The sequence below is a fragment of the Callithrix jacchus genome, chromosome 4, assembly GCF_049354715.1.
Source record: "Callithrix jacchus isolate 240 chromosome 4, calJac240_pri, whole genome shotgun sequence".
Classification (NCBI taxonomy): domain Eukaryota; kingdom Metazoa; phylum Chordata; class Mammalia; order Primates; family Cebidae; genus Callithrix; species Callithrix jacchus.
The window spans coordinates 59,036,352-59,154,297 of record NC_133505.1 but is presented as its reverse complement, the minus strand read 5'-3'; the positions used below and the strand labels follow the sequence as shown (position 1 = coordinate 59,154,297).

The window sequence follows — 117,946 nt, the reverse complement described above, 5'->3', positions numbered from 1 at the left end:
ACTCAGGAGGCTGAGGCAGGAAAATAGCTTGAACCTGGGAAGTGAAGGTTACAGTAAGCTGAGATTGCACCACTGCAATCCAGCCAGTGTGACAAGAGTGCAATTCTGTCTCAAAAAAAATAAGAATAAAAATAAATTAAATGTAAAAGCCAGCCTCCAACAGAATGAACCATTTCCAAGTAATATATCCACATGCCAGAAAAACGTCCAACTTTATCTAAAGGAATACAAAAAAAAAAAAACCATCTCTACTAAAAATACAAAAAATTAGCTGGGCATGGTGGTGTGTGCCTGTAATCCCAGCTACTCAGGAGGCTGAGGCAGGAGAATTGCCTGAACCCAGGAGGCGGAGGTTATGGTGAGCCGAGATCGCGCCATTGCACTCCAACCTGGGTAACAAGAGTGAAAATCCGTCTCAAAAAAAAAAAAAAAAAAATTACAGCACCCAAAAATATAAAATGCACAACATGCAACATCCAATCAAAATTTACCAAACAAAAGAGCAGGAAAAGATTATACATAAATTATAGAATAATCAATAAACAGAAATAGACTTAGAGATTACACAGACAGTAGAATTATCAGGAAAAGATGTTATGACTGATACATACATATATAAAATATTATGTATACATTATAGGTATCTGTATATATATATTCTAAAATATATGTTTTTAAACATATATGTTCTAAAAAGTCTTAGAAACTATTAATATAAAAAGTAATGCAAAATATTTTTTAAAAACCCAATGGCACTTATAGAACTGGAAAATATCATCTCTGAAGGGAAAAATACACTGGAAGAAATTATCTGCTGATTAAACATAGAAGAAGTATAAATCAATGAACTCGAAAATATAGAACTAGAAATGTCAAAGACAAAAAATAAAGAGCAAAAAATAATAAATAAAAGACTGGAAGAATAGGAAAATGAAGAGAGTATCAGTGAGCGATTGCATGACAACACCTTTCAAACTTACAAGTAATTTAGGGTTCCAAAATAAGAGACCAGAGAAGAGACAAAAAATATATATATAATTTTCCAAATTTTCCAAATCTATAAACCCATAAATCTAAGAATTTCAACAAACCCCAAGCAGAATAAACAAAAAGGAAACTACACCAAGACTTTTATGCTCAATTTGCTGAACATCAGTGACAAATAGAAAACTTAAGAGCAATCAGAGGAAAAAAAAAAGCATTATTTTCAAGAAAAAAATTATACCAAAGAAAAAAATGCAATAAGAAATTGAAAATGTTTTAAAGCCAAGGAAAATAAAAACATAATTTAAAATTTTGTTATATGCAGCCTAAGAAGAGCTTAGAGAGAAACTGAGAGCTTTAAAATGATTATATTAGAAAAAGGGGTTCTCCAGAAAATCAAACACAGCATGTTCTCACTCATAGGTGGGTGATGAACAATGAGAACGCATGGACACAGGGAGGGGAGCATCACACACTGGGGTCTGCTGGTGGGGGCCAAGGGAGGGACAGCAGGGAGGGGTATCAGGGAGGGATAAAATGGGGAGAAATGCCAGATGTAGGTGACAGAGGGTTGTAGGCAGCAAACCACATTGCCATGTGTGTACCTACGCAACAATCCTGCATGATCTGCACATGTACCCCAGAACCTAAAGTACAATTTAAAAAAAGGGGGGGTGTTCTCATACTAATAATCTAAACTGATTATCAAAATTAATTCATCTTTAGAAATTTTAAAGAGAGAATTAAATCTAAAATAATTGAAGGAAGAAAATGATAAAAGGTAAGAGGAGAAAACAAAAACAGAAAAGATAATAATATAAAAATATAATATACCAAAATCAATTTCTTCAAAAAAATTACTAAATTTTCTAAATCTCTAGCCAGATTTATTATATTTCCAGGTTAAAATAGAAGAAACATAAATGATCAATATCAGAAAAAACACTAAATGTTCTACATACATTAAAGCAACAATAAATGATCATTATGAACAATTTTAGACCAAACACTGAATAATTCAGATTAAATGAAAAATACAAAGCACCAAAATGTACTCAAGAAGAAATAGATAATAGGAATAACCCTATTTTTGAGAAAGAGTTAAAAGATTGTATGTAGTAAATAAAATAGAATATCTTTTTTTTTTTAAGTTCTGGGGTAGATGTGCAGATCTGGCAGGATCGTTACATAGGTATACACATGCCATAGTGGTTTTCTGCCTCCCTCTCCCCATCACCTACATTAGATATTTATCCTAATGTTTTTCCTCCCCGATCTCCCCACTTTCTGCTATCCCTCCCCTAGCCCCCCACGCAGACCCCAGTGTGTGACGTTCCCCTCCCTGTGTCCATGTGATCTCATTGTTCAACACCCACTTGTGAGTGAGAACATGCAGTGTTTGGTTTTCTGTTCTTGTGTCAGTTTGCTGAGAATGATGCTTTCCAGCTTCATACATGTCCCTGCAAAGGACATGAACTCATCCTTTTTTATGGCTGCATAATGTTCCATGGCATATATGTGCCACGTTTTCCTTATCCAGTCTATCTTTGATGGGCATTTGGGTTGGTTCCAGGTCTTTGCTATTGTAAACAGTACTGTAATGAATATATGTGTGCATGTGCCTTTATAATAGAATGTTTTATAATCCTTTGGGTATATACCCAGTAATGGGATTGCTGGGTCAAATGGTATTTCTATTTCTAGATCCTTTACTAATTGCCACACTGCCTTCTAAAATAGTTGAACTAATTTACACTCCCATCAACAGTGTAAAAGTGTTCCTACTTCTCCACATCCTCTCCAGCATCTGTTGTCTCCAGATTTTTTAATGATCACAATTCTAACTGACATGATATGGTATCTCAGTGTGGTTTTGATTTGCATTTCTCTAATGACCAGTGATGATGAGGTTTTTTTCATATGTCTGTTGGCTGCATAAATGTCTTCTTGTAAAAAGTGTCTGTTCATATCTTTCACCCACTTTTTAATGGGTTTGTTTTTTTCTTGTATATTTGTTTCAGTTCTTTGTAGATTCTGGATATTAGCCATTTGTCAGATGGGTAGCTTGCAAAAATTTTTTCCCATTGTGTTTGTTGCTGGTTCACTCTAATGATTGCTTCTTTTGCTGTGCAGAAGCTCTTAATTAGATCCCGTTTGTCTATTTTGGCTTTTGTTGCCATTGCTTTTGGTGTTTTAGTTATTAAGTCCTTGCCTATGCCTATGCCCTGAATGGTATTGTCTAGGTTTTCTTCTAGGGTTTTTATGGTGTTAAGTCTTATGTTTAAATCTTTAATCCATCTGGAGTTAATTTGTGTATAAGGTGTAAGGAAGGGATCCAGTTTCAGCTTTCTGCATATGGCTAGCCAGTTTTTCCAACACCATTTATTAAATAGGGAATCCTTTCCCCATTGCTTGTTTTTGTCAGGTTTGTCAAAGGTCAGATGATTGTGCATGTGTGGCATTAATTCCAAAGCCTCTGTTTTGTTCCAGTAAATAGAATCTCTTAATCTTATCTCATGTATTTTAATTTTAGGACCCAAATCAATTAACTAGCACTAATTCTGAATATTGATAACAAGGGTTTATGTGAACTGAAATGGAAGCAATCATGGACACTGAAATTCAGGCTTAGACAACCACATCTATGTAATTGTAGACTTGTAAATCCCCAAATAGCAAACATTTAGCATGTTTCAAGGGTTCGCGAATTCTCTTTAACATTCCTATTCCCTATGCTCTCAAGCAAAGTTCAGGTCAGGCTGTAAGCCAAAGCCAATCCCGACAGTATCATATTAATATGATTTCAAGAAATTTGCCTATATATCTGAGTCCTTTAATATGGAGTCTAAGAGAACTTCTAGAGAAGAGATTTAAAATGCAAATAGCCCTAGAGGTAGTATATACATTAATGCATTTTCAATAAGATTTAAATGACTAATTTGAAATACCAGTTTTTAAACAAACTTTTTTAGGAAGGGTGAGATGTAAATGTCTAAAGAAGCAAAAGGACAGCAAGGAAAGGAGAAATTAGTATATACATGGGGAGTTGATGCAGAAACAAATTTCATTTACTTCAGTTTGACAAAGGTTAATGTTACCATTGTGTAGGTGTCTGGCAAACTGCTCTAACACCATTATCTTTCCTAGGCCCCAGGAATTAATTTAGGGGACTATTAGGTGACTCTTCAGGATAACACTTCACACATTCCTCCTCCACTTTTACAACTCAATAATGTAGAATCCCACTTCCAGTGTTGGCCATGTTATCACTGAAATGAAGACATTTCATTCTTATTTCAAAATCTAGGTTTTTAAAAATTCTTTTTCAATTTTAATGAAAATTGATACATCAAATTCACAATAACATTTTTGGTATGTTACTAACTGTACCCCTATCATGTCAGTGAGATAATTACTCTGTGATTTTCCCACCCCAGACCCCATTAATAAATGTGCATGTCACTTCTCTTTAAAAATGAAATAAAATAACCCTTTTGCTTCTTTTTTCAGAATAAGGCACATGATAATGTTTTAAAATTAACTGTTTATTAAATTTAAAAGGTTTTATGTCTTATTTTTCTTAGAAACAACAAGACATCTATTTTCACTATCACAATATATTTGCCTCTAAAAACACAGGTATTTAATTAATAATAATAGTCCCCTGGATTACTTTTGGCAGTTTATGCAGAGTCAAAGACATATCTGATATATTTGAAATTTACAACAATGTACACAGAATGCTCCTAAAATGGTTAAAACTATTTAATTACATGTACTGTAAATCTCCCTTAAGTAATTCACTATCTGTATCATTTATAAAGACAGACTTTGCTTATTCTCCTTTTATAGGAGACTAATAGAAGGCCATTATCCTTTTGGAGTGAAGAGATTTACGGACATATCTTCCATTAGCATTAATAGGTGTCCATGTAAATCACTAGGCACAAATAGTGGAAGAGACCTCCTCCATCTATTGGGTAATTGGCTGTTTTAGTTAAAAGATCATTTTAGGACAAGGGGAAAAAGTAACATTCTTAATATAATTATCTGAGTTTAAGACTACATTAAAATGACATGGTAAGAAAAAAAAAATGGGTGACCTGACACTTCATTTGACTTTTATTTTCCCTGCTTCCTGAGTTAATCCTAAACACGACAATAAGAAAGCAAGCATAGTCCAGGCGTGTTGGCTCAAGCCTGTAATCCCAGCACTTTGGGAGGCCAAGGCAGGTGGATCACGAAGTCAAGAGATCGAGACCATCCTGGTCAACTTGGTGAAACCCCGTCTCTACTAAAAATACAAAAAATTAGCTGGGCATGGTAGCGCGTGCTTGTAATCCCAGCTACTCAGGAGGCTGAGGCAGGAGAAGTGCCTGAACCCGGGAGGCAGAGGTTGCGGTGAGCCTAGATCACGCCATCGCACTCCAGCCTGGGTAACAAGCGAAACTCTGTCTCAAAAAAAAAAAAAAAAAAAAAAAAGAAAGAAAGAAAGAAAGAAAGCATAAAGTGAATAAGAGTGACGCTGACGCTTTTTAAAAGACAGAAAAGTGCATTACATATCTAAGCACATTGACATAGATCATTAAATTAATGGAATTGAGTCACCATAAAAGCATATTGTTTCCTTCATTTGGCAAATGTTTGCTCCACTTGTACCTTAGACTAACATAGGATTTGCTTAACATTTTAATTATATTAAGTAGTACAATGTCTTCCAAATGTTGTATTACTCTGCATATATATTTTTTTAATTCTGTATTGCTGTTCATGTATATGGGCTTCTGAGGGTCCCTGGCACAATTTTATGCACCTCTAAATATCATGTGCAGATGGTTACATTTTAGTTTTTCATTCCACACATAGAAGTTTCATGTGCTTAATGTAAAGCCAGGCTTAGTATGTTCTCTTGTGTGACAAGTAGTTGTATATAAAGAAATTCACCGGATACACTTTAAAACAAAACAGAAGTGCTTAACTTCTCAGAAATAGGGTATCAGAAATCCAGGAGTCTTTCCATATTTTGCACATGATTTTGTGAAACTCAGGTTCACTACTGGTAAAGTAAGTTGTATCTCCATGGTTTAGACAGACAAATACCACATAATCGCCGCTCAAATAAATAAAATGCATGCCTGTGTAATATACATTTGCAAATCTGTCTTAGAAATGTTCTGCCACAGATCAGATGCTTTGTTATTGAGAAATCAAAGTTATTTAAATAGAGGTTGAAAATGTGGCAAAAGCTAATTTTTGCAGTACAAAACTAATTGCGTGTTTTATTTTCATTTAACAGATTAAATATAGTTCCACCCTTTGATTTCTTTTCTGTTTCTTACAAATGTGACAGTGTCAGAGTACATGAAGGGATTCCATTTAATTATTAAAAAAAAAAAACACAGTCACAGAGAAAAAAAGGAACAACAATAAAAACAAAACAATTTATAGGGTTCTAGTTACTAGCATTTAACAAAAGGCATTTGAGGGACTTTTTAGGAAGTTCTTTTATGGTTCTCACACTGGATGCTACATATTTCTTGATTTTTATCCTGTGTTTACTGTAAAATCAAACATATAAAAGGGAGCCTATGAAGAAAGAAATCAGAAGAGAAATGGATGACTGCCTCTTTGTGACATATTTTCTCCCTCAGCCTTGCATATTTGCATTAAAGGGATTGTGAATAATGTACATTTGACCAGTGCTGTCTGCAGAACTAATGCCTATAAAAGGGATGGGAAGTAGCATATGTTGTGCCTAGGGCAGAGAAAGTCCAATCACCCCCACTGTGAGAGTCTCCAACTAAAACACAGGACAGCCTGGGATTTAGCCTAAATGAACCCAGCAGGGAGAAACAGGACACAGTCCCTCGGTCCACATTTAAGCTTCTGAACTAAGATTTTTAGAGTTTGCTTGGAAAAGAACTGATAATCTCTGTAATATCCATTGCACAAGCATTGAAATTTTTTTCTTTGTCTTAACTACCTATTCTGCAAGTTTTCAAGGAAAAGCATTACGGCAAGAAATTAAAACACAAGAAATCAGTTGTTACAGAATCAAGATGTACACTGTTCATTGCCATTTTAGCAACTCTCTCCTCTGCTTGAGCTATTCCCTGGCATTATCTGTCAAGGCACAGTTTTGTCAGTAATTGCAAATGTTTTGGGCTTGTAGTTTCACTTTTATGTTCTTGAACTCTACTAGAAATGCTCTGCTATTAAATACTTTGCATAGGTTCTCATTCCCATTACATAATCTTCCTGTGACCTCTAGCACCAGGTTCAGATTCAAACTAGCTTTTTTTCTACCTATATTAACTTGGTACTTGAAAAATTGCAATTATAAAAATGTATGAGAATAACAAAATCGGCTGAACTAGGGAAATAAAAGTTGCCAAATTGCTGTGTTTGGATCAGTGGGATTGTCTTTTGCCTCATTAGCTGCAGTATTAAAGGGGAAAAAAACAAGAGTAGGGCTAGAAAATATGTATTCATTTTGGTATTTATGTAATCCAAAGGGGGCGGGCAGTAAATATAAAATAAAATTGAAAAACTTGTTAAGTTGTATCACAGCATGATATAAAAGAGTCTGTGCAATGCTGAAAATAATACAGAGTTGATAGGATACAACCTATCTTTTCTGCTACTATCTTAGTGTTTAATTCCTATTCAAATTACTGTAAAGATGCTGTATTGTTTCAGAATGAAAGAGAGCTCCAAACCATTGATTTTAGTTTATTGGCCTATTCCTTAGATGGGGTAGGAGGGTGGAAAGGATTGCCCTGGTTTTAATACTTCAAAGGACTTCATTCTTTGAATGATTAGCTATTACAGAGGGTTACACACTGTCATGAAAATTAAGTTTTGGGTGTTTAATTTTATTTCTTTGGGATCATAGCCTGGGTTCTATAGATCAAAGACCTTGCCCCTACCATACTCCCCAGCACCCTCCCTCAACTTCACCTTTCTGATGTACCAGAGCCCATGACGATTTGCTTTGGCAAACTAGTCGTCCTTCATTTTTTTCCCCCATAATTTCAGTCTTTCTGTCATCACTCAACAAGGCCTTCATAGTGTGTAATCACTGTAGTTTCTGAGATTAACCAAACCCACCTTGATGAAATTTCATTTGAGGCCATAATTCAGGGTCTGAGATTTAAAAGATGTCAATCCCCTGTTAGGATTATAGAGCAGCTTCTATCTGCTCTGTAGTATTATAAGCACTTATAAATCTTGGAAAAAGGAGTTATGGAGTGGGAGCCTTCAAAACATGCTACCAGAAAAAGTAACATAAAAATTGCTTAACATTAGTTTATCAGATGCTCAAAAATACTAGTTATTTTATTAATTAATTGAAGCAGATAATTCATTTTATACATCATCATGTCAGTATTTTCTATCTTAATCTTATCTTTTGGGCTATAATTAAACTACAGACTAAGAGAAGGATGTGTCTGTCATTCATTCATTCATTACTTCAGCAAATATTTAGCAGGCACCAGATGAAATTAGGGGCCACTGAACTTAAAGCCTTCTGCTGGAGACAGACAAGTAAACTAGCAATTTACAAGGCATTGTGATTATGCTATGATAAACTGAGATTCTATAGGAGTGCGAAGTAGAGAATGCAAATATATATATTTGTCTTAGAAGAGCTTTTAAACTTGCTACCAAATATGCAAATTGCTTTATTGTCCAGTTTACATGAAGGATGCCCTTATTGTTGTTTTACCAACAATAATATATTATGGTTTCTTCCTTTCTTATTCACTGAGGGTTAATATTGCAAGTAAATTGGGAGTTGGTGAGAGCTGGATCACTCTGGAGGAACTTCCTGTCAGACATTTTTCCTGTTATGTTTAATTTTACAGGCTTTGGTCATCTCACATATTGCTGCTGGAGCTGAGAGAAGTTTGTGTTGTGATGTATTACATTTGTCATCATGTGCCCCCAAAGCCCGTCCTCTTCTTACATTACTTTATTGCAGCATAAGTTCTAAAACCCATGAATCTTGCTGTCTTCCAATAGCCCCCTCTGCACGGTGACCTGTGCAGAATTAGAGCTAATAATTCAAACCAAAAAGAATAAAAAGCATAAAGCAACTGGCTTGCTTCCAGATTTCACCATGACATTTTTAAAGCCCAAATCAAATATTTTAAGCAATGCCCTTTCTGAGGCAGAATTTTAAGCAGCGCCCTTTCTGAGGTTGTGTATGGCTCTATCAGGAGACCTGGGTTCTAGTTTTGCTTCTGCTACATATAGAAGGCAAGTCATGAGTTTCCTCATCTTTAATTGGAAGAGGCAGAGACTACAACAAGATCCCTAACATCAGTGTCAACTCCAATATTCTCAAAATGAATTTTAAAATAAACTAGATACACTTTTTATTATTGTAATGTTCAAAACTTTAACCTACCCAGTCTTTAAACAACATTTTTAGATAAGATTTCCTAGGTCATTCTAATAATATGCAAGTGGCCAAGAAATGGCATACTCTCCACTATTCTGAAATAAAAATTCTGAAGCCCAGAGAAATTTAGTGATTTTTCCAAGAATATGCAGTGACTTACCAGAAGAATATGGAACCCAATTCCTATCTTTTCAACATTTACATTAAAAAAACACCAACTCTTCCATAGGAAAAATATATGTTTTAATAATTTTATCTGATTTAGTTAATAATCTGACCCCAGTATGAGTTGGTAAAACATAAAATATATTTGGCTTTCTGACAGATAAAGTAGTTTAAATACTGAAAATTCATACTTAAAGGAATCAGGTGTTCATTGGAGCACCAAATGGGCAAAAGAGAAAGCACAGATTGATGCTGCAATGTCTATATTTGATAGTGATAGTCACCACTGGCAGGCAGGAAATCTAGGCCAGAAGTATCTCAATATTAACATCCTTTTCTTTCTCTCTGAATGCTAAATATCCTGACATCACCGTTTGATCTGTATACTTGGAAATCTTCCTGGACCACTTAGCAAAGTACCTCCTAAAAGTAAACATGTGTACTCTCTCTTTGTTTTTTTTTCCAAGACAGAGTTTCACTCTTGTAGCCCAGGCTGGAGTGCAGCACAGTGCGATCTTGGCTCACTGCAACCTCCACCTCCTGGGGTAAAGCAATTCTCCTGCCTCAGCCTCCTGAGTAGCTGGGATTACAGGCTCGCACCACCATGCCCAGATAATTTTTGTATTTTTTTCTTTTTGTTTTAGTAGAGACGAGGTTTCATCATGTTGGTCAGGCTGGTCTCGAACTTCTGACCTTGTGATCTGCCCTCCATTAGCCTCCCAAAGTGCTCAGATTACAGGCTTAAGCCACTACGTCTGTCCAAACATATGTACTCTTTTTTCTTTTTTTTTTTTTGGTAAACGTCTTTATATTTTGTTATACAACCAAATATCTTAAAACTATCTTAGTACATTAACGTCTTAACAGGTCAACTTCTAGTCTTTAAGAGCATTTTTCAAAAGATTTTACTCCACATTAACAAATGTAGTTAACATATTGTAGACATTTTAATATTGCTGCTTATTCTTTCTAATCTTATTTGGCATAGTATCATTATGTTCAGTTATTTTACAGTAACTCAAAGTGAACAGAACCCCCCTTCCTTCCCCCACCCTCAATTAAAAATAGAAAAATAGAAATAAAAAGAACAACAACAATAACAACAACAAAAGATTAGGTTCTAGGAGGAGGGAAAGCCTAATCCAGGTGTCAGGATGCAGAAGTCAGCTTTTTGCAACCATTCTCAATGCTACAGAATACATTTTCAGACTACAGCTAAGAATTTTCTAAAACCTTTCAAGAAGCTCCAGTAGATTTCTGGATTTGCTCCTTTAAAATCAAGATACTCTGCCTTTGCTCAGGGGGCAGCATGGCAATCTGATCTGCAGTCAGTTGAAGAACCTGCATGATCAAAGTTGCCTTTTCTGATCCTGTAGAGTGACCTGGCTCTGCCCAGGACTAAAACTGCTAGGCTGGCTTTCACCTTGCTTGCCCCCTGTATGCCTGCTCCTTGTATTCCCACTCCTTGTATGCCTGCCCCCTGCATCCTTCCTCCTTGTGTGCCTGCTCCCTGCCTGACTGCTCCTTGTATGCCTGTACCCTGCATACCAGCTCCAGGATTTGCCACCCCTGAAATGCCTGGGACCTGTCTGGATCCCTGAGGGCCACCTGCCCCTATATTAATGGGACCAGGACCCTGAATTCCACCAATAATAGGGCCTCTTGAACTGGGGACAAGGCCCCTCATCTCCAGTCCTCTTGCATCCATGCCTCTTGCTTCCATCCCTCTGGTTTCCATCACACAGGTCTCCATTCCTCTCCTCTCCATCACATGTGTCTCTAAGACCTCAGTTTCCATGGCGTGAGTCTCCATCGCTCGAGAGTCTCTATTACCTCTGCCATCCATGGGTAGACCCCTTTGATCTATCATGGGGCCTCTGGGCTCTCCAATTAGCAGTCTGGGATCTCCTAATGGCGCTCCCCTCATCTCATGTGAGGAAGGGCGGAAGTGTGTCATGACCAGAAACATGATGCATGGGGGGACCCTGATGGGGTGGGCCCAGATAACTTCTGGGCTCCACTTCTCCCGTGACTGAAAGCAAAGTCCCTCCCCGTGGGTCATTTGGAGCATCTCCTAACAGTCCTCGAGGAGGAAGGCCAGCAGGAGTCATGGGTCCACGAGGATTTGACATCTGTACTTGTCCTCGCTCTAAAGGCACTAAGCCAACCCCTGGCATTCCAACTTGGGGCTGCATTGCTCCTCCAGGAGTTAAGGAACCAGGACCAGGTCCAGGAACTGCAGCTGGTATGGGCCCTGGAGCTGGAATTCCACCCTGGATAGGAGTCTGCATTAGAGGAGGAATGTCCTTCACAGGTCTTCTAGCCAAATGCTGAGGCTGAGCGGCTGGAGGATTCTGCTGGTTTAGCAGAACATTAGGACCTGGGCAGAGCCCAGGGCCAGGGCCAGGACCAGGGCCAGAGACAGAGACAGACACAGACTGAGATTTGCCCAGGATCAATGGTGTGACATGTATCTTCCGATGCAGAATTTTCAGAGCAATCTCTGGATCCATGATTCTCATCACTACTTGTGCCTGCCACAGGGCATAAGCCAGTTGCGGATTTTGAAGTAACATGTTTAGAGCCTCCTGGTAGCTATTTTGGACACAGAGCTTCATCTGCTTCATGAGCTCAAACATTTGCTCTGGGGGGAGACTGGCTACTGCTCTGGTAATCGATTCAGGGGCATCTTCTGGATCGATGGGATCCCCATAGGGTGAGTCAATAATGGGTGCTGCAGGACCGAGGCTCTTTAACTCCTCCTTATTCTTTTCACTGGCAGCATTGTCCACCCGAAGCACTCTCCCACTGAACTCCCGCCCATTGAGGTTCCACATGGCACTAAGCGCGGTCTCCTGGTCTTGGTATTCGCAGAAGCCATAGCCCTCGGGTTTTCCCGTCTCTCTATCGTATACTAGCCTGAAACTGACAACAGAACCAACCTCCAAGAAAATGTCCTTTAACTGCTCCTCAGTTGCCTCATACGGAATGTTCCCCAAGAACACTGAACGCAGTGATCGATCCATTGCCGGGTCTCTCACCGCCAAACTCGACACGATTCTGGTTGTGCGCACAGCCGATAGCGGATTCTTCCACATATGTACTCTTGTTGTGGAGTGTCTCTAGCCCTCAATGGAACACTGAAAAAAAGTCAGACTATTTTAAATGATACGACATGATGACCACAAAACACAGGAGCCTGAATTCCAAAGAGGTAAAACAGATAATTAAGCCCAGACAATGTCCATGTCCTTTGCCCCCATCTTGTCTATCTTCTACACATTTTCATTTATTTATTTATTTATGAGACGGAGTTTTGCTCTTGTTACCCAGGCTGGAGTGCAATGGTGTGATCTCGGCTCACCGCAACCTCTGCCTCCTGGGTTCAGGCAATTCTCCTGCCTCAGCCTCCTGAGTAGCTGGGATTACAGGCAGCGCCACCATGCCCAGCTGATTTTTTGTATTTTTAGTAGAGACGGGGTTTCACCATGTTGACCAGGATGGTCTCAATCTCTTGACCTAGTGATTCACCTGTCTCGGCCTCCCAAAGTGCTGGGATTATAGGCGTGAGCCACCGCGCCCGGGCCCTACATATTTTCTAAAATGTACAAAATCTAAATCTGCCCAAGGAACAGATTCTGGATAAATGCTATCCCTAGACTGTGCATTGGAGAAGAGGGTTGGAAATAATATATTTCTTAATATCTTGCCCAGGTATCTAGGTATCAACTCAGTCCTTTCAGTCATTTCTTCACTGATTTGGAATTCAGTCATCTAGAAAATGTAACTGCTTATCATGCATAAATTCGAGTTTTATAAAACATAATTTTCAGTGGAAATTATCATGTCAACAATGTCATTGTAACCCATTTGGTAAATAGTTGAAAATTCAGAGACTATTTTTTGTGATTCAATGTTGTCCAATGCTTTTCCTCTTGCCAAATCCCTACCTCCTAATCCATATTCAGTAAAATTAAATATTGGTACTGGTCACTGTGATGCTTATCTGCAAGTAGATGGGTTATAAACTCACTCAAAAGAATAAATTATCTCTGTCTCAATTTTTTTATTAGGCAAACAAAACAATAAGACATACAGATAATCAAATATTTTAATTATTTTATGTTAAGAGCATACAGGGTCTTCATTTGAAGTCTGATTCTATCTTACTTTCAACTCTAAGAACAGAAAACAAATGAAATTTTGAGATTAGTTTGCATGAAGGAGTTTTTTTTAAGGAACAGAAAATTTTATGTAATTATTTGACAAATATTATATAGAGCTCACTCTTTGTCAGATGATATTCTAGGTGCTTTATGAAATTTAACTTATTCAATACTCATAACAGTCCCATGTGTTTCTATGATTATCCCCATCCTACAAAGAAGGAGACTGAGAAACAGAGGTAAAGTAACTCTGAAGGTCACCAGCCAATAAGTGGAAGAGTTGCAATTCAAATCACAGCAGTGTGGCTCTAGCGTCTATATTCTTGCATCTCAACAAGTTGATTTAAATGTCAAAAAGATAATATGAAAAGTGGAAAGCATTTCATTTCCAGTGAAAACTAGAAGCATCACTTAATTTCATGAACCTGGTCTCAGTCCTGGACTCATGCTTTCTCTAAAACTATGATAAGTACTTGTACAACTTTTACCAAAATGACTTTTAGAAATGAGAATAATGAAGGAAGTTCCTGAAAGAGAAAATGGAGACGTTTCTATTGTTTTCCATCTTAATTCAAATGGATGCAATAAAGAAAAATAGGGAACTGCAATGTAAATGGAAGCAGCCCTCCAGGGCAAACAAGCTAAATCATCATTCTACTACTCCATGCTGTAGTCTTATGGTTAAGGTTCTGCACTTTCATTGTGTGGCCTGGGTTTGATTCCCAGAGAACCAGTTCATCAGAGATGTAAATTCTGTAACTCAAAAGGAAATCCTGAGCCCATCGTTCTAGGACTCTGTGCTATTTGATCATGCAGAGCTTTATTTTTTCTTTTGTAAAGTATGATGAAAATACCTGTCTCACAGTGTTGTTGTAGGAACTAATGGATATAATATAAAGCTCTTCGCAAAGTTCCTGGCACGCGGCATAGACAAGCCCTCCATAGATACTCAAATCCTTTACTCATGTTGTAGAAATAAGGGCTTTCCAGTTTTTAAATGTGGGGGAGAATTATTAAGCTTTTTAAAACAATACAGTTGGAGGAAAGCACTCATTCAATCATTTAACAAATATTTATTAAGTACTTACTATGTTCTAGGAACTATTATTTCAAACACAATAGACTAGAATTCCAGAAGATTGAAAAGTCCCATGATACTTGTTTCAATGTTTCTAATTTCCACCACTTTTGATTGTTGTGCCTTTGAAAAACATTAGTTCAACAAGAACAGAATATTCTGTGATTACTTTGTCTATTATTGACTTGGTAGGAAAATCATTTCTGAATAACCACACAGTGGAAAAGGCATATAACACTTGGTCCTAGGGAGCAAGGACAAAGCATTCAGAAACAACAAGCCACATGAAGACCAATACCATTCCATTTCTGTTCATTTCAAGGAATCCTTCCTAGTGATCTATAACAGCTAAGCTCTTTTGCAATGCTCAATGTCTAATTGGATCATTGGTATTAAGACAGTGCCTTTCAGGTTTGTTCTGATTCACTAGAAATCCAATAACCCAATAACATGTATCTTCTTTTAAAAAATTATCCACGTTTGTTACTTGAGTCTCTGATTCAAATATGAATGAACTGTCAGCTCATAAGAAGCGTAAAGCAAATAACCTCAGACTTGAACTGTTTCTTCTAGTTTTCTGACTTGCCCATTAGATGGAAGGCAGCTGCTGCCGATATCAGCTACCTGTACGGCACAAAGACACACTCTGATTCTTCTCAGGTTGGCTTTTCACTAACAAAATTGTTTGTTTCATAGACACTGTATCTGTTCAGAGCCTAAAATTAATAGTCCAGCCCTTCTCCTCACTGTCTTTCCACTTCCCTCTTATTTCTCACTGCTGCTGGTCAAGACATGTGGCCCCCTTGATTGCTTTCCAGCAGTCATTCATATCATCACTCCACAAGTAGCTATTGGGCACCTAGTATGTGCTCCATGCTGAGTACCATGGGAGTGTACCACAACTATGCCTCAAACAAAAGCATTTATTCTAGTTGAAATATAGGATTTAGATTAAGCTTCTCCTAACTATTCAAGAGGGTACATAATTAATAACCATTGCACACGTGTCCTGTTTGATTCGTGGTTCTACAGTGCCCTCCTCCAAAGTCCCTAGCAGAGATCTTAAAGAGCACTCCCTTGTGACTCTCAACACTCCTCACTATATCTTCCAAACAGTCCCTCTGCAAAGAAGATGCTGCTTTGCAATACTTCATATTCTATCCGAATTATTTTAATAATATAATCTCTCTGAGTTGCCCCGGGGTTTTCAATGTCTTCATCTGAACTCCAATATGAACCCCTAGAATTTATTCCTGCTGCTAAATCTGTCAGTATTTCCACAGATTCCTTGGAGGGTTATACTTTGACTATACAATTTCCCTTCAGGATAAGAAGATCTTAACAGGAAGACACCACAGACACATGCACACACACACACACAAATAAATGATCTTTGGTTGTTGATTTGAAGAAGAGAAAATTTGAAATCACAAAATCTAAGACTTTTTAGGCAGAAAGGGTCCCATGAAATTATCTAGAATTTTATCAGTCCTAAAGAAGAGGGTCTAAGGCTCAAAGGGAATGGGTCTTGTCCCAGTTTATAAATTTCTAGGATGTTTAAGTAAGTATACTTTTCTTCTTGTATTTACTCTATGAATATATTTCATTTTCTAAAGAATTTTTCACTATAGTTAACATAGACTTACAAAATTAAAACAATTCAGATATAGTTTTCATCAACCTACTTTTTCTTCTCTGTTTCATAACTATTTTACTGCTGCTTCACTCCAAAAATGGAACTTTTGTTTCCTGACACCACTTCTGAATTCAAACAAATTCAGTTAACCCAATATTTAATGAATAATTATACTAAGCCCTAAAAATTATCATTCTATAGATTTAAACTCTAGAGGTCTAAAATATTTTTGCAAATAAAAGAGCTGGCCAATTTGCAAGTGAATGTGAAGACTCAAGTAGTCATTGCGATTGGTATAGTGTATACCTTTACCTACTGTCTGGTGTGGGATCTTATAAAAATTAGTGCATTAAGAATGATTTTGAAGAAAAAATTAGAAATAGAACTATCATAGAACAGTCATCCCACTTCTAGATGTAAATATCAAAAGGAAATGAAATAAGTATCATGAAAAGATATCTGCACTCTCATGTTCATTACAGAATTACTCACAATGTATTTATGATCATGAGTGGAAGAGTTGTGGTGATTTTTTAAATTATAATAATCTAAATAAATTACATAAAACTCCATTTGTCCTGATCTTTTCTCTAGTTTCCCTGATATTGTCTCCAGATTTCACCCATGAATATAATAGGAAATACAAAACAGATAATAGAATATTCTAATTTAAAATCCTTTTGCAAATATGACAACTCTCCAAAACTGCTAAAGCCAACTTTTCTGTAATATGCAAACTCTACAGCTGAAACCACATCTATATTACAAGAAACTGGATTCTTTCACCAGCTTAAAAATACTATTTTGTGACACAACACGGTGGCTCACACCTGTAATCCCAGTACTTTGGGAGGCCAAGATGGGTGGATCACTTGAAGTTAGAAGTCCAAGACCAGCCTGGCCAATAGGGTGAAGCCTTATCTCCAGTAAAAATACAAAAATTAGCGGGGTGTGGTGGCATGTGCCTATAATCCCAGCTACTCAGGAGGCTGACGCAGGAGAATTGATTGAACCTGGGAGGCAGAGGCTGCAGTGAGCCAAGATCGCACGACTGCACTCCAGCCTGGGTGACACAGCAAGACTCAGTCTCAAAAAGAATTTTTATTTTGTGAATAAAGCTTTTTTTTTTCTTTAGTATATAAAGGCAATTTGGACCAAAGTGCAAGTATGGAGCATGTCATTATTTTTATTACTAGGTTGTTACCATATATTTTAAACCTCTAAAAACTATATAACCAACATATAAAATATTATACAGAGAACAAGATTTTGAATGAATCAATAGTATTATGCTGCAGAAATGGAAATCAAAATGCTAAAATGCAGCAAGATCCCCATAGACCACAGTCCAAGTCAAGCATGAGAACAGCTCCTGCAAAAATTCTGCACTACAGACTACCAGTAAGGAATGAGTGAGGAAAAAGGATTTTGCCCCCAATCCCCCAGAGAGGTCAGTTTCACAATAATGGAGACCTAAAAAGCAAAGCTCCTAAAAGTATAAAGAAACAAAAGAATCCAATGATCAAAAGAATTAAACAATATATAAAAAATACAGAAGACCAAAAAAACAAGTGAGCTGTGTCCACACAATCAAAATATTCCCCTCTGAATGGCTTTGTCTGCAGAACGTTCCCTCTGAAAGCTATGACTTAGGAAAATGCTCTTTTCACATGGATTCTCTAAGTGAAGGGATGAATGGAATCAGACTCTTCCTTTGCCTCTCTTTCTCATTAGTATTGATAAAGAAGAGGCAGGATGGTCCTGGGGTATGGCATGGTGTGCGCTCAGTGAAGCAGGAAGGAGACAAAGGAGTACCTGGTTCTAGCTATACTGCCTACCTGGCCACAGGATAGTGACATAAAACACTTTAAGTCTCCTTTTAAAAAATTTTTTTAAGATAAGTGTAATGCCCCATTTTTTCCATACCTCTTCTTTAAATGCCTGCACTTTCTTCTAGCCTTAGAGAAATACTTGTAGCTCGCAGAAAACAGCATGTTCTACTTTTTATTGTTGCATCTACTATTTCCATTGCCAAAAATTCGCTCTGTACCCTTCTTGTCCCTCTTCACCTACTTAGCTAATGCCTACTTAGGATTTAGGTTGGCATTACCTTATCCAGAAAGACATCCCTGATGCCTCAGTATTGATCTATATACACCTTCTATGTATCCTGATAGACAGCAAGTATTTGTCATTATCTCAGTATTCCCGGCACTGAAGCCCCACATTGTCCTCCTCTAAAACCCCCTGTGAGCTTAGCACAAACTAAGCACTCAAAAAAATACTGAACAGGAAGGGGAAGGGAGGGGAAAGGAGGAAAAAAAAGGGGAAGGAAAGAAAGGAGGGAAGGGAGGAAGGAAAGGAGAAAAAAAAGGGAGGGGAGTAGGGAGGGAATTTGAATGGAATTTAAGTTTTAGATTGGACTGAACTTTTAAATACCTGAAAATTAGTTGCTTTAATGCCTATGAGTGACTGGGAAAGAAATGGGTCTGGTCAAGTTACAGACAAAGTGTACAGAAAGATATATCAGAACATGTTTGAAAACAATGTGAGAATGAAAAAAGCTTTTTTTCTATTTGTACCTCTAACAATTTAACATAGTTTACTAAACTAGTTGGAGATAGAGATAGAGACAGAGACAAAGACAGAGACAGAGACAGATACTATATCCTGAGGGTGGAGGGGGTGAGGGGTGAGGAGAGCCCAGTAACAACTAGCACTTACTAAAAAATTAAACAAGTAACACTTACTATACTCCATGCCTTTTTCAAGCACTTTCATGTACTAGTATTTTACCCTATCAAAGAAGTACTATTATTACCACTAATTTAAAAATGAGAAAACTGAGATTCAGAGTAATTAAATAATTTACCCAAGGTCACATACCTACTAAATACCATTTTCTATGTAGGTATCTTTTGCTGATGCTCCCAGTATATTTTGTTTGGCTGCAACAATGCTTTTTGTCTGCTTATTTTAATTTGATGACTTTAAGGTGGGTATAATCTCTCCTGGTCAGCCCAGTTCCCCCCACTCCTAGTTAGTATAGACGTTTTCCCACTTTGATAATTTACAGTGCCTATCTAGCCCATCAAGGAGTGTAAGTTCATAACTTCTGCCAATCAGCCTGATCTAATTTCTGTCCTTTACCTTTTTGGCTTACCCATCTGCTCATACTTATACCTCTCTCTTAATCTGGAATATTCTCCATGACCTCTTTTCCAGATTCAACTGCCATACTCAATTCTTGCTCAAGACCCGCTTAAAACCTTCTCAAATTAACCTCAGTACTTTAATAACCTTGTATCTTGAATTCCGACAGTACCAGATAGTTTTTGGATTATCCTTTTACTCACTAGCTTCATTGATGCACACCTGATAGCCCTCTTGACTCTCCATCAGAGTATAAATGTAGTGTGATGGCATTTGTGATATGCCACAATAACTAGACCACAGTCTCCAGTTATTCAATCAAATCCTAATCTAAATGTTACTGTAAAGAGGTTCTGCAGATGTATTTGGGGGCCTTATCTTCATCAGCTGAGTTTAAGGAAATGAAAGTATCCTGAGTTATTTGTTGGAGGCTTTACAAGTAAGGCTGAGGCTTGAGAGACAGAGAGAAAGTAAGTTCACCTGTGGAGTTTCATCCTGCTCATAATTTTCCTTTCCTGACTGATTGGCCTATAGACTTTGAATTTGTTTTCCCAGCTCTGAAAATGCAAGGCAGTTCTTGTTTTTCACACCCACACACACACATCCATCTTATACATTCTCTGGTTAAATCCTAACTGATATACAGTGAGTGGAAAGAATCATTTTTTCTTTTTGAAAAAGAAACTACCTACCACACTAACACATACACAGACACTTACACTCACAATTAATATTATTGAATAAAAGACAAAATTGTGACAAAGTATCATATGTTTTGAAAATATGCAGGATAAGTTAGATAAATAAATGCTGAGAAATAGAAAAAAAAGAAATTATTAGGGTAAGCTAGTATAAATTACGGAAGCCTTTTGAAAAGCAAAATGTTTGAAATGAAGTCTTGAGTAAGTTTTGAATGTAGGTTAGTAGAGTCTACATAACAGTGAAGGAAGAAAGAGAAAAATATTTTTTTAAATAGTGGCAGTACAAGTACACATAGAACCACATGTATATCTGTATATTTGTTTGAACAGTTTTTTCAACAGATATAGCTCCAAATAATTAAACTGCAACAAAACATGTATTTTAACTGCCTAGTTAAGATACATATTTTTAAAGTTCATTCTACCAAGCTGTCACAGTGATAGCAATAATTGATGTTTACCATTTTAATATTAAAGTTTTCTCACTAATGGCGTTAGATATAAATGACTTTGATTTGCGATTTTCCCCCAACACTGTGCTTTTATAATGCATGACATGATTATGTATGAAATGGGAATTGAAAATTCCCTTAATATCTATGAGCATGTATTTATGCAGTCTTTAAAATTTAGAATTATGTAGGTTGCCTAAGCACTAGATTCAAACGTTCAAATATAAACGATTACATATATATGGTAATCTTCCCATATATGAAGGAATTGCAAAAAGCAGGGAAAGAAGCAGTGAGTACAGAAGTTCAAGGTTACAACTTCTGGAAATCCCACCATCCATACAGCATGCATATTTTTTAAATATTCTGAAGCTTCTAGTTAGCCATGCAATTACTCAGAATTGGCAAAAATGTCACTAAAACCAAAGAATATTTTTTTGGTTTGAAAAATGGTTTCTTGTGTCAGTTAAAATTCAGAAACATTTTCTACTCCATTCTAACTCATTTCAACTCCCCCACTATTATGTAAAATTATTTTAATTAAATGAAACTACATATATCAAGCTTAACTCTTCACCAAGTTATAAACCCTGAATGCAAGAGTTATAGAATGAAAATATTGATATTCCACCAGGGCAAGTAGAAGAAGCAGCCTTTTTATTATATTGCTTAAGAGCTAGAGAAAGAATTCTTGCCTCTAAAATATTAAATTTAGTTCAAATTCAATTTTGCAGACATATATAAAGTGCCTACTATTTACTAGGTGCTGACTTGACAAATGTGAGAACACAGTTGTTGCCCTCAAGATAATCACCATGTAATGAAAACAATAGCTGTGAAGTAATGTGATAAGTATAATAACAGGTATTTACACAGAACATTATAGGACAGAAAAGAGGGTCTCCTGCCCTCTGGAAAGGGCAAGAGTATCAAGGGTGACTTTTTGAAGTAGTTATCCCTGAGCTGAGTCTCAAAAGATAAGCAGGAGATAGCCAAGCAAAGAGGAAGAAGGAGGGCCTTATAGACAAAGGGGGATGCATGAATACAGCCAACATCACAGCCACATTGTGTTTAGGCTACTGGAGATACTTTAGGGTTGTTCTAGCATAAGGAATGTGGCAAGGGGTAATAAATACAAATACACCAATGTAAGTTCATAGCAAACTATCAATATGATGAATCACAAAGCCTCTCCTGCTAGAAGAGATGTACTTACCATTTGATAGTGTGGAGAATGGGAAAACCATAACCAAAACGAAGTCTTAAGACATTAAAGACAAACATTGCTCTTTTGTTAATTCTGGTTAAGTGGGTCCTAAGCAGAGACAGATAAACAACTGCCCCTTTAACATCAAAATAAAACATCCACAGATGAGTAAGTTTGCCTACGATAAACAATGAAATCACAAACACACTCTTAATTTCAAAAATATTGTCAATATTATTATGAATCAAAATATTATAAGTAATCAAATTATCGTTTTAATAGCTCTATTCCTTCTTGTTACAAAAAAATTGTCCAAATTGTATGATATCTCATATACATCTCCATACTATACCATAAGTATTCAATTCCCTGGATATTTTCCATGTAAATAAATAAAACAATGTTAGTGCATGTAACATGTACTACTTCCATTTAAGACACTGGAACTGTTACACTTCCTGTCTACTATTCTGGGAATACTGGTGGGCAAATCTATTTATTATGTCTCAAATTCTGGTGATAGTCTTTTGGACATAGAATTAAATAACATAATGACATAATCTTTAAAAATCAGTCCATTGGACATCAGATTATGCCTGATCACTAAGAATGTGTGATAATTTTGTTCTTACCCAACTTCTATCTTCTAGACTGGTGGGTTTTAAATAGGCATGAGATTATCATAAGAAAAATGTGCCATATAGGCAAGCATGATAGCTTGGTAGTTAAATAGAAGGTTATGAGAGTCACACAGATCTGAATTAAAAATCTGTCTTCTGCCATTTATCAGCCCTGTGACCCAAGGAGATGTACTTAACCCTAAGTCGGGAGACAATGAAAAATACATATTACGTACTGTTCCTCAGAAGTCCAGGCAAGATCAAGCCTAAACAATAATACATACTCCTACATTTTTGAATTCCTTCTCCATCGTTCCGTATAACCCCCCTCTCCTGAACTCTGGCTCCCTGGGATGAAAATGCCCAAATAAACTACCTCCATAGGAACTTTTGTCGCAAGCTCTGTTTTCAAGGGAACCCAGCTAAGATAGCACATGAAAGTCTTTGGCTGTGGACTTAAACTACAGAGTCAAGTACCAAATTTAGGTTTTCACTACTCCAGACAGATCCCCAAGGAAACTCGGTCCTTCCTTGATTGACTTGAAGGGGAAGAGTACTTATGTATTAAATACTTCTTACACTTATGGGACATTTTGTTTTCTCTGGACATTTCCAAGGCATCCAGAAAGAGCTCTTTCCAACTGCACCAAATTACATTTGTTTTCCACACCCTGTTCCCACAAGGGGTGCTGCAGAAGCACAAAGGCAACTGGATGCATAAGCATACCTGGAAGTATAAGGCAAAACATGCCAGGAGCAATTCTGAACCAATTCTGGAGCTTGGAAGCTGAAGAATATACATTCTTTCTTTGGTCTAAATTTTTCATAGTATTGATCAGTTCCATAATGCACAATTTGACTATTTAAAAATTATTCTTCATTTCACTTTTTCTAGTCCTTCACCCCTGTTCTGTAGACTTTCTTCCCAAAATAACAGCATCAAGCCCTTGTCTCAGACTCTTCTTTTAGGGGGACCTAGGCTAAGAAAATGTTAGCAGGTTACAGAGTACAACAAACCTACCCTGTGAGCATGTTGTGGCCTCAGGTTATCCCAGAGAGCTTGGCCTCTAGTCAACTGGATGAAGCCCTAAGGCTCATCATAGGTGGCCAGGCCTTCCAGTTCTGAGATGCTGAGGCTCACAAAGTGTCACTAACCCTTTACAATACTTAGCAAAAAGTCATCATACTTATATTTCCAACACAGCATTGGTACTAAAGTCAAACTGCTGCATTATCATATTATAATACAGTTACGTCAGTCAAATTTACATCAAAGGCCTTCAGTTTTCAGCTATTTAAGGTTGTTAACCAAAGTTAAAAAAAAAATAAGAGTTACATCATGAGTGACATTAGTTTGGAAGACCACTAGTCTCAGTGACATGGTATATCTCCCGCCTATCACCAAATAAAATCCCTACCCAGAAGCTATGTTTAAACGGAGGAAACAGGATGCATAACTATGAAAAACATTGGTATCAAAGTAATTTCACAGAAATTAAAGTTTATATATAGTCTCATTTTTATGATTATTAAAATCAAAAGTATATAAAAAGCAAACAAAATAAGTAATCTAAACAATAGAGAATATGACAGTAAAATTAAAATTTAAAGGCAAAAAAAGTAGAAAAAGAGATAGAGAAAGGGTATAATCTAAGAGTTCCAAGTTATCCTTGAAGCTCTAATTGAAGGCCACCTGGAAAAAATGGTTCACAGTTCTTTGTAAGCCACAACAAATGGAGTGAAAGTAGTTTACTACCACTCCTTAGGATTGAGATCCATTGTCTTGAGGCAAGAGAACTGGAAAAGGCATGTGCTGATTAAAAAAATAAATAAATAAATTGGAGATGTTAGGAGCCCTGCCCAACAACATGAGAGCACCACAGTTCAGCACCCAATACAACTGCATTGCCAATACGCTGTCTGAGTCAAGGATAGCTGAGAAAAATAACTCCTACAATATATTTCCTTTCATATGAGTACACCTCCTACTGGAGTTAGAAGCAATGGGAACAGGGGGGATTTGCTAAACTAATATTGATTTGAACTATTTTGAATTATGTAGTTTGCCAGTTTTGTGCTAAGTGATTTACACTCCCTATTCTATCATTTGGAACATTTCAATAAAGCAAATATTATAACTGCATTTTTCAGATGAGAAAACTGAAGCTTAGATTTTAAGCAACTTTCCCAAAACCAAACAAATTAATAAGTGGTAGAGATAGGCAGACTTTTCTGACTCTAAAGCTGTTGTTCTTTTTACAACAGTAGGCTGCTCATCATCCTTTTTGTATGAGTCAAGGCAAATAATTATCAAACTATTAATTTGCATCACAGTTTTCATCCATGTAAAAGTAATGTGTTTTCTCTACAAGGATGCCAGAAGTGTCAGAAACATCACACTAGCTTAATAATAATAGGAGCAATTCTTCTTTGTTCCAATATTGATGCTTACATTTAGAAATGTAGAGCTTGTTTTGGAATGGAATGGATTACATAGAAATTGACTGAAATAGACTTAAGAACCATGGAATACAAATAATTTTGGTGGGTATTATATATTAAAACAACTCTGATAGGAATGAATAACCAGGAATGATATTTTTCCTTTAAAAGAGAAAAAGCAAATACAGAAAACATAAGTGACATTTCTACACAGACATTCAGCAGAAAGGAAATTTAAGCTCCAGGTCTTCAATGATTCCTCTAATTCTTAAGACCGTTCTCCAGAGAATTATCTGGAGGACTCTGCTCTGAGCAAGTGTCTTTGGGGAAGGCTCTGCATCTTCCTTCCTACTCAGCTTCTTCCCTTTCTAAAAATGTCTCAGGCTTGTCTTTGAACTATTTGTGACATTAAAATGCAATTCTGCCTTTTCTGTTGCCTTTTCTGTGAACAGTAGTCCATAATTACTCTCTCTACCATCACTCATAAACCCCTAGAATGTCTGCATGTATAATGTATCATGCATGTGCTCAACAGAATATGTTTTTTTCTACTTAGAGAAAGCCTTGGACATCTGAAAAAGTCTTCAAGTTTCTATAGCTGAATTTTAAGCACAGTATCTTCTTTTCTGGTTTTAATATTGACCTCAGGCATCTGCTGTGGCTTTAAAGTCTACAAAATTATTATTCAATTTACATTCTTAGGGTTACATGAATGCCAGTTCCTTAGAGGCACCTGTGGTTGGCTTGTCCTGGGATACTTGAGTTGCCTTATCCCCATTTCTCTTGCAAACTTAGTCAAGACTGAAAATTCATGATTTTTATTAGCCTTTGGGTATCATGTTTCATGAAGTGCCTCATCCATGGCCTAGAGTTCTAAAGAACTCCACAGCCACCTGCCTTGTTGACAGAAGCAGCTTTGCTTAGGGTGTTATGCCACTTGGGAAAGCTCCAGATAGAGAAGAATTTATCACAATAATAATATAGTATGAAGTTATTTGCAATGAAATATATTACCAAATAAATACCTATCATGGATATCAGGGAGGATTATCCCTGAATGCCATTTGGAGAAAGAAAACTACTTTGTAATAGAAAAATTATTTTTATATCTTTGATCTCACTTGCTGCATTTCCCTCCCATTCTGCTGATAATTTCATACACTTTTATGAAGAGCAATTCCAGACTTCATTATTGTCCCAAGCTCTGACATTCTTATAGAAAATGAAAAACTGCCATAACCTTCCCTCCTGCTCATAAAGTCCTAAAGAGGTGGATCAGACCAGAGAATCTTCTGACTTAGGGTAAATTTTTTATTCTTTTACATAAATCCCCCAGGCAGAAATAAGAAAAAAGTATTTCAAACTCAATTCTAAATATTTTACTTGGAATTACTCCCTGAGAAGAATGGAGCAGCTGCCAATTACCATATCTATAGATCTTCTGAACAAACTCAGGAATATTTTCACGAATAAGTTGACTAAATAGAGTCTCCAGCTGTCACCTGGGTACATACTGCAATAGGAGATTTTCGTAAAAAATAAAGAAGGCTAATTGATTATTATTTCTCAAAATGCCTTCAAAAGGCAAGGAGTTAAAGAGTTGATGGAGTCTATAAAGTTCAACTGTCTACCAAAGACCCCTCATTTTATAAGCAAAGAAACCAAGTCTTAAGGAGGTTAAGAGAAGTAACTAATTACAAGGTCATGTGGCTATTTAGTGGTAGAGCCAGCACTGGAACTCAAGTATCATGAACACAGATCTGGAATTCTTCTGACATTGATAAAAATAATCCCTAATATGCTATTCCATTGTTTTCATAGCTTAGAGATTTAATATAATGCTTTATTTTTCTCAAGAGCTTAATCATACCTACTAATCACATATCATTATTCTTTTAGATATCCACTGAAACAACTATAATGTCATCAAAATATATGTGTTGTGACCCGTAATCCCAGCACTTTGGGAGGCCAAGACTGGAGGATTGTGTGAGGCCAGGAGTTTGAGATGAGCCTAGGTAACACAGCAAGACCCTGTTTCTACAAATAAAATAGAATAGAATAAAATAAAATGTTGTGGTCCCATTTTCCTGAGGAAAAGTTGACATCATAATCATAAGGCTTAGTATATACTCTCAAAAATCCTCACAATAAGGAAATGAAACTACATATGAGACCATAACAGTACCTAGTTTTCACTGTTTTCTATTTTTCTCTGATTTTCTTGTGAGTTACAGCATGCCCCTCCTGCTTTGATCAGATCCTCACTTTTATGCTTAGTCCTTGACCTGTAACAGGCTTTTTTTCTGTTGAAATAAACTGAATTCTTATACAACACTTCCCTAGATGGCAACAAAAATAAAGCCTTATATTCAAGAACATTTGAGTGTTCTTGAATGTTTAAATATTGGAATAGACAGGAAGGGGCAAACAACAGAGCCATAGAAGTCTTTGGAGTACCCATGAGTTCAGCAGCCCCTACATTAAGCTTCAGAGCAGCCCAATTTGGAGAGTCTTATTTCAGACAGACCAGAAATAAAACCAAAATGAAGATGGCTGAATGAAAGAAAAACGACGAGTTAACACAACCTATGCTGCTTTGCACTACCATCAAAAGTCCTTGTAAAACAATAATAATAATAATAATAATAGTAAAAGGGCTGAAAGCCAAATCAATATAGGATGTACCCAAACTTAAGTAAAAAATAGCTTTTTACTCTAGAGAGTCATAAAATGGTTCTCTGTTTAGAGTTGTCCTGGACACATTGAGTGGCTATTGCACCCCACCTCCAAGAATACCTGTAACAAGAGGGAAAGGACAGCCCACCATAGTATCGAGCTGACTCTCCTGGTACCCTCAATATAGTTCCAGCTCTAAATTCCAGTATTCCTAGGACATCTGAATCTTCAACTGAAATCAAAATAGGTCAATACCACAAATGGTCTTTTTGAGTCCCTTAAAGGAACAGGGAGTTAAGTACAGGTACATAGGATACAATGTCCAGATTCATATTTGTGCATACAAGAAAGAAACATCTATTTGGGTTCCGGGCTTAAAAGGAAACGGAGTTATCTTGGGGAGTGTTCACACAATTATGACTATATCATATAAAGTATACAAATGCTACAAATGACCTTAACATTATGAGTTTCTTGATTTCTTGGGGGAAAATGAGGAAATCTTAGGAATTAAATTATTACTCTTCTGGAAGAGAATGTACCATTTAGTATCTCTTTGGATTTTATTAAATTTCTGTTTGTCCACCATACTTCACTTTTAGAGCATGGCAAGATAGATACACTCTGGCCAATGTTTGCACACTTCAATCTTCTGATACTTCATACATTGCTCATCAGCTGCACCAATTTGAAATGCCCTTATTTGTACCTATTAGTGTAGATAGAATTCTTTATTGGAAGAAGTTTTGTTTCTTTTCTAAATTCCTTATACCACTAGGATGGGAAGTCTAAAGTATCCTGTGAATACCAAAGAAAAATAATGAAATTAAAATACAAAATGGCAACTACCCTATTACCAAAATCTAGAGAACAAAAGTGTGTTGTGTAAAACTCCAACCATTTTACCCTGATATATATTTTTAGATTAAAAAATCACATCTGCAAATTCTAATAGTTTCTGAATTAACCTTTGATGACAGACTTCAGAGACTGAATCAATTGAATTTTAGTAGCAGTAGGTACTGAGATGCTGTGTTAAAAGGAACAGTAAAGTGGTCCCTTCTTTTAACAACATCCTCTCCTTTTAACTTAGTGCCAAATAAACACAACTCCTGGAATGAAGATTTAATTGGGGGGGGAGAAAAAATTCCCAACAAATAATAGCAGCCGCGTGTAAAACCCATCAGGAATTAAGATACATCTCTGCCACCAGATTAATAATGAATAAATAGAGCCCACTAATTTTTACTATGGTTGCAGTAAAACAGACCACACAGGGCTTCTCCTCTGGAATCTGTAAGTAGTGCTTTAAAATCTGTACATGGCTTTAGCACCTATAATGACTTAGGATGTTCAGGGATGTCAAGAGGAAAAGATACTCAGCATTTTCTTACACACACAGTTAAAAATGATTTCCTGACTGTTAGCTACTACAACCCAGAGGACAGCTGCTGGCCCAAACGCCAGGGGTACTATTCTCTACACATCTATTATCTACATTAGCTTTTTTTTAATGTGGCTTATCAATTAACCCTATAGAAATTCATCTTCTAGCCCTAATGATTGATATAAATGTCCCCCATGTGTTAGAACATAATTTACAATACTTTCTTTCATCTACAACTCTGCATAGGTTTTTGACTTGTACTAAGATCTCACGTCACTTTAATTTTTCATATTGAGTTCATTTCAAGAGCAGTACCCCAGGATCCCCCTCACGTGGCATTTCATTTCCAGGACAATCTGTAAACATGATGACAATCTGTAAGCCAACCTGATAGGAGGCTATCTTTATGAAGACCCCAAGGAACTACTGCTGCTGAAGGGAGGATCTCTCTTACTGTGTTCTTGCCCCCACATTTGTAACAGTTCCTGCTAATGGCTAGGTTCTGACTGGTGCTACTACAGCACTGACTCAGACACAGCAAAAATCACTCTTTGGTGGAGGCTTGGACAATTTTACAACCGGTAGTTGTCAGGGAAGAAGACAGGGATGAGAAAGTTTATATAGGCAGAAAAAAAATCATATCCCCCCTTCTCAATCCTAAATTTTCCATTGCCACTGTACTACCCATCTGTGTCCTATGTTATGATAAAATCTTGACAATAAAGAATTTCACGAGAGGCCCACGGGTCCTGTGCTTTTTCACATTTTTTTCTTCTAGCTCAATTCTAAACCTGCTACTTTTTAAAACAGGGTGTGTCTTTGAAGATTTTAATTTAGATGTAGGACCTTTTCATGGGAAAACCCCATGAAATAACTTGGAGGCATGTGTATATGGCATATTTAAGTGAGCCTGAAACAGTTAAACAGCAAAAGCCTGTCAAGGAATCAGTGAACAGCTTTTAACCAAAGGCTGCTGATGTCATGGGGGGTTGTTGATAGCAAAACACAGGAAGTAACAATAAAGTAAATTACTTCTGAGTAGTGGGGGAGACGTTTTTTTAACTAGTGCTCAGCCTGAAACTTGTTCTGTTTCCCACCCCTAAAATCCAGGAATATTTTCAGTCTCTCCATAGCTACAATAGCTACAGCAAAAATAAATAAATAAATAGATTTCTAGGCAGCTACAGAATAACTAAACACAGTGGCTGATGTCTGTAATCCCAACACTTTGGGAGGCCTAGTCAGGGAGATCACCTGAGGTCAGGAGTTCCAGACCAGCTTGACCAACATGGAGAAACCCTGTCTCTGCTAAAAATACAAAATAAGCCAGGAGTGGTTGCAAATGCCTGTAATCCTAGCTACTCTGGAGGCCAAGGCAGGAGAATCCTTTGAACTTGGGAGGTGGAGGTTGTGGTGAGCCGAGATTGCGCCAGATTGGGCAACAAAAGTGAAACTGCTTCTCAAAAATAATAATAATAATAACCAAAAAACAATGTACCCAAATGGGAGGCTAATCACATTTCCAGCAGTAACATGAATTGACATAGTAGGAGATAGGAAGCAAATAGCTAAAGCCAGCAGATAAGGCTTTATTTACCAGTAAACAGATATGAGTAGATAAGGATTTTGCACTTCAAATTCTAAACTTTGTTGTCACAGGCAGAGACAAAGAATTCTACACAATTCATATGTAAGTATGACAGAAGTGTGACAAGGCCTCAATAGACCACTGTAAAATGCAACACATCAACATGGGCACATGGGCACAGACTGATATAGACTCCAGGCAGTAATAGAAAAAATGAGTATCTAGACCTGAACAACAGCAGAGATTTTTTTTTTCAGCCACATCTGCTGCTGTCTTTGGTGGGAAGAAATGAAGAAATAACCCAGAATTATAATGTCACTATTTCCAAATTAGAGTTGGTTTTATCTACAGCTGTGTGTAATTTCATGATTTGTAAGTACATCTATTTCATTCTATTATGAGCATTTGTTCTTAATTTTTTGTATCTTTATAAAGTATCTGTATATATATTTTAAACAACTCCATTTGGTCATTTTTAAAGAGAGAAAATTCTACTAAAAGGTCACAAATTATGTTTTCAATCAAGATTTTTGTGTTTGTTTGCATGTTAAACCAAATGATATTTGACCTAAGCCTAGCCCATTGTAGAGTATTTTGCATTATATGTTTATGTTCAGAACATAATATTATGCATTGGAAATGTGTGAGCTATGTTGTTTGACCAGTCTGAACCTTCAATACTGTTAGTTTCTTATATTTAATGCAAAGAAATATGACAGCATCTAAGCCTGTTACTCTCATTCACTAGTGGGAGCTGAAAAGTTACTAGTTTTAGATATACAGTGCAAATGCATAATTCAATTTTTCTCTCTTTAGCAGTAGGAAATCCTTTCTGGAAAAAAAAAAGGCTTTCTCCACTTTTTACAAAATTCTTATGTAGAAATATTATCAAACGTACACAAGTGATTTCAGAAGAAACCATCCCCATATTCACACAGATTCACCATTTTACTCATTTTGTTGCTTTCCTTCCTCTTTCTCCTTCTCTCATGTTCTCCTAAAATATTTAAAAATAAGCTCCACCGTGTGTGTGCGTGTGTGTGTGTGTGTGTGTGTCTGTATGCATTACGTTTATCCCATAAATTCATATGATTATGATTTGTCAATCAAAAGTAATATTAATTTTTCCAGGTGCAGTGGCTCACACCTGTAACCTCAGCACTTTGAAAAGCCAAGGTGGGATAATTGCTTGAGCTCAGGAGTTCACCACCAACCTGGGCAACTTAGCAAGACCTCATCTCTACTAAAAACTTTAAAAATTAGCCAGCTGTGGTAGTACAGGCCTGTAGTCCCAGCTCTTGGCAGGCTGAGGTGGGAGGATGGTTGAGGATGGAGATTGAGACTGCAGTGAGCTACAATCGCACCACTGTACTACAGCCTGGGCAACTAAGTGAGATCCAGCCTCACAAAATAGTAATTTTAAAAAAGAGTAAGTTGCATATATCATGTCACCTTTTGATAAGGTATGATTATCAAAATTTGAAAAACATGTATACAGTATTATTTTCTAATATATTGACCATATTTAAATTTCACAATTTCCCCAATAAATCCTTACAGCAATTTTTTCTTCGATCCAGCTTCTAGGATTATAAATTGCATTTAGTTTCAAGTCTTTTTAAATCTGAAAGAAAGAGTTCCTTGGCCATTCTTTTTCACAGCATTGATATTTTTAAAGAGTGAAGGCCACTTGTTTTGTCCACTGTCCCTAAATTTGGGTTTTCCTGATGTTTTCTTGTGATTAATTTCAAGTTATGCATTGTTTGCCAAATCTCAAACAGTAGAGTGACAAACCAAGTGGCTTCTTATCAGGGTATCATAGGGTGATACCTGAGGAGGCACAGGGTACTTGTTGAGACAGTGGTAGCCAGTGTTTTCTACCAAGATTTTTTTCTCTTACAATTAATAAATAATCAGTTGGGGACATGCCTTGAGATTATATAAATAACTTGTCATCCATCAAATTGTATTCATTAGTTTTAAGATCCATTGATGACTCTTGTCCAAATCAAATTTTACAATGATGATTGCAAAATGGTGATTTCTAAAAACTCTTATTCCTTTTCCATCTATTACTTGGAATCCTACTACCAGGAAGAGCTTTCTTCTATTTTCCTTCTACTTATTTATCAATTAATTGATTGTTAGTATGGAGTTATCGATTTTTGTATTTTCCATGGGTTATAACCCATTACTATGCTTACTCATTTTGATGGGCAAATTGTCCCAGATTTGTCCAATGTGAGTCCCTCAAGCTGTCTCCTTTAACAGTCTTTTCTTAACCCAACAAAATTCTAATAATACATATTTTTAAAAAAACAGTTTTCTGGAGATCACTTATTTTGTGTATTATCCATTAATATTATATGAGAGAGGGAAAACAACCTTCTATTTTCGAATAAATTTCAGTAATTCTTATACAGGGATAAATAGTTTTTGTATTCTGAGACTTTTCAGAGCACTTACTAGGCTAACATGCATTTTAAAGCTGTAAGAGACAAAAAAAAAAGCTGTAAGAGACAAATATCCTAATAATGGTTTCAAGTCACAGGAAACTTTTTCAAATGTAGCATTTGGCAGGACCATGCACTTCTGAACACAGCTTATTAATGACAAATTAGTTAAATCTGAAAAGAATGTTCTTCCAACAAGCTCTGGTTTCAAGAGTAATAGAAAAGTAACACATTTTGGCCTAAATTTAATATATTTTGTTAGATAGGCATTCTCAAATTAAACCAGAAACTACCTCTAGGATCTATTTATTACCCTGTGAAATTATCTGATTTCTAGACCTAATTTCCTTGAAAAGACATTGAAATGAAAGTTTTCTTAGCATTATCTGAAGCTAAGTTGGTATCAATCATGCCTAGAGGTAAGGTGAGAGTTTTCTATAAAACAACTTGCCAGAAATTAAGTAGAAATAATGAGCTCTAGTTTCGCAAATTTGTTTCCCTCAATGCTCAAGCCGTAGGTCTGGAATTTAGTGCTCATTAGAATCTTTTGGGTGACTTAAAATAACAGAAATTTAGTCTCTTACCTTTCTGATATCTAGAAACCTGAAAATAATAGGTTGGTGGAGTGAGTCCTTTTGGAGGTTCTGGGAGAGAAACTATTCCATGCCTCTCTCCAGCTTCTGGTGACTGTCATCCCTTGGCTTGAAGACACAGCAGTTTAATTTCTGCCTCTGTCTTCTCACAGCTTCTCTTTTTGTGTCTGTGTATCTTCTTTTCTGTTTCTTTTAAGGATACCCACCATTGAATTCAGGGCCCACCCAAATCCCAGATGATCTCATTTTAAGATCCTTACCTTAATTATTTCCACGAGACTCTTTTTAAGAGAAAAAAAAAAAAAAAAAAAAAATCAGGTCAACTTCACAGGTGCCAAAAGTTAAGATTTAAACATATATTTTGAAGGACAAAATTCAACCTGTTCCAGCTAAGAAAATAAAACACGTAAAGGTGATTTGCTTTCCTGTCTTTGGCTCTTTATGCAACTGCAACCAAAGCAATTTATGTCTCTCTTCTCTCACATACAAAATACAGAATAGGGTTCCTTTTTATTTTTCATTTCATGTGATGTACTATGTTAATTAATGAAAAAATCCAGGCTCCTACTAAACTAACATTTGTAGCACTGAAACCAAACACTTTTTAATATATTAATTATATAACCATCATAGCAACTCTAGGAGGCAAGTATAAAATGATATTTCCATTTTATAAATGAATAAACTAAGATACAGTCCCTTAAAGCCACAAGTAGTTAATAATTGAATTTAAAGTAAACTCACCTGTCTCTAATTACCCAGTACTTCTTACTTGAAGATTCATGCCTTTCCCTTCTTTTACTTGGATACATTGGCATGCATAAACCTGGAATGTTAGACCTCTGTTTTCATGATTTCATTACAACAACAACAACAACAAAAATCAGCCTTTCTAGGAACTAAGGATTATCTCTGCTAAGTTGATGAATGCCAGACTTGCTTTGAGTAAAGACAAAGCTGGCACTCAAGGAAACAAATATGTAAGAAAAAAATTTAAAAGGATGGATGAAAAGATGGATGTAGAGGGAAGAGAAGGAAAAGAGAAGGGAAGGGAAAGTAACTTAGCTTTAAATTACACATTATTTTTTATTTCTATTCAACTTATCCAACTTAAGAAACAGCACTGCCTTCCTTAGCTCAACTCTATGTTATTTTGGATCTACAAAACTGTGTCTCTTCACCTTGTTATCCTCTACAGAGGCTAGTGCACTGCCCTCTATATAGTAGAGTTTAGTATGTTGAAATTAACTGAATCATTTGCTGGGCTAAAAATATTTACCAGCAAGACATAAAGTTTTATGAATCTTTCTCTAGGGTTTGGAATTTCTCTTTTGTTTAGAAAAACCGTTGCTCTCTAAATCCATCATCTGACTGTATCTGAGATTTATACCTTTGAGAAAAGATCAGAAAGGCTACTTCAGAGAAGACTACCTTATTACATATATCACATTTACTAAGATACATCTATAAATAACCTGTTTGTTAATATGCAATTACATGAATACAACAGGTGCAAATTGTAATTGTAAAATACCTCTTTAGAGTCTTCGGTGACTCCTTTCATTTTTGGTTTAGTGGTGACTCCACCACATTATCTAAAACACAAAGAATATTTTATTGTGAATACAGCCCCTATACCCTTTATATTTTGACAGAAAATTTTTCATACTAATGTACTGTTTTACCTGTAGATTTGTGCTTTAAAAATCTTTATTTGTAATAGAGAACTGAAAAACTTTGCCTCAGGTTAAGAGAATTTCTGGCATCAAGAATCAGGTAAAGAGTTATTTAGAGTGAAGGAAACCTTTTCTTGTCTCAAACTCATGTTATATATCTAATTGAGTCCATTTAAATATTATATTTTAGGGTCCCAAAATTAGCCTTCAGTCAGAAAAAAGTGGTATCACCAGCTATTTCACTTACTTTCCCTCTTGTTAATCTATTCTTTCCTTTATTTCTCCTATCTGTCCTATCTTGCTTTTTTCCCCATCCTCATATTCCCTTCCCACATTCCACATTTGGACAGTCGTTTAACATATTCTTTGTCTTTTTATGCTCTTAAATCCTGGTGATTAAATGCCAGAAAACAGAAATCTTTCTAAAACTCAATGCCCTGTCTTTATCTTGTAGTACCACCCTTTACATATATATATATACACACACACACCCCACCCCCAGAAACCAGAGAGTTGGAAACAAACTTACCATTCATCAGAAGACACTGGGTCATCAGGAACACTATAGAAGTAGCATTAGAATTGGGCCCCTTATACATATAACCCATATGCTAATTCATATATACATACCTCTTTAAAATATGTTAATTCATTCTTTCATGGACCATCTAAATTATTGTAGTCAAATTGATAAATGTGCATTTTTTATCATGATTTAGAGGACTCTGATGTGGCAGGATGTCCAATGGCAATTAGATGATTTCCAGAGGGTCAGGTTTTAACCTTCAGTTGCTTATTGCTGAACAAGACTATTAACTTTCCTTAACAGCCCTGTGCTTAACTGATTCTAAGTAGTTCATAATATATTAGATAAATTGTTGTGGAGAATTAAATAAAATATATAAAGGCACACTATAAACTGTAAAAAAGCTAAACAAATTTAAACTATTGTTTTAATTATATTTTTCAACAAAAGATTTTTCTTCAAGTTCACTCAAAGACCCAATCAAATATGCAGTTCTGAAAATATCAGTTAGAAGAAAAGATACAGTCTCAAATTGAATGATAAAATTTCAAGATACTAAAAGTTCACTGGATATCCTCTATGTATATCCTGGGACCCCTCATCTAAAAATGAAAATCTGGTTGGCTCAGTGATCTTTTTAAAAGAGAGGGAGAGGAAGAAGGAAATGGAGATCTATCTATATATTCAGAGAGAGAGAGAGAGAGAGAGAGACAGAGAGACAGAGAGAGACAGAGACAGAGAGAGAGAGACAGAGAGAGAGAGAGAGAACGAGAGAGAGAGAGAGAGTCTTGGTTCCACTTACTAAATCTCTAACAAAAAGAAGAAGAGGAGGGGAGAGGTAAGAGAAGAAAGAAGACTATAAAACACAATATTCCTGCATCTGGCACTACTGACTAAACACTCTGAGGATTTCTTATAAAAGGCACCCAATTCTAATGCTAGTTCTACAGTGTTCCTGATGACCCAGTGTCTTCTGATGAATGTTAACTGTTAAATTGCTTGGTTTTTTTTTCTCCTAAACAAAGAGGCCAAATGCATTGCCGGTGCTTTGCTTTCTTTAATGCCACTATTGTGCAGCACTAGGGGAATAACACTAATGCCACTATTCAGCACTAGGGGAATAACAAGTGGGTGTTGAATACAAAGAGGCAGCAGGTTCCAAATGCAGCCTCCAAAAAAACGAGGCTGTCTCCACACTGCATGGCATGGAATGAAACTGTGTTTTGTCCAAAATTTAAAAGCCTGACCTGTGGGTCCTTGGAGGAGAGAAAGACTTCCTGCAAAGGTGACATCTGGATTCTCTCCTTGCTTCTGCTGCTACTGCTGTTTTTATCACCATTTTCTATATTCCCATTTATTTGCTGCAACTGTCAAATTTTAAGTTTAAAAATATTTTACTCTGCCCTCTTGAATGAAATAGTTGGAGGAAGGAAAAGCTTATGATTTTCAAACAGATATAGTCATCTTATTGTAAAAGGCCCCACCATTTCTTCCAGAAATTTTAATAAGCATATAGAAATAGCCAGCTGGCTAATCCTAGGAATATCCCTCCTCCCCGTTCATTTTATAGAAAGATCCTGTGGTCAGGAAATATAAAGCTTTCAACACATTGACCACAGCTAGGATTATAGTCTCATATGGTTCAGCTTTTTCCCACTGTCTTTTTCGGGGTGTTGTCAATATCCAGCCATTCTCTCGGGGGTGCTGAAGTCACCTTCACCCTTCTCACCAGGGAGTCAAGATTGACTGCACTAATGAGGGAGTCTGGAATTGAGACATTGCATGTAAATCCATCACTGTGATTAAACTTAGCACGCACACTGTGTGTGCTTGGTAGTTTCAAAGAGCCTGGCTATTAAATGGCTTCATATTTTTATACCTTTTGGCACCTTCATAAAAGGACTTAAGGAAACAGAATTTTTCCTCCACTGCTACAGATGGACTAAGGCAAATCTATGTTAAGAAGCTATAAAATAACTTGAAATATCTTAGGTTCATTGATAAATCAAGTCAGTAGCTCTGCAGAATACCGTTAAATGTATAAAAACATATATTAATAAAGTTATACATGTATGTAAAGACAGATATATGGGGCAACATCTATTAAATTGCAAATAAAGTAAAACCTCATTAATTCAGACTCACTTAAATTGAAATTCCTGATCTACTGAAAGTGTGGCTAAGCAGAAGTTTGCCTTTACCATATCAATGGAAAAAAGACTTGCTGAACAAATCCGTAGTGTAAGTAAAGTTTACAGGGAGAGTATATAGACTGTTTAAGAGAATACACTGTTGTTAGCATCCTCAAGCACTTGAGGAGCACCCATTTACACACAGATAATTGAGAGTATAATTACAAAGCATTCTTAAGTATTAACCAAAGTAGATACTCTAAGGACCTCTAAAAGGAATCTTTAATTATTGCAGATCTGCTTCTTTTATATACTTGAAAGAGGTAAAGCTTCATTCTTTTAAAAATATTTGATCGTTCAAATTTCTCACAAATGTGAGCACATCTTTCTCTAGCTAATGCAAATTAATAAGCTGTTAAAACATATATTATGCTATAATACATTAATGTACTAAATGTTTTGTTTTTCCTTTTCAAGTACTTTAGAAAAACTTGGTATTTGCATATGTATGTGATACCTATAGATACATACTTAAATTTATGGCAGCATGGGATGACAGAAAGAGCACTGAACTTATCAGCTCTCCTATTATCTTGCAAGATGAGCTTGAATATCAACTTAAGCTTAAGTTTTCACACCTGTAAAATCAAGAGACGGGCTTTGGTAACCATCCTACATACATCTCAGACTTGGTAGAAGGATCAAATTAGATGATGTTATTCAAACTAATCAAAGTACTTCATAAAGTGAAAGGCAAGTAAATTATAATTATTTTCTCTACATAATGGACACTTATTTTTTGATTTAGAAGGAAATGAAGATGATGCATACCATACTGAAATAACCAGATATACATTTTATGTTCATTATTACCCAAAAAGTATACTGTGTTCTACTTGAGGTAAAACTAAAATTGAAGCAATCTACGAACATCTACTCATTCTATTTACCATTTAGAGTGCAGAGGTAGGCATTGAAACCATAGGAATTGTTTAGCAATTCGTAGAAATCTTTTTAGATTTTAAAAATCTTTGTAATTTAATGTGTCAAGTAAGTGGCGTTTAAATGAAAATCTTACAAACATACAAGTTTTAGAAAACACAGAATGGGTCAGTCCTAAGGACAGATAAAAGAGTATGCCCAAATGGAGACCTCTGCAGCTTGGTTCATCTGCCATCTTGTAGCCAATACCTAGCACGATGGCTAGCACACAGGAAGCACTTAACAATTATTTGTTCTACTATGATGCCTCTTGGTAAACTATTAGCTAACCCTAGATAGATCTGCAAATGCAAGGACAATATACTTATTCTTAAGGACAAATTACTGTAAATTTCTAAGGTAAAGGACTAGGTCTGTCTTACTTTCTGATGTAGTCCCAGATTATAGAATCTTGGTGATTGTTCAGTAGAATGTGTTGGGGATTTTAAAAAATAACTCATTTAATGAGCAAGCAACTCCTACAGGCTATGTCTTATGTAAGTTGACTAAGACTTGGTATTTATACTAAAAGTTTATCATAAGAAATAACCAGGCTGGGTGTGGTGGCTCACACCTATAATCCTAGCACTTTGGGAGCCTAAGGTGGGTGGATCACCTGAGGTCAGGAGTTTGAGACCAGCCTGGCCAAGATGGTAAAATTCCATCTCTACTAAAAATACAAAAATTAGCCAGGCATGTTGGTGGGCACCTGTAATCCCAGCTATTTGGGAGGTTGAGGTAGGAGAATTGCTTGAACCCGGGAGGCAGAGGTTGCAGTGAGCCGACATCTCTGTTGCACTCTGGCCTGGGCAACAGAATGAGACTCTATCTCAAGAGAGAAAAAAAAAAAAAAGAAAGAAAGAAAGAAAGAAATAACCAGGGAGACAGAATTTTATAGAACTATGGGACAACAGAGTGTCAAATTATGAAATAAAGTGCTCTGAAACATATAGCACTGTTTTGCTATGCTAGTTGCACATTAGAACCACCTGGGGATTTTTTGAAGCAATATTAGTGTCCCAGATCAAATAAAGCAGAGGATGGGGCTTGGGCATTAGTATTTTTTTTTAAACTAGGTGATTTTAATGTGCAACCAGCAATAGAATAGTTGACAAAGAAGTTAAAATGAAGTAATTTTAACATGTAAAGGAGTTAGGAAAGGACATTTTCTCAGGTGAAACCTGTTTGTCTCTATGATTCATGAAGTCCAGAAAAAATGCCAAATTTTTCCCCGTCGAAATTTTCAACAGATCTCTTCTAAACGGATTATGAAGACAAGTTCTTCCAATGTGCTGCTCTTCACAACCCTTTGAAGTTCTAAATCCCAAAGATTTAAAGTGGTATCAGAGAATCTTAAAAGTCCTAGATCACAACTTACTTGGGAACAAGACTCAATATCTGGATCGATTCAAGATATTGAATTGCTCAAGATTCAATTCAACCTAGAGCAAGGTTAGAAAAAAAAAGGAGATCAAGGACCTTGTGGTTCTCAAGTGGATGTATGTTTGATATATATCTAATTTTCTTCACTTCAAGAGTTCTTCACATGTGAGCAAACCCAAGGGTGTGGAGTTTCATGATTTAATCAGGGCTAGTATGACTTGAGAAGTCCAAGCATTATCTTTATCTGTCATAAGTTTCAATCATGTTCATACTTAGTTATGATAACTTACACTCACTTATTTATAACAATAATCAAACAACTCGGTCCACCATATTGAGAAGGGAAACAACAGGGTTCTTTAACTTATTACCCTGACTTTCCAATACCAACCAAGTTGGAGGAAAAATTTTTCCCTCTTCTTGCAAGTAATGCCAAAAACTGTGTACCAAAAGAGTATCCGTTGCAAAAGATATGTTTTAAAAATAATGTACTCAGAGGTAAACAGACAATCTATAGAATAGGAGAAAATATTCACAAATATACATCCAAAAAAGTCCAATATTCAGAATCGATGAGGAACTTAAACAATTTAATAAGCAAAAAATAAATAACCCCATTAAAACTTAGCAAAGGACATGAACAGATACTTCTCAAAGAAGATATACAAGCAGCCAATGAACATATGAAAAAAATTCTCAATACCACTAATTATCAGGCACATGCAAATCAAAACCAAAATGAGATATCATCTCATATCAATCAGAATGGGTATTACAAAAAAGTAAAAAAATAACAGATGTTGGTGAGGCTATGGAGAAAAGGAAACACTTAGACACTGTTGGTGAGAATTTAAATTAGTTCAGCCTCCATGGAAAGCAGTTTGGAGATTTCTCAAAGAACTAAAAATATAACTACCATTTGGTCAAGCAATCTCATTACTGGATATATACCCAAAGGAAAAATAAATCATTCTATGAAAAATACACATGTCCCTGTATGTTCATTACAGCACATTAATCACAATAGCAAAGACATGGAGTCAACAGAGATACCTATCAACTGTTGATTGAATAAAGAAAATGTGGTACATATACATCATGGAATACTACGCAGCAATTAAAAAGAACCAAATCACATCCTTTGCAGCAACGTGGATGCACCTAGAGGCCATTATTCTAACTTAATTAACATAGAAACAGAAAACCAAATACACTTCATATTCTCACAAGTGAGAGCTGAATATTGGGTATACATGTACATAAAGATGAGAACAATAAACATTAGGGACTATAAGAGTGGGGACGAAGAGAAGGCCAGGCATTGTGGCTCCTGGCTATCTATTACTTATGATGAATATAAGGTGGATCACTTGAGTTCAGGAGTTTGAGACCAGCCTAGCCAAGCCAACATGTGGAAGCCTGCCTCTATTAAAAATACAAAAATTACCCAGGTGTGGAGGAGGGTGCCTATAATCTTCACTGCTCAGAAGGCTCAAGCAGGAGAATCGCTTGAAACCAAGAAGCAGAAGTTGCAGTGAGCTGAGATTGCACCACTGCACTTTAGCCTAGGTGACAGAGCAAATCTTCACCTCAAAAAAAAGAAAAAAAAAAGGAGTGGGCAGGTAAAGGTTGAAAAACTTTCTGTTGGGAATTATGCTTACTACCTGGGTGATGGATTTAGTTATACCCTAAATCTCAGCATTTTGCAATATACCTACACAACAAACCTGCACATTTAACTCATAATCTTAAATAAAAGTTGAAATTTTTTTAAAAAATTAAAGGTAAAATCTTCTAAGTTTAAAAATACTGTAATCCAGTCCAATGGGATCATAATATTTTTAAGCTCTCTTCCTTCAAAACTATAGATAGATATGTAGAAAAAAATTGACAAGTTTAAAAATACTGTAATCCAGTCCAATGGGATCAGAATATTTTTAAGCTCTCTTCCTTCAAAACTATAGATAGAGATGTAGAAAAAAATTGACGCTAATAGCTAAAATATAAACCTAAGCCCTAACGTCTATTGTAAATGAAAGAGCACTTTGAAACTAAAGTTGTATTTGCAGTTCTGCCAAGAGTTACATGTATGAGGTTGGACAAGCCATTCTTTAACATTTTATAATGTTAAAAGAACCCTTTCCAAGGTAATGCTATATCCCATTTTAAACTTGACTTATTAACATTTTCCAAATGCATCCAAGGCAAATGTATTAGTCTGTTCTCACATTGCTAATAAAGATATACCCGAGACTGGGTAATCTATAAAGGAAAGAGGTATAATGGACTCAGTTCAGCATGGCTGAGGCGACCTCACAATCATGACAGAAGGCAAAGGAGAAGCAAAGGCACATCTTACATTGCACAGGCAAGAGAGCTTGTGCAGGAGGACTCCCCTTTATAAAACCATCACATCTTGTGAGACTTATTCACTACCACCAGAACAGTATGGGGAACACCACCCCTATGATTCAGTTATCTCTACTTGGCCCTGCCCTTGACACGTGGGGATCATTACAATTCAAGGTGAGATTTGGGTGGAAACACAGCCAAACTATATCAGCAAGCAAGTGAATATCCTGAGGTAAAAAAGGTTAACATCCCTCTAATGCTTTTGACATTTATTTACAGATGCCAATATTAAATATCACCTGAAAACTGGTTTCACCATCACCACCTTTGAACAGGAGCTTTTACAAGTCATTCTAAGTATCTCAGCACCCAGGCTGTTCTACCTGGCCAGGTTACAAAGAATCCTGGAAGATCATATGTATTACTTTTTTTTTTTTTTTTGAGACAGGGGTATTATTACATTGCCCAGGCTGGTCTTGAACTTTTGGCTCAAGCAACCCTCCCGCCTCAGCCTCCAGAGTAGTTAGGATTATAGGGGTGTGTCACCATGCCCAGCTATATATTACTTTTGATGGGTATAGGTAGCCCGTGTGGACTTTGTTGGTCATCAGAAACCTTTTCCTACACAGCTATTACTCACCTAAATAAAAGAGCCATAGCTCCTGCACTCTATTTCTCTGCCTAAGTAAGGCTGTGTGTGGATAAAATGTTACTAGGCAGTGGAAGAAAACATTAAAAGGGTACTGTTATCATTACAGTTTTAAGTTCCATCATACTTATTCAAGAACTATAAAGCAATGGATTAAAAAGATGCATGAGTAGAATGAATGACAGGACAGATTAGTCCTAGAGATACCATACTTTCAGGGCTGCCACCAATAGATCCAACAAGTATATTCAATTCAACTATACACTTACAGACCTAACCAGAGCCTGAGAAGACCACTGTTACCTGTGTACATTCGGAAAAGGTGCTTCTACTCCCTTCATCCATATATATTTCCTAAGTTCTTCTTTCATATTAATAGGATCTTAAATATTACCTATAGGGCCCATAAACCCCTTACTATATGTCCTTGTGAGGCATGTAGTGCTTATGGTCCCAAAGACTTGTCAAGGAATCAGCTGGATAGAAAAGGAATATAACATGTGTTTGACTGGCATGATGAATTATATTATTAAAACAACCCAGGGTATGGATGATGGCAGGTCCAAAGGAGAATTAAAATCACCCAAATCTTCCCTATAGCTGAGAAGGGCCACAAAGGACTTAACTGATTGTAAGGTTAGAAATTACATTTTCAAGTTCCCATCTGGAGGCATGTTTGTTTCTTGCTGTGTAAGTTTGCTCCTGAGTTCTTCAATGGCCTGTTTTGAAAGGGTGCGACTGAAACAAATGCCTCTGTCTTAAGGACTTGAAAAAAAAAATCACTGAAAACAATGTAGGGATATAAATGTCTGTGCCCACAGCCAAGATAAAAAATGCAAAGTCTGGGCCACCTTGCCTTTAATTTTCTAACTGCTGTTTTGTAAGGCTGTGTCATGCTTCTCAGTTCAAACACGCTTTGGCTCTTTATTATTCATGGACCTTTTTCTCAGTCAGTGGTGTTGAATAATAAAACAGCCCAGGATCAAATGGGCCAATTCTCCATGCCTGACACCAACTGCTACTGTTCGCTGGGCTCTGCCAAGCGTTGCCTCTGATAATGAGTGGGATTTGGTTAAACAGTAAATTAATGAATAATGAAATATCCAGGTTGATCAGTTAGAGAGCACGCTTGCTTTGCCCTAAGCTAAACGCTTGGGGCAGAAATTACTCTCAAACGGCACTTGCCTGGCTGCTGGTCTGGATAACTATTTTACAGCCTATTGCTTGACAGAATGCTGGGGAGGGGGAGTCAGCGAGGGAGAGAAAAGGAAGGACAGTGTTATTAACAGCAAAAAAAAAAAGAAAGAAGAAAAGGAAAAAAATGGGAGAGGAAGAATAACCTAGTTATCACCTTGTAGGTTTCCAAACTGCATGTGTAAGAACAAAGTCACAAATATGATCTGGAGAAGACAGAGCTCCAAAATTCCCAACACATGTTTAACATCAAGGAGAAATGATGAGTGGAAACTGTCTTCTATGTGTGCACATATGCGATTAAATGTAGAATGACTCGACTACAAACTCATGTTTCTGTGTCCACGTTAGAGTGATGACATGCAGGGAAGCTATCCAGTATCCAGTTGACAGGAAAACTCTACCCTCATTTTAAGGTTTCACACTCTGGTTACTAGATACATCCCCTTCTACAAATTTTAAAACATTAAAAATAGAATGGCTTTTCTAAATCACATTTTTCCATTAGGAAAAAAGTTTCACTGCAATTGTAATTCCAGGAGATACATGTAGAAAGATATAGAGAGATATTTTGTCACTTTTCCACCTAAACTTGACCCAAAAGTTTCAAATTGTTATGTAGTTTTCTGCATGCATATGTAATAGATTTGCTTTGGATCATCAAAAATCCACAGCAGAGTGCCATAAGGACAACATGTACTGAGGAAATGTGCTATTTCACTCTTGACATTTATTTTAGAGACAAATTTCTCTAACCGGCTATCTCTGGAATATCTTATTCTTTCAGATCTTTGACCCTTTCAAATGGGCTTGAGATTTAGTTGACTCTGCAGTTAAGAGTCAACACACTAAAGATTGAAACACTTTTCAAAAAATTGACAAACATGTAGTTAGTATTAGTGTTTTGTCAAGGTTGAGGCTTGGTTTAATTTTAGTTTGTTTTTAGGTGGATGAAAGAGGGAAGTGCCTTCACAAAATTGATGAGAGAGTGAGAACGCATTCTGGAACCTAATTTAATAGTCTTCACATCTGAAAGTAAATCCCAAACAAGATTGAAGAGAGGCAGACTTCTGTTCCTGGTGTATAGGTGACATATGATAGGATTGTTTTTTAAATGCCCACAGATAATAAAGATGGGGAAGAAACATATGAATGACCTAGAGCTTCAGAGTACATCATTAGTACACTCCATTTCTTAGGGCCTGAGAAGCAGCAAGGCTTAGTGGATGTTATTCCACTAGTTTCATCCTGAAAAACAGTGTTATAGAAAAGGATTTAACCTCTGTACACTGGCACCCAACTGCCCCTCCCCAAGAAAAAATAAAATGCTCTAATTGTCTTTATTACTTTCAGACATTGGCTCCAAACACAGATGTTTATTACTGAGAATTAAGGAAAGGTAAAAGGTCACAGGGACCAAATCAGCTTGATCCTTCTTTAGATTATTTGGTCCCATTGTCTTGAATGGTCTTCATATTCGAGGAAGAAAAGAATATTTAGACTGAACATAAAGGTAAGTGCATCATTCAGGGGGCTCATTTCATTGGGAGGGCTCATGCCTGTGGCCCCCTCTCCTGCCTCCCTAAACATAGCAAAAGGAAAAGCCCCTGAAACAACCTATTAAAAAAAAAAAAACAAAAAACTTACTTTTGCCTGAGTCTTAATAGTTCCCCAACTTTCGGATTCCCTGGACAAAAGAATTCTATTGAAACTAGAGAAGAAAGAGCCTTAAAACCTAAGTAATGAAAAAAACAAAAACAAAAACAAAATAATTTCTTCTGTTTAATATGTGGGACTCTCATGGCAAAGAAATTTCACATTGGCAAACACTACTTTGTTGTGGTTGAGTTTTATTTAGTCCGGATATTGGGGAGTTCCCATATTTTGATATTGTGTGTAAATAGCCCTAACTACAATCCCCCAAAAGGGCCTTTCACCGAGTCACTTTGCAAATCATGTATCAGAGAGGATAATATTTACACAAAATTCTTCCTGGTCCAAGATTGACTTTAATCGCAAAAGTTAGTACTGACATTTTGTGTGTGTGTGTGTGTGTGTGTGTGTGTGTGTTAATTTGTTTGGCAAGGACTAACTAATGGAGCACTGTGGTTTGATTTGGCTTTATACTTGTTTTCCTTGCTTTTGACTGGTACTTTCTCAGCCATTTTGTACAACACCTACTGACCCTTTTCAAACTTAGAACAAGAGGCTGACCATCGAAGTAAAAATCCAACGCTGTGTAGAAACTGTCTTAAAGATCGGATTTTCTAAATCCGAGAAACTCGAGTTTAGAGTTGCACTCTCTTTGTCCAAGTAACCGCCACCGGCCTTCCTCCTGATCAGATGCTTCTGAGCTGCAGGGCATCTGATCTAGAGTCCGGAGGCTGAATTTCCAGTGTTCAGGACCATATGGTTCACATAGCAAGTGCTAGGGCTCAGTGGCTGGACTCGATCTGCCAACCTGTTCTACGCAGTAGACCTGTCTGGTTTGGGGAGTTTCCACCCTAGAGAAGACGCGCATGACTTGCATGTTCAGTCCCAGTCCCAGAGAAGCTCCACTTTCCACGTCTCTGTACCCCACTGCTCAGGTGCCAGCTTTTCTCCAGCCATTTGATAAATGTCTGCACAGTTCGGGACATTTGGCTGTTATAGAGAACAAACTGTGACACCCCTCCTTCCCCAAATTCTACGCCTAAACGCTGTGGCCATGCCCTTCTCTCAGTTAGGCAAATGGCTGGGTGAGCAGGCGTTGGCTAATGACATCTGACAGCCACATCCTTGAAACGTTTGCTAATATCTCCGCGAACAGGCACGTTCGGGACGTTAACTGGTCGAGTTACAGATGACTGCCAGAGCTGCCCTCCGTGCAGCCTGGGCAAGTCACGCTTTGTTAAGTCCATTGGCCATTATGCTGATTTAAAAAAAAAAATTAAAGAGCATTTTTATGCAGAAGACTCTCTTGGTAGCAGGTGTGACCCCTATTTGGGCCCTGGACGCCTCTCGCCTGAGTCAGCCCCAGAAGGCTGTAGCCCTTCGGAGGGAAGAGAAAAAGCGAAGAGCAGGGTGGGCAGGAACCAATAGGTTTTCGAACAAGTGGGCGAAAAATCACTGACCTTGCTAGCTTGTGACCAGCGTGAAATGTGTTGAACCTGTGTGGTAAACTGCTTCCTCAATCTGAGTATACGCAGTTTACAAAAAAAATTAAAGGCTTCCCACGCCGCAGCCCCTTCAAACTCCGGTGCCCTGATCACGATGGCGCGCACCACAAACTCTAGCGGGCGAGCTGCGCGCCCTGGGCAGTACTGGCTGCTGGGGTTACGCCTGGGGGCGCCACGGCGCGTGCGCCTGCGTGGGCATCCGCGCGTGCGCGCTTGTTAACACCCTGCCTGGCAACCCAGAGAGCGCGCCTAGACGCGGGCAGCCGGCGCAGCGTGCGTTGTCTCGACGCAGGCTGCGGCGGCGCACGCGCGATTCGTTAACCCGCGGTTCTTGTGCCCAGAGCGGGTGTATTACCGAGTCTCCCAACTGGTGTCGGCTATTGAGCTCTGGAAACCTGAGGGAAAGACAGTGGGAGTGAGCCAACCTGTGACCCAGGGGAGGGGCATGGCGGAACCCAAGCGGAGAAAGTGGACCCGGGGAGACTTTGGACTGACCTCATCCTGAGGAAGCCCATGGGGTTATTTATGAGGCCTGATTTAAAGTAGTGGCTGCCAGGAAAGTGAAAAAGGAGCTCACCTCAAGCTATGAGAGGAGCTACAGTCGCAAGAATGCTGTTTATGACGATATAAATCACCGTGGAGCGTGTGATGGGGAATATGAAGACTGCGAGTTTGGGATAGAAACAAGGAAACAAAGTCAAGAAGGAAAAATGTGTTTTCGCCCTCTCTTTTCTATCCACCCCCTCCGCCTGCGCGCAGTTCCTCCCTCCCCTAGGAGGCCGCGATCCCAGCGGGAAGGAACCGAAGGAGAGAGCATCCCCCGCCTCCACAGCCCCCAGTCGCGGGTCGGGTCTGCCCGAGTCTTCCCCAAGTTTACACGAGGATCGTTAGAGAGCCAGGGAATACATGTAAATAAACAACTTGGAAGATTTATGGGAAGGAGTTCAATTTTATAGGACTGTATTTATAGAGCAAGCGCTAGCTCACTTATAAATAGATTAATGGGAAGCTAAAATTAATGGACTTGTGAACTGCAGGTTTATTTTCTGAGGCTTCGACATGACAGACAACCGCCCTCGAAGTCCACTCGTGGAAGGCAGCTTGCCTCGGGAAGCCGTGAGCGCCCTCAGGAAGGGACACGTCCTACCGGGCCAACAACTCTCAGATGGCCCCTAACTCCGGCGCCCGGGGTCCCTGAGGAGTGACCTGCAAGTAACCTACGGAACTGTTGCTTGCAAATGAAGAAAATGAATGTGGCTTCATAAAAAAAGAAATCGGGTCTTCCTTCCAGCACTATTTTTAATCAAGTCCTTAACCCGCTAACTCGGGCCGGCGGGTGCGTTCTGGGGCACCATAAGCCACCTACCGGATCTGGTGGTCTCTTGGCAGTCAGGGTCGGCAGCGACCCCTCCTCCAGGGTCACCCAGGGTCCCCGCTCTGGGCCGGTCAATGACCTAGAGGTTCTAACTACTACTCTTTCCTTACTCCCTCCACAGCCTCTTAACAGATAACAAAGGGGCCGGGAGCTGTGACACTCAGTCCAGAGCTGTCTTATGAGGCAAGGCTGTCTCCAGCTTCCAATCCCTTTTCTTTCCTTTTCTGGTTTTTCTTGCCAGTTCTTTTCATGCTCCTCAAAATCTTGAGTTTTACTTGCTATACATGATTGTCTCAAACCCTCTCCTTGCCAAATGGTGCTGGTGGGTTTGGGTAGCCTGCAGCTTACCTGTGGGATAATAGATTGCAGGTCGGTTTATCAAGGGCTGGTGCAAACCTTGAGCAGGAAAAAATTGCCATAGGATATGGAAATTACCCACCACCTGCTTTGTATAATCCCAGTGGTAACCAACCCCCATCCTCTGTAAAGCAAATGAAAAGGAAACTCAATGTAATGACTGAACCAGAGACTAAGACATTTTTTTTTTTCTAGGTAGATATATGTCCTCATAATCACACATTCCTTGGTTTTCTGTTTCCTTTTACTGCCCCCCCACACACTTGTTTATTGTTTTGCTTTTCTTTGAGTTCACTGTTTATAGTTCTAGCCATGATCTCCCACCTTTTAATTAATAGGACAGGAAAGTGAAATCTCACATACAGTGGATTCCACTGTTCCTTCTGTCTTTCCCTATAGGGAAGTCCAACTGAAAAAGATTCACCTTTAAAAACAAAATTGGTATGCGAGGCATATTAACTGAAAACAAACTATATGCTAAGCACTCATATGATCTGGGATCATCAAGATTTAACATTTCCAATTCTTAAATTCACATACAGGTTACTATTTCTGCTTTTTATAATTAAACTAGGCAATATTAATGAAGTAGAGGAACTTAGAAAGTCCATATTTATTTTTACAGATAAAGACCTTGAGGCACAAAAAGGAACAGTGACTCATCCAAACTGTATAACATCGTGGATGATTTTGCTTTCCTGGCCTCAGGGAAGACACCTAAGCCTTGGAATAAAATACAGATTGAGATGATGTTTGATCACTGCAGTCCATTAGGGCCAGACTGAAGCCTATTAACCCAGGTGTGAAAAGCTCTGACTTCTCTAGGCAGCCTCTGAGCCTGAGTCATCTTCCTAAGACATGTACACCTTTTTCCTCTTCTTGGTTGAGGAAGGTTTTTTCCTCCTTTGTTTATGGAGGGCCTTGTACTGCTAATGAGATCAGGGTCCGGTTCAACCCTGAAATGGGTGTTAACTCCTTCAGATCCCAAGTTGAGGGGTGCAGGAGCCCACACCCAGCCCTGAAGCCTTCTCCTGTACCGTGCACCATCTCCTTCTTAGAACACCATGCCAGAATGCCACTGTATGAGCAGTGGGAAGGGAGCATCATCTCTGACAGGGACCCAGAGTCCTTTAGTTACCTGGGAATTAAATTCAACTCTTCAATTTGTGAAGGGCAAAATAAACCAAAAGATTCAGTTAACATTAGCTTTTATAGAAAATCTGGTTAGAAATAGGAGAGAAGAATGTCAGTTTGTAATTTAAAAAAAATCAAAAACACTTCCTAGTGAAAAAAAGTGTTCATTTTTCTAAGAAGCAGAATTTATTCTATTTCTGTTGTAATGAAAATGCTGTGGGTGCATTGATAAGGGGACAAAAAGAAAAAGGCTTCTTGCTGTAGTTTTCCTCTTTCTATAGAGTTAAATATTGTCTACATTTAAGAAACTGAAGATGAAAACACAACAAAAACACAACAATCTTTTTATTTATGTAAATCAGATTAACACTGGACAATAAACCAATTTCTACCCATTACCATAACAGCTTGTTTATAAAGAACAGAAAAATTCAGATAGGATTCTACCTAGGGTCAAGCGGTTTTTTTTTTTTAACCACCCATTCACAGAGGTATAGATTCACAGATAAATAATCCCAAACTACTTGCTCGCCATATTTACACATTCCCATTAAATTAAGCATAAATAAATATATACAAACTTGACATGAATACCCTCCAGAGCTCTTCTTGTGAAGAGTCAATAGATTGATATTTCTTGATTGTGTGGCAAAAACAATGTTAGAGAATTAGAGACCAACTGAAAAGAGTAGTCGATTTTGGCATTTAAAGAAGGATAGTGTTCATTCCGCTAAAAAAAATTTTTTTTCGATACTTTTTTTTAAGCCAGTAATTTCACATACTGGCAAAGGAGGGGAAACGCTGTTTGGGCTCTTGAGGCAACATCGGATGGTTTAAGGTTATTTCCTTTCCACATAATGTATTACAAGTACAGGATATCAGTTGTGATGACAAATTGTCTATAAACACTCTTAACTAGGAACGCCTTGTAGCAGAGGAACAGTGTGTAGATAAGTTTGGGGTTTCGAGTTTTCCATTTGGCCAAAGTTTTCATAGGATATAAAATAATTGCTTGAGAGAAAGTGGCTTCCTTGGCCAAAGAAAACAATGCAGCCAGGTCTTTGAAAGCCTCTTCCTTTCCTTAAGTGGTGGGGTGGAGAAAGCTATGGGTGTGGAGGCCCGAAAGAAGGAAAGAAAGCCCCGGGTAATTGGGGATGTGGGAATGAAGGTGGCGGGAAGAAGGGGGAGAAAGTTACCTTCCTACTTTGGGGTAGAGGGTAAAGATCTTTTTAGGTGATGGAATCCTCACCCAAAGGGCACAATTCTTGCTCCCCAGGGACCCACAATAAGTGTAGGAGGCGGCAGGGTTGGGCAGAGAATGGTCTGGAGATTTTTGGAACCTTTAAAAGAACTTGCGAAGTGGAAAGTGTGAAGGCAGCACTGCCACATCCTAACTCTTCCTGTCTTTCTCTATTTTATTTTGGGACTGAGCATTTAGGAGTTGGCACTGGCAGGGGCCAAATGTCTGAAGAGTGCAGGGGTCAGGGAGAGAGCTGCAACTCACCTGTTTGGTTTGAAAACAAAGCTCAAAGGGATTTGCCTTAAACGTTTTCCTCGACTTAAAAGGCCAACTATTGCGTTAATCCTACTGTTTATTGATTTATAGACCCAAGGAAACCAAATCTTTTAATAACTCAATTATCAGATAAATGTAGCTGCCCTGGCTAACTAAAGCAAGGGGGCGGGGGACCTACTTGAAAGGAGAAGTGAGGGAAAGAAAAAGGGCAGTGGGCTCACTCCAGCAACCGGGAGGCTGGGGGTGGGGCGCAAAAGGTTCTGTCTTGCTGGAGCAGGGAGGAACACACAAATGAGGGCGTAGGCCAATGAAGGTAGCCTGCCTTGCCAAGTAAGACAATTCCCATCCCATTTCCCCGCTTTAGGATTGTGATGGTGGGGTGTTTCCGTACTGGCAAAGGTGGAGGAGGGGAAAGCTTCGTATTCCTTGGATATTTCTAGACCACTTTCCCTCCAGGAGCAGGCGCCGGGAGTGGCCGCTGGCAGCGCTGAGAGCCCTCCCCACCTGCAGCCCACAGGGCGCCGCCCCATTACCTACTGGAGAATGGGGCTTACTCGGTCGCCTTAGCTCTTAGGGTGAGACCGAGAACGGGAAGGGCCCGCGCAGCCGGCAGCCCCTCCAGCGGCTGATTCTACGTCCTCAACACGACTGGGCGTCTGTGGCCCACACGCTCTCAGGACCTGCACAGTTAGAGCAAGGCGCGTCCATCGCGTCTCTCGCACGTCACACGCGTGGGGCGCGTTGCCCTGCAAGGAAAGGAGACGATCGTTTTCAGTGTGGTCTCTTCTGGCCTTGTGCAATTAAAACACATCTAATGCGAGCGGCCAGGCCCTCGGACGAAGGCGCAGGCCTTTAAGCTGGGAAAAGAGAGTGCTTACACTCTCCATAACGTCTAGTTCTTGGCCATTGTATTCCTCTCAACAGGTCTAGGGCTGGGCCCTGAAGATCAGAGGTGCCAAACGAAGCTAGGCGTTGGAGATGGGCTGCAGTGTGGCCCCAACAGTTGCTTGGGCCCTTTTGGTGACGTGAGACCAGCTTCTTAACTTCCCCATCCTCTTTTAATAAAAACTGGCAAAGCACCCAGCAGGTTCCTAAAACCCCAACCTCCCAATCCTCCCCAGTCCCCACCCCCACGAAGGAAAACCGGGAGGGGTGCAAAACTGAAAATCCGGGAGAACTGAGTGGGTCCTAACTATAAGTCCTGTAGAACAACATCTATATCGTTATCTTCAAGGGGTATTGTAAAGATCCTGTCTACTTTGTTAAATAGGTGAGTGTATCTACACTGTATTTAGAGACTTCTCTCATTCACCCTCATCCCGGGATAATTTCTCACAGCTTTTGGAAAGGTGTAGACAATGGATTCCACATCTTATTTCATGATAATGCTAAGATGGAGCCCAGGAATGAAGCTGGGCTGCCAGAAGTGAGAAATATTAAATGCATGAAACTTTATCCACTGGGAATAGTCCCAGTGTATCCAGACGGTAAAAATCAAAGCTGAAATACATCTCCTTTCACTTTGCATTATTTTGCCATTATATGCCGAAACAAGTGCACGTCTGGGAGGGAAAGAATGCCTCATTCATAAAGCATCTTGTAAGAAAGCAATTGTTACAGAAATGTGAGAGCTTGTGCCACCCTCCTCCCCACTTTCACTCGCAAAGCTGCTTCTTTCCTCGTTTAAACAGCAATCACCAAAGAACCCAGGGAAATCAAATCAATTTTAAATGCAGGGCAATACTATTAGAATATAGGGCTCTAAGAATCCTTACTCTTTTCCCTTAAAATTCCTTTTGCAGTCCCCCCTCCGCCCCGCCACCCCCACCGGAATTCGAGTGTTGAGGAATGTTAGCATGTAGATTCAAAGCTGCTTCCATCATATTGGCCACTTTCTAAATTATTCCCTTTGAGCTTCTTTAAAGAAGTGCACCTGCAGAATTCTGACACACAGGCTTTGATTAAAAAGGGATCGGATTTTTTTTCTCTGTACCTTATAGATTGTGTAGGAAGCCCAAGTCCTCTTTGAAGAAGCTCATAAACCATGCGGGCAAAGCTTTGGAAAACAGAAGAAAATGAAATGGTACATACCCCTCCGAAGGAATTACATACTAATCAACGTATTCATATTGTGTGTGTGTGTGTGTTTTTTTTTTTTACTATAGTTCATAAAATTGGTAGATGACACAACTATAACAAATGTGAGATTTTTGTATGCAGATGCTGGCAAGGCTGGGAGATAGTAACATTTCTGAAAGGAACTGATGATGAGTCTGAATCAACTTATTGGTCCGGATTTTCATCAGCCGCCGGAACCTGCTCGGCCGGCTGGCACCAAAAACTGCAGCCTCCGCCTAGTCTCCGCAGGCCTCCCTCCCCGCCCTCGCCCTCCCTAATTATGCAAGCAGCCGGGGAGCAGGGCCGAGTGAGTTAAGATCGCAGGGCGGGGCGGGGGGTAAAGAGAGGACTGAAACCAAGCAAAAGGGCCAACCATACTCATTTTCCTCCCAGAAGATTCCCGTAACAATGTGAGGAAGTGAGGGTAACGAGGAAAACGGTGGCTGGGAGAAGGGTGAGGTGACGTGGAGGGCGGGGACTGCGAGAGAGTTTCCTTAAAAAAAAATATTTAAAATTTAAAAGTTCGTGCGTCTCAGTCAACCAGCTCTCAAAGCACTGACACCAACGTTTCTCCGATTTTCTTCCAATAAGTTAGCGTTTTTCTCATGTTTAGTCTTATGTTTATTTTCCAAAGGGAAGGGGAAATCATGGTTTTCTTTTATTATCAGTATTACTAAGCTCGAAAGAACCGAAGTGGGAAATCCGGACGGTTGTCTCCAAGTGTATCTTGAAATAGACACTGAGAACCGATATTGTTGCTCCGTTGTACGCCTCAGTTTTTTTTAAGTTATTTAGTTTTTAAAAATTTTGATTGTATGTGTATTCTACCTAATATAATTCTTCCAAAGCCAATCCAATATTTTAAAGCTAAAATTAAATTTTTTGTCTGTTTTTCTTTTTGTATTTAAAACATTTTTCCTTCTTTTTTTAAATTTTTCATTTCCTGTGTTTCTCCTCCTTGTCGCCAGTTTTACTACCTGGGCCTTCCCCAGACGTGTGCCTGTTAGTGGTGGTGTTGTTCAAGAACATCTTGTCCATGCCTTTGAGCGCCTCGGTGAGATAGTTCTGCAGGGCCGTGAGCGCGGCGCAAATGGCCGGGGCGCCGAAGCCGTGCGTGATGAGGCTGAAGTGCGTGAGGCAGCTCTGGATTCCCGGCTCCAGGATGGGGCTGGGTCGGCTGTTCCCGATCGGTGTCCGGTCCTGCGCCAGCAGATCCGTAAATTCTTTACAAAGTTGCCTGCAAAGGGGTGGGCGAGGCACAGAAAATCACCCTCAGTGTCGTTGTCATTGGCATTAGAAAGGAGACGCTCACACACGCCCTGAGGCGCGGGGTCACCGAAGAGCGAGGCTAATGTGGGCGATTCCGCTCTGTTTCCTTTCCCAGCGCTCTCCCTTCTCGAGCAGCTGGGACTGAAAGGAAAGCGGGGGTGGGGAGCGAATGCACCCCTTCCACCCCAAAGCCTTGCCTTCTCCTCCCCTTTGGTGTTTTCGTCTCCATCCCCGGACCGCGTGGACCCTGCTTTGGAAAATTCGCGAGGCTTTAGCAGTTGATTTGAAATATTTCATAATGTTGAGCTGTTGAACTTTTACCTGGCATTTCTTTTGAGCTCTTTCCCCCATGTCCCTCCCACCTCTCCAGCCTCTTGGTGATCAGGCGCAAAAAGCTCTGAAAGATTTAGGCCCCTCGGCCACAAGCCTGTCCCTGGCACTGAAGCAGATTGCTGGAGCCTTCCAGGGCCCAAGGCAAGAAACTGTTTATTCTAGAGAATGCTGATTCCATTCAAAGCAAAAAACCTGTTTACCTGCAGTATTGGGGGAGGGAGATAGTTTCTGCCTTTCCTCCCTTTCTTTCTTGTAAGTGTAGGCTACTGAAAATCTTTGTATAACCAGATTGTTGTCAATATACAAGGATTCCCATATAGTTTAAATACAACCTAAAGGTAGACTGTTAAGACACTGGGGAGGATAGACTTTTATTTGTTGAAGGTTTTTATTTCCTCAAGGCACCTACAATTTAGAGGAATCTCCCAGCCTTAGAAATCCTGCGTGCCTAACTACGGTTTGAGCTTATTTGAGAAATTTTAATATAGGAGCTGGATGGGATAGTTTTAGCCCTGAAGGTTAAATGGCTGGCAGGCAGACACACAGCATCCCAAAAGCCACAGCTTTTCACAGATGGGCAGATTTCTCCTGTCCACCTGCCTCTACCCAGCCTGTGGGTCTGTGGCATTTAGAAAAAAGTGAACCCCGATGGGATGGCTTGACTGACACATATCTAGCCACATCTGGCCTAGCAAACAGGTAAACAGGACAGCTGACTGGACTCAAAGAACCCTGGGGCATCCTTTCCCAGGGTTCTGGATTCTCCCTTTGAAATACATACATAAATCCCACAACCAGTAAGAAATAGGTAAGGGTTCTCACCAAGTGGTACAGTTTTTAAGCTGTTAAAAGGTACACCTTAGAAACACCTGTGAGGTTCAAATACACACTTTGAGGCCCCCACCTCCACTAATTCCAATTTAGAAGATTTGGGGATAGCCCCATATGGAAGTATCTTGAAAAAGCTCACCAGCTGATTCTGATACTCCAGTTTAAAAAGTGCTGGCCTAAGGGAAGCCACAGTGGTTGGACAGTGGGCAGTTATGTGCATACCTTAGGGAAATGAGAGTCATTGTGATCCTATCTGATTTATACAGTTTGGTTTATTTATTTATTTTTAAGTACCCTTCTTCTTTTGTAAAGCACAACTGATCCCCACCACCAGCCATCAGTGCAAGGGGTAGGAGAACAATCTACTGACTATTATATTGCTTGATGAAAACCCGCTAAAAAGAGGGTGGATGCCAGGTTTTGATCATGGGAAGAGATGGGTAAAGTCTTTCCTTAAGTTTTCACTCATTATCAAAGTGCCAAAAAGGATATTCTGAACTGGGGAGAACAAATGCTTAGAGTCAAACATTTTAAATCTTCAAAGCCCAAACCAGGGTCTGTAAGCAATTAAAGTTCTGGGACATTAATATTTTTTGACCCTGCGGAAAGGGGCAATCAAATTCCAATCACGTCTCAAAAACATCTGGACAAATTTGAGCAAATGATTTTTCAGCCTTCCATATATTTCTTTAAATTACGCTGTCAACGGGACAAACCGCGTCCTCGAGCACTAAATAAATGAGCGCCGCTGTTTGGGCCGCGCCTGCAAGAGAAACATGCTAGCACACGCAGCGCCGCCCACTGCAGGCTTGAGCCGGCCATAAAACACCAACAATATGACACTAAAGCCAAAGACAGGAGTAAATCAAATAAATAGAAAACCCACTGTAAAAGTTCAAATGAGCTCTAGACCTAAATTTAGCCAGAGATTTACTATTTTCCCCTCTGGAGTTGTAGTAAATTTTACAAGTCTGTGGAAGATGACAAACAGCAACGTTGGAAACGGAGTAATTAGAGCTGTGGGTAGAGATGGGTACACGTGAGTTTTATAGGCACCCTGAATGAGCACACATGGCTGTTCAGCTACGACGGGGAGATAGATGTGAAACCCAGGCAGAAATATGCACCTCCAGATCCAGGGAAGAGCTGGAACAAGAACTCGCCCAGAAAAGATCTGCCTGACATCCCCAGAGTGATAGAAAAGAACTGTAAGAAGCCTGGATTCGGATTAACAAAGCCATTTTCCACAGAGAGAAGAGACCTAAGACCAACCCGTAGGGCATCAACTCTGCCTACCTTTCTTGCCACTACAAACGCTACTTCTAGACAACCCTCTGAGTTTTTTCTCTGCCCCTCCCCACACCTTCCTCCCAAGTCAAACCTGGTGGCCTAGCCAGCTGGGAGTGAGCTGAGAGCCCAGGGTCGAAGATACTCACTTGGTAGCCAACAGCATATTCTTTCGGGAGTGCAGGTCACTCGGGTCTGTGTGCTGCCGGTTCAAATACTCAGAGACGGCTTTGGCGGGAAACTCCGTTTCGCAAATGTACCCAAAATCCCGAGCTAAGTGAACAGCTTCTCCTGAAAAAGACAACAGTGAAGGTAAAAATCAGCACCCAGTCCCTAAATATCTCAGGGCATGAGACATTCCCTCATCAACTTTGTTAGTATTTCCAGAGAAGGTCAGCTGTTGGAGCAGAAAGCAAAGGTGAGACAGATGCCTCAAGTAAAAATAATTCTCAAGCTGTAATTAAAATTGGTGGGACCAACTTTGCTCCTGCCTCTTTTTGCCACCTCTCTCTGAGCCAAGTCCTAGCTAGACATCCCCTGAATAGCTACGAGGTCTCCCACACCCCACTCTTTTTGTCTTAAGGGAAAGATGTGCCAATAAATTCAAGATTCACCTTACAATTAGATCTAGATATCTAAGCCAGATTCCTCCTTTTTAAAGCATCTGTTACACTTGCTTTAAATAAAATTTAAAAGTCACCATCATCTTGCTACAATTGTATTACAACAAATATATAAAAGCAAGCCCATGTGTATACATGTTCACATATATTGAAGAACATATGTAAAATGTGTATGGAAAGAGTATTTCTATCTGCAATGAAATAATAATTCTCCTTATCACTTTTCCTGCTAGTCAAGTTTCAGGTTTTTCCCCCTTCAGAGGTTCCTGTCATTATTCTCCTACTTCAGGACTTTTCACTGCACAGAGATTACACAGCAGCTATAGAAAACTGGGGTATCTAAGATATAACTCAGCTTATATCAAAGCCCCTTTTAAGTAAAGCATTATTACCTTGTAAAACAGAGCCTCTGGGGTTCAAGGAAAGATCCCACACATGAAAAACAGATATGTTGAAATACCCCATGGCTGCATTATTTTTGAGAAGCATGACTTACTTTTAATCATTATTATCATAATAACAAGAGACTTCAGGCATGCTGCTTACAAGGATTCACAAAACCAAAAACTGCCAAACAAATATTGTAATTTTTGTGGGGTTTCCAGTTTCCTCTCTTCTCCACTAAAATCCCTCTCTTGAGCTAAGGTTACCTTGATTGCTTTTCAAAATGAGGACTATGATATTAGCAACTCCCTGAAGGGTAAAATGTGAAACTTCCAGGCTGAGAGTCAACCGCTAATAAGTGTGGTCTGGAAATTCAGTGACTCCGGAGGGTGTTTGGGCCAAGCAACTTTGCCTTTAAAATGTCCAAGTATAAGGCCTATAACTATGATGATTAATGGTTGCTGCTTAAATATTTTAAGATTCCATCTACTAAAACCCAACTCTCTACAGGAGTGTCATAATGTCATACCCATACAAATGGAATTAAGAAACAAGACCTACAAGCTAGGTGCTAGAGAAAATTCTGCATCTTCCTCCATTAGGACTATCTAATTGTATTTCATATTACTTCCCAAATTCAACTGCAGATCCTCTTGTTCTAGACTGTGTAGATGATTTGTTTACAACATACTATAAATATCATCCCCAAACCCAAACTGATGAGCAAATTAGAAGGTGCTTATTGCAATTATCACCCTTTAATTCACAATTGCTGAATCTACATTAAAGATAATACCAGACTCCCTTACATATTTCCTCAGCCCCCCTCTCCAATCTTCTCCTAGCCATCATTGGCCTTATTAAGCTATCAATATTTCAATAACAATTTGTCCCAGGTAATCTGCAGATTTGGCCCTAGGAGTGACAAAAGTTTTTAGATAACCATAAGGGGTCATGAATGCAATGTGTTTTCTACTACTGACAATTCAAATCTGGGAAGGTGAAGGGGTATAGAATGAATTATTGCTTAAAGAGTTACTCTTGCAAGAGTTCACACAGAGGATGTCCTGCACGTGGCAGCAGGGGTAGCCCCTGCTTTGGCTTGAAGGCTGTACCTTGAGCACTTTTCAGAGAACAGGAACTCTGATATACTTCCCTTGGCCTCTCTGCAACTGCTGGCTTCCTCTAAGTAAAAGGACCTTTGAACCTCTCTCAAGCAGTCGCTTGACATCCAACTCATAAGGGCACAACAATCACAATGATTTCCAGTTAATCATGAAATGTGTAAAATGTCAGCCTCCAGCCCACAGTTAAGCTCACCCACTTCGTGAAATGGCCACACGTCTCGCTTACCTTCCACCAGGGAGGTGAGTAACGTGACATTTGCTGCTTTGCGCCTGCCCGCGGGTAAATTCAAACCGATTTTTTCTAGCCTTTCTCGCAAAGATCTCCCCCCATTTTTCGATTTGGCTCTGAAATTGCAAGAATTAACATTCTGATTAACCTTAGAGTGTTCCTGAAACAAAGTTTAGACTTAGCAATCTAAAGCCCAGTGGAGCTTGAAGAGGTTTTAACTTGAGGTTAGCACATTTTTTCCCCTTCCTTTTGGTCATTTGCTGATAGTTTGCTGAGGTTTGCTTAATTTCTGCAATACAGAGAATTTTTTTTAACTGAGTTTTCTTTTTTTATCTTGTGAGAAACAAAAAAGATACCAGATGGAAATAATTAGGTGTAGGTTATGAGTCTAGAGAAGGTAGAAGTTGCACATGCACGTGCACGTTCCTTCCTTGTCATGAAGCCAGTGAGGTGAGCAGAAACTGGGCAAGCACAACCTTGCTAAAGAGAGAGAGAGCCCGGTGGCTGAGCGAGGAGAGGGCACTTGCTGAAACAGGTGGGCTTTGTGAGGAAGGGGTCAAGAGTTGCTGTAAATGGTGTTAGGTTAAAAGGAGACAGCAATGTGAAATATGAAATGGTGATAATCATAGTAAAAGACTAACACCTTTGGAAGTGTAGCTATGTGATAGCACTTCATATTGACTATTTTACTTAATCTCAGCAAGTTTATATACACATGCTTAATGTTTGGGGGGTGACTGAAAACTTCACATTTGAAGGCTTAAAGCACTCACTTGAAAACAGAATCAAAGGAGGGCAGAGCAAGAGGATTCAAAATGAGAAAGTTCCTGGGTCACACCCTTAATTTTTTCCAAGATCCTCTTTGTATGTGCTAAGGTCTGGACAAAAATACAAGTAAAAATCCCCAGTTACTGTAATCTCTTTTGCTGTATTCTTGATACAATCACTTTTAGGAAAGAAAAGGACTGTCAACTCCCACAACAGGTTATCTTGAAGAGTTTTGTCTCATACAAAGTCACTTTCAGATCATGGACACTGCCAAAGTGTTCAGGCATTGGCAAGGACTTTGGGGGAGGTTTTACATCTTCTTGAGATAAAAGCCACATTCTCTCCCATTTCCATGAGGAGGAGTCCGTCTCTGGGCTGGAATACTGTGAAGCACCTGAATGGCTCCAAGGAATACCTCTAAATACTTCTAAAATGGTATTATTGCTATTATTGGTGGTGGTGTTATTGAAGGAGGAATGTCACAAATTTAGAAAAGAGTTTATCAAACTGGGTTAAGGCGCATCAGCAGGTTGAGAGACCAATTTAATTGGGTGCCAACTGCATTTTAAATTGATAGAGAAAGTAAAAGAGAAAGAGTACACTGAGGGTATGAAGAGAGTTGCTTCATGAAACTTATGTTTTAGGTGTGTGTGTGTGAGAGAGAGAGAGAGAGGAGAGAGAGAGAGAGAGAGAGAGAGAGAGGTTAGTTCTGCGTTGTACTCAGGCTAGAGAATGCCCCCCCCCCCGCACCCCCCTCCAGATGTCCTAGGGGAAGGAGGGAGAGAGGCTCCAGGCGCAGGACCAGGAAAGTGAAACGTTCCCAGGGTGGCAAAATCTGCGGTAAAACCTACGGGGATCGCGCAGGCCTGGGTTCAAGGGCGCCAGGATTTGCGGGTAAGCACGTGGCGGCCTCAGCTCCTGTCAAGCGCTGCGCAGAAGCACTGCTTGGGCCTCCCAGTTGCCAGGCAACCGCGTTAGACTGCAGATTGGGATTTGCTGGAGCCTTCTCCTCCTCGTCCAATAAAAATTGGTGTTTTTTGCGGGGGGTGGGGGGGGAAGCGTTACCTTCTGAGGACTCCACCGAGGAGAGATGCATTGAGGCATTCAGGGGGCGACAGCCGTCTCTGAACTTCTCCCACAGTTACTTTGTACTTTGAAGTTGAACTGAGCAGAGACAAACGGCCTGGGACCGAGCAAAACACCTCGCCGGTGTTGACGGACATGCCTCCCAGGAAACCATCTTTATTCATCATTAGAGAAGTCACAGATTTGGGAGGAACCGGAACTAGAAAGAGAGAAAAAAATGCCATAAAGGTGACCAAGTTTCGATCCTGGTGACCTGCTGATAGAATGTGTCACTGTGTTAGGCCACAGGAGGGACGCCAAGTGGAAAGCTGAGGGAAAGTGTTTGTTTCACAGGAGCTGCAGTGCGTTCAGAGCACCGTAAACAAACAGATGGAAACGCGGTCACTCCTCTGGACACTTACTTCTTGTGTAGACATATGAATGTCACTTGCTACAGTCCTGCTCACTACACAAATCAAGAAATCAAACAACCCAGAGCTTGGATTGTGCTGTGAACCAGGCAAATCCTATTCCATCGTGTTGTAGCTCTGTGACCTGAGACACCTGATTGACTCTCTGAATCTCCTCAGTTCCCTTATCTGTCTCCTGAGGATAATAATGCCTCTCTCATTTGGTGCTGAAGCCTGAAGGTGATAATCACCATGCAGTGATATAAAATGGTAATACCAGTGGAAACCCCTTCCTCCTTTCCTATTAGACCCAAATCTATGGTCGTCCCTAGAAAAGATCATGAGTGTAGGCCCCATCAGATGCTATGGCCAAGAACAGACAAATAATACCATTGAGCCAAGGAGCTGGACCCAAAAGAGCTGCTCTTTAAAGTGGGACCCATTCTTTCCTACATAATAACAACAGATTCATTTAGAAGTGAACCTAAATGCTCATCTCCAGTGAAAGCAATTCTTCAGTGACATGAATTTTGTTTGCAAATTAAAGCACTGCCTGGTGATTGTTTGGAGCAGTTATGATTTACAACAGGTGCCCTGATCAATCAACCAATCACTCTAATTCATATGAGCGGCGGTCTTGCCTTGCCCCAGTTGTTTCATTTTGGCAAGTAATTGATAAAAAACCACACTCAAGGTATGTTTTATGCAGAAGTTAATAAGAGTTGACAGCTGGTTGCCACTGCTACTCCTACCCTGGTGCATTCAGCCTCTCCAGCCTGTATTTCTGCTTAATTGTGTTTCAGTGTCACCTGCATGTCAGAAAGAGGCTAGGCTCAGTGGAACCAGAAGGCTGGGAATGAGAAACAGTCAACCTCCCAGTTCCCTGGCAGTATTGCCCCTTGGACTTCACTGCTGCAGCCCATTTTCTTTCTGTAGGTTTTACAGGCCCCTGAACATATACCTCCTGACTCTTCCCTGTACCTTTGTTTCTTCTACTGGGATATGAAGCCTCCCAATCTTCATGGTATTTTTTTGATCACCAATCCAAAAGATCCACGAAAACATGCATCTGGTGTGAAAAAATAGGCTTCCACCCCTACCGATTTGTTAAAGACTATCTCACTCTGTAATTGTGATGGGGGAAAGATATGCTGTTTCTATCATCTGGGGTCTAGAACCCTATATATCAAACAAGGTGCATAACCTCCCTTGTATGGTGGAGACTAACCAATATTCAGTATTTCTGGAAAAGTTTATTCTCTCTACCACAGATTCCATTATTCAAATCTCCATGGTTGTTTAGAAACTCCTAAAAGCCAGGTTGGTCCCCAATCTTTTATTTACTATGAATTTCATAAGATCATTTACACACATCTTGGAAAAGAGCTTTCTTACAGGAGTGGATGAGGGGAATAAAGGATACCCTTCTGCTACTACTTGGTAGGCATTTTAGGATCTATGGATCTGCCCACAGGTCCCAAGGCTTTGTCCCAGATGGATGAATGATATTGGTAACAGGGTTAATACTCTGCACTGTTATGGGGTGGAGACAGGGGATGTAAAAAGGAGTTCCTTCTTATTTCCCTCATTTTGTCACCAGGGAATCTGCTTCCCATTTAAGAATGAACCAATGAAAAAGTTGAAGTGTGAATGTTAATCAAATCTGAGTAAAATGTGGACTTAAAGTAACTTACTAGATAGGTGATTTGATGGCGCATGTATTTTAATCTTCACAACAGTGATGATTTCCATAATTCAGACTCATATTGAAGGCATTATAAATAAATAATTAACAATCACGAGGGCTGGCATTATGAAAACTTGGAAAAACTTTTCCCCAAAATATAGATGGCCCTTTGTAATTTTAACATGATATGAATTACAGAAATAAATTATATAAAAATCTCACCTCTATACTCAGCAACATATTTATCTCTAAATACTATTTAGAATATTTTTAAATAACAACAACCAACTCCACTAAGCTGAAAATACTAAATTCAGTTCCTGCTTCCTATAGTGCATAACCAAATACCCACTGAGGACTGGAATCTTACCTACTTCTCCCTGTCCCAGAAGCTAAACCTCTGGAAAAGCCAGTCCTTTAAAGAAACATTATAAACTGCCTCCTAATTTCACTATTGTTAATTGCCTGATTTACCTGACAAGAGCTATTTCCTTTGGGGAATGTATGTTGCTCCCTGCCAAGGGTAGAGTACCTTTCTGCATATACATTATCACCTGCATATCCCCAATTCAATCAGCTTCTGTCAGTACACTGCCCTCTCTGGGAAGCAGTTTTTTTTCCCCCTGTAGTTCAAAGCACGGACAATGTGAGAAGATGTGCTTTGGATTGTATTTCCATTTTCTAATTTAAGTATCACAATTGTGTTCCCAGCCTCCTATCCTCATTTTCTTAAACCCCTCTCCTTAGTATTGGTTCCCTAGACTAGATTTGACACATTTCTTGTCCCAACTTTCCTTTAGGTCCATAACTCCATTATCATCTATGCTCCCTTCCACTTTCACACCTGCTTAGCTCACCTGATTAACCCCATATTTTATTCTCTTTGTCTTTTCCCTTCTGCTTTCTTCCAGCTTATCAACAAACCCAAAGTGCAACAGGGCCCGGTTGATTTGTTAGTAATTATGAGCACACTGTTCGTGCTCATGGAACCCAGAGATGACTGAGATAGGTTTAAAGCGACAGCAGGAAATACTAAGGAAATGGGGCATAGCAAAACTCAGCGTGAAGCTTTCAGTTTTTTACATGTTTACAATTTTCTGTGCATACATTAAAAGTGTTTTTTTTCCTCTTCAGTTCCCAGCCGGGTGTCAAGGCCAACTTCTGAATGTAACACCCCCCAAAACTCATTCCCTTCCCTTTTTTGCTGCGTTATGTTGGGGAGAAGCAAAAAAGGCTAAAAACAGATCAATATTTTGTTACCATGGCTGGAGTTTTATTTAGAGAGGAAAGAAAAATGATTAGAGAAATATTATTCATTAGTAGACAATAGAAGAGTTCAAGTGTTAATAGGCTAGCTTTTAATCTCTACTCTTTAAACTTGAGTATGAAATTACAGTTTTGAGACCTTTGTGTTTGGATCTGCTGGTGAGGAGAAGGGAAGAAATGAACCTATCTTACAGATTCATAGTAAGTCTCTCTGGAAGGCACTCTTGACCTAAAGATGTAAATGACATTAGGAAACAATTAAGAGGCTTAGCATTGATTCAAAGTGACCCCTAAAAGTTAGCACTCTTCTTCTCACCAGTAGAGCACCTTTGCCTCACATTTGAACACCTTCTCATGTACCTGAGCATTAAATTGTATTCTACTACTATAACACATATAAATGTGGGAACTGAAATTGTGGAAAGAAACATTAAATAATGTCCACAAAGAAAGAAGGGATATAAAAACAACTCAAACATTCAGTATTGGCATCTTGTAGGGACAGAATCTAAAAGGCTGGAAACTGAGTTGGGTGTCATCATTTACGTGGTGTGTAGGACCTTGAGGAAGTCATTTATTGTCTGTCTCAGTTTCAGCACTTGGGGTGTTGAAGAAGAATGTTTAACCTGCCTGACTTTGAGAGAGTGGCTGCAAGGTTTCTCAGGGTTTTTAGCTGATAAATAACTATTGGGATCCAAGTCCACCTTGGAAATTGGAACTTCTTTTGAAAGGGAAACTCATACAGTTCAAAGACTCTGACAGACTCTCACAGCATTGTACCCTCTAGGTCAGAAGAATCCCAACAGAACCAATTGTAACAGAAATGTTGCAATGTCTTTATTTCCCATGAAAGAAAGTCCACACCAATCAAAGTGTTTATGTGGGGAAGGGGCCAGAACTAGCTGGAAAGAAAGTGGGAGAGAATGGAAGTTGAACTGAAACTAACCAAACAGGATATCCCTGAGACCAATGAAAATGCCCCACAGTCACAACATTTGAACCTTGGATTCTAGCCACGCTAGCCTTTCCAGGAAATCCCAGCGTATTTTCTGCTGTCTAACGTGTTAACAAATTTCATATTGGCCTCTGATTACACCAGAAACTTTCTTCTTAAAGTTTAGGTGAGCCTTTTGTTTCAGTTAAGCTTATGATGGTGGCAGTGATCATTTTATTCGCTGGGTACACCCTCTTTCTCCTCCCAACCCCCCAGATTCCTAATCTTAATGGAACTTAGAGTTGACAATGATTTTTTAATGTCTCGTTGGATTTTTAGACTGTTAATGTACCGAATCCTTCTCATTATTACTTTATTGATTGCTCATTGACCAGCCCCCTTCAAATCGTATTAACCACCCTCTGCCGGTTTAGATTAGGACAGTTTAAAAAGCACCTTTCATTACCCCCCCCCCCACTACTTCTGCCACGAAGTTGAGACTAGGCAGCTTAATGGGAGCTCTAATGGGGCAGCTAAGAGGAGAGGGGCCACGGTCCCTGCCAATTGCATTAATAGCTCAAAGGGGGCCAATACAGAAAATTAGCTGTAAACGAGCTCTGGAGATCTTCAAATGAAAGAGCCATTTATCACGCTGGCTACCTTCACTCCACTCGTTTGCTCTCTCTACTGGGAACAACTCATTTCCTCTTAACTAAATTACTTCAGAAATGTCAGCTAAGCCCAGATAGCAAACATAACAAGAGAGGGAGCCTATAATCTATGGGTGATACAAACACAGGTGAAAAATTAGACTGGTTACATTTTAGAAGGGGCCTTGCCAAAACTGGAGAAAGAGACATAGAGGCATGTATCATTTATGCCTAAGTCTTCTATCTTCATAAACACAGGGGCAGAGACCCCCAAGCCTAGACCACTTGCCAGTTTTTCACTAATGAGGTAGGTTTTTTTTTTTAATCTTCCTAAAAGCCCATTAGAAAATATATTAAGAAACTGAGCCTTCTGCCAGGTGTTGAAATTTAGAATATTAAGTTCACAAGACTTTCTCACCTCTTTTACAAAATTAATCTCTTGGAAACATCTCTCCTAACTGGGGGGATGGCGACCAAAGATGGGAGACTAGGGTGCAGGGAAGGGGCCAATGAACCCACCACAACTTTAAGTGGCTTACAGTGAGATAGAAAAGTAAATCAGCCTCGTATTCTTATTTTGCCTATGGCTCTCTAAAGAAAAAAAAAAAAACACATGACATTAGGATCTTTCCTTAATGTCATAAAGCAAACTTGTCAAATATTAAATAATGGAATTGACCTAGCATTATATCATATTCATACCACACCCCCTGAATCAATTAAAGTGACTGGAATGCTACTTAAATATTTTAAGCTGCACATTTTTTAAAAAGCTGTACATTTTGGGGGACATAAAATGTACTCTGGTGTTTCCAAAAACAGATTCATCAACTTTAGTCATTATTCTCCTTTTTTATTCCTGGGGACAACCTTGCACGTAAATATTCACATTTCACTGACAAACATATACAGGCTCTGAAACCAAAGCATCCCACATCTAAGAAAACCTTCAGCTCCGTTTTGCTAGGCAAGCTAAGTTACAAATATTTTTATTGGACTGGCTATTAATAACATTTCTGATTGGTCATCTGTTGGGCATGTTCCACTGCCAGCCCAAATGATGTTGCTAGGATACAGAACCCTGAGCTAAGTGGTTCTAGCTTTCCATGAAAAGGGAGGAGGAACTAAAACAAACCGAAAAAGCCAATGAAGAAGCTCCTCCCCCACCCCACCCTAATCAACCAGCAATTAGCTGAAAAAGAAGACCCCAGAGAAAATGGGAAAAGTGAGCTTTCAGTCAGCACAGTTGCAAATCTAAGCACCAAGCCTGGGTATCCTAGCAAACCCAAAAGCAAGCATTAAAAGCCGAAACAATATTATTCAAAGAAGATAGAGGTTTGAAGTAACCATTAAAATCAATAGTTTTACCCCAAACCTTACTATACTTCAGCATATTCATTCCAAAGCCAAATGGTATCATTTCAAGTATAGCTTCCTCCACCCACCCTTCAAAGCTACTCTGCCTGCCTTTGTAAAAGAAGGCAATTTAGAATACCTCACACTGCTTGGAATCCTTATTCCACAACCTTTCTACTATCCCATTTGAGTCTGGATGAATTACTTCCCAGAGCATTTTTTCTTTTAATTGTTTTTGTGAATCTCAAGTGGCTCAAGTGAATCATAAGTATTGAAAACTGGGGATTGTTGACACTAAACATAGGGACAGGCTTCTCCAGCATCCAAAAGGAAGGGTTACAGTATTAAAATTGTATCTTCAAATGCCAGTTCCTGTGATAATTAAAGATTGTACTGTTTACACATTTAAGCTTCTAAATTTGTGGCATGTGAGTGACACTTAGGCCTTTCAGCAGCCACACTAATCGCCAGGCATTCTCTCAGTGACTGTCAGAGAAGAGGAGAAAAAATTAAGCAGCTGCAATACGCCCAAAATGAGTTATTGTAATTACATTTAATTAGTTTAATTAGTTAATTATTTTGCTTACAGCTGTACAAGAGACTGCAAACATTTGTTAATATCACATGCCCTTTAACAGTATGGGGTGATTCCACAGTCACACTAAATCATTAATACATATGTAGGAAGATTTAGAAATGTGCATAGGCTGTCTCAGCTTCTCAGGATGCGCATATTTAGTAACACATTTGGCACAATGAAAAAAATAATAAAAGAAACAACTCATAAAACACAGAGAACTGGGAACAAAATGGTCACCAAAAAATCAAATACAAAAAGAAGAAAGAGCTATCTCAATAACATAGGATTTAGCTCAGCAAACTACAGTTACCATTGAAATTATTACAGCACCTTCTTGAAACCAGTGTTTACCAGCCACTTCCATACATGATGATAGCTCAATTATTTAAGATGTATCGAGAATGGCTACCAAATATGCCATCAGAAAAATGGCAATAGTCTCTGTCCCTCTGTCTTACTCATCTGAGTTTTTGTCTGAGGTTTTCACTGTCTCTTGCCCAGTTTCCTTTTTCCCAACATGCCCTTTCCCCTAGTCTGACAGCCATTGTCCTATGATTGTGAGCAAACATTTATGTTTTGTCAAATAATGAATGTCCCCAAAGTGAAAACTCATCATAAAGACATTAATGCATGAGAAAACTTTGCTTACTTTTGGGGGCAATAATCCATACCTTTTTTAATGACAGACTGGTCCAATAGATTCATGCCGCTGTTATTGGCATCTTCAACTGACTGTGAATATAAAAACATCACTATTCAAATTGAATATTCAAGAGTTACACAAATAAATCATGTTATTCCAAACGGAGTTTCTGTTATTTGCACTTATAATAATTCATAAAGGGCATTTTTATTATTATGACTTCCAAATCGACATAGAAATAAAATATACTCAAATTATAAATTCTTCCAATGGAAGAAGAGGAGAAAGGAAATTTTGAGAGACATCTGGGATGCAACATTGGTTTAGTTATTTTATAAAACATAGATATTACATAGGCAGATAAACCTTTATATTATTTGCTCTTACGAATTGTAAAAATTTGGCAACAGCGGACAGATTTTCACCAATATTAGTAAGAGCAATTTCTGTTTTCCATTCTATCCCAGTGCATTTAACCCCAGAGCCATTTTACAAATACATAATAGTTTACATTACAGGATTTTAATTAAAGTCTGAGCAATTTGGAATGGAATGCAAACAGCAACACATAGGAACATGTTTGCAAGCTTCTAGGACTATACACCCATTGCAATCCATACACGTTCCTGTAAGCTACGAGCTTCTTGCTGCACAATGATAATCTCTTGGAGGAACCTGCACAATTTACCCTTCCTCCCAGCCCTGCTGATGCTGCTTCCCGGCAAGAAGCACACCTGTTAGGAAGGTAATAACTACAGACAAGCAGACACACACAAAGGCCTGGATCCTCCCAGTCAGCACCTAGGTAATAGCAAGGAATGTTCATCTTCTGTGCCACAGTTTCATTCCAGAGAAGGAAACTTTCAACTCTGAGCACTGGCAGCACTTCTGAGAGGAAATAGCTGTTGGAGCAAGTTTCTTACTGTCAGAATACACATGAACAGAGTTCTGGCTGTGCATCCCAGGGCGTCCAAAAGTAGTGGATTCCCTCTCTCCCCACCAAGAAAATAAATGCTAGGTCTTGGTCTTTCTAAAATCTACAACTACTTTCTTGACCCTTCGAAACCTAAGTTGGGACCAAACTCTCACCCACTTTATAGAGAAGTAAAAAGCAAAGGGCTTGAGAGTGAGGAGGTGTTTTCACAGAACTCACACCCACTCAGGCTGCATCCTCAGAGTGTGAGTTCATCACAAGAAAAAGACTGTCTACCCCAAACAAGAAACACTTTAGAAACGAGATGATCTAATCATAGAGGGGGCAGGTTAATTTGTTTCTTTTTATTTTTAATAGTCATTCTTCTGTTCTCAGAAAGGTAAACAAAATTGTTATTCTCCATAGGAATTATTTTCCTTGCTGCAACATGCCATACCCATCTTCAGAAATAGTAAAAAGGTGTTTGAAAAATATTTCATGTAACTTGTTCACAACTCCTCAGGGGACCCTGCCACACACAAACACACACGATTCACACCTTCCTATGATCATGTGCCTACAGTGGCAATGTGTCTAGGCAGGACAGAAATGTTCGCCTGTGCCTGTGGGCGGTCAGACTCTGACTTACACCGGCCTGGACCGGGGAGCTCCCACACCTTACCCTCACGTTTGTACGTAAATATGTATAAATGCCTCATCAGCGACGTGGGGTAGTTGTGGTAGTTAATGAGAAGGCTCTTGTCTGATTTTCTATCTAATTACGGCCGCCTGCTGGGTTTTTGTACAGGATATTCACGCAGCATGCTGGCGCTTAATCGTCACAGGGAGGATCGTAAAGATTTAATTAGGACTGCATGCGGAAGCGCAGAAAAACAACTCAGACTCGTAATTACTATACTTCTTTAGTTAAAAGTGATACGAGGGGTTGCTTTAAGACACTTGGGTGTGTTTGAGTGTGTGCATGTGTTTGTGGGGGAGTTGATTTAACATCCTTATATGTTTATATTCATGGGTGGTAGAGGGATGGGAGGTAAAAGAGCAAAGGTGGGAAGAAGAAAAGAGGTGTACATGGCAACTAAACAAATCTCAAACAAATTTCATTTCTCTCCCTCTGTCTCTCTGTGTTTTCTTGAGTTTTTAACACTTGTAGCCCCCTCCCCAACCACACACACACGCACACACAATGGGTGAAATGTAGCATACCCAGAACCCAAACAGCGATTTGCTAGTTTAATAGCCCCTGTGAGTAAATTGAAATAGAAATTGACAGGGTTTTATAGTTTCATTTAAAAAAAATATTAGAAGCATTTGGTTAATTAGCTCTCCTCTTTCTCTTCTCTCACGATGAGGGCTGTGGCCCTGAGTGTGTGTGTCTGTGTCGCACAACAAAACCCTCGACCCATAGGCCACGCAGCACCCTCAGGATCTACCTGCTCCCTGTTTCGGGGGGATCTGGAACACATACGAGGTCCTTGAGATTGGAACAAGTGACTTTAAGGTCCAGGTCTAGGCACTCTCTGGTCCTTTTAAAGACTGAACCAGTGCAGTCCACCCATTCGGTAGCTGCAGGGAGTGTTGAAATCCTGACCTGCTTGTGTAACTTTATCCCCCCCCCCCCGCCCCCGCACTCCAGATCCCTAACTCGGAAGCGGATGCTTCGGTATTGAGCAGAGGAGTTGAAGCCTCTGGATTTGAGGTTCTGGTTCCGGAAGCACAACCCCCAATCTTTGTCACCTGCAGTGTATCAGTCAACTTCACCCTGGCCTCAGGAGGTCTGTCATCAGCGTGGAGACAGAGACTGTCCTTGTCTTTGCTGTTTTCCTTTAGGGACAGGAGCCGGGTGTGTACTCTGAGATCCCTAGCACTATAGGGGTCGTCCCAAGAAGGTCCTGCAGGCCTCACCACGGGTGACTGGATGGGATGAAGCAGGGGAGGAACAGGGTGGGGGTCAGGTGAGTGAGGAGTTTTCGAGTGGTCCCCCCCTACCCGGTCTGCTGCCTGCTGTATTTCTCCTTTTGGCTCTCCACCTCTGTGGTTTATATTCCCGACAGTAGCAACTTGGCCCTGTGGTGCTCTCTTCACACAAACACTCTAAATCCTTTCCGACACTTTGACAAGAGTATTCTCCCAAATGTGCACTGACCTGGTCCTGTTTTTCTCTCAGACTTTGCATTTCACCAAACATAAAAGCTCTCTCAATTCTGTCTTTAAAAACATTTAACTAAAGAAATCTGCTCATTCTTTTGGGGGAAAAATTCCTGAGTTCCTTCACTAGAGTCACTGGGCCTGTAGGGTGGTGGTGACAGCGCCAGCATTAGCATCACCAACAGTAATGGTGATGAGTTGATCCACTTTCATTATCCAGCACTTTGAACCATACTCAGAAAGGTTAATTTAAAAACTGCCCCCACCCACATATTACCCCAATGCATTAAAAAAAAACCCACTATTAAATACTTCCTTTCTCATATGATATTCCAAAATGAGCAATATCTCTAGACAGGGACAGTCAAGCTCAGTTAAGTCAACAAACCATCATCACTCTTATTACTATTGGTAAATTTAGCCACAAATCAGGTAATTCGGTCTTTTTAAAAAAATAAATAACTGAATTTCTTTTAAAACAATAAACAATCATAGACCACACACAGACAGAATTTGATGCTGTCACCACATTTTAACTGTTTAAAAATACTTTTTTTCATCAAGGTACAGAAGAAAACTCATGCACCCTTTTCCCTTTCCATTTTATCTTCCTTTGCTTCAGAGTTATGCCAAAGGATGCATAATATATACAACTATGCCAGTGAAACTGAAGTGTCAATTACATACCTGTAAACTACACCTTTTCTGCAGACTAATTAACTTAGGGTGAAAAAGGAGACCTGCTCGGAATCACCCGAACAGTTTTTAGGAATCATTTCTTTGATGTCTCTTTGTTTACTTTAACCAAGTATTCTCAACCAAATCAGACTCCATTGTGTAGCCTGCAGATGGGATAGTGGGTGGGCAGGGGGAGTGTTTTGAGCCTTTTGTTTTAAGAAATAAACACGTGATGCCTCTCTACTGGGGTGATAGCAGTGGGGAAAGAAGAGTCTTAAAAGAGGGGAAGGCCAGGAGAGGGAGGTGGAGAACATTGCACTACAGTCGTTTACTGAACCAAAAAGTGGAAAGAATTTCCAAAATGGTATCTACTGTCACAGACTCCCAAATTATGGCTTTCTGAGTTTCTCCTTCACATACATTCTATTTCTCAGATTAGGACTGCAATTTTATCTTTAAAAAACTCTAGCTTATGGGACAGTCAAAGCAAGACCTGGCTTATAGGAACACAGCTCATTGTCATGCTTAGCAAAATCTTTGCGAATCCAGCAGGAACCTCTGGAGCATACGGAGGTCCCTGCACCTCCATGCTGGAGCTGTAGCCTCTAGACACCCCGGTCTTCATCTGCCAAGTCAGCAGGACAGCTCCGCTATGGGGTGTGTATGTTGGTAAAGGTGGGGGTACTAAGCTTGCTTCCGCAAAGCACTAGAGAATATGCAGGAGATGATAGCTGAGGCAGAACAAACGCATTCGTCTTTATTCTAATAATCTTAAAGTATCAAAGCACATACATATTTTTCTTCCTCAATATTTAATTTCTCATGGTTCGGATTATCACAATTAGACCTCTGGAAATCGCCGCTATAGAACCATACATACAGACACACATAAACAGTTCTATATGACTGCCTAGTCCTGTTCTAAACGTGGGAACAAACTCACCAAAAGGAGACCGAGCTGTCCTCTCCCGCCCCTCCCCCTCCCAAACATTCCTTATTCGTTGTCTTGTTTGTTTGTTTGTTTGTGGTTACCTGGACATCTTCCATTCCGGGATGGCCGAGGCCGTGCAGCGAGAGGCTGTCACCCATGCCCGCGTCCAGGCCGTGGTGCGCCGAATGCAGCAGCACGTCCGGCCGGCGGACCGAGTGGTAGTCCCTCCGGGGGTCAAGGCCCGAGAGCTGAGGCAAGGCGGCCCGAGGCTGGGGCAGGAGAGAGCCGGCTTCCGAACCCACTTCTTGCCGCTGTCGTTGCCCCCAGGGGTGCTGCTGGGGCTGGTGCAATGGGTTCAGAGAGTAGGGGTCGTTGACATGGGAGTAGGGGTCCTGGCTCTGGTGGTAGGGGAGCGGCTGGTAGGGGGGTGGGAAGTAGGGCGGCTGGAAGTCCGACGACGGGGTGTGGGACAGCGGCGGGGCGCTCGAGTAGGGTCCCTGGGACACCGAGCCCAGCTGAGAAAGCCGCGAGCTGTGGCTTGGGACGCCATCGTGCCGGTCCTGGGAGCGGAGAGAGGAAGAGACAGAGAGAGAGAAAGAGACAGAGAAAGAGAGAGATAGAGATAGAGGCAGAAGAGACAGAGTGACAGAGAGGAAGAAAAAAAAAATACAAGTGACAAATGGAGAAGCCCGGCTTTTGTACGCTCTTCCCAGGACAAGGGAAGCAAGGATCTGAAACTTAAACTTCCAAGTTGATTCAGAGGGCCACATGATTTCAGCAATTTCAACCCCGAGGCTTGAGGAGAAAATGGGAAAGGGATCACCCACTTAACTATAGCATTTTAGCTGCCTTTTGGGGAGTGCAAAGCAGGCAAAAGGCAGGGGTAGGAACTGTGCTTATGGAAGGAGATTCTAAATGCCTTAATTAAAATTGTGGGAGTCTTACATATGGTATTTGCTCCTCTGGGTGTTTTTAACTATTTTTTTTCAACTCTTCTAGAAGTCCAAATCACAACAAATAAAAACTTCATAGTATTTGCTGTCCTGCTCCCCTGATTAAAAACCAACTTCTGCCTTCACTGGTAATACAGCTAGCTGATCAGGAGGTTTTCACACAACCTGATCATTCCAAGAGCTCCAAGGAATTCGCGGGTCTGAATTCCCAGTCACTCCTCCCTCCCCGGGAGGAATTAAATAACTTAAATAGTGTTTGATTGAAATGGATCTCATTCCAAATCATATCCTAAGCCCAGGCTGAATTAAGTTGAGTTGTGGTTCACAGGAGTTACTTCTAAGATTGTTTTTCTATGTCTAATGCAGTTACATTCCAGGGTGTGAAAATGAAGGACCTAAAGTTGTTGTGGGGGGGGGAATAAAAGCCCAGACAACTTATTCCTGGTTCCATCTGGAGTGTGAACTAAGTGAAAGAAGAAGGGAGAGGTGTGTATATGAGGGAGGTGGGCTTTGTTTCTCCCTCTCCTCTGTGGAAATACCATCGTAAACTCCCCATGGTTCTTTTTTGCAGAAATAGTCACCTAAATTTCCAAACTGCAATGGCAAATAAAAACTTTTTCTTTTCGGCCTCTCCCCTCCCAGCTGACTCATGGAGCTCAGACGAGAACACACAATGCAGAGAGAAGCAGCTGCAGCCTCGTCCAATTATGGTGCTAAATTACCAAGCCAAAGGCGCTCAAAGGAAGACAGAGAGACAGAGTATGAGACACACACACACACACACACACACACACACACACACACGCAGAGACGCAGAGACAGAGAGACAGTGAGAGGGGGGAGCATGCAATTCTGGTAACACGTGAATCCAAACTCACCATGGATGAATAGGTGTGGACTAACATCTGGAAAAAAAAGCCTGGTTACTGCTCAAAATCAAACAATGATTTTTTAAAAAATCAAGGACTCCAGCAGAGAAGCGAGCTGGACACAGGAGCTGAGCTTGAGGTGCTTCCAGGACAAGCCATCAAAAAAAAAAAAAAAAAAAATTTACCCCCCCCCAACCCCAACAAGATTGGCGATGACTGTCACACACAGACAGAACTGTTCATCTGTCTCTTTGCTGTCTTTTTGGTCTCTTTTCTTATGCCGTTCTTCGGGGCTCCAGATGCAGTCCTCTTCCACCCGAAGCTGGGCTCAGACTGCTCAGGCGCCCCTTCCTCCCTCCGCTTGCCTACACCGCCTCATAATAATTGATATTCATGACTATTAATATTACACGAGTACTTTAAAGGGAGAATGGAGGACAAATGGAGCGTGAAGCAGCAGCGAGCGCAGAGCTCCCCTACTATTGTAAATGACGTTCATTCAGTGGAGAATTACTAGATGTAATCAGACGAGGGGGCTGGCAAAGACAGACTGGGGAAAAAGTTTAGCAGGAAAGAGGCAGAACTTCAATTAACTGTGCCGGAGACACGAGTAAAGCAGCCCCTGCGCCTTTGGACAAGGCAGTGAGGGAGAGCAGAGTTGGGGGCTTGTATAGAATGGAGGTGTCCTCCTACCTGGAGAGAGATTTTCCTAATCGGCAGAATTGATCTCCCTGGGTGCTATGTATGCGGATTAAAAAAAAAACAAAACCAAAATAAAAAAAAATTGCTTCATCATTTGGAGGAGAGAGAAAAGAAATTGGTGGGCCTGATTATTTACAGTGACTTTTGCAGACTTTTACGAAATGTGGAAGATTATTTCCACATTTATTAAAAGGACAGAAGCGAGATGGGGGCTTTTCATCCCTTCTGCAGCCTTTTCCTGTTTAGTACTCACATAGTCTGCGACTTCTACCTCAATTTAAAACATACTCCATCAATCTTCAAATACACTAAACTTATCCTTTCCAGGCAAAGCCAGGGGCAACAGAAAACCTTTTTGGATGTTTCAGGAACCCGTTCAACTGGCCTGACTGCCATTTCTGTTAAAGTTCAACCTTAGTCCAGACTTAAATAGGCTACTTACATACACCGAGCTGCGGATTCTGTTTTTTTTTTTTTAGCAGAAAATTAGGCGGACAGGAGTACCAGTAACATTCCCTTTCTCTCCCTGTCTCTCTTTCTCTCTCTCCCTCCCCACTTTTCTCTCCTCTCTTCCCTCCTTCCACTTCACCCCTCCCTCTTTCTCTCTCCCTCCCTTCTTCTCTTCCTCCCTCTTTTTCCATTTAGCTACCTTACTCTCAGTAAAGAACTGATGTTACCCTGGTAACTTCTTAGAACCCACTGAAATGCCGCTACATATACTTTGAGCTGTTTTCACCCTGGCCCCATCCCTGCTAATGTCATACCCATTTTGGGCGCTAATATTCTCTAGGACAGTTCTAGCGCCTTCGACTTTACCATTATCCCGCCTGTTAAGGAAAGAAAAGGAGAGCGAACCGAAACAATCCCCACCAGGCGCGTAGGCGCAGCTCTTCGCTACAGTCGATACACAACCATAAAGAGGAAAGGAAAACCCGAGCATCATTCAGCAAAAAGACGAATCTCTCTCCTTTCTTCTCTGTCTTGCTTTTCTCCCTCTCGTCTCTTCTCTTTTCCCCTCCACAGCCCCGCAAATACACGTACACACCCCAGCTTTAGGATTCGGGATGGGCAGGAGCTGGGAGCGCCAGGAGTTGCCTGTGGACACTCGTCGGAGCCCGAGTCCCGCAGGAGCTTGCCGATTGCTCCTGTGAGTCGCCCACTATCTTAGAATCCTCGAGAGGGCTCCCCGCAAGCTTTTCAGGAGCTGTCCGGATCCGGAGGGGTAGCGTGTCTTTCTCGGCTCTTTGGGGAGCCTCTGCGTCCCTCCACCTTTAGTTTTACCGAGCGGCCAGCGCCCGCCGCCCGAGAGTGTGCTGCTCTTCCTCCCTTTTCTCTCCAACTTTTCCTCTTAGCAATCTCCATGGCCCGCTTCGCCCACTTCCACTCTCCCCTTTTTCTAATTCCGCTTCGCCTTTCCTTTCGCCTTTCCGAAGCTTTTCTTTCCTCCCTCGACGTGTCCGCAGAGCCTTTGCTTCCTCCCTTCCGCTGGCAACCACATGGGGCTGTCCCTGCCCATTCCGCTTTAGAGCAAGGCTCCGCGGGCTCCCCTGTTCCCAGCCCGGCCCTCCTGGTGCTCCGCGCCCCGCCCGGACGCCCACTTCGCCCGCCTCGCCCGAGAGTGGCTAAGCCACCCGGCCTCTGCGTCCGCCCTCGCCCGAGCCGGAAAAGGGCACTGGAGAGCGCGGCCCGGGCCCCGGAGGCGGCCGGCGTCCTCCCGGCTGGGTGCAACTTCTCCTGCCCTGGTAGAGTTGAGCTAGCGTCAGTGCTAGAGACCCGTGCGCACTGAACGTGGGCAGACATTTCCGTGAAAGATGCCCAAACAGGGGGCGGCCGCGATCACTGTCGGACGCGCTGACCCTCAAGGAAGCAAAACACAAGGAAACAGAAAATAATAAACTGCTACGGCTCCTTCGATTTTGCTCTATCCATCCATATCTCCATCCGTCTACCTCTTTCCCGCTAATTCCCTGTCCTTTGCTTGGATCCATTTGTATCAATTTTAGAAACTTTATTGAAAATAAAAATTAAAAGCCCGAGTCTGTTACAAATGAGGCTTGAAAACCCAATTCTCTTCCACACTCAAAACGAGGAAAGCCCCTGCCTTTATCAGAATCTCGATTTTCTCTGACAGCGTGCCCACATTCAGTAGCACCACATTCCCCACCAGACCTTAAAAAGGTGAGGTGGAGGTGGGGGGAGGCGAGGAAAAGAGAAAGAAAAACAAATTTTAAAACTCCTAAATTAAAGTTGCCAGATTTCAACCTTTAAGTTCCTTTTCAGAATAGCGAAGTTTCCCCAAGCCAGCTTTTCTAAAAGTTAAAGAAAGCTGAGAAAACCGACTGGAAATCTACAAGTAAATAGCTAAAAAATATATATCAGTTGGGGTCTCAAGAAGCTCAAATTCTCTATCTGCAAAGCTCTAAGATGCATCTGGGGGTGTCGGCTCACCTCATAGATATCTTCGTACTTGACATTCTCCACGAGCTTCCAGAGCATGATGGCAGCCTGGTCTCTAGGAGGTGAGTGCATTCATGTGAGGAGCAGATGTCTGGCTTCTCAGGACTCCGCTGTCTGTAATGATCCATCTATAATTGGAAATGGGGGATACACACCAAATCCGACGCTCCTCTCCCATCGCAACTTATATCTGTTGTCTCAAACAATAGGCTGGACAAGTAAGCCTCAGCAAAGAGAAAAAACATTATTGCACACACAGGAGTTAGATGCAACCCACAGACATATATCTTATAAAAATTATACACCCATATTTACACCCAGACACCCACATATAGTTATATAAGCACCTCTGGGTCACATAGTCTGCAGACTCCAAATGTGCATTTGAGTTATTCAGGGTGATTAATATATACATTTAAAAACCTCTATATTGAAAATGACAAATCATTGTAGCCACTAACCGAAGTCTTTGCAATTCATAATGAGAAACCAGGGGCCATCAGTCCCCTATTTTCTATGTAGATTTTAAAGGGGGACCAGTACTAAGATTTTTAAACACAAAAGCTCCTTCCTATTCATGTATGTTCCGGAGGAGACTATTTTGAAAGGCTGGATATGGGAGATTTTAAGGACTATCTCTCTGTGTTGATAGCTACATAACTTTTTATTTTTTTAAAAACTTTATTTCTGTCACCATAGAACAAAAAAGCTTGCCACCATTGGTGACCATTTCTAATATTTTCTGGTCATTTTGCCTAAAACCTTTGGAAACTTAACTACGCCTCTGTTTGTGCTGCTTGTTATTTTGATGTTGTTTGTGTGCATTTTCAACGGATTCCATGCACCATTCCTCTTGGCTGGAGTCTCCATTTTATCACGTTTTTTCAGATGTTGAAAGCAACATAGACACACATTCACACAAGGTTAATTTTGAACCTTGTTCGCAGAGGCAAAGGACATTTTATATTTGCATCTGTTATGTATGTCTTGTAAGTGGTTTTAATCATGGAGAGTCAAGAAATGGCCACCTGAATCTTTGAGAAGGTTTAAGCAGATTGTCTTCAAAGCAATAGAAAGAAATATTTTAGGGCATGTGGAGTTTGTTTGTTTGTTTTTGGTATATTTTTCTTAATAAGATGATGCATATAGTTTTCTAAAAACATCAGCAACAAGAACAATATTAAACAGACTTCGAAAATGAGTACCTTTTAAGGCACAGGGCTTCTGAGTTTTATCATAAAATGAATAGTCATTCGTCCCCCCTTTTCTCATCCCCTCTGTTTTTCTACTCCCTTTCAGGGTGCGGAAGGCTCCTCACAGCCGGAACAGACGCCCAGAAGAGGATCTCTGCCCCTGGGACAGAAGAGAAATAAATGCCAGAAGGGACCGAGGAGGGATGGGGCAATTTGGGGTGGAAGTTATTAAATCTGGTAAGAGTGAATCTGCAAAGGGTGATTGTCTTTAAATCCAAGACTGCTGTGAGCTGTTCTGTGCGAGCAGGAATGGACGCTCTTTGAGCAGAGGGCTCCGGACAACCGCGTTGGACGTCGATTAGATCAAAACCAAGGAGACCCTTCATTAAGTGCAGAATGAACAATTCTGCAGGTTTTTAATTTCATTTTAAAAGATAAGGCCAATGAAAAGAACACAAAGAAGGTACTTCAGAAGGAACTTCAGAAATAAACCCTTTATTTCCAGTTCTAATTTATTTTTTGTTTTGCCTTTCCTTTTCTCTTCTTCCTCCTTCTTGTTTTCCTTTTTTCTTTCCCTAATATCCCTTTTCCTTTCTTCCTTTTTCTCTCCATTCCTTTCCTCTCCTTTAAATATTAACCTTAAACCATACAGAATCTATACAGGTTTTTCCCTAGGAGCATCAGCAAAGATTTTCTTCTGTGCCCCCAGAGCTAGTTAGGAGACAGGAAGGCATTCTTCCTAATCTTACTGTGTGGTGGGACTTGAAACAGGTTCCACACCCCCTGACTTCTAGAACTAAAATCAGTGCCAGATCAGTACTCTGAAAGATAAATATAGTAGACTTGGAAATTCAGATTCTTCAGATGCAAGACATTTAATTAATGAAAATAATTGTTTTCTCCCTTTCAAATCAATAACTCTCTCATTTTTATTGCCTGAAGATTATTATAACACAAATAAAATGCATTTGGAAAAATCTTACTTTTTTTCTCTAAATGCTTTTTAACACCTTTTAATCTCTTTTCGGTATATTACTGCCTAGTCTAAAATAAATAAACTCTGAGGTTTAGCAAAATAAACCTGCAAGAGATTTTTATATACAAATTTAATATATATACAATATATTATGTTAGTATAACTATTTTGTAGCCTTATATATTAACAATTTCAGACTTTTCATATGTAATTTTATTTTATGCTCGCATTAGATATTTTTTAAAGTGGAAATATCTTGATATATTTGGTTAAAATTTAAGTTCTTTAGGAAACCTGAAAAATCTGGCATCATTAAGAATTAGGAGTAAATCTAAATATATACATATAGAGAAATACCTTCAAAATACATAGCTATAATTAAAACCCTAGTTAATTTTTTAACGTGGGCGTTATTCGAAATATCCTAGAAATTGCAAGGTAAACCGTTCCCACGAAGCGTTCCCTGTCATTGAACGGGCAACAGCGCCCTCTGTCGGAATTTTATAGAAGCAAACCCTGCAAGGCACCTTGATTTCTTTTTCGGCAAAGATTTCTTTCTGTTCTTGAAAACCTGTTATTGAGAGGAACACTTTGAAAGTTCACTTTTTATGATATTTACTAATTTTAGAAACAACTTTCCCAGCATACGAAAAGTTCAAACGCCTCCAGAGAGGCACAATAAGAACTCATCCGCTACGGAGAAAATTTTTCTCAACTTGAACCTGCCTCTCTTGCTTTTTCTTTCTATTGCATTTCGCGCTAGGAAAAGATTCCCGTAAGAACTCAATAAGTGGAAACACAAAGACAAAACAAACTCTGGATTCGAAAGGGAATGAACGAATAAAATGTGCGTTTTCATGGTTATTTTGTCTTGCCTTATGCCCGTACTTCTTTTTCAGGATACACATATGCTCGCTTAGGTGGAACCGCACTTGAGACAGCCCAGATAATTAACACTCGTGCTTTCCTCTATCATATATGTTTATTTCAGTTTAAAACAGCAAAGAAAAGAGTTATTCATACCCTCTTTTTTTAGTCTCATATAGAGGGAATATTATTCAGTAAGTGTCGGAGTCTGTAATTAAAAGCAAATGCACCCAGCGTGAAGCCCTCTGCTGGTGATTTTCGAAGTAGGTTTAGGATTTTTTTTTTTTAATGTAACAGAAAAATATCATTATTAAATCAAAGTCAACTAGGAGCATTTTTATGTCTTCTTTCTATGTTCTTCTAAAAATCTAATTATGAATTATCTAAATGTATTTGATTTTCTTCCTTCCACTAACCTTCACCTTTGCACCTGTGGGTTAAGACTTCATGAGTTACTTTCCTATGCAGATGCCCACTGTACCACCTTTTCTTTTTCCATTACACAATCTTCCTGGGTTTCCTTTTTCCATAACCTAACACAAAAAAATAAGAAAGTTAGAAAAGTCAAGAATTAGAATTATTGTGTCAAGTTTGCACCCATTCCTTTCTCATTCTAAGTGGTGGGGCAAGCTACTTAATAGCTGAGGTTCAGTGCACTGAACTACAAAATGGAAATGATTGTGAAAATTTATTAAAATAAGATCTGTTGGAAAATATATGTGGCACTGTTGCTTCAAAAACAATTTAACTTCTTATCACTGTCTCAAAATACTTAGCTGGGGGTCGAGAAAGTGGAGGTTTCTAACAGCCAGGGATTTGCAATAAGCTCCTGGTTAGAAAGTGGAGGTGGGAAACCCAGTATAGGTCTTCAGACTATGTATTCAGCACCTCACCCACAGTCTCATGATGCTGTCTTCCTTCTTTCCTTCTGAAGATAAGAAGACAGTATTTTCGGATCATTGAGTATTTCCAGGGTTATTTTTATAGTCCTGGATTTATAAATAGGCAAAGGAAAGAAGAAACGAAGGAAACACTGTCTTAATTCAGCATCCTCAGATATTGCCCCACCTCTTACCCATCAGAAGCATTATTGTCCGCTGAGTTGAATAACAAGACATGACATCCATATAACAGATCTTGATAAGTTAAAAAAAGATAAAACATGACAGCTCCATCTTTTATTGTTGCAGTCTGGTTACTTATTTTCCTACCATGTTTCTTTCTTGAAACTTCCTTGTGATTACGTTTTTTGGAAAGATTCGATATGTGTTTTTATTATCAATTTGGAAAATAAATACTGTTAAATGTCTAAAACTACAATTTAAGCACCTGCTTTCAGATTTCCAGGACATTGATACTATATAGGTTTCAGTGACTTGCTATGAGGAAGCAAAATAGGAGGGACTGATGTTTGCACAAGAGTGTTTTTAAAAAATGGAATGTAGGTGGCGTTATCTTTAGATCGACTCTTCATAATTATCCAGATTGAGGCAAGCTCTAAAAATTTTTTTCTTAGTTTAATAATAATATTTAATTGATGGTACATTTGTAAATTTGTAAAAGATACTGAATTAAAATCACTGGTGAGAATAAAAATAGCTGTAACTGTTAAAACTCCTTTTTTCTCTGGGACTTTTGAGGAGCAATAGTAATTTTATTATATATTTTAGATGTCCTGAAGCTCTTAATTTTTTCTGTTTAACTGTGGAGGCATGAAGTGGCCAATGGGACAGTTTTGAAATTTCTATCTCTTGGAGATAAAGAGGTTAAAGAACGGAAGAAGAGGGGCTGAAGTAAATGATGCAAACAGCCATGCAACAATTGTTTTCAACACCAGTGGGTATTTCACTTACAAAATGTGAGAGGTGTGTGTCTCCTCTGCCATGACTAATGCAAGAGGACAGGTATTTTCATCATTGTGGATGATTATTGCTTTAAGAAGGAGCAATCTTGAAGGGTGAGAATGCTAAACAATTTGGTTTCAAAATGCAACCAGTAGACCAGTACACATCTGTGAGAAAATAAATACTTGGAAATAAAGACTTTGAAAGATGTAGAGCAGAAACATAACCTTTAAAGCATGAATAAACACATACAATGTATAGCATCAGAGCTGAAGTGTCTCATAAGTGTAAGGGACATTTGGAAGAAATTAGCATTATATTGGAACTACGTCTTAAAATTCACAATTTGCATTTTAATAAAAATAGAGAAGGATCTTCATTTTATGTCTCTTTTTTATTTCTTTAACATAAGATGATTTTTTCACTTACTAGTTATGTTCTCTTGGGCAAGTGATTTGACCTTTCCAGTCTCAAATTTCTCATCAATAAAATGAGGAGAATTTGGCCAGACACGGTGGCTCACACCTGCAATCCCAGCACTTTGGGAGGCAGAGGCAGATGGATCACCTGAGGTCAGGAATTCAAGACTAGCCTGGCCAACATGGTGAAACGCCATCTCTACTAAACATACAAAATTACACAGGCATGGTAGCAAATGCCTGTAATCCCAGTTACTTGGGAGGCTGAGGCAGGAGAATCGCTTGAACCCAGGACGTGGAGTTGCAATGAGCTGAGACCGTGCCACTGCACTCCAGCCTAGGTGGACAAGAGTGAAACTCCATCTCAAAAAATTTTTTTAAAAGTTAAAAAAAGGAGAATTTACTAGGTGGTATTCAAGCCTCTGCCTTAGATATGTATATTATGAAACTTAAAAGCATCAAGTAGTAATTAATGAACATTTTTATTTTAAATATTACTTTTTGAGACAAGATCTCACTCTGTTGTCCAGGCTGGAGTGCAGTAGCATGATCATATGAACACTGCAGCATCACCCTCCTGGGTTCAAGCAATCTTCTTACCTTAGCCTCCCCAGTAGCTGGATTACAGGTGCATGCCACCACACCTAGCTAGTTTTTATTTTTGTAGAAACAGGGTTTTGCTATGTTGCCTGGGCCGGTCTTGAACTCTTGGCCTTAAGCAGTCCTACCTCAGTCTCCCAAAGCACTGAGATTACAGATGTGAGCCACTGGGACCAGCCAAAAAAAATTTAAATAAAAGTGTTCTTTCTGAGCACATTGCAGCAAATCTCCTTTTTCTGAAACCCTCTGTGAGAGAGTTTAGAATAACTAGCCCCAATATTTTGATAAATGCTAATCACGAATGTTTTTTAGGAATATGATTTAGAAGAAAGCAAACAAGGAAAGGATAAGAAAATAGTGTCTTAATTTGTTCAGGCTGCTGTTAAAAAAACACCTTCCAGCTGTTGCAGGAGGCAAGATAACCATTTGTTTCTATTAATTATGCTGCCATTAGGACAGAATATAAGAGTTTTAATTTATTCATCTTATGTGTTGTGTTTCTGACCCTTTTCTCTCTTTCTCTCCTTTTTTTTTTGTTTGTTTGTTTGCAATGAAAATAAGTTCTTATGTATGGCCAGAAAGAATACCTTAGAATGGGTAATTTATAAAGAGCATCATTTTGTTGCTCAGTTCTAGAGGTTGGGAAGACCAAGATCAGTCAATCAGTAGATTCAGTGTTTGATGAGGACCTGCTTCAGTAGATAGTGACTTCTATGTGTCCTCATATGATGGAAAAGCAAAAGGAGCAAACAAGCTCTCTCAGCCTTCTTCTTCTTTTTTTGCTTTTTAGATGGAGTCTCGCTCTGTCACCCAGGCTGGAGTGCAGTGGCGTGATCTCACCTCACTGCAACCTCCACCTCCCAGGTTCGGGCGATTCTCCTGCCTCAGCCACCCTGAGTAGCTGGGACTACAGGTGGCTGCCACTATGGTGGCAGCCATTTTTTTTAGTAGAGATGGGGTTTCTCCATGTCAGCCAGGCTGGTCTTAAACTCCCGACCTTAGGTGATCCGCTTGCCTTGGTCTCCCAAAGTGCTGGAATTACAGGCATAAGCCACTGTGTCCGGCCCTCAGGCTTCTTTTATAAGGGCACTAATCTCATTCAGCAGGACTCTGCCCTCCTGACCTTGTCACCTCCCAAGGGCCTCATATCTTAATGCCAACACATTAAGAGTTGGATTTCAACATATGGATTCTGGAGGGACACAAACATTTAAACTGTAGATACAGCTTGAGGGAAAAGAATTTCATTTTAAAAGCTAGTACTTAATAGCACTTTGAAAAAGTCAAGGATGTATGTCTACAAGAATTACATCTTAACGCACTAAAAGAATTTGCAGTTACAATCTTGAAATTATGGTTAGTAATCTTTGATAAAGTATGCGGAGTGGAACAAATGTCCAATAGCAAAGGCTGGAAACCACTTCATTCTTCAGAAAGTGCAATACTAAGGCTGGGCTCGGTGTCTCACACCTATAATTCCAGCACTGTGGGAGGCTGAGGCAAGCAAATCACCTAAGGTCAGGCATTCGAGACCAGCTAGGCCAACACGGTGAAACGCTGTCTCTTCTAAAAATACAAAAATTAGCCAAGTTAGGTGGTGCATGCCTGTAATTCCAGGCACTTGGGAGTCTGAGGCATGAGGGTCGCTCAAACCCAACAGGTGGAGGTTGCAGTGAGCCAAGATTATGCCACTGAACTCCAGCCTGGGTGACAAAGTGAGTCTCAATCTAAAAAAAAAAAGGGGGGTGATAAAAGGATAATACTAGATGGATACTAGAAAGTGCAGATGGGGAATCATGCTATTGTTTCCCTAAAAAAACATGATAGTTTAGTTTGTCAAAGAGCAGTTAGTCAATTCTGGAAGGGAATGAAGAGATCTCCTAGAACTAGCATGGATTCAAGAAGAACAGATCATTCCATATGTTCTCATTTCCTTTTGCTAAAAATTTACTAGACTGAATATTGGAGACACAGTGTATCTGGAGCTCATGAAGGTATTCCAAAGGTTTGCATTGGCTCCTTTATTTGGGTTGACTGATGCTATGATATTTGGAGACTGTCTTGCCTTCTGATGAAGGATACAAGCTGAGGAGAAGGACAGATGTGTGTGAATTCCAGATCCGCTACTTACTTTCTTGGACATTAAGAAAATTACCTAACCCCCTGAGCCTCAATTGCTTTGTATGATACATATTTCCTTATTAAACGTATTTCCTACATGAAATAGGTGCACGGCAATACCATTGTGTGGGAATGGTCATGATGATTAATTATGATAATATATACAAAATGCTTATCATGACCTCTAGTATAAAGAAACCACTCAGTATGCTGTATCTATTGTTTCCATCTCAGATTTGTAATTACTTGAATAATTATCTCCCAAAAAGAAAATTGATTAATAAAAGCAATTTGAGACAGTAGTTTTAATAGTTAGTTTGGCACAGGACTTTGTCCTTCATCTTATTCTTTCTCATTAAAAAAAATAGACTTGGAAGAATAATTATAAGACATGTTAGTTACTTTTTAGGTGCTAAACGTCAGGGAAGACAGTACACTGGAATACATAAGGAGGATTCACAAATATTTTAACAGGCTGATACTCTGGAAGAAATCCTAAAAGCTGTAATTTAGCAAAGAAAAAGGTAGCAAAAACATGAGCAAGAAGTGGGGGCTCAGAGACTGACAGAGGAAGACATAAAAATATCCACAGTTTTTTTTTTTAACCAGTCAGGGTCCTTATGGTTTCGGGACTGTAGTAAACACATCAGCATCACTCCCAACAACTAACTGAAACTGACAAATCTATAGAGTAACTGAAATCCCAGGTTGCATTACCAAACCTGGTTTAAGTGCAGAGAAGTTGGAATCCTACAGTTTTTCATGTGGGTAAAACTGCATTTCAGGACTTGTGTCCAATTGGGATGGCTTGCTCTACGACTATCATCGATAAACTAAAATGTCTCAGAAAGCAATCAGTCTAGGTACAGTGGTTGTAATCTCAGCACTTTGGGAGGTTGAGGCAGGAGGATTGCTTGAACCCAGGAGTTCAAGGCCAGCCTAGGCAACATAGTGACACTTTGTTTCTACAAAAAATAAAGAAAACTTAGCTGGTATGGTGGCCTGTGCCTATAGTCCCAACTACTCAGGAAGCTGAGCCTGAAGGATCACTTGAGCTCAAGAAGTGGAGGTTGCAGTGAGTCAAAATTGCACCATTGCACTCCAGCCTGGGCGACCGAATAAGACCCTGTATCTAAACAAAAACAAGAAAGCTATCAGATTAAAGAAAGTCCTGAAAGTCAGGCTAAGGGAGAAAGAGTTGAGAAAACTAAATTTTTATACTAACACAGAGAAAACTGGGAATGTGAATGTTGTCTTTCAATATTTGCTGCTGGTCTTGGGGAAGGAGAATTAGACTGAGGGAAAAGTTGGCATTTGCCTTGTTCCCTGATATATTGCAAATGTACAGTAAAGTGGCTGGCTTAAATGTGCTCAAAGCGTTTTAGGCAAAATAATTCTCTTTTGCTCTACAGATTCAGGATAAGATCAATAGAGAGATGCTACTAGGAGGCAGATCTAACTCACTATGAGAAAAAAATTCTAAAAATTTCAAGCACTAAAAAAGGCAACTTTGAGTATGGTGAACTGTCAGTCACCGTAGGATGCAGACAGAGCCTGTACAACCTCAATCTAGAATGGACTAATGCTAGGGCAGGAGGTCTATCTATAAAACACTGGGCAGGAGGTCCTTTGCAACATCAAGAAGTTGGGATTCTACTACAGGTACTCAGCTTGATATTGCATTGTGAGTTCAGCAGATTAATCATTGTAAAGGACTGGCATTGAGAGATACATGTGGAAGATTCCATTATTTCTGCGTCTGTAAAACTATTATCTGATTGGGGAATTGTACACATTTACTGAGCCCATATTTCCATGTAATGCATATGTTACCTGATTTCTATTAGTAGAAACAACATTACAGTAATTATACTCAATAGCTTCATTGGTTTGTCGGTCTCTGATTGTTTTACTTTTGTCATTATTACTTTTTTTATATTTAATAGGATTTATGTGGGTGGCTTTATAGAATGAAGAAAAGCAAATTTATTTATTTACGGTATGGATGACAGGCTTTTTAGGCTCTTATTTGCAATAGTTTTGGGGGAACATGTGTTTGATCCCTAAAAGAAATAAAAGCTTTACAGAACATTTCTCCAATGAACTCACAGCCAGGCTGTCTTTGAGGAAGTTTCAAAAACGTTTAAGTGATTTAAATAAGCACACAAATAAAAAGAAGCAATCGTTTCCAAGTCCCTCCTTAATTGCAAAGGAATGCGAAAACTATTTTTAAACTTTCACTAGTATTTATAAAGAAAGTATGAAGAATGTTCTTTTCCTACTGTATTATAAAATATTTTTATTAACCCCATCATCACAACCTAAATTAAATTTAAAAAATATTTTAAGACCCAACTAAGCATTGGCAGTCAGTTTGTCATTCTCTTTCTTACTGGTTGTCTTGATACTTTTGAACAATACATGAAATATGATGTTTTCAGCATAAGAACTATTTGAAAATTTCAGAATGTTGAAAATGGGACTTGTGTTAGATCGTATTTGTAGCTTCTGATGTCGTTGTAGGGCCCATTCTTTCAATATTTATCAATATTGAATATTTATACTTATCAAATTTTTGTAATGCATTATGTACATATAAAGATAAATCAGGCCGGGCGCGGTGGCTCATGCCTGTAATCCCAGCACTTTGGGAGGCCGAGGCGGGTGGATCACGAGGTCAAGATATCGAGACCATCCTGATCAACATGGTGAAACCCATCTCTACTAAAGATACAAAAAAATCAGCTGAGCATGGTGGCACGTGCCTGTAATGCCGGCTACTCAGGAGGCTGAGGCAGGAGAATTGCCTGAACCCAGGAGGTGGAGGTTGCGGTGACCTGAGATCGCGCCATTGCACTCCAGCCTGGGTAACAAGAGTGAAACTCCGTCTCAAAAAAAAAAAAAAAAGATAAATCAAAGAAGTAAATTGCTCAGAAGTAATACGCTGTCTTGGTAAACGAAACATTATATGATACGAAGTTTGTGGTCTATACAATAAAACTACATTAAGTAGTATTTTAGTTGGTAAGGTATAGCCTTTAGTAATTTACCACATTCTTTCTGGTACCTAGATACTCGAGTGCTGACAGATTTTGCTTAGAAGGTTTTTTAAAAATAAAAATTGTGATTAGTGATTAGTAAATTAAATGCACATATATGTATATACATATATATCAGTGTATTAGTCTGTTTTTATGTTGCTGATAAAGACATATCTGAGACTGGATAATTTATAAAGAAGAAGTTTAATGTACTTACAGTTCCACATGTCTGGAGAGGCCTCACAATCATGGCTGAAGGTGAAACACACATCTTACATGGCAGCAGACAAGAGAGAAAAGAGAACAAAGTGAAAGGGGAAACTATAAAACTGTGAGATCTTGTGAGACTTATTCACCAACATGAGAACAGTATGAGGGAAACCGCCCTCATGATTCAGTTATCTCCCACCTTGTTCCTCTCACAACAAATGGGAATTATGAGAGCCACAATTCAAGATGAGATTTTAGTGGGGACACAGGAAAACCATATCAATAGGGGTTTCTATTTGCTTCATATCAGGCTTTGAGACTCTAGATTCTGCATTTCTTAAGAGAAACTTTTCCATATTCTATTAGTGGTGACTTTCTCCCATGAAGTCTCACTCTGAGCATTTCTAAATCTTGCTTTATACTCTTGCCAAGGGAAGCATATCTCCAGGATCACATCTTTTACCACCTTCTTAGGTTACGGCTCTTGGCCCAAGGAAAGCAAACAGCATTGGACTATGAACCAATAAGAAGTCTAGCCCTGACCTGGACTCCAGTGCGTTATCTAGACTTTGCTTGTCTTTTATCTCAGAATCCAGGAGCTAGATGCTGTGACTGAGTGTTCAAGCATATTGAATGACAGCTTTTCTAAGCCTCCCTTCTGTGAAAATACAGCTCAGGGAGAGAGCTGAATCAGACAACTAGTCATTTGGTGATACTAGAAATGATCTGAGATGTACAGCTTTACTTGGTAGTTGTGGATTTAGCTGGGCAGAAAGACACAAAGGACCACCATCATCAACTGCCCATTTATTTTGTTTATGCTGATTAGGATTCTACTTGTTTTGACAACCAACAACAACACTGCTTTACTTTTTATTATGAGCTCTCCTACTCTTAAAATTGCTTCCTTGTCTCTAGTAGCCTAACAATATTAAATAATAGCTCCTACCTATTGAGACCTTGCCATATCTCATGTCCTGAACGAAGCACAGTACTTTAGCTCACTTAATTTCAACTTCACAGGGTCTACGAAAATGTACTGTTACTCAAGTTTTTCAGATGAGGAAACCAGGCCCCAAAGGGATTAAATAACTTTCATCAATTTTTATATAACTTTTAAATAACAGAAACTGGATTTCAACTGAAATTTGACTGCAAGCCTGTTTCCTTAGCCACGTAACCTTTCTGTGGGATTTACCAAAGCCCAGATTCAGATTTACTCTGGCTTTCACAGGTCCATGGTTTAGACAATGGCAAAACCAGATCACATATAAGAGAGACAGAAGGAAAAAGCAGAATAAAAGGAGGAGAAAAGCGAAATCAAAAGAGGAAAGGAAATAAAGATGAATGAAGAAAGAGTAAAATTTCAATGAAAGAAAAGTAAACAGACACAGCATGTAGTAGGCTGCTGATTTTCTGAACAGTGGAACTCAACGTGCAGGTGGGTAATCTTGATCCCCTATGGGTATCTGAAAATGTCTGGGGACATTTAAAATTCTCAGTTGGCCTGGAGGGTGCTGCTGCTTATGGCATTTAGTGGGCAGAGGCCAACAATGCTGATAAACATTGACCAATGCATGGAATCGCTTCTACAAAAAGAAATTATCAACAAGTCAACAGTACTGAGGCTGAGAAACCCTAGTCTAGGGTTTGCTTGTCCAACCTCCCCTAGCTAACACTAATCATTAAAAAAGGACATTTTGGAGAGAGAAATGAAGATATCTTCATTGTCTAGGATGCAAAAGAACATGAAAGAAGATTTAGTACTGGTAATTTCTTTTGTTTCCCTGCAATATCTGAAAAACATTCTATAATGTAGTTTTAGAGTGGTGCACTTCATATTTTAATATAAATTGAAGATGTTATTCAATATAAATTGCAATTTAAAGTGAGTGAACTCTAAGGAAGCAGAATGGGGTGGAATAATCAGTTCTAACTCTTCTGTGTGAGGACTTTAGCATCCCAGGTTTGGAACGAAGAGGACCATAAGGAACCATTATACCAGGTCTGTTATTTTACATAGGAGAGAGTCAGGGCTCAGAAAAATGAAGCCACTGCCTGAGGTCATAGATGGCTGGGTTGAGACAAAACCCCAGTTCTTCAACCTTCTAATTCTTAGTTCCTTCCCTCTATTAAACTTGGTTCTCTAATTTACTACTAACACTCACTATCAGAAATGACTTAAGCATCTTTTTCTTTAATTTATCAGGTCTACTGGTTAAAAGTACACAAGATATGGGCTAGGTGTGATGGCTCATGCCTGTAATCCCAGCACTTTGGGAGGCCAATGGGGGTGAATTATGAGGTAAGGAGATTGAGACCATCCTGGCCAACATGGTGAAACCCAATCTCTACTAAAAATACAAAAAAAAATAAAAAATAAAAATAAAGTAAAAAAGCCAGGCATGGTGGCACGTGCTTGTAATTCCTACTTGGGAGGCTGAAGTAGGACAATCACTTGAACACAGGAGGTGGAGGTTGTGGTGAGTCAAGATCGTGCCATTGCACTCCAGCCTGGGCAACAAGAGCGAAAGTCCATCTAAAACAAAAATAAAAACAAACACACACACACACACACACACACACACACACACATATACAAGATGCAAGCACAAAACCTGACACACACACACATAACAACTTACAGCTTCTTTTAAAAGTTTTGTAATAGTTAATACAATATCTCCTCTTTCTTCTGATGAGAGAATTGTAATGATAAGTACTGCATTTGATTAAATCAGATTATAATTTTGCCATGATGATAGTTGCTAAGGCTTTATAACTGACAGTAGTAGTAACACTGAATTCACTGTTCCTCTTCATTTAATGCAGTTTTCAAATATGCCTTTCTCTTCAGTGTAACTTAAGCATGGAAGAATAAAGAACAATACTTAAAATCAGATACATGAATAAACTATGTGTTAACATACAAACATTTATTAGGTGTCAACTGCACATATTGAGCACCTTAGATTGTGACAGTGACAGCTAACACTTAAGTGCTTCTCTGTGCCAGGCAATGATATAAGTGTATGTGTTTTGTGTATTAACTCATGTACTGTACTAACCACTGTAGGATCTGGAGATGACAAGAAACTAAAGTCCAATTCCTCTGTCTTTTGGGTATATGTATTTAGTTAGAGAAACAATGCATATGAAGCTGATATCCACTTGTACATAGAAATGTCTGATCAAGCCTAAAAGGAAAATGAATAGGAGGAAAAGATAGTACTAGTAAGAGCATGAGTTTAATCAGAAGGGTTTCTGGGAGAGGGTGGACATACAACTAAAACTGAAAGGTAGCAGTGGAGAGGGAAAACACAGAAAGGCACAAGAGGATTGGGTGTCAGGCACTGTCAAAATATAAAGAACCCTCTCCCAACTGCAACTGAGAAACCATATTAATGATTTTGTAATATGTGTTTGACTAATTGCTATTTTTTCATAGTTATATTCTAAGGCAAAATTCTAAAACCAATTAAATGACTCAAGATGAATTAAATTCAACTTGACCACCTGAACCTGAGACCTGAAGCCTTTATCTGCAAGCCAGAGGGGAAGTTCCCAGAACCGGGAGGGGAATCTAAGCAGAGTATCTGCGGTTCTTCCTCAGTGGGAAAATGAATGTTATTTTCCCCTCCAGGCTGGTTCTAAGGAGTTAGCTCATACATCCAAAAGGCATCTAGTAGTCTGTCTCTTCAGCTAGCCAACAATTTCATTTGGTGGGAAATAAAAACAACAACAACAAACCACTATTTATTTTCCTGGGTAACTGGAACGGTGCATAGGATAATGGATTAATTGGCTCACTGATGTAGTCAAATATTTCTTGTTCAGAGGTGCAACTCAGTCAAATATTATGTATAGAATGAGGTGATAAAGAAGCAGCAATAATACTACCTTTGTTTTAATATCAATTAATTATTCTAAAATAATATTTTAGAGAAATTGCAATAAAACCCTAAAGCCTAGATACAAAAATTTCATATGTGGTTGACTACAGATATGTTAAAAATATATTCTACTATTTAAATTTACAAGGAAAAAACACCATTAAAAAGTGGGCAAAGGATGGGTACAGACACTTCTGAAAAGAAGACACATATGCAGCCAACAAACATACGAATAGAAGCCCAACATCACTGGTCATTAGAGAAATGTGAATCAAAACCACAGTGAGGTACCATCTCATGCCATCTCATGGTGATTATTAAAAAGTCAAGAAACAATAGATGCTGGCAAGGTTGCAGAGAAATAGGAAAGTTTTTACATTGTTGGTGGGAATGTAAATTAGTTCAATCATTGTGGAAGATGGCGTGACAATGTAAATTAGTTGGTGGGAATGTAAATTAGTTTGATCATTGTGGAAGATGGAGTGAGGGAAGATCTGCCCCTCAAATATCTAGAACTAGAAATATCATTTGACCCAGCAATTCCTCTACTGTATATAAACTATTCTATTACAAAGATACATGCATGTGTATGTTCATTGCAGCACTATTCACAACAGCAAAGATATGGAATTAACACAAATGCACATTAATGATAGACTAGATAAAGAAAATGTGGGGCCGGCCATGGTGGCTCAAGCCTGTAATCCCAGTACTTTGGGAGGCTGAGGTGGGTGGATCATGAGGTCAAGAGATCGAGACCATCCTGGTAAACATGGTGAAACCCCGTCTCTACTAAAAATACAAAAAATTAGCTGGGCATGGTGGTGTGTGCCTGTAATCCCAGCTACTCAGGAGGCTGAGACAGGAAAATTGCCTGAACCCAGCAGGCGGAGGTTGCGGTGAGGCGAGATTGCACCATTGCACTCCAGCCTGGGTAACAAGAGCAAAACTCCACCCCGCCCCTCAAAAAAGAAAATGTGGTACATATACACCATGGAATACTATGCAGCCATAAAAAGGAATGAGATCATGTCCTTTGCAGGGACATGGTTGGAGCTGGAAGCCATTATTCTCAGCAAACTAACACAGTAATAGAAAACCAAATGCCACATGTTCTCACTTGTAAGTGGGAGCTGAATAATGAGAACACATGGATGCAGGGAGGGGAACAACACATAGTGGGGCCTGGCAATGGGTAGAATGTGGGGGGGGCAGAGAACATTAGGAAAATAGGAAATGCATGTGGGGCTTAATACCTAGGTGATGGGTTGATAGGTGCAGCAAACTACCATGGGACACATTTACCTATGTAACAAACCTGTACTTTCTGCACATGTACCCTGGAAACTTAAAATAAAAGTATATACATATATATGTACATATATGCATATATGTACATATGTATGTATATGTGTGTATATATACATATATGTATATACTTTTATTTTAAGTTTATACATATATACGTATATATACACACATATACACACATGTATATATGAATATACATATACACACACATATATATATTTATATATAAAATATATTACATATTCTACTGATTAATCAGAACAATTTTGGGGAGAGGGTCTACATCTAGTTGAACAAATCCAGGGGAGGCTTGCTTATAATTGTTGCTTTGCAAAGAAAATGGAAAGAATGGCATGGTTAAGGGACTATCTGGAGTCCGTTCACTAAGTGGCATAATTTGTACAATTAGGGAATGGACTACGCGGTTTTGAAAGCAAATCTGACTCTCTTTTTACTTACTGATATATGTTGGCTGTTGGCTTTTAACTCTTTGATTTTTATTAGTAGGTCTCAGTTGCCCCATTCATTAGATTATATTTTTTAATTGCATTTTAGGTTTTGAGGTACATGTGAAGAACATGCAAGATAGTTGCATAGGTACACACGTGGCAGTGTCATTTGCTGCCTTCCTCCACTTCACCCACATCTGGCATTTCTCCCCATACTATCTCTCCCCAACTCCCCCCCCACTGTCCCTCCCCTATTTCCCCCAATAGACCCCAGTGTGTAGTGCTCCCCTCCCTGTGTCCATGTGTTCTCATTGTTCATCACCTGACTACGAGTGAGAACATGCGGTATTTGATTTTCTGTTCTTGTGTCAGTTTGCTGAGAATGATGTTCTCCAGGTTCATCCATGTCCCTGCAAAGGCATGAACTCATCATTTTTAATGGCTGCATAATATTCCATGGTGCATATGTGCCAAATTTTCTCAGTTCAGTCTATCATCGATGGGCATTTGGGTTGGTTCCATGTCTTTGCTATTGTAAACAGTGCTGCAATGAACATTCGTGTGCATGTGTCCTTATAGTAGAACGATTTATAATCCTTTGGATATATACCCAGTAATGGGATTGCTGGGTCAAATGGAATTTCTATTTCTAGGTCCTTGAGGAATCATCACGCTGTCTTCCACAATGGTTGAACTAATTTGCACTCCCACCAATAGTGTAAAAGTGTTCCTATTTCTCCACATCCTCTCCAGCATCTGTTGTCTCCAGATTTTTTAATGATTGCCATTCTAACTGGCATGAGATGGTATATCAATGTGGTTTTGATTTGCATCTCTCTAATGACCAGTGATGATGAGCATTTTTTCATGTTTGTTGGCCTCATGTATGTCTTCTTTTGTAAAGTGTCTGTTCATATTCTTTGCCCATTTTTGAATGGGCCTGTTTGTTTTTTTCTTGTAAATCTGTTTGAGTTCTTTGTAAATTCTGGATATCAGCCCTTTGTCAGATGGGTAAACTGCAAACATTTTTTCCCATTCTGTTGGTTGCCGATTCACTCTAGTGACTGTTTCTTTTGCCATGCAGAAGCTGTGGAGTTTGATTAGGTCCCATTTGTCTATTTTGGCTTTTGTTGCCAATGCTTTTGGTGTTTTGGTCTTGAAGTCCTTGCCTACTCTTATGTCCTGAATGGTTTTGCCTAGATTTTCTTCTAGGGTTTTCATGCTGTTAGGTCTTATGTTTAAGTTTTTAATCCATCTGGAGTTAATTTTAGTGTAAGGTGACAGGAAGGGATCCAGTTTCTGCTTTCTGCACATGGCTAGCCAGTTTTCCCAACACCATTTATTAAATAGGGAATCCTTTCCCCATTGCTTGTTTTTGTCAGGTTTATCCAAGATTGTATGGTTGCAGATATGTTGTGTTGCCTCTGATGCTTCTGTTCTGTTTTATTGGTCTGTATCTCTGTTTTGGGATCAGTACCATGCTGTTTTGATTACTGTAGCCTTGTAGTAGATTTTGAAGTTTGGTAGTGTGATGCCTCCCGCTGTGTTCTTTTTACTTAGAATTGAATTGGCTCTGTGGGCTCTCTTTTGGTTCCATATGAAGTTTGAAGCAGTTTTTTCCAGTTCTGTGAAGAAGGTCATTGGTAGCTTGATGGAGATAGCATTGAATCTGTAAATTACTTTGGGCAGTATAGCCATTTTCACGATATTGATTCTGTCTAACAATGAACACGGCATGTTTCTCCATCTTTTTGTGTCCTCTCTTATTTCGTTGAGCTGTGGTTTGTGGTTCTCCTTTAAGAGGTCCTTTATGTTCCTTGTTAGTTGCATTCCTAGGTATTTTATTCTCTTTGTAGCAATTATGAATGGCAGTTCGATCTTGATTTGGCTCTCTCTAAGTCTGTTAATGGTATATAGGAATGCTTGTGATTTTTGCACATTGATTTTGTATCCTAAGACTTTGCTGAAGTTGCTCATAAGTTTCAGAAATTTTTGGGCTGAGACAATGGGGTCTTCTAGATATACTATCATGTCATCTGCAAATAGAGACAATTTGGCTTCCTCCTTTCCTATTTGAATACCCTTTATTTCTTTTTCTTGCCTGATTGCTCTGGCTAGAACTTCCAGTACTGTATTGAATAGGAGTGGTGAGAGAGGGCATCCTTGTCTAGTGCCTGATTTCAAAGGGAATGCTTCCAGTTTTTGCCCATTCAGTATGATATAGGCTGTTGGTTTGTCGTAAATAGCTTTTATTATTTTGAGATACGTTCCATCAATACTGAGTTTATTGAGGGTTTTTAGCATAAAGAGCTGTTGAATTTTGTCAAAGACCTTCTCTGTATCAATTGAGATAATCATGTGGTTTTTGTTTTTGGTTCTGTTTATGTGGTGAATTATGTTTATAGACTTGTGTATGTTGAACCAGGCTTGCATCCCCGGGATGAATCCTACTTGATCATGGTGGTTAAGCTTTTTGATGTGCTGTTGCAGTCGGCTTGCCAGTATTTTATTGAAAATTTTTGTGTCTATGTTCATCATGGATATTGGCCTGAACTTTTCTTGTTGAATCTCTGCCGAGTTTTGGTATCAGGATGATGTTGGTCTCATAAAATAATTTGGGAAGGATTCCCTCTATTTGGATTATTTGGAATAGTTTCAGAAGGAATGGTAACAGTTCCCCTTTGTGTTTCTGGTAGAATTCGGCTGTGAGCCCATCTGGACCTGGGCTTTCTTTGTGTGGTAGGCTCTTAATTGCTGCCTCAAGTTCAGATCTTGTTATTGGTTTATTCATGGTTTCGACTTCTTCCTGGTTTAGGCTTGGGAGGATGCAAGTGTCCAGGAATTTATTCATTTCTTCCAGGTTTACTAGTTTATGTACATAGAGTTGTTTGTAATATTCTCTGATGATGGTTTGAATTTCTGTGGACTTTGTGGTGATTTCCCCTTTATCGTTTTTTATTGCATCTATGTGGTTATTCTCTGTTTTCTTTTTTATTAATCTGGCTAGTGGTCTGTCTATTTTGTTGATCTTTTCAAAAAAACAGCTCTTGGATTTATTGATTTTTTGAAGGGTTTTTTGTGTCTCTATCTCCTTCAGTTCTGCTTTAATCTTAATTATTTCTTGTCTTCTGCTAGGTTTTGAGTTTTTTTTTTTTATCTTGCTCCTCTAGCTCTTTCAATTTTGATGATAGGATGTCAATTTTGGATCTCTCCACTCTTCTCATGTGAGCCCTTATTGCTATATATTTTCCTCTAGAGACTGCTTTAAATGTGTCCCAGATATTCTGGTATGTTGTGTCTTCATTCTCATTAGTTTCAAAGAACTTCATTTCTGTCTTCATTTTATTGTTTATCCAGTCAACTTTCAAGAGCCAGTTGTTCAGTTTCCATGAAGTTTGCAGTTCTGAGTTAGTTCCTGAATTCTGAGTTCTAACTTGATTGCACTATGGTCTGAGAGACTGTTTGTTAGGATTTCAGTTGTTTTGCATTTGCTGAGGAGTGATTTACTTCCAATTATGTGGTCAATATTAGAGTAGGTTTGATGTGGTGCTGAGAAGAATGTCTATTCTGTGGATTTGGGGTGGAGAGTTCTGTAAATGTCTATCAGGTTTGCTTGTTCCAGGTCTGCGTTCAAGTCCTCGATATCCTTGTTAATTTTCTGTCCGGTTGATCTGTCTAATATTGACAGTGGAGTGTTAAAGTCTCCCACTATTATTGTGTGGGAGTCTAAGTCTCTTCGTAAGTCATTAAGAACTTGCCTTATATATTTGGGTGCTCCTGTATTGGGTCCATATATATTTAGGATCGTTAGCTCTTCTTGTTGTATCGATCCTTTTATCATTATGTAATGACCTTCTTTGTCTCTTTGGATCTTTGTTGCTTTAAAGTCTATTTTATCAGAGATGAGAACTGCAACTCCTGCCTTTTTTTTTTTTTCTCTCCATTTGCTTGGTAAATCTTCCTCCATCCCTTTATTTTGAGCCTTTGTGTATCCTTGCATGTGAGATGGGTTTCCTGGATACAGCACACCGATGTGTTTTGGCTTTTTATCCAATTTGCCAGTCTGTGTCTTTTGATTGGTGCATTTAGCCCATTTACATTTAGGGTTACTATTGTTATGTGTGAATTTGATACTGCCATTTTGATGCTAGCTGGCTGTTTTGCCTGTTAGTTGATGCAGATTCTTCATTTTGTTGATGCTGTTTATCATTTGGTATGTTTTTGGAGTGGCTGGTACTGGTTGTTTCTATGTATAGTGCCTCTTTCAGGAGCTCTTGTAAAGCAGTCCTGGTGGTGACAAAATCTCTGAGTACTTGATTGTTCACAAAAAATTTTATTTTTCCTTCACTTCTGAAGCTCAGTTTGGCTGGATATGAAATTCTGGGTTGAAATTTCTTTTTTTTAAGGATGTTGAATATTGGCCCCCACTCTCTTCTGGCTTGTAGGATTTTTGCTGAGAGATCTGCTGTGAGGCTGATGAGCTTCTCTTTGTGGGTGATGTGACCTTTCTCTCTGGCTGCCCTTAGCATTTTCTTCTTCATTTCTGAAGAAATCTGGTGAATCTGACGATTATGTGCCTTGGGGTTGCTCTTCTTGAGGAATATCTTTGTGGTGTTCTCTGTATTTCCTGGACTTGAATATTGGCCTGCCTTGCTAGGTTGGGGAAGTTTTCCTGGATAATATCCTAAAAAGTATTTTCCAGCTTGGATTCATTCTCTTCGTCACATTCAGGTACACCTATCAAACGTAGATTAAGTTTCTTCACATAGTCCCACATTTCTTGGAGACTTTTTTCATTCCTTTTTGCGCTTTTTTTTCTAATCTTGCCTTCTTGTTTTATTTCATTGAGTTGATCTTCGACCTCTGATATCCTTTCTTCTGCTTTGTCAATTCGGCTGTTGAAACTCCTGCATGCTTTGCAAAGTTCTCGTGTCATATTTTTCAGCTCCATCAATTCACTCATATTCCTCTCTAAGTTGCCCATTCTTGTTATCATTTCTTCAAATCTTTTTTCAAGGTTTTTAGTTTGCTGGTGAGAAGTTGTGATCCCTTGTAGGAGGCGAGGTGTTCCAGTTTCAGGTGTTTTCATCCTTTTTGCACTGGTTTCTTCCCATCTTTGTGGGTTTATCCACCTGTCATCTGTGTAGTTGCTGATTTTCCAATTGGGTCTCTGAGTGGATGTCCAGATTTTTGATGATGAAGTTATTTCTGTTTCTTAGTTTTCCTTCTAACAGTCTGGCCCCTCTGCTGTAGGACTGCTGAGGTCCACTCCAGACCCTGCTTGCCTGGGGAACACCTGCAGCAGCTGCAGAACAGTAAGGGTTGCTACCAGTTTCTTCTTCTGCTATCTTTGTCCCAGAATGATGCCCGCCAAATGTCAGTCTGATCAGTCCTTTGTGAGGTGACTCTTTGGATATACGGGGGTCAGGGAGCTGCTTGAGGAGACAGTCTGTACTTTATAGGAGCTCAAGTGTTGATCTGTGAGCTCCATTGTTCATTCAGAGCTGCTAGGCAGGTACGTTTAAGTCTGCTGCAGCAGAACTCATAAAACCCCCTTTTTTCCTCCAGGTGCTGTGTCCCGGGGTGTTATGGCTTTATTTATGAGTATCCATTGCACTTTTATGCCCAGCAAGGGGGCAGCCTTGTCACTGCCTGCTTTCAGAGGCTTTGCTGAGCTGCTCTGGGGTCCACCCTGCTGCCGTGGCCTCCACCCTACTGCTGTGGGCTCTGCCCTGTTGCCGTGTGTATTTCCCTGCAGTCCTGTTTATATGGGTGTGGTTAGAACTGCCATGGCAATGGTGGCCTGCCTCTATAATGGCAGACTCTCTGTTATGGCGGGTTGCCTCAGCAATGGCAGGCTGCATTAGCAATGGCAGACTACCTCCGTAAGGGTGGAGTGGCTCGGTAATGGCGGATGCCCCTCCCACACCAAGCTGCACCATCCTGGGTTCAGCTGTGCTTGCCATGAAACTCTTAACCCTGATGGCTTCCAATTGCAGTTTTTTGTTTGTTTGTTTGTTTCTTTTTGTGGGTGTGGGACCCACCGAGCCTGATCACCTGGCTCCCTGTCTCAGAGCCCTTTTTTAAATAAGTTGAACGATTGACTCTCTCCCAGGGGCTCCAGTTGCCTGCTGAAAGGGCGCCGGGATCTGTGTGATTTCTCGTGCGGCAACCCACTGCGCAGGCTGAAACAACATTGCCGCCTGGGAATCTCCTGGCCTGGCTTTATGTTTTGGTCCTGTTTAATCAGATGAATGTGCTAATCTGCCTTCCCGGATCTCTAATTGTCAGTTTAACAGGGCAACCAGACCAGTGTATTTTGTACAGAGAGCTGCTGCACTGCAGTGCTGTTCAAAACAGCCGCGCCAGCTGAGACAGCCATGCCGGCCAAAACAGCCGTGCTGGCGACCCATGGGGCTGCTCCACCTGGGAATCTCCTGGTCTGTGGGCACTAAAGATCCATCTGGAAATGTGTCATCCATTCCCCCTCTGCACTTTCACTGGGAGCTGCAATCCTGAGCTGGTCCTACAGCGAGCGACATCTTCTCTCTCTCCTCCTACTCATATCTCATTGGATCATTATTAATGTAATCTTTAAAAGAACATTATTAGAAGTTGTTGACATTGCCTGTCCACAGGATTTGAGGTCAGGAAGAAATTATGTTAAAAATCATACTTTAAAAGTTTTATATAAAGTTAATCTGTAATTAAAATCAGACGTTCCAGATTAACTTCTGTTATAAAATGAAACAAATATAAATAAAATATGGTGAACAAAGATAAATAAGAAACGCTGATAAATAAAACATGATTCTTTTCATTACTTAGGTAGCTTTGGTTTCATGAGGAATGGGGAATGGCTCTGAAAATTTAAATTTTAGCATAGTTTGCTGTTAGACCATGGGAAAATATTAGCTTTCATTCTCTATGCAAATAATGGCAATACTATACTTTGGGCACTCATGGGAAAACAGACAAGATTCATTTTAACAAATACTTTAAAATCTTTTTTTAATCTTTTGATCAGAAGGAAGAAACACAAAGCACCTTTAGGGGGTGGTTTAAAAATAACATAATGAGCAATGTTCTCTCTTTCAAAATCTGGAACATTGGATGGGAACTGAGTTTCTCCTTTAGGTCACCAGATTCTGGGTTTCATTTTTATATACAAAGAAACAGTGAGAAATAACTGGCTAGATACAAAAAGTGGAGGAAATTATGGAAGCCTGGAAACCCAGATATGATCATAATAATAGTGAAGAAAATACTTGGCATCATTTTCTCTATAGCACTCATCTTTTTCTTGCAAACAATCTAGACCTTAAAGTAAACAAGATGGTTTAATTTAGTGCCTGTAATAGAATCATACATGGTTCATCACTCAATTACAACAGATAGATAGTGTAAGGGAAAAATCTTTTTGCTTGACTAGTTTTAGCATATTACAAGAAATAAACATGAAATTAGATTCAGTTACGCATTTTTGGTAGGGGTAGCAAGGGAATTATGTGTTCTCATTGCATCATGTCAGGAGGCAAATGATATAAATATGTGCCATTGCTGGTGATATTAATGTTGATTGCTTCCTTAGCATAGTGTCTGCTAGGTAACTCTATTGTAAAGCCGTTCTTTTTCCTTTGTGGGTAGAGAACACAGAACTAATACAATTACAGAGATACCCCACAAAATACCTGTTAATAATCATAACAGGAAGACTGAGAAACTATTCTGTGTTGAAGGAGATTAAAGAGATAACAACTGAATGCAAGATATAATCTGATATTTTTCTTTGCTGTAAAATATATCATTGGTATATTTGGAGAAATCTAAATAAGTTTGTAAATTATAAGTAGTATTTTATCAGTACTATATTTCTGATTTTAAAAATTGGGTGTGGCTATGTAAAAATATCTTTGCATTTAGGAAACACACACTGAAATATTTTGGGGTAAAGGAGAATTATGTCTGTGATTTATTCTCAAATGGATAGATAAAGCAATTTAGGTAGAATGTTAATATTTAGAGAATCTGAGTGAAGTGTATGTTAACACACTCTTCAGCAATTTACAAGTCCAAAGAAAAGACCCAGTTCTGACAGCTGATTCTTGTTTTGATTTCTTGTCTAATCCTGGGAAAAATACTTAGATCCTGTTCTTTATCACCCTCACCATTTTTCACTTTGTTCTGCTCCCATTTGTAATAAATTCATATTCAGACTTTGAAATTCTATCTCTTTATAGCCTTAGTGAATTCAGTTTTACTAAGAATAAACCCTGCTGAAAGACTGTCTTTTCCAGCCTCTGTCGGTCATATAGTCACATAACCAGTGAACCGTAAGTGCAGTGTGGTGCGAGACTTTGGGAAGCCTGTTCAAAGGGAGCAACCCATCTGAGACAGGTACGTTTAGTTATTCGTTTCTTTCTCATTCCTTTTGTCCGCATTGTAGGTATGATGATGCCATGTATTGAAACTTAAAGATGGAAGCTTGTGTTCAGATACTGGAGCCAAAGGACAGAAAGAGGCCTAGACTGCTGATGAGTGGAATCACTACACCACCCTTGGACTGCTTGCCCCTGTACTTCTTTTACATAAGAGAGAAATAAACCTTTTTTCAGGAAAGCCATTTTGATTTTGGATTTTCTGTTAAACCTATTCTTGACTCATTACTCTGAGAGTCTTAATACAGTAAGATAGTTTCTCCAGCCACCTACTACATTTAGGTATCAAATGTATATTAATAGTATTTTCTCAGTCTTCCAAGTTTGTCATGCCTTATGGAATGACCATAACTGAAGTCCAAGCTATTCTTCCTTGGCCTGAAAGAAGAAAGTTGATTAAAAAGTTTCGCTTTACTTTTAGGGTCTTCTCAAATAGGTAGAGATGGAGGATCCGGTGGTGTGGTAATGACAGGTTTCTTCTGGTACACAGAGCATACATACATTTCTCCCCTTCTTCCAAGACTTTAGGATTTGGCTAGGTCCAGAAAGGGAAGGCTTCTAATCGCAAGAAGCTGACAATGTGAGGACATGCTTATTCATAAGAGAAATTTATAGCAGAAAACCAGCATTAGTATAGACTATCCTAAGACAGGGTTGTCAGCATCTCTTCCATGCTTGAGACCTTCACTAGCTCTCTGTTACATCAAAACTTCTCTTAGGACTTTAAAGCCTCCCACATGTTTTCCCATGCCCTTTACTTGGCTAATTATTTCTCCTATTTCTTTCTTTTTTTAGAGAGAAAGAAAAAAAAGAAAAAGAAAGAAAGGAAGAGAGAAAGAAAGAAAAAGGAATGAGAGAAAGAAAGAGAAAGAGGGAGAGAGAACAAGAGTCTTAATTTATTGCCCAGGCTAGAATGCAGTCTAAAAATGGGTATTGAAAACCTCTTTTATGCCAATAATTGTGGTTAACAGTGGAGGCACGAAGGAATAAGGGAGGAAAATAACAAACAAGCAGGCAACCAATGTTTCCTTTAAATATGTGAAATGCTATGCAATTACTGAGGAGTGATTTACTTCCAATTATGTAATCACTTTTAGAGTAGGTGTGATGTGGTACTGATAAGAATGTATGTTTTGTGCATTGGGGGTGGAGAGTTCTATACAGGTTTATTAAGTTTACTTGTTCCAGGTCTGAGTTCAAGACCTGGATATCTTTGTTAATTTTCTGTCTCGTTGACCTGTCTCATATTGACAACGTAATATTAAAGTCTCCCACTATTAATGGGTGTCTAAGTCTCTTTATAAGTCATTAAGAACTTGTCTTATGTATCTAGGTGCTCCTGTATTGGGTGCACGTATATTTAGGACTATTAGCTCTTCTTGTTGCATCGAACCTTTTACCGTTATGTAATGTCCTTCTTTGCCTCTTTTGATCTTTGTTGCTTTAAAGTCTATTTTATCAGAGGCAAGAATTGCAACTCCTGCCTTTTATTTATTTATTTATTGTTGTTCTCCATTTGGTTGGTAAATCTTCCTCCATCCCTTTGTTTTGAGTCTTTGTGTATCCTTGCATGTGAAATGGGTCTGGATGCAGTTTACCAATGGGTTTTGACGTTTTATCCAATTCACCTGCCTGTGTCTTTTGATTGGGGGATTTAGTCGATTTAAATTTAGGATTAATAATAATATATGTGACTTTAATACTGCCATTTGATGCTGGCTGGCTGTTTTGCCCATTAGTTGATGTAAATTCTTCATTATGTTGATGCTCTTTACCCTTTGTTATAATTTTGGAAAGGCTGATACTGGTTGTTCCTTTCTATGTGTAGTGTTTCTATCAGAAGCTTTTGTAAAGCAGGCCTTGTGGTGGTGAAATCTCTGAGTACTTGCTTGTTCACAAAAGATTTTATTTTTCCTTTGCTTATGAAGCTTAGTTTGGCTGGATATGAAATTCTGGGTTGAAAGTTCTTTTTTTTAAGGTTGTTGAGTATTGGTCCCCATTCTCTTCTGGCTTGTAGGGTTCCTGCTGAGAGATCTGCTGTGAGTCTCATAGGCTTCCCTTTGTGGGTGACCTGACCTTTCTCTCTGGCTGCCCTTAGCATTTTCTCTTTCATATCAACCCTGGTGAATCTGACAATTATGTGCCTTGGGGTTGCTCTTCTTGAGGAATATCTTTGTGGTGTTCTCTGTATTACCTGAAGTTGAATATTGTCCTGCCTTGCTAGGTTGGGAAAGTTTTTCTGAATAATATCCTGAAGAGTATTTTCCAGCTTGGATTCATTCTCTTTGTCACATTCAAGTACACCTATCAAACATAGATTAGGTCTTTTCACATAGTCCCATATTTCTTGGAGACTTGCTCATTCCTTTTTATCCTTTTTTCTCTAATCTTGTCTTCTCATTTTATTTCATTGAGTTGGTCTTCGACCTCTGATATTCTTTTTTCTGCTGGTTCAATTCAGCGGTTAAAACTTGTGCATATTTCGCGAAGTTCTCCTGTTGTGTTTTTCAACTCCATTAATTCACTTATATTCCTCTCTAAATTGTCTATTCTCGTTAGTATTTTGTCAAACCTTTTATCAAGTTTCTTAGTTTCTTTGCATTGGGTTAGAACATGTTCTTTTAGCTCACAGAAGTTTCTTACTATCCACCTTCTGAAGCCTAATTCTGACAATTCATCACACTCATTCTCCATCAGGCCTTGTTCTCCTGCTGATGAGGAGCTGTGATCCCCTGAAGGAGGTGAGGAATTCTGATTTCGGATGTTTTCAGCCTTTTTGCACTGGTTTATTCCCATCTTTATGGATTTATCCACCTGTCATCTTTGTAATTGCTGACTTTCAGATTGTGTCTCTGAGTGGACGTCCAGCTTGTTGGTGGTGATGTTATTTCTGTTTCTTTGTTTTCCTTTGGTGGATGCCCCTCCCCCACAGAGCTGGACCTTCCTGGGTTCAGCTGTGCTTGCTGTGAAACTCCCAACCATCAGCGTTTCCAATTGCTCTTTTTTTGTGGGGTAAGGGACCAGCTGAGCCCGATCACCTGGCTCCCTGTCTCAGAGTCCCCTTTTTTTCTTTCCCCAGTTGAATGGTCGATTCTCTCCCAGGTGCCCCAGTTGCCTGCTGAAAAGGTTCCAGGATCTATGTAATTTTCTATGCTGTGACCATGCCAGCTGAAACAGCGGTGCTGAGATTCGTGGCACTTTTCTGTCTGGGAATCTCCCAATCTGGCTCCTGGCTTCAGTCCCCCTCTCAATCAGCTGAATGGGTGACTCTGCCTTCTCAGAGCTCCAAACACCAACTAAACAAAGCACCCAGTCTCGCATACTCTGCACTGAGAACTGCCGGGCTCGGCTGCCAGCAAAACAGCTGCACTGGCCAAAAGAGTGGTGCTGGAGACCTATGGGGCTCCTCTGTTGGGAATCTCCTGGTCCGTAGGCAACAAAAATTCATCTGGAAGTCTGGTGTCCACTCACTCCCTTAACCTTCACTGGGAGCTGCAACACTGAGCTGCTGCCATCTTGGATCTCTTTCCTATTTCTCCCATTTCTTATTAAGCAGCCCTCATCATTGCATACCAGTTACATCATTTCAACTCCCATCTCTAGACTTGTCTTACTCTGCCTAATCTTACTATTACTTGGGAATCAGTTCAAGTTTCACCTTTTTCTTCAATCACCCTCTCATTACTCAAGTCCTCATTCAGCCAACAGCATAAAGCTTAGTAATTAATCATTACTGTATGTTTCACAGCACAACCATTTCCTTGGGCAAGACTAAGACTTCTTTGAGGCTTATCCTCAGTATATCTCATGGATGTCTCTTATATGCTTTTGTGTATGTGGTTTTCTATATCTATGTTATTTTATCAAATTTCAATCCATCTAAATGTGGCAAATAAAATGTATTTTTTAAAGTTTTAGGTTTTTAATTATTATGGGCACATAATAGGTGTATGTATGTATGTGTGGGGTACATGTTGTTTTTGATATAGGCATACAGTGTGTAATAATGATATTGGATAATTGGGGGGTCTATTACGTCTAGCATTTATTTCTTTGTTTGAGAAACATTTTAATCTTACCACCTTAGTTATTTTAAAATATGCAATAAATTATCATTGACTGTAGTTAGTTACCCTGTTGGATGATCAAATACTAGACCTTATTCATTCTAACTATATTTTTGCACCCATTAACCATCCCCATTTACCCACTCTCCCTCACCCCACTACCAAGAACCCTCGTGGGCTAAACCTCACTTTGAATGTGGCCTGCCCTGCAGCAGTGTGATCATAGCTTACTGCAGCCTTGAATTCCTGGACTCAGTGTTCCTTCTGCCTCAGCCTCTTAAGTATCTAGGACTACAAGTGCAGGCCATCACACCTGGCTAATTTTTTATTTTTATTTTTTGTAGAGACAAGGTCTTGCTATGTTGCCCAGGCCATTCTTGAACCCCCGATCTCAAGTGATTCTCTCACCTTGGCATCCCAAAGTTCTGATATTATAGATATGGCCCACTGCAGCCAGCCTATTTTCTTTTTAAACAATCATTTAATTGGAAGGAAAGCTGTGAAGTCAAAATAAGTAAAATGGGTAACAGGAAATAAGTTAGATAAATATTACAACCCAAATCTTCTTGTTTCCCAGATATTTATCTTTCTATTAAGCAGCACAAGTTAGAATGTAAGCTCAATGAGGGCACGGTCTTTAGGGTTGTTGTTGTTGTTTTTACTGGTATATCCCCAGTATCTAGAAGAGTATATGGCACTCGTAGGTCCTCAATACATATTTATTGAATAACTAAATGAGGGCTTTTGAGGCTTGACAATAAATTTTATCCTTTATTGTAAAAGATCATATACATATAAACTGATCTTCCCCAATCTTCAACTAAGCGTCTTACACTTAGATAGAAAGAATAAGTTCTAGTGTACCATTGCAAACTAAAATTAACAACAGTATGCACAGTAACAATTTATCATTATTGACAGATGGTGGAAATTCTAGATGGAAATATTTACAGGGATTGGAATTCAATGCATTTTTTTTTAAAAAAAGATATCACATGTAGTTGAAATGTACCGATTGGTGCTGTGGAAACTAACCTGAATTTAACTGGAAATCTGCTCAAATTTTCCAACTTAAAATCATACATCCCTGTTTTACCAGAGAGTTTATGAGTGAACTGTATAATTTTGTGGCTCATACATACTGTGTAGTAATGATATCTTCCCATTTGCTATTTACTTATACAGGTAGAAGCAGCAGGCACATAAAGAAAGATCTAATGAATACTTTGATCATTTGGAGAAACCACATCAAACATTTGAGGTGACCAAGAGTGTAAACATTCTGTAACTGAGGTCACATTATGGAATGGTTAAGGGGCTAATAGGGGCTGAAGACATTCTGATGGGATGGGAGAGGGAAACAAAAGACATCTTTCCTAATACCACTGAAAGTGTAGGAAGGGCAACTTGTGTTGCTCAAGAAAACTCTATAATCAGGAATAACAACTGTAATACACTGTGGTCTCTGGGAATATTTACAGGGGTAAGAATTCAGTGTATTTTTCTACTGCTTCTAAATAATGATCCCTGAGAATACATTGATTTTTAACTATTCTGCATTTTGGACATGTAGATTCTAGGTCCAGAATTAGGTAGACAATGGAATTGCCCCATTAGATAATGTGTGATAGTGGGAGGTAGAAAAATTTCACCCTAACCCTCACTCTGGTTCAGTCCCGTAGGAAAGGGAGAAGCCATCTTAGGACTTCATTGAGCACACCTGGCCTTGGATAGGTGAGGAAAAGCCACGGGAAAGAAAAGGGTATTCAGTGAAGAAAAGAGTACTTTTGTCTCCTTTCCAAAGCTCCATAGGTACTCTATTTTCTCCCAGCTGGTCACCTTTTTATAGGCCTCCACCTTCCTGTCAATTAGCCTTCTAGTCTCTTGTCCCTCCATCCTTTCACTAGCCTGGACCCTGGTAGTACTTGAGCTATCTGAGGGAGGTGGGTGTGCTTTTCCATGCTTATTTCTCCCCTGATTCATTTTTTCAGCAGACTGGTCAGAGCTCCTTGAAACCCATTAACACTAAAAAGTCCTGAGGCAACCTTATTCTGTGTGATTAGCTCATCCCAAAGGAGTTGTTCTTTAGGAGTGAAGTGCCTAGTTATTTCCATGGAGATTTTTGCCAGTGTCAGAAATAAATTTTTATATTGAATCTAAATATGCAGCAATAAATAAATTAAATGTGATTAAAACCAACAGTCCTTGGCACACATGTATACATAACAATAAATACTGCTTTGCAATTCAAAAGTATCATCTAGCCTACACAGATTCCATTTTTACCAAGAAGGCAAAAGGTAAAAGAGAAAGAGAGAGAAACAGAGAGAGAGAGAGAGAGAGAGAGAGAGAGCGCTAGAGAGAGGGAGAGAGAGGGGAAGAGAGAAACATACTTTGGGGGATAGGGGAGGGAATGGGAGCAGAAAAAAAATCAAAGAATCAAACTCAATCCTGAGAATGTTGGCTTAAGATGTGTAATATGCTTTTTTCTGTGTTCAGCCATAGTTTTCTGCCCTAAGATAGTAGTTTTCAAGCTTTAGGATACTTTGCTTTAATAAGGAATATGAATTTAATACAATTTCTAAGTCTCTACCTTCAGAAATACTGATTCAGTTGATTCAGTAAATCAGGAGTAGAGTTTAGGAATTTTCCTTTTAATAAAGACTTCAGAAAATTCAGATTCAGATGGTCCTGTGAAACTTTGTAGGAGGTGGTATGTGTGTATGAAATTTCCTTTTGAATAAATGTGACCATACTAGAAATTCAGAATTTGTTACTTGGACAAAGGAAAAATAAAGCATGTATGAGTGATGGAAGGGAATTGGAAATCTTCTTTATCTTTGAGCTGCCATGATATCTAATAATTTAATAGGAAAGAGATACCATAGTTATTTTTTCTGTTGTGCTTTTTCAATTGATATATGAGATTTGATGAGGTTTATCATCATCTGAGCTCACATAAAAGGCAGTCTAGAGTTTCTCACAAAACTTTCCAGAAGTGAGGCTAATCAGATAGCAAGATATATTGGGAGAAAACACAACATGATGGCAATGACAAACCCATTTGACCATGAGGACATGAGGAGCTCTGGGGTCCAGTTTTGGTGCTTCTTTGGGTAAACATCTGAAGTTCTTTGGGCATCATGATTCTCGCCTCTAAAATAAAGGGTGTGGGGAAGATGGCCTTTTGGTTCACTTCTAGAGCTGAATTCTGCAGAAAGACTTTGTGTTTGCCTTTTGGAGTAACTCATTGCTGTTACAAACTGGATAAAGGTCAGGTAGTCCATGAGTACCAAGTTGCTAAGGCATAAAATACTATCAACAATTTTATTCAGTGCCTTCTAGGTACCAGAATCTCTGCTTTATGTTTTATATGCTTATTCCCCAACCCTTCCCTGAATCCAGCTTGGTTTCTCTACTATCACTTTATGTATTAGAAAAATGTGATTCGGGGAAGATAGGCAGCACATGTAAGGTTTAAGAATAAGAGTTCTAGAGCAGTTAGACCTGGGCCTGAATTCTGTCTCCACCTCTCAGTAACTATATGACTCTGTATGTAAAAGTTACTGAACATTCTCCATGACTTAGTTTTCTCATTTGTAAATGAGAATTATAACAGTTTTTCCCTCATGGGGTTGCCATATATGGTACATGTTATGCAAATGTTTGCTCTGACAGTTATTAAATATTTTGTTAGAGCTGAGATTTGAATCCAAGTCTGTTTGGATGTGAAACCCATGTTAGTTCTTAGCCCAATGATTGAAACAACATCACTGAGCCAGTGTTTGAGTCCAAATAAAGATTCAGTGAGTAAAGATGCATCACTTAGACTCAAAAATGAATGTCAAACGTAACTGGCAAGGAAGAATACAACATGTTCCCAAACTGGGACCAATTAAAATTTTAAGCCATTATATTTCACATAAACCTTCTGGAAACTTTGAATTAAATCCATGATTCAAATAAAGTTATGAGATTAAACATAACATCCATATTGTAAGAAAATTCACATACACATGCACACACATACAAAATAACACACACTGTTTATTTGTCACCCTCAATATGCTAGTAGAGTTGGAGCAAACATTTCTACTTTAAAGATAAGTGAACTACAGCACAGAGCAGAGCAATCATTTGCTGAACGTTGCATTAAGTGCTCTCATAGACTTTACAGTACAGAAAGGCTCATAAGTGGACAGAGAAATGTAATAAATAATTATAATGTTATGATAAGGTCTTCAGTTACCCATCCATTCCTTCTTTGTCTGACGCCTGTTTTCCTGTGTGCTAACCTAGATCCTTCCCTTTACTGAGAAGCTTCATTTTACTAATTATCTGCACATTAGTTAAGATCAATCCTTCCATATACTCTACTCATTACATGCTTGTCATTTTAAAAGCAGTGTCTTATTTTTATTTTGCAGGTTTGTAGAAGTTCAACTTAGTTCTATAAATAGATCTAATATAGTTGTAGAATACAGAGAACCAATCTTGTCTTTGAATAATATTCTTAATCTATAGATTGATTTATTAATCTACCTATTGATCTATCAATCAATCATCTGGTACATTGGCTGGTATGTGATAACTAATTGTTGAACGATTATGGGAGAAACTTTCCTTCACTTGCTCCAGTAATCCTGTTGATGAATGATAACTCACTTCATCTTCCAGCAGAGGGCAGTAGAATACACTCTGTAGCACCAAGGCTCTGGGAAATACTGGTGCTGTTTTGAAAGTACGGTATCCAGATATGTTTGAAGATAGAGAGTAAGGGGACAGTTTTTGGTGAAAGATATTATATCTTTCACCAAAAAGAAAGTAAAAGAGATATTATATTAATTCTTGTTATAAATGAAGAAAAAATATTTTTCATTGTAATATTTTTCTTCTTCAGGGAATTGGTAGTTTGTGTGTGATTCAAAACTGCTCATCACTAGAGAAGCCTAGACTTTGCAATTGCCCTTGTTAATTCCTTCTGTATTTAAATAATATCTGTACTGTATTTTCTTTGTAGAATGAGTTATAGGTAATACAAATATGCCCCTGTGATTATTAGTTTATTTAATAAGGTAAACGCTTTTTGGTTTTTTTCTAGAGCCGAATTTTGCAGAAGGACATTGTGGCTGCCCTTTTGAGTAATTCATTGCTGTTACAAACTGGATAAATTTCAGGTAGTCTGCAAGCACCAAGTCGTTAAGGCATAAAATACTAGCAGCAATTTTGTTAGTAGTTATTAAAATATGTTATAGTCGGATAAATCTGTGTCCTATAATTATTAGATTAACCATTGAATAAACATTCTAAAAGTAACTTTAAAGAAACATTATTGAGGCAGAGATCTTTTTCTAGAGTTCCACCTGCATAGATAACTTTTTTCTAAACCTCATTTGCTCATGGCCTACTTGTAAACATGTTAGGATATGTGGAGAGTTGTCTCAGAATTTAGTCTTTGATCTCACCACCTGCTTGATCATATTTAATATTCAGACACTCACATGTACACATCTCTATCATCCACAACATCCATACTGTCACTGTCCTTGTTCCTCCTTTTATTATGGTTATCTCTGTCTGTGCCAAGTTTCAATTTGGAGGACAGGAAGTAAAGGAAGTAAGAAAATCTCACAGGGAAGGGAATAACACTCACTGGGCTAGGTGGGGAGGTGGAGGGGAGGAGAGGGGAGGGACAGCGGGTAGTGGGGAGGCTGGGGAGGGATAACACCAGGAAAAATTCCTGATGTAGGTGATGTGGGGGGATGTGGCATGTATGTACTTATGCAACAATCCTGCAGGATGCAGGATGTGCACATGTACCCCAGAGCACCAAGTACAATTAAAGAAAAAAAAAAAGAAAATCTAAATGCTCCTCAAGATGACAACTCCTCGAGATATCCCAGTATTGGAGACTGCCAGGCAATGTCGGCTATTTGTAACTCAGCTGCTTCCCAGCCACAATGAAAGTGAAACTGGAATTTGAGGAAACAGTGGGTTGAGAAAAAGAATGGGCCACAATAGAAGAGTTAGAGTTTTCTGAGCAAAGTGATATATACAGTCATTTTTAATAATTGTCCTGTATAAGATTTCAAGTCCATATAATCTCAAATACTGTTTTTGTTTTTTATTTTGTGAAGCATCTATATTGCGTTTAATCTCTGGTTCACTTCAACTCAAAATTCTCTAAATAGCTCCTCTTATGTGAGTGTTTCAATGGCTTGATATAACAATCTTTATTAAATCTGTCTTTCCACAGAGACAGGAAATAAATCACTAAACAAATAAGTGAGATAATTTCAGACAGTGATAAGTGCTGTGAAGAAAAGTAAATAAATATAATGCAGAGGTAGTAGAAGAGGAGTGTGCTCTGACGACCTAATCTTGGTTTAGGTGCTAGTTGTAGTTGGTAATTAGGTGGTAGGAGATATCAGAGAATGCTTAGCAAAGTATCTGGTATGTAAACTAAGACCTGAAGGATTCATAGATGTGAGAGGTAAAGGGGAGGGTGGTGGATAAAGAGCATTCCAGGCAGAGAGAAGAGTATTTTCAAGATCTAGATGGTATGACTTGTCCTGTTATGTTGCTAAAAATGATCCAGATCTGCCCAGGGGCTCTGAGTGAGTCTGGTGGGTGATAAGGCTGGAGAGGCTGGCAGGCCACAAGCAAATGAAGGGTCTTTAATCTGTGTTAAAGTTTTCAAATTTTGGCCCATGAGCATGAGGAATCAATATTCATTAAATGGAATTGCTTAAAGTTCTAAGAAATATTTTCAGAATATGTTTAATACAGGGTAGCATTTTCTAGTTTGTAAATATATCTATTTTACCAAATCTCTAAATATTACAGTGGCTTAAGTTTAAGAGCAGAAGTTAAATCTTTTGTCCTTTATTTTTTTAGTAAACAATTGTGTAGTAAATCTAGATGACTTTTACCTCAAGGATTTAGATGGGAGTAGTTTTTCTGTTTTTGTTTGTTTTCCTCTAAAAAAAAAGCAGTGTTGGCATTTTGGTGATGTCAATGATGTTTATATTACTGAGGGCTGGGCTCACTCAGTCCCACCTGCACATACCTGCTTTCCTAAAAAGCTTTTTAAAACATTTATTTCCAAGCTCCCCAAATTATCTACCCATTTTGCAAATGGAAGGAAACTAGAAGAAAAAAGGTGTGGATAAGAGTAACAAAGGGCAGACATTAAGAGCCTTCAAAAAAATGACAGGTAAATTGGGTTTCACTACTTTCTAGATTAAAACTCCTCACTGGCTGTTATTGTACTTATGATGAAATACAGGCTGTAGAGTGAGGCCACATGACTGTGGACACTTCTGCAGCTTTCTCTCCACCTGTTCTCCTGGCTCACCTGCTCCTCACTGACAATCTCACTGACCTCTGACAGTTTCTACAAACACCAAGCTCTCTCCTTCTTCAGGGGCTTAGTGCATGCTGTTCCTTCACTGGGGGATGCTCTTTCCTTCCCCCTAGGACTGGTTAACTCCCCCCTCAGATCATTGTTCCTTCCTTTAGAGAGGTTTGCCCTACCCCTCCATATCTAAGTTAAATATCTGCCATATTTTTCTTCATAAAAGTACTAGACATAATTGCACATTTGTTAATTTTGATAAAATTATAACTGAATAGCATTTACTGTGAATCAGGCATATGCTATGTAGTTTACATATATACTACACACATAGTTTATAATCTTTAATTCTCACTGCATTATTTGTCCCACCTCTAAGTTTTAGAGGGGTTATGAAACTTTTTCAGGGTTATGAAACTTTTTCGGGGTCCAGAGCTAGGAAAAGTGGTTGAGGCTAAATTCTATCTGAAAGTCTGGCTTCAACATGCTCCTCACTCCTAATTCTTTGCAAAACTGCCCCCAAAATGGCTTTCTCCATGCTGGGCTCTCTGTCAAGCAATTTGCATCCATTCATTCAGTTAATCCTCACAACAGTCCTAGAAAGCAGTACTGTTAGTATTTTCATTCTCATTTTACAAATGAGAAAATCAAGGTATAAAGAGTAATTTGCCTAACATTCTGTCCAAGTCGAAAGCATATATCTGTGCAAACAAGAGACCTCAAAGGACAGTGGTGAGCCAAGGTCACAATCTAGGAAACTTGACCATAGACTCTTCTATTAATCAGTCTTGTATATGGACCCTAGTTCTGCTCCCTTCTCCCTCCTTCCGGTTCAATGGATACAAGGGCCATTTTTTTTTTCAGCACCACATACCCAGCATTGTGCTCAGATGAGCAAGTCAGTATGTTTTTGTTGAATCAGTGAAAAGAGAGTGTTGGTCTTTTCAATCATGGCTGAAAATTTTGTTTGCTCCAGCGTGTGTGTGTGTGTCTGTGTGTGTGTGTGTATTTATAAACTCCCCATAGGTAGCTAGCTGTCTATCCACACAGCTGGAATTACAGGTAGATGTCATCACCACTCCAAGCTAATTTTTGAAATTTTGTAGAGATAGGGTCTTGTTATGTGTCGCCTGGGCTGGTCTTGAACTCCTGGACTCAAGCAGTCTTGGCTTCCCAAAGCATTAAGATTACAGGCATGAGCCAGAGTGCCCAGCCCAACATATATTTTATCATCAAAAGTTATTTTCCAAAACCTTATAGTTATACCTGTTATATTAAATTATAAAACAGCATTCACCGCCTACTTTTGTCACTGCTCTAGTATTTTCGGCTACTATATGGGGTATTTCCAGCAGATATATCATCAGCTCACTCATAGCAAAAGTGAGAAGTCCTTCATTGGCCACTCAATTTTTCTAAGAGGATGTCAACCCATTTCCAGTACAGCAGTTTTAAGTAGGCACTTTTCAATTACATATTTCTAGATAACAAACTACCCCATAAAGAATGTAAACAGCAACCATTTATTATTTCTGAGTCTCTGGGTTGGCTGGACTGTTTGGCTTATCTGGGTTGAGTTTGGCTGTGTTTGCTCAGACTTGCTCAGTCATCTGTGGTTGTCCGAGAGTCAACTGGGAACTCTTCTCTTTTTCACAAAGTCCCTTCTCCTCTGGCAAGCTAACCTTGATTTGTCCTCTAGGTAGTGGGGATGGGGGAATGAGCAAATGATTTTTCCAGTCCGTGCTTGTATTGCTTGTTATTATCTCATTGGCTAAAGGATGTCATAT

At 39.2% G+C, this 117,946-nt stretch overlaps 1 protein-coding gene, 1 long non-coding RNA gene and 1 pseudogene across 5 annotated transcripts; 1 reads left to right on the top strand and 2 right to left on the bottom strand.

The window, feature by feature from the left end:
* Positions 1-2,324: 2,324 nt before the first annotated feature.
* LOC100397369 (cleavage stimulation factor subunit 2 tau variant-like) lies at positions 2,325-47,912 on the bottom strand (annotated as a pseudogene). The gene is made up of 7 exons (XR_013534819.1): positions 47,718-47,912; positions 38,577-38,683; positions 37,161-37,280; positions 35,246-35,306; positions 34,456-34,537; positions 33,972-33,992; positions 2,325-12,696 (listed from the first exon to the last, which is right to left on the bottom strand). The product of XR_013534819.1 is annotated as a cleavage stimulation factor subunit 2 tau variant-like (transcript).
* Positions 47,913-48,009: 97 nt separating this feature from the next.
* Positions 48,010-50,951, top strand: LOC128931771 (uncharacterized). The gene is made up of 2 exons (XR_008480662.2): positions 48,010-48,670; positions 48,800-50,951. It is a non-coding gene; the product is annotated as an uncharacterized LOC128931771 (long non-coding RNA).
* Positions 50,952-50,956: 5 nt separating this feature from the next.
* On the bottom strand, positions 50,957-79,535 carry TFAP2B (transcription factor AP-2 beta). 3 transcript variants are annotated; one of them, XM_078370698.1, is made up of 8 exons: positions 79,365-79,535; positions 76,224-76,250; positions 74,494-74,952; positions 69,733-69,793; positions 62,179-62,398; positions 60,343-60,461; positions 58,132-58,273; positions 50,957-55,499 (listed from the first exon to the last, which is right to left on the bottom strand). In XM_078370698.1, the coding sequence occupies exons 1-8, from the start codon at positions 79,443-79,445 to the stop codon at positions 55,199-55,201; spliced, it is 1,410 nt and encodes a 469-aa protein (XP_078226824.1). In that variant the 5' UTR covers positions 79,446-79,535; the 3' UTR covers positions 50,957-55,198. The 3 variants fall into 3 exon arrangements, with proteins under 3 accessions (XP_078226824.1, XP_002746685.1, XP_078226823.1); XM_002746639.7 differs by lacking the exon at positions 76,224-76,250; XM_078370697.1 differs by having other exon boundaries at positions 74,494-79,443.
* Between the last annotated feature and the right edge of the window lie 38,411 nt (positions 79,536-117,946).

What these genes read in the sequence shown, in the direction of transcription:
- TFAP2B (XM_078370697.1), bottom strand. Translation starts at nt 75,162, where the DNA reads ATGTGGCCCTCTGAATCAACTTGGAAGTTTAAGTTTCAGATCCTTGCT. An exon ending in ACTCACCTCCCTGGTGGAAG is followed by an intron (nt 58,274 to 60,342) that starts GTAAGCGAGACG and finishes TGTCTTTTTCAG; the next exon opens with GAGAAGCTGTTCACTTAGCT. An exon ending in AATATGCTGTTGGCTACCAA is followed by an intron (nt 55,500 to 58,131) that starts GTGAGTATCTTC and finishes ACCCCTTTGCAG; the next exon opens with GCAACTTTGTAAAGAATTTA.